The 110,493-nt window shown below is 37.4% G+C and overlaps 12 protein-coding genes, 3 long non-coding RNA genes and 1 pseudogene across 21 annotated transcripts; 6 read left to right on the top strand and 10 right to left on the bottom strand.

Annotated features, from left to right (window-relative positions):
- Positions 1 to 4,070: 4,070 nt before the first annotated feature.
- Positions 4,071 to 5,271, bottom strand: LOC140800097 (zinc finger protein GIS-like). Its single transcript, XM_073154761.1, has one exon. It carries the CDS (start codon positions 5,005 to 5,007, stop codon positions 4,249 to 4,251), a length of 759 nt encoding a protein of 252 aa, XP_073010862.1. The 5' UTR covers positions 5,008 to 5,271; the 3' UTR covers positions 4,071 to 4,248.
- Positions 5,272 to 11,237: 5,966 nt separating this feature from the next.
- On the bottom strand, positions 11,238 to 15,584 carry LOC140800228 (uncharacterized). Its single transcript, XR_012111152.1, has 3 exons — positions 15,453 to 15,584; positions 12,139 to 12,397; positions 11,238 to 11,766 (listed from the first exon to the last, which is right to left on the bottom strand). It is a non-coding gene; the product is annotated as an uncharacterized lncRNA (long non-coding RNA).
- Positions 15,585 to 23,054: 7,470 nt separating this feature from the next.
- LOC140800399 (uncharacterized) lies at positions 23,055 to 23,584 on the bottom strand. The gene is made up of 3 exons (XR_012111191.1): positions 23,545 to 23,584; positions 23,376 to 23,456; positions 23,055 to 23,289 (listed from the first exon to the last, which is right to left on the bottom strand). It is a non-coding gene; the product is annotated as an uncharacterized lncRNA (long non-coding RNA).
- Positions 23,585 to 24,917: 1,333 nt separating this feature from the next.
- On the bottom strand, positions 24,918 to 25,793 carry LOC140800145 (protein BIG GRAIN 1-like). The gene has a single exon (XM_073154810.1). It carries the CDS (start codon positions 25,791 to 25,793, stop codon positions 24,918 to 24,920), a length of 876 nt encoding a protein of 291 aa, XP_073010911.1.
- Positions 25,794 to 26,324: 531 nt separating this feature from the next.
- LOC140799902 (cation/H(+) antiporter 15-like) lies at positions 26,325 to 32,115 on the bottom strand. 2 transcript variants are annotated; one of them, XM_073154435.1, is made up of 4 exons: positions 31,960 to 32,115; positions 28,520 to 29,474; positions 27,265 to 27,846; positions 26,325 to 27,013 (listed from the first exon to the last, which is right to left on the bottom strand). In XM_073154435.1, exons 1-4 carry the CDS (start codon positions 31,989 to 31,991, stop codon positions 26,516 to 26,518), a joined length of 2,067 nt encoding a protein of 688 aa, XP_073010536.1. In that variant the 5' UTR covers positions 31,992 to 32,115; the 3' UTR covers positions 26,325 to 26,515. The 2 variants fall into 2 exon arrangements, with proteins under 2 accessions (XP_073010536.1, XP_073010535.1); XM_073154434.1 differs by lacking the exon at positions 31,960 to 32,115 and adding an exon at positions 29,676 to 30,094 and having other exon boundaries at positions 28,520 to 29,536.
- A 10-nt stretch (positions 32,116 to 32,125) lies between these two features.
- On the bottom strand, positions 32,126 to 37,204 carry LOC140799905 (omega-amidase, chloroplastic-like). The gene is made up of 10 exons (XM_073154438.1): positions 37,028 to 37,204; positions 36,840 to 36,956; positions 35,475 to 35,693; positions 35,294 to 35,387; positions 33,406 to 33,480; positions 33,086 to 33,164; positions 32,848 to 32,863; positions 32,666 to 32,752; positions 32,481 to 32,563; positions 32,126 to 32,414 (listed from the first exon to the last, which is right to left on the bottom strand). Exons 1-10 carry the CDS (start codon positions 37,052 to 37,054, stop codon positions 32,336 to 32,338), a joined length of 876 nt encoding a protein of 291 aa, XP_073010539.1. The 5' UTR covers positions 37,055 to 37,204; the 3' UTR covers positions 32,126 to 32,335.
- A 1,237-nt stretch (positions 37,205 to 38,441) lies between these two features.
- LOC140800146 (uncharacterized) lies at positions 38,442 to 38,819 on the top strand. The gene has a single exon (XM_073154811.1). The coding sequence runs from the start codon at positions 38,442 to 38,444 to the stop codon at positions 38,817 to 38,819; it is 378 nt and encodes a 125-aa protein (XP_073010912.1).
- A 563-nt stretch (positions 38,820 to 39,382) lies between these two features.
- On the bottom strand, positions 39,383 to 42,197 carry LOC140799904 (replication protein A 70 kDa DNA-binding subunit A). Of its 2 annotated transcripts, none has more exons than XM_073154436.1 (2): positions 41,731 to 42,197; positions 39,383 to 41,358 (listed from the first exon to the last, which is right to left on the bottom strand). In XM_073154436.1, exons 1-2 carry the CDS (start codon positions 41,988 to 41,990, stop codon positions 39,714 to 39,716), a joined length of 1,905 nt encoding a protein of 634 aa, XP_073010537.1. In that variant the 5' UTR covers positions 41,991 to 42,197; the 3' UTR covers positions 39,383 to 39,713. The 2 variants fall into 2 exon arrangements, with proteins under 2 accessions (XP_073010537.1, XP_073010538.1); XM_073154437.1 differs by having other exon boundaries at positions 41,735 to 41,864.
- Positions 42,198 to 42,532: 335 nt separating this feature from the next.
- LOC140800261 (protein FAR1-RELATED SEQUENCE 6-like) lies at positions 42,533 to 47,840 on the top strand. Of its 3 annotated transcripts, XR_012111168.1 has the most exons (6): positions 42,533 to 42,706; positions 43,137 to 45,315; positions 45,405 to 45,470; positions 45,621 to 45,701; positions 45,811 to 46,061; positions 47,403 to 47,840. XR_012111168.1 is itself a non-coding variant. In XM_073154943.1 (5 exons), exons 2-4 carry the CDS (start codon positions 43,222 to 43,224, stop codon positions 45,657 to 45,659), a joined length of 2,199 nt encoding a protein of 732 aa, XP_073011044.1. In that variant the 5' UTR covers positions 42,533 to 42,706; positions 43,137 to 43,221; the 3' UTR covers positions 45,660 to 45,701; positions 45,811 to 46,329. The 3 variants fall into 3 exon arrangements, 2 of the variants coding, with proteins under 2 accessions (XP_073011044.1, XP_073011045.1); XM_073154943.1 differs by lacking the exon at positions 47,403 to 47,840 and having other exon boundaries at positions 45,811 to 46,329; XM_073154944.1 differs by lacking the exon at positions 47,403 to 47,840 and having other exon boundaries at positions 45,801 to 45,934.
- Positions 47,841 to 53,347: 5,507 nt separating this feature from the next.
- On the bottom strand, positions 53,348 to 56,079 carry LOC140800338 (cytokinin dehydrogenase 11). Its single transcript, XM_073155075.1, has 4 exons — positions 55,175 to 56,079; positions 54,704 to 54,979; positions 54,038 to 54,300; positions 53,348 to 53,878 (listed from the first exon to the last, which is right to left on the bottom strand). Exons 1-4 carry the CDS (start codon positions 55,898 to 55,900, stop codon positions 53,554 to 53,556), a joined length of 1,590 nt encoding a protein of 529 aa, XP_073011176.1. The 5' UTR covers positions 55,901 to 56,079; the 3' UTR covers positions 53,348 to 53,553.
- A 7,284-nt stretch (positions 56,080 to 63,363) lies between these two features.
- Positions 63,364 to 85,292, bottom strand: LOC140800072 (uncharacterized). Of its 3 annotated transcripts, none has more exons than XM_073154714.1 (20): positions 85,167 to 85,292; positions 83,695 to 83,982; positions 83,281 to 83,469; positions 82,858 to 82,941; positions 81,840 to 81,899; positions 79,912 to 79,956; positions 78,262 to 78,461; positions 76,875 to 77,306; positions 75,470 to 75,599; positions 75,184 to 75,381; positions 74,967 to 75,056; positions 72,573 to 72,635; positions 70,821 to 70,895; positions 70,638 to 70,688; positions 68,824 to 68,901; positions 68,469 to 68,603; positions 66,996 to 67,103; positions 64,839 to 64,904; positions 64,223 to 64,349; positions 63,364 to 63,706 (listed from the first exon to the last, which is right to left on the bottom strand). In XM_073154714.1, the coding sequence occupies exons 2-19, from the start codon at positions 83,968 to 83,970 to the stop codon at positions 64,281 to 64,283; spliced, it is 2,349 nt and encodes a 782-aa protein (XP_073010815.1). In that variant the 5' UTR covers positions 83,971 to 83,982; positions 85,167 to 85,292; the 3' UTR covers positions 63,364 to 63,706; positions 64,223 to 64,280. The 3 variants fall into 3 exon arrangements, with proteins under 3 accessions (XP_073010815.1, XP_073010813.1, XP_073010816.1); XM_073154712.1 differs by having other exon boundaries at positions 63,364 to 63,730; XM_073154715.1 differs by having other exon boundaries at positions 63,364 to 63,730; positions 70,793 to 70,895.
- A 2,104-nt stretch (positions 85,293 to 87,396) lies between these two features.
- Positions 87,397 to 94,778, top strand: LOC140800282 (signal peptidase complex subunit 2-like). Its single transcript, XM_073154974.1, has 5 exons — positions 87,397 to 88,938; positions 89,028 to 89,179; positions 89,283 to 89,364; positions 94,147 to 94,289; positions 94,540 to 94,778. Exons 1-5 carry the CDS (start codon positions 88,846 to 88,848, stop codon positions 94,631 to 94,633), a joined length of 564 nt encoding a protein of 187 aa, XP_073011075.1. The 5' UTR covers positions 87,397 to 88,845; the 3' UTR covers positions 94,634 to 94,778.
- On the top strand, positions 89,371 to 93,462 carry LOC140800283 (uncharacterized). Its single transcript, XR_012111175.1, has 2 exons — positions 89,371 to 90,882; positions 90,952 to 93,462. It is a non-coding gene; the product is annotated as an uncharacterized lncRNA (long non-coding RNA).
- A 2,529-nt stretch (positions 94,779 to 97,307) lies between the features above and the next one.
- LOC140800065 (germin-like protein 8-14) lies at positions 97,308 to 98,139 on the top strand. Its single transcript, XM_073154704.1, has one exon. It carries the CDS (start codon positions 97,350 to 97,352, stop codon positions 97,974 to 97,976), a length of 627 nt encoding a protein of 208 aa, XP_073010805.1. The 5' UTR covers positions 97,308 to 97,349; the 3' UTR covers positions 97,977 to 98,139.
- Positions 98,140 to 99,795: 1,656 nt separating this feature from the next.
- LOC140800147 (germin-like protein 8-14) lies at positions 99,796 to 100,453 on the top strand (annotated as a pseudogene).
- A 1,039-nt stretch (positions 100,454 to 101,492) lies between these two features.
- LOC140799767 (O-fucosyltransferase 35) lies at positions 101,493 to 107,835 on the bottom strand. Its single transcript, XM_073154223.1, has 9 exons — positions 107,193 to 107,835; positions 105,954 to 106,091; positions 105,814 to 105,883; positions 105,625 to 105,695; positions 105,452 to 105,540; positions 105,237 to 105,369; positions 104,903 to 105,135; positions 102,614 to 103,090; positions 101,493 to 102,176 (listed from the first exon to the last, which is right to left on the bottom strand). Exons 1-9 carry the CDS (start codon positions 107,670 to 107,672, stop codon positions 101,972 to 101,974), a joined length of 1,896 nt encoding a protein of 631 aa, XP_073010324.1. The 5' UTR covers positions 107,673 to 107,835; the 3' UTR covers positions 101,493 to 101,971.
- Positions 107,836 to 110,493: the final 2,658 nt, after the last annotated feature.

Genomic DNA, 110,493 nt, shown 5'->3' on the forward strand with positions numbered 1-110,493 from the left:
TTCTCCTCTTCTCCCCAGGTATGGTACTGCTGCTTATCCATCTACATGATCCTTTTACTGGATAAGCATTGGTTGGTTTGCTTCGACTTCCTCTTTTAATTCTTAATGTTGCAATTTTGTAGGTTTTCATTGTTAATATATCAAGAAGTATTATTTTAGCATCGATGTAGAGAATTTGATTTTCTTTTTCTTTTTACATCAAGCGGATGAGTAGTGTTTGTTGAAATGCCTAACATGGAAAATGCTTGCAGTTGATGAGTTATTTTTACAAGCAGAAGTTGCAAGATGCCAGATGACTCTCAACAGTACCAGCTGTGATCTTTCTTCATGCAGGAAACAATGTTTCCAGTTGAAGGATGGTAATGGAGTCTGTGTCTCTTTCAGCAGAGGAAAGGGCTACTCGTGTGTGTGCACTTATAGTTGTTGAGTTTTAGCAAACTCTGTTCAGTTCAGGAGAGAGGTGATGATAGGTTAGAGCTTTACTATGTTGTGTTACCATGCACTTCAAATCAATTGTGTTTGAGATGTAGGTGAGAAAATTAAAGAGAACAGTGCAAAATTGGCTCTTTCAATGACTTTTTGGACAGAGATTTCTTGAACTATTCAGTGAAATGATGCTCATAGGCTATCTAGGGCTCAATTTGGCAATACCTTGTTCAGTTAAATGTCATCTTAACATAGCTATTCCAGGCTACAATTTTGGTATGTTCTCTTGAGCTAGATCATAAAGTATTTTGCTTATTGTATAATTTAGTTTAGTGTGCCAGCTAGATACACCATTCTAAATTGTACTAAATTGATCAGATGGACAGAAGCTCCTGGGAAGTAAAGGGAGTTAATTTGGCCTAATTGTGAGTTTGGACAGGGGAATAGATTTCTACAATACCTTTTGATTTACAATTAGAACTAATATCTGAAATAGTTCAGCTCTTTTTAGACAAATTATTATCTGATATAGTATATTCTGTAATGTACAGTCAAATACATCAAGGACACTAATATTAAAGCTGAAGTATAATTCTTTTTCATGCTACTTGGTTTTTAATTCTTCTAAGTGAAGTTTAGGGCTCATCCATGTTAGTAGATCAACCTTGCAACAAATATTTATATATATATATATATTAGCAAGGATTGATGGATAGAAAAAAACTTTGAATTTCCCTAGTTTACAACAATGATTTATAGGTCATCTTCAAACTTGTTTAAATTTTGGTACTCTCTCTATGCATCAGCATCAGCATCAGCACAAAGACCTAATACCAACTACTTATTTCAGCACTGCAAAGTTCTCTTGGCATTCAGCTGGTTTCATCTGACAAGAGCCATTTTCTTTTCTTACCATATATTTTTACTGAAAACCATTTGTTCATCTCATTCTTGTGGCTTATAGAACTTACTGCACCAGCTTATGATCTCAGTAAGCTGCAAATTAAGAATGCATGTAGGCACTTTTATTAATTTCATCTTTCCTAGCAACACTAGTTATCTATCCAAAAGTTTCAATTTTAAGTCTAGAAGAGAGCTAATAATAGCCCCTTCTCCTTTGAAGCCTTTTATGCTTTTTGTTAATTATAATTCTAACCCTCTTTTATTTCTTGTAATCCCCTTTCCCTATGTACATTATAACGTCCTTAATATAATTAGGATAGCCCTTTATTCTAAGCAAAAAAGAGAAAAGAACTTTGTCCTACTTAACTCCCTTTATGCCTGAAGCAGTCCAGCAAAAGATTCCTAAGTTTTCCTTTACTAGCTTTTGAATCTTGGATTTCCCACAAGAGCAGCCTTGCATTTATCTTGCATGTCCAAAAGCAGAATAACTACACTGGCATATCCCTCTTGCCAGTTTAGTATAATTCAATCCTTCATTATTCCAACTTTGGAGGCAGAAAAGATGACAAAATCCAAAAAGAAAGCACTATTAACTCATTTGTAGTAATTAATTTGGCTACTTTCGTTTTTCCAGTAACATCTCGTACCTAGGTGAGTGAGAAGCAAATTATTCTAAAACATGCCTTGAGAAATAAACTAAAATCTAACTACGAATCACAACTCTATAGTCCTTTTTATTCATAGAATATATAGCTAGCAAAAGTAAGAAATTCATAGAGAGCCTCTTTTTTAGTACTTCCTACCAGTTAAATAATCAAAATCGACTGTGTCTATAACCATCAAATTAGTACATTTACTCCTCTCTATTTGATATTCATACCTACACTTAATTTTACCTTTTTGACTACCAATCCAATTTATATGTTTGGGATAACATTTATTTTTCATGACATATACTTCCTTACAATAATTGTTCCGTTAGTTGTTTGTTTGACTATTTTAAGTTCTCTAGGAATCATTCTACTCTTATTTTAAACAAAAAAAATTAGGTAAAATTTGAGAGCAAGATGATCATAGTTGACATTTTTCGTTAACAAGGTTTATATGAAAATGAGTAATAGTTTAGGAGGTCTAGTATAATTAATCCGAAATATTTTAACTCTTTGTATCTAATAATATGGTTGAGCACCCAATCAGAATCTGCCAAGTCTCTTGATGCAGGAAATTGCTGCACTCAAATTCACTTCAATTACAATTAATTACATGCACATCAGTTCTTCTATACGATCTCAAGCATTGCTCGTTCCAAAGCCTTACCACTGCCACATGCAACATAGAGTTCGAGGTTGAGAGAGAGAGAGAGAGAGAGAGATGATAATAATGATCTTTTGATCTATTTGAACTTTGTTTTCTGAGGAAAAGGGTACGGTAACAACACTGGAGTTGCAGAGTAAAATGGCAGTGCCCCATATTTAATTACTGGTATATATGTTAAAGAGACACTCCAAGAGACCATGATGCGTAGCTATCATGGTACATAACGACGTAGCTAATTAATAATATCGATCAGCATGGCAGATGTGTATGTATCCTTGTTGCTTTCCTCAAAGTACCCAACAAAACCCATCAGCTCGGAACTTGCCTTCATCTGCCACACGTTTAACATATTGTTACCTCTTTGACAGTTCAATAAGACAAAATCTTTTGTTGATCATTGTCACTAAGACGAATGCCCATCGCATAATTATAGTTCATATTTCAAAATATAGCTTCTTCTTTTTTTTTCCTTTTGTTCGTCTTTTTTCTTGGACCCAAAACTCGCATGCAAACTGTAAAGCTTGCTATAATCTTAATTTATCTAATTATGGAAAAAACAGCTTCGACTCAAATTACATAAAATGATCGAAACCGCTGTATTGAAGGTAATTTTCTGAAGGTTTGGCAAAAAAAAAAAAAAAAAGAGAGAGAAAAAACAAGTAGATAGATCTTTAGAATTAGTTTAACGCAATATAACAAAGAGGAAGTAGAGAAGACATAGCCACTAAAATGTAGACATTAAAAGTTCGGCGATAATGTGAAGGCGAAGTATAGAAGGTTGAAACCATCTATGGAGGAGAATTAGCAAAACCAAATTCTCGAGTGATTCTGTATTTGCTACATTAAAGAATAGTTTCAAGTATTTGACATTAATTAAGATGAGGACTAACAAAAGAAGTATAGACAATTAATTCCATCTCAGACATAAATAAAAGTTTGTAGTAGGAGAAGTATCTTTCACAAAATTAGCTGCAAGAGACACAAAATAATACATACTACTGAATATTCAAAGACTTCCCTATATACCTAGTCCTTCACAAAGCCTCAATATGAAATTGACATGGATAATGGAAGTAGCTTCTATATGTGCTTTATTACTTAATGTTTATACGCACAAATTAAGATAATTTGATATTTATTTTAGAATTCTAGTTTCTTTTCCTTCTAATCTGTTGAACTCTGCACTAATTAAATAGTACAAAATCCCAAGATCTAAGCAATTACTATTTTCAGTATCACTTACAATATACCTGCAGGTTGCGTTAATTTTTCCCTAGTGGAGACCACAATACCTTCTGCAAATTCTTCTCTGGTTACTCTAAATGGCATACTACTGGTACAATCACATGTATAAATCCATATGCGTAAAAACATGCATCATTTGATCTTTAATTAATCATCCATATATAGAAAATTAAGATGCCTTCTTAAAACAACAATTCAAGTGATAATATATATATATACCAGATAATTGGACTGCAAGAACTAAAATCAACAAATAGAAGATCTCCAGAAGAAGTAGAGAGAGAGAGAGAGAGAGAGAGAGAGAGAGAGAGAGAGGAGGGAGATAGAGAGAAATTGTTGATTAATGGGCTCTTAGAATTACAAAGTCAGATCCAAACTCACACTACCTTTCTCACCTGATCCATACCCACCTCTTTCTTGCTGAGTAGTAGTAGTAGAAGAAGAGGAAGAGGAAGAGGAAGAGGAAGAAGAGCTAATACTACCACCTCCACCCAACCCTACCAGTAACTTCTTATCCTCCTCTCTGAACAAAGGCAGCGCCATGGATCTCTCCCCATCGAACTCCCCATGGCTCGGGATCCTCCACAAACCTTGTAACGGGCTAACGGGTTGCGCCGCCGGCCCGAACCCGCCGTAGACCCGGGATCCAGGGGTAAGGCTAGGACTGGTGCTGTTCATCCAAGAAGGGTAGTGCGGCGGCGGCACCGACGTCCCAAACCGGTAGTAGTTCACCACCATGTTTGCATGGTGATGCGCCGCCATGGCCGACTGAAAGTGCGCGCGCTTGGCGTGCTGCCGCTCCCTCTTGTGCGCGTTCTGGTGCCCGCCGAGCGCCTGCGACGTCGGGAAGTTCCGGAAGCAGTAATGGCACTCGAATTTCCTTACAACAGTACTCTCTCCCCCACCCCCACCCCCAGCGACACTCTTAGCTGCTGGGGCGGCGGCACCAGGGGAGATGAGTTCATCCTTGGAGAGCTCCCGGTTGACGTCGTAGCCGAAGAGCCGGACCGGAGGGGCAGAATTGGCCGTCGGCTTAGAAGCCGGCCTTATGAAGGGGAGCTGGGAGAAGGAGTCGACGCTGACGCTCATGAAGTCATGCGTCTCTTGCTCGCCCATGGTTGCTTGCTACTGCAGCCGCGCGCGTTAGGAGAAGAGAAGAAGGTAAGTAAGGGACGAGGGAGGGGAGGGAGGGGAAGGGGGAGAGGAGAGGAGAGGAGATTTTTATCTTGCTATATAGTACTACTACTTTTGTTAATGAAGAGGGAGAGGGAGAGAGGGATGGTATCTGTAAAAATGTTGAACTGGGGGACCAAAATATGGGGCAGCATGGGCTGACAAGAGACTGGGGAGGCTTTTGGGTTTCTCAAACCAGCAGCAAGTACTGGTACTGATGGGGGGTTTGCAGGCTAAGATTATTCAACTCCATCACCTCACCATCTCTTTCTGTGTGTCATCTTTTCTTCTTTGGATATATATCTGGCTTTCATGAATCTGTAGCCATCACTCATGTGGACAGGTGGGAATGTGACCATCTCTCTCTCTCTCTCTCTCTCTCTCTCTCTCTCTCTCTCTCTCTCTCTCTCTCTATCTCTGGGAGTGTGTATCATTTGGACCTGGGATTGGTTGAATTGGTGGGTTCTTTATTGCTGTTGGTTTCTTTAGAACAGAAGTGTAAGTGGTCCTGGGGTGTGCTCCATGATTACCACTGCAAGCTAGGGTTGAAGACAGCAGATCGTCTGCAACACCGACTACACCAAATCTTCAAGCATGCAGTTGAGGAGTTCTTGGCAGGAAACCAGTAGTTTCTAACCTTTTCTAGAAAAATATTTGAATATATACGTATAACTTCTTCTTCTTCTTTTTAAATTAATTAGATCCGCCTGCAGTATAAGCGTGACGGCTAATAGATTAATTCTAATCACATCATCATTTACCTTAACTAGACATATTACAAGTTAAATAGAGGATTTTCGGTGTGATTTTGTAATATATTGAAAAATAGGGTGTCATATGTAAAATTACACATTGTTTCTTTTTTTCAACTTTTAACTTTACCAGGAAGGACGTAGGAGGTTCTGTTATTGTCGACATTATTCTTCTGGGCTACGATTCTCTCGTTGGAATTACCTCTCTCTCTCTCTCTCTCAGTTTGTGTGTACATATATACAATTGTCCCACATGTGTTAATTAACTAAGCATACATTAATTAACATTCCAAAATAGAGATGCTATAATATAAATTACTATTATTTGGATATAGTTATGGATTTGCTGGTTATCTCGTTGGAATTAGCTTCTTAGTTCGCAACCAAAAGGGCATCAAATGGATAATTTGGGTTCTAACGACACTTAAGATTGTTTTGTCATGTCCAAGCTATGAAGATCGAGATGAATAGGAATCTGAGTATTGCTTCAATTCTAATAGAATTAGGATCCTATTATGTTATGGTTCTAATTATATACACACACAGAGAGAGAAAGAGTTAGACTATAAATTTTATACAAAAAACTTAGTAACAAGTTTAATATTCTTTTAAACAAATTAACAGAAATTTATCATCCAACTGCTATATTTTGTTTTTATTACTTCAAAAATATATGAGTTAACTTTAAATCTAATAGCAGCTAATATAATAAAACAATATTTCATTATTTTAAAAAACAATAACATCGAACCCTCATTTGACTTTATTAAGGTCATTTTTCATTTATAGTTAATTAACTCATATATATGGTAACTATCTATTAAGAAAACTAAAGTAAGGTGTATTAGAGGCATTAAAAGCAAAATGTAGAATCCAACTCATATAATATAAAAATATGTATCACATCTTACCTTTTGTTTTGAGAGACCTAACAATAATAGTGATGTAATAATCATAACACAACATTAATTTGGATCCCCAGAGAGAGAAAGAAAGAAAGAAAAAAAAATGCTCGTCCCACCATACGATTTCTCTTTCAGTCGTTTTCATATTCTTAGTGAAACGCTCTTTCTGATGGGGACTCACCATCTTAGTTCCTGTGCATGTTCTCGCTTATAAACTATATATTCATATTTGAAACGTGATAATCTATGAGGTTGATTTATCTATATGATTACATTCCGTAATATAGAAGTTATAGTTCCACAAAATTAATTGTTACTTAAGAAAGTTTACGACCAGTACATTGATGATATTGAGTAGTAGATTGTATTTATCCAAACGAATTTAGAACTAAAGTTTGTCCAAATACATGTAACACCTAAACAAGTGCCATGATTATAACTTAGGATATTTTTGATAGTTGCTGTTGAAAACTTCTAAATATTATAATTGTCACTAAAATATTTTTTCTTACAGAATTATCATTATGGTCAGTGTTGGATTGAATATTTACAGAATATAATTAATTTTTAGAGTGTAAATATTTATCAATAATTTTTTTATTGTATTTCTTGCAGTATAATATCTTGATAAATAATTTACGCGACGGCAAAATTATATTCTGATGATTTAAATTCAGCTTTAATCGTGGTTTGTTAGATTTAACGGGAGGAATGATATTTTCAAAGAGCTGAATGTTTTTAAGTGGAAATTATAATATTTTGAGAGTTTTCAGCATCAATTATGTCAGAAGACCTATAAATTAATTAAGGTCATACTAGCTAGTTACAACTAAAGTTCAAGTATCCGATGCTGACTAGTCTTTCTATAGGTGGGTGCACACTGCTATCATTTGTGTACCATCATGTAGGTCGAATTTCCAAAAGATGACCCACGAGAACTAGATTTGCACGCATCATCAAAGATTTCTTGATGTTGGATGGAAATGGACGTCCATTGATTGATAGCTTTGGACTTGGAGGTAAGTGTCGACACCACCACCCCCCCATCAATCTTCTCATTTCTTTGCCATGTTTAACATTTATTTACTACTATGGATCTATGACGAATACTAATAGTTCCAGAAAATGACTCAACTTGTCATTTTCGGAGAGAAACGAGGCCTGTTTCTGCTCAACCTATCTCTTCTCTCCTCCTATCCCTTTCCCTGTTCCCTGAGACTAATAACCCTTTTCACTGCCTTAGGAGAGATGGAATTGATCATCAAGTTGTTGCTAGTTGGGCATGGAAGTTTTGTGTGATAATTAATTGCTGGTAGGTGTTTGATTGCTTTGCTTTCGGAACGGCGGGTCCTCTGCGGTGTCCTTATAAATGCTGTCCATGAGTTAGGTATTCTAGTTGATAGATTTCATAACCAATTATTTCTCGCTTAAATAATGGATCAGTACCTAGTTGCTAGTTGGGCATGGGTGTTTTGTGTGATAATCAATTGTAGACATTCTACTCAACAGATTTTATAACCCGACCATCTTGTCTTCTAGTAATAACCATCATCTTCTAATATAATTTGCAGTTTTTTTTTCCCCTTACATAAATAAACTCAACACCCTTCAACTTATTGCATTCTTATTCATGTCAAATATTAGAAGGACAGAACAAAAGACTTCTAACACTACTCAGAAGATAGCAGATGTTCTACGAGTAAAAACGTAATATATGAAAAGACACTGTAGGTAAAGTATCAAAGCAATTTCCTTTTTGGAATTGAGAATTTATGGGATGGAGGCTAGAGAATGTAATGTATTGGTAGGTGGTGGTCCATCATTAGTTGTGTCTGAAATAGCAATTTAATGATTTATAGCATGGGACCACTGAAAAGAATTAGAAGGTAAAACATTAGGAAAAGGAAATATTTTATACATTTAGAAACATAACATGAATGAATTCTTAGCACAAAAGTAGAATGTTGGTCTATCCAATAAATATCCTAATCTAACAAATATTCACTGTATAAGCAGCATTAATTCTTGAAATATTTTCCCTCGTCTTGTTGTCCTTCAGGATTTGATTACGATACTTGACTCAACTCAACTCAATTCAACGCAAAAGTTTTTAAAACGAGAGTTTAAAAGTTCATGCAATTTTTACTTTTACTTTTTGTTAATTATGCGGCTAAACTCTCACGTTTGATACTTAACAGTAACAACTAGTCTCCACCATTAAATTAAGGGCATGGTACAACCGGACTATTTAGTGGTCCTAAGCTCTCAATTGGCCATGAACACCATCATCTTTCTGGGACCGGAAGGAAAGCTATCAATATTGCTGTGAGACAAAGGCCTCGTGAATCTTCTACGGCATCAAGGTATGGGATTTAAGGCTTCCACCTCACTTGTAACTAAACTCAGATAGACTTGATCCACTAACTCTCTCTGCAGGCTCAATAATCACCTAATAATTATCTGAAACTCAGATAGGCCTAATTATTATCATTGAATCAGGAGAAACCCAATAATCTTCCCACCATTGACTAATCTATCATATTATTTCACATCCCTAATTAATCCCTAAACCCTAAACAAAACGAAGCCAGCACTTAGATAAGGCATTGCCATGTTTGAAACTTTTTAGATACAATAAAAAGAGAAAAGAAAGAGAATCTTTTGTTTTTTTGTTTTTCTTTACAAAGAACAGTTCAGAATAAGTTTAAATCATAAGCATATATTAGTATAAATCTAGGAGGAGATTCTAACCTGGTAATTTGCTCTCAGAGATGTATGACAACTACATGAGCTTCAAATTAAACCACTTAGCAATCTAAAAGGAGACAGATCAATCATTATTATAAGTGATGTTCCACTGCACCTAATCCTAGCTACCTATGACATTAATAAAGGCATCAACTATATTGCATTCCCCAATCCTCCAATTGTAACTCTTTCCCTCTCCTATGATATATGGCCCAACAAGAACAGTGAAATTCCTCTTTCCCTTTCCCTTTCTCTTTCTCTCTCTCTCTCTCTCTCTCTCTCTCTCTCTCTGAAAAGTTCACCAATTTTTATTTCTGCCCAATCAAAAAGCTCTACAATATCTAACCTCTACTGCTTTTGGTGACTTCCTAGATGCTCTCTCTCTCTCTCTCTCTCTCTCTCTCTCTATGTGGTCCTAAGATTGGAGATCTCCTTGTCGTTGCCGACAACACTATTACACCTCCACTTCTTGAGAATACCAACAAAGTCTTTAAGGGGCAGCAGGCCCTGTCCGTACTGACTTGGAGAGAACTATAATTCCAAAATTGTAGTGTTAGAAAAAAAAAAGTGGTCAATTGTTAAATTCATATTCAAATTTATCCTAAGCACAACTCGAGGCCAAACCAACCTACTACTTTAGTAAAGTTTAAGATTTGATGATAAGTTAGGCTTGAATGAGAGAGTAGTTCGATGATGTAGCAGTTTAAAGTCTAAATTATATGACTTAGCCTTTAGATTATTAAATGATTACAACAAAGTCTCATTTAGGGCTAGTTTTTATATTTTAATTTATATCATGTCAAATTTTAATAATACTACTCTTTCTTTGAGAGATTTGCAATCTGACAAAATATTTTTATTTTAAATGAGGATAATGTTATTTACGCCCCCAAAATATTTACTATTTAATTTTATTTTGGTATACATAAACTCCTAAACTATTAAAAATATTTAACCACTGATGTTATTACTAGAAAAGATAAAAAGATACAAATATTTTTCTACGTTAATATTCTTCTTTATCTCTAAAATAAATAAAAAGTAATATAAAAAATAGATCGTAAACAAAATAAAATAGTTTTTAGTAAATTATTTTTGTAAAATATTCTCAGGATGTTCATTGTGTCAACAAGTATCCTGTTTTTTTTTTTACAATAAATAAAAAGTGTCCTTGATCCACAAGTTAAATTATCTCATCATGGTCGCAGACTTTTAGCCCATACCACCCAAAGAGTGGCTTTAATTTTTTAGAGGGGTCAAAGCAAGTGGTGGGCTTTGTATGCATGGTTATCTTTAGGTGCTGCTGATCGTCTACAACCTGGGACGCAGGAACTCGGGCCCAATCCACGGCCGACGTGTACTTGAATGTAGCTAATTCCAGTCACAGGGGGCTGCATACCATCTGCTCCCTCCTCAGATTGTAGTGCAAGAGGCAAATGGAAGTGCGATTTCAGTTAAATCCCGAAAGGTGTTATCTTTTTTAAGGACGATTTAATTAAACCAAACTCAAAGACGACATTAGACAGAGGGGTCGACAAATAAAGTCAACAATAAATAGAATAAAAAGACCTTATAAGGTTTTAGTAATTATAAGATTAAGCTCTTAAAACTACATACGTCTTATTTTTATTAAAAAAACACATAATTTAGATAAAAGATACTTAAACTTAAACCGGACTGTAAGCATGTGAACAGACAAAAATTAGTCCTCAGAAAAATGTTAAATCCAGAGATGAGCTAATTTAAGCAAAGGTATCATGGTATATATAGTTAATTTATCGAGGTAATATATACAAATAAAGCACAAAGAGTTGAAAGATGAATAAATTATATGGTGATTTTTTTAAAAATATATATAAATAAATTTCTCTTACTTTTTACTGTTAACATTTGCAAGTTTGGTTCGATCCACCATGAGCATGATTAATGGAGAGCGTTGGAGATGCCAGCAGTGCAGGAGCTGAGAGGATAATTATATTTCCACGTCTCATGACCTCGGTCTCAAAGTTGGGTTGCTCATTACCACACCTTAACTCTCTGGTAGGTGAAGCCCAGCTAAAGCTATTCACATGAACAATGCCAATGCTGCCCACCATTAACTTCACTTCCTTACATCTGGTCCCCTTCCTTCCTTGGCAACTTCTCAGCCATCATGCATCGCTACCAACACCTTCACCATAATCGTACAGTACAATTTCAGTTTTTCAAGCATGAGTGGAGGAGTTAAAAAAACTCTGAAACCAATAGATTCGTTGTGATCTTCCTTCTTCTTCTTCTTTCCTTTTCTTTATCTTTCTCTGCAAGAAGAATAGTGCTACAGATGAGTAGGATATCCTTAGTAACAGAGCCAAAAAGATAAAAAGCAGTACATAGAAACATAGTGATTATAATTTGAATCCAGGTAGGACATTTTATACAGGAGTAACATCTATAAGGCCACTACAAAGAATCCGAAACATTTTCCTTACATAAAACCCTTTAATGATGGGGTTGATATGGAACACCAATTTTGCTATTGAGAGTGCATGATAAGGATTGGCCCTTCAAAAAAAAAAAGGATTGCACTTATGCACGAATCTCTCCATGTTTTCTTTATCTGGTAAAGAAACCAAAAGTAGGAATTATGTGGAGAAGAGGTGATTTCTTGGTTCCTTTTAAGAGAGACCCACCAATACAGAGCAGTGCAAAGGAAAGCCTAGGCATTTAGTCGAGCCATGTTGCTTGCCTTCCATGGAATTTGAAGGAGGGACCAACCAGCCATTCTGGGAATTTACACAAGTGGTCCCAAATAAAAAGTCACTTCCTCCTAGTGTTCCTCTCCCTTTCCTTGCACTGTATCCATCAAAACCTAATTCTCTGCTCATTTTTTGCAATTGTGAAGAAGGGAGCTTCCCCTGATAGGCACTTCTTGGACAGTCACTGCAGTTTCTGAAACAAGAATAAGAATGTTACCAATCTAACATAGTTTTCAAACTATTTACCGGTACTACAATTTTTGCAACATAAGCAGCCACATAAATTTCTTTAAGTAAATTGCTCTAAAAAATTGAATCCCTAAAGTGGCTCTTTCCCTCAGGAACTTACTATTAATTTAGGATTTCTTCTTTAGGACAGTAAACTGCTTCCACCGAAAGAAATTATCCTTAAAGCTATATGTCACCAAATAAATCATTTTCCCAATCGACGATTTACCTAAACACTCATTTGCTGATGTGGCACTTAAACATAATCTTTGATAAATTGTTTGAAAACTATAGTAGATAGTAATAAGTTTTGCCATCGACAACAATTTTTGCAAATTTAGCAATCAAATGATGATGGCACTGCTGGTTGATGGTTATTTTCATTAGAAGTCCATTTCTTGACCAACTTTGTCATTAATGGAACAACATCAGATGATAGCAAACTGCTTTACTGGGCCACCTTCTGGTAGTTCAGGTTCAACCGCATCTTTACTTAGTGCCACAAGCCAGACAAAGTGATGTTATTTCCAGTTATGATGTTGAAATTCCTAAGATATTGATGCTAAATTATTGATTAAAGAAAATAAAATAATAGAGGGAGTTGCCATTAAAATTCTAAAGTCAATTGACTCACAATTGTTAAGGTGTGCTATCAAAATTCATGACATTGTCAGCATTGACCACTCCTCCAAGACTATTATACTTCCTTATCTAAACAACTGATGTGGCAGTTTATGCACCTCATATTACATCTGTTCTCAGAAAGAAACAGGTATGATTGATTCATCCCTGGGATCAGATACATAAATAGTCTTCTGACATGGCATAAATACATTCTAACATACAATTCATGAAAGTTTCATGAGTACAACTCTTTGCTAGTTTTAGTGATAGAGAGCACAAAGAAAGGTTCATCTAATCAAACTTAGATGCCAAAAATCTTTTGATTATGAAGTGCAAAACAATGACATGATGAAAACTACATTCCTTATCTCATACTGAAGCTACGAGTCCAATTCAGCACCTCAGAAAAAGGAACTCAACAACTCTTGCAACTAATAAATGGGTTGAATTTGGAGTAACATCGTTTAACATGGTTAACCAGCAAGGAATTGACAGGTGCATCATCAAACAAAGCAATCGTCTTCTACCTGTATCCAAAATGGGCTTGATGACTTAATTGGCCCATCTACAATTCCATCTAGATTTAGGGCTATAAGTTGCTTATTATTGAAAGATTTAGATCTAATCTAAGGTAAAGCTAACAAAAAGCTTCCCTTCTTTTCTCCTAATAAGATTTCATAAATGACTTAATTCAAGTTGGATTTAATTAAAACCAATTGCTCATAAATTTTGAGAGCTCCAAATGTACATGAACTCTAACCTCCTCCTGAAATAAACAACCTCAAACTTTTGACCTACTTTTGTTCACGTTTTGCTCATGTTGAAGATGAATACAATCAATACATCCTACAGAGTAACTCTAACCATGGGGCAAATTGTATTTGGTGATCAGAGAAGTTTAAAATATATTAGAACATGCAAATAAATAAAATTAGATGCAACTCACTAGGCAGTTATTACTAGAAATTGCTCTAAAAATGGAAGAAATTAAGGATAAAGTTGTGTTATTTTGGTGCCAAAGAGAATTTTGGGGTATCCTAGGATTAAATATCTAGAAATATTTAGGGCCAGTAATAGATGAAGCTTCTTTTGTGAAGAATTAACCATAACTTGAAGATATTCCGGTAACGATTATACTTCAAATTCCCAAATTGTCAAGCAATATTTTTCTTTTGGGGCAACTATTCTAGTTCTCTTCTTTGGTACACTAAGGTTCCCAACCTGACGAAACATAAGATTACTAGATTCATAAATATAAAGTTTATATTTATGAATATTAAAAATATTAGATCGCCTTGACGCCCGCTTTCCGTCTAGGTGCTAGGCGGTGGGATGACGACCCGCGGTTGCGTTTCAAAATACACTGATACAAGCCTACTTGAATTAAGAATACTTTTGCAGCTGAAGAGCATAATTTTCATCTTAATATATGCAGGATCTCACCTCTAAATCCAGCACTAGCTTCAGAAAAATAAGAGCAAAGAAGAAACTTTTGCCAGAGAAGACACCAAACAGTAACAATACACCATACTTAATGGTACCCGAAAAAAGTATCTCTGCCTTGCATGACCTTTTGGAACAAAAACAAGCGAGGCAAAGCTTACATATCTTCTTTGCTCTTAGATTATATTAAAATAAATATGAAAAATGACATGCATCTGGAAAGTTCAGAAATATATGCAGTGCTCTTATTGTAGTTGGATAGGCCAACATTACTCAAAGAGCTCTATTTATTTTGTTCATTGCTAGTTCTTAATCCACCTACCTTGCACTTGGCCATTTATTGAGAGGCCCTCAATCTGGGCCAAAATGTTTCAACCATGGTATCTTTGCTGCTGGTACGAAGTTGAGTTATCTAAATCAGAATGTCAAAAGATAAGGTTCTATGCATCTAAAGATTCTTAACATAACCGTGAGCTAGAAACTCAGATCTGAAGCCTAGCCTGACAGTGTACTTTCCTCTTCACAAATAACCTTAATCTTTTTTATTCAGCTTCGTTTGATTAATAAATGAATGGCGCAACTCATTTTATTTCTAGTAAAATGGATCACCTTTCTATAGACAGAAGAGAATCATTCAGTGAAATAAAAATAATTTATCAAAGTATATTCTCCTTTCCATCAGGTATAATCTTTACCTATTTCAGATAGTCTCCTTGAATGAAGTATCAATTTTGACCCATAACGCCAACAATTCCCATTCTCCAATTCTACAAAGCCATCCTCTTTCTCCAAAATCCCAACTTCCCCCAATAAACTGCCTGATTTAAAACTCACTTCCAATTCTCCAAACTCGCATAAAGTAAAGGAAAAGGAATCGGGCGCTAACATTAATCCTAATGGCGGAAAGCGAGAAGAAATGCGGACACACACACACACACAGACAGAGGAATTACCACTTGTAAAATTGTCCGAGGGTTCTGAGCTTGATCTCCAATAACCATTCGACATTGCCGCGGTCAGTCGGAGACTCGGAGCGAAGAAACCCCTAGATACGAATCTTCGAAAACCCTAAACACAAATTTAGGAAGGGGAAGGCCGAAGGGATCAACTCCCCAATGGCGGGAAATAGAAGTGTCACGGTCTAACAGGATGGCAATCGGGTAGGATTAGCCGGTTTCGGGTAGGGTAAACGGGTTAAAATTTCTAAATAAACATATTACACGGATTATAAATTATTTAAATTTATATAAATTATAAAAAAAATAATTTAAAATAATAAATACAAAGATAACTCATTTAATAATCAAGTTAGATGATTTATATCTAATTATCACGTCGGGTCAAAAATTGTCACCAATGGCTGAGCTAACTCTAAGTAGATGCGTAAGGCTGGCAAAATAATCTAAGTAACTCACATTCTGGCTCAAATTAAAGCTCAAATTAGCTATCAGACTCATACTAAAATCAAGCTCAGCTCATTTAGGATTAGAATAGCTCATAAGGTGGAAAAGGAAAAAAGAAGAACAATAGTAAGAACTGCTTAGAATTAATTTAAATCTTTGGAGGACCAGTGCAGTGGTAGGCACAACGGCAAACTGTTTCACTTAGGCCGGCACCTTCACCATGAGTCTTCTTGGACCACTCCCAGTTGCATGTCTCCTTTGCACATTTGCCAATTTCAACGTTCCTATAACAAACGCTCTCAGGACTCAGGGGGAAGACATCACAAGGCCAGAAGTCTCCATCACCAACCCTATTATTACAAGTAAACAATAATAACAATGAACGCATCATAGTTAAACAAAACTATCGCTACAACTTTTAGAGCAATTGGTAAATTAATTTACTTTCTGAGTTTATAACCTCCTGCATGTTAGTATACAAGTACACTAATGTATCGAGGCATTTGGCGTCAGGCTCAAAATATTTCAACAAAGATATATTATGTAATCAAGGTAGCAAAGTCCATTTCCTAAAGATGATTAGTGTCGTTTGATTGTAATTTTTGTTCTTTAAGTATACAAAGTTTGTAGCAAGGTATAAACTAGTAATAAACCATGGACTGCTCAGTTTAGAAATACCAGTGGAGGAAAGAACGAGGAGGACAACAGGTCGTAGACGGCCTTCAAAGAGTTTTTTTTTTTGGATCATTCATGAGCCTGAAGGCTAGATATGGGCTGGACAAATTGCTTCGAATCAAACGCCGCCGAGACCTGCTCCAAGCCGTTGCGTTGCCAAGCTGTTCTTCCAAGCTAACCGCACTGCCGAGTCATCAATCAAATCGAGCCAAGCCACCAAACTACCAACCACCAAACAATTTCTCCACAATATTATTTGGGGTTGAGCAAGATACCTACCAACTCTACTAGAGTTCAAAAAGGAAGAGGAGGTAATATGGGAGCTGGAGCAGATCAGCTGGAGCCCCAACTGCAGGAATTCCCTGCACGTGAGAATTATAATTATCTCTAAACTATATTATGCGGAAATAACTTCCAACATAAAACTATTAAGAAAATAGATAATATTATATTAATTTCAATAAGGATCTGAGGGATGTCTTCCCATTTATTGACATGTGTGATATTTGTTGCTTCAATTCTGATGGAAAATTTCAAATATATAAAAGTAATATACAGGAGGAATCGAATAGCACATATCGTGAGATAAAATGTGAATAATAATAAAAATAAAGGGTATTTTTATGAAATTCCATATAAATTTTCATTTAATATTGGGCCCCACTTTCTTTTTAGTTGGGTCTCGTGGTGATATATACTTTGTTATTTCTGGCGGCGTTCCTGTGGCACAGTAGATTTGATCTCCAGTCTCTAGATGATGGTGTGGATGAGTCCAATACTAGAATGAGGAAAAATTTATACTAATTTTTTTCATTATTTTTAAAGATGGCTTAATTATCTACTAATTATGTCTAATCTTAAGCAGTAAATTTAATATTTCTCTTTTGTCAGCAATAACAGAAGCGGTAGAAATCAGTAGATTTACGGTAAATTTCTTGCATTAGGAGAAATATATGTTAAAAAAATATTTGCAGAAATGGACAAAGGATTTGTATCATACGATTAGAATTTAGAAAAAAAATAAAATAATTATTTTTGTATTACGATGCATCTGTATTTTCTAATACGGATGATAGTTGCTGCTTACATAAATAATAATAATAATAATAATAATAATAAAAGCATAGCCAAATATTTCGTCTCCTTTTCTGAAAAGAGAAGTAAATAGTCCTGCATAATTTATTATTATTTTTATTTCTCTAGGAATTATTATTATAATTTTTCTTAAGTAGCACTTATTTTTCCCCTCTAAATTTGAAAATGTATTTCACCGTAAGAATTTATTAATGAATATCTATAAATAGCACTAATTAACCCCACTTAAAATCTAAGGATAGTTTACATATGCTATTTTCTTTCCAAATAAATATATTTTAGGATTTAAAAATAAAGCATGTACACAACAAATTCAAATTTTATTAGTTAAGACCATTAGGTTTGTTTCTCTTCTTTTTTTCTGAAAATAACTTTTAATTAGATTTGCATGGTGGATAATATTTTAAAATTAATAAGTAATTTGGAAATTTTGCTCCACTGGTCAAATTTTTTTGGCTCCGCCTCCTAAGTTAATACTGAAGGTAATTAAAATTTATATTCAGATATTTCTTTTTTCTCGGATGCAATGGCAAAAAAAAGTTAGAAAAAGAGGAAAGAAGCATAAAAATAATATCATATTCTATTATTCTGGCTTCAGCACATAGATTATTAGATCAACATATTGACTGCTTAAAATAAATCTAAATCTTAATTTGGAGGTCCATCGCAGTAGTAGGAGCAGCGGCAATCTCCACCATTGCAGACACCGTTGCCTTGTGTTTGTTTCACGCATGCAGCGTCACATGCCGCCGCTTGACACTGTCCAGTCTGGATGATCTTCCAACAAGTGTGCTCAGGGGGAAAAAATACACGCCCAGATACCTCAACCACCATGCCTATTATTATAAAACAAATGTATTACAGTTACTATGCCATCAAGAATATTACAAATAATATTAGTCTAATGAACTCAGATAAATACCAATAGAGAGAACAAGGAGGATAACGGCAATAGGTAATATGTGGCCAGCCTTCATCTTTGCAGCCAAATAAGAGAAATTTCCTACAAGAAATATAAAATAAAAAAAAGGTCAATTTTGAATTCTGAGGTGTAGAAACAAATTGAAAGATGCAAAGTTAATAAACTTACAAAGTATTAGCACAGTAGACTTTTGATCTCTGGTTTGTGGATGATGGTGTGGGTGACTCAACAACAATGGAATGGGGAAGACTTTATACTTAAAATTTTCATCATTTTTAAGAAAGATTTAATTGCTTACTTAATTGCATCAAATGCTATACAGTAAATTAGGTTATTTCTCTTTTGGCAGCTAGGAGTAATTTTTGATCTAGATTTGTCCGAATTAAAATTTGTTTACAAAAATGGATGACAAGAAATTGGACAAAATTATAATCTTCTACTATGGTGCAGCTGTATTTCTTAATATGGATGATAATTGCTGCTTATCAAAAGAATATAATAAAAGCATATCTAGATTATGTCCCTATAAGAATTTATTAGTGCATACCTATAATTAGCACTACTAATTAGCCCCACTTAAAATCTAAAAATAGTTTCCATATACTCTTTTCTTTCCAAATAAATATATTTTAGGATCGAAAGATAAAGCATGCACATAGCAAATTCAAAATTTATTAGTTGAGATCATCTAGATTTTTAATTAAATTGGTATGGCATAGAATATTTCCAAATTAATTTCTTTGATGATATGCAAACTATATATCAACTGGAATTGTGCATATAAATATGTCGCATCCTAGTAAAAAAAAAAAAGAAAAAAAATCATTTAGAGTTGTTTATTTAGGAGAAAGTAGAGAGTTCACCTTTTAACCTGTTAATTGATGGAATAATTTATTAGTTCCTATCGTCACTTCTATTACTTCAACCAACCATTTTAAATAGAAAAATATTAAATTTCACATATTTATTTTCATAATTTTAGGGTTACCGTAACTATAATTTGTATTATTTATCGAGCCTCCAATTTTGTTTAATTTTGAAGTATCCTTCCAAGTTAATTGTAAAATATAAACTATAAAACCCAAAAATTATATTATTTCAAATAAAATATCTAAAGTAAAAAACGATGAAATTTTTTTAATTTACAGAAAAAAAAAAACGAAATCTACACCAAATTGCTTAAATTGTCAGTTTTATTTTCGCCGTCAACTATACAATTTTCTAAGCAATTAAGTCCCATTTTTTAGCTCGATTGGTGGTGGATGTGCCAAACGCAGCCAGCTATCCCATTCGATCGTCGTTAGATTCTCCAACTCGAACAGATCTGAGCTCGAATCGCTGCTCAACGCCACCTCCTTTGCTGCCGCCGGCATTGGCGGCTTTTGCCTACATGAGAGGCACAACCTTGCCTCGCCGGCGAGGTCGTGGCTTTTCTATACATTTCTTTTTTTTTTGGGGGTGAAGAGTGATATATCCAACTCTAAGTTGAATAGGATCGGATCTACAACATATTAACAAAGATGTGCGTCTAAGGCTGGCAAAATAATCAATTCACACTCAAGCTCTACTTAATTTAAGTCAAGCTCAAAATTATATATATAATTTAACTGAGGTAAAGCCTTAAATTTTAAAATTTAATCGTCTTGTTCAATTTAAGCTTGTATTGGGCTTGCGTCTACTAACTTTGGCGTCGAATTTTACCGAGCTCCAACACTAAAATTTAGATAAAAATTTAATTTTAAGTGAGCACTATCAGGCTCATACTCAAGTCAAGCTCAACTCATTTAGGATTATAATAGCTCATAAGGTGGGAAAGGGAAAAAGAAGAAGAATAGTAAGAAATTGTTTTATTCTCCAGAAAATTTTATAGCTAGCCTACACCATCAAGGTAACGTAGGCTAATCAAACTCAGCATCTCTTATTAAGGTAACATAATGAGTGCTTAGAATTAATTTAAATCTTTGGAGGACCAGTGCAGAGGTAGGCACAACGGCAAACTGTTTCACTTAGGCAGGCACCTTCACCATGAGTCTTCTTGGAGCACTCCGAGTTGCATGTCTCCTTTGCACATTTGCCAATTTCAACGTTCCTATAGCAAACGTTCTCAGGGGGGGATATCACGAGGCCAGAAGTCTCCATCACCAACCCTATTATTATAAGTAAACAATAATAACAATGAACACATCATAGTTAAACAAAACTATCGCTACAACTTTTAGAGCAATTGGTAAATTAATTTACTTTCTGAGTTTATAACCTCCTGCATGTTAGTATACATGTATACTAATGTATCCACGGCTCAAAATATTTCAACAAAGATATATTATGTAATAAAGGTAGCAAAGTCCATTCCTAAAGATGATTAGTGTCGTTTGATTGTAATTTTTGTTCTTTAAGTATACAAAGTTTGTAGCAAGGTATAAGCTAGTAATAGACCATGGACTACTCGGTTTAGAAATACCAGTGGATGAAAGAACAAGAAGGACGAGGAGGACAGCATGAATGTAGCCAGCCTTCATCTTTGCAACAAAAATAAGAGAAATTTCCTTCAAGAAATATGAGAAAAAAAAAGATTAATTTAGAATTTTGAGGTGTAGAAATAAATCTAAAGATACAAAAGCTAGTAAGCTTACAAAGAGTTAGCACAGTAAATTTGATCTCGAGTCTCTAGATGATAGTGTGAGCGAGTCATAGACAATAGAATGGGGAAGAATTTATACTAATATTTTTTATTATTTTTAAGAATGGCTTAATTGTCCACTAATTACTCTAATCTTATACAGTAAATTTGGTTATTTCTCTTTTGGCAACAATAACTAAAGCGATAGAAATCAATAGATTCATAATAAGTTCCTCGCATTAGGAGAAATATATGTTTTAAAGCTATCCAAATTAAAAAAATGTTTACAGAAATGGACAAAGGATTTGTATCATATGATGAGAATTTGGAAATATATATATATATATATATATATATATATATATATATATATAATTATTTTTGTATTAAGATGCATCTATATTTCCTAATACCTATGATAGTTGCAACTTAACAAAAATAATAATAATAAAAACATAGCCAAATATTTCCTCTCCTTTTCTGACCAGAGAAGTAATTAAATAGTCATGCATACCTAAGTGGGGGGCCATGGCACTCCCTAAATTAATTAATTTTTATTTCTCTAGGAATTATTATTATTATTAATTTTTGTAAAATAGTATTTCTCCCCCTCTAAATTTGGAAGTATTTCACCGTAAGAATTTATTAATGAATATATATAAATAGCACTAATTAGCCCCACTTAAATTCTAAAGATAATTTCCATATGCTCTTTTCTTTCCAAATAAATATATTGTAGGATTTACATAACAAATTCAAATTTTTTATTAGTTGAGATCATTAGATTTGTTTCTCTTTTTTTTTCTTCTAAAAATAACATCTTTTTAATTAAATTTGTATGGCAGATAATATTTTCAAATTAATAAGTAATTTAGGAAATTTGCCCCATTGATACAAAATTTTAACTCCCCTCCTTGGTTAATACTCAAGGTAATTCGAATACTAACAGCGAAAGAAAATTATATTAAAGTTCTGCTTAAGTAGATAAATAATATATATCCAGAGTCTTATTTCTCTTGTGTCCTATCTATGATTTATATTTCTTGAATATTGTTGATGAAATTAATTCATATTTCTTTGATGATGAACTTGATATTTTAGAGTTAACGCTCCACATTTATATTACTTATCTCTCTACATTTCGAAAATCAAGTTGATTGTACTACAGGGTGTGTTTCTAAAATATGAAGTATAAAATTGCAGAATAATTCTTTTTCCCGTAGCTCTGCTAGGATTTCTCCCCCACTTTTAATGGTCTTTTCTGGCTATCTCCATTCGCACTCGTGGTTGGTGACTCATTTTCCTTCCCCTCCTCCTTCCCTATTAGAATATTAAGTTAGCCCATTTGGAAATCAAGAATATTAACCCATTTGATTAGTTAAAAACATCACTGCATCAAAATCCTCTTGGGTCTCTAGAAAACGAGGAATGAGAAGGTTTTCAAAATCCTTTCAAGTGTCAAGACGTAGAAGGTGGTAGCGTAGATCACTGCATGTTAGCCAAGTGGCAAATGACTGCGGGCACCGCTATTGGTAATCGTATTATTTGATTGAATGGACGCGAGCTGGGATGGGAGGCTTTGAAAAGGTTCTCCGGTTTCGTGGATTAACTACGTGGAATATCCGGAACACCTGAGTCATGTTCGGACGTTTGGAGAAGGGTCGATTCATCTAGAAATTAGAGGGTTGGGTCTTCGATCGCTCCAAGTTAAGCAAAAAATTATGACTTTAGATACTTCTTTTTTCTCCATTTGCATTGGGGGAAGAAAAGAGTCAGAAAAAGAGAGGATAGAAAGCATGCATAAGAATAATATCATGTTCTATTATTCTGGCTTCAGCACATAGATTATTAGATCAACATATTCACTGCTTAAAATAAATCTAAATCTTAATTTGGAGGTTCATCGCAGTAGTAGGAGCAGCGGCAATCTCCACCATTGCAGACACCGTTGCCTTGTGTTTGTTTCACGCATGCAGCGTCACATGCCGCCGCTTGACACTGTCCAGTTTGGATGATCTTCCAACAAGTGTGCTCAGGGGGAAAAAATACACGCCCAGATACCTCAACCACCATGCCTATTATTATAAAACAAATATATTTCAGTTACTATGCCATCAAGAATATTACAAATAATATTAGTCTAATGAACTCAGATAAGTACCAATAGAGAGAACAAGGAGGATAACGGCAATAGGTAATATGTGGCCAGCCTTCATCTTTGCAGACAAATAAGAGAAATTTCCTACAAGAAATATAAAATAAAAAAAAAGGTCAATTTTGAATTCTGAGGTGTAGAAACAAATTGAAAGATGCAAAGTTAATAAACTTACAAAGTATTAGCACAGTAGACTTTTGATCTCTGGTTTGTGGATGATGGTGTGGGTGACTCAACAACAATGGAATGGGGAAGACTTTATACTTAAAATTTTCATCATTTTTAAGAAAGATTTAATTTCTTACTTAATTGCATCAAATGCTATACAGTAAATTAGGTTATTTCTCTTTTGGCAGCTAGGAGTAATTTTTGATCTAGATTTGTCCGAATTAAAATTTGTTTACAAAAATGGATGACAAGAAATTGGACAAAATTATAATCTTCTACTATGGTGCAGCTGTATTTCTTAATATGGATGATAATTGCTGCTTATCAAAAGAATATAATAAAAGCATATCTAGATTATGTCCCTGTAAGAATTTATTAGTGCATACCTATAATTAGCACTACTAATTAGCCCCACTTAAAATCTAAAAATAGTTTCCATATACTCTTTTCTTTCCAAATAAATATATTTTAGGATTGAAAGATAAAGAATGCACATAGCAAATTCAAAATTTATTAGTTGAGATCATCTAGATTTTTTTTTCTCATTTTTTTCTTCATAAAATAAAATATTTTTAATTAAATTGGTATGGCATAGAATATTTCCAAATTAATTTTTAGTAATTTAAGAAATTAATCCCACTGATCAAAAACTTTTAGCTCCGCCGCTAATTTAATACTCAAGGTAATTTGAATACTAACAACGAAAGAAAATTATATTAAAGTTTTACTTTAAAAATAAAATAAAATTAAAAATATATGTATTCACGATATGTAGAGTATTATTTCTTTGATGAAATTAACTCATATTTCTTTGATGATATGCAATCTATATATCAACTGGAATTGTTCATATAAATATGCCGCATCCTAGCAAAAAAAAAAAAAAATATTCATTTAGAGTTGTTTATTTAGGAGAAAGTAAAGGGCATCCTGATCAATTAACCTATTAATTGATGATGGAATAATTTATTAGTTCCTCTCGCCACGTCTATTCCTTCAACCAAATAATTTTATTTAAATTAATTAAGAAAATTTGAATATGAACTAACCATTTTAAATAGAAAACAAAATTTCACATATTTATTTTTATAATTTTAGGGTTAGGCGCGCTATAATTTTTATTATTTATCTTTAGAGCCTTCAATTTTGTTAGAATAAATTATATTTTAAAGTGGGCAAAATACTTCCAGGTTGATTGTAGAATAGAGTGTTCCTGTGATATAAACTATAAAACCCAAAAATTATATTATTTTAAATAAAATAGCTATAGTACCAAACAGTGAAAAGTTTTTAATTACCAAAAAAAAAAAAAATCTACACCAAAGTGCTAAAAATTGTCTCTCTTTTTTTTTTTTTTTCTGCCGTCAACTTTACGATTTTCTAGGCAATTAAGTTTGGTTTTTTTAGCGCAGGCAGCTCATCCCATCCGATCGCCGTTAGATTCTCCAACTCGAATAGATCTGAGCTCGAATCGCTGCTCAACGCCACCTCCTTTTCCGCCGCCGACGGCGGTGGATCGGTATCAGCGCCGTCGAGGCACCTCTGCCCGCACGGCCGCGAGTCCTCCCCCACCAATATGTTCACCGGGGAGAACCTAACGGACCTCTTCGCTGCCGCCGGCGTCGGCGGCTTCTGCTTGGATGAGAGGCACGACCTCGCGGACGAGCACGCCGGCTCCGGTGCGGGCGAGGTCGTGGCCTTTCCCCTCTTCAGATGGCCGGCCGAGGAGAAGATAGCCTTGAGGAGGCAGGCAAGCGGCGCTGAAGTGGACGACGAGGAGGGAGCGGGCCCCTTTTTAAGGTCGTAGAGTCGGGTGCGGATCGATCGGGTCTTCGTCTTCTTCTTCGTCTCCTTCTCCTTCTTCTTCTTCTTGGTGGTTTCATCAGGCAGTGGCGTGGAGACGGGCGTGGGAGGATGCTGATCGGGTCGGATCCTGACCCGGATCCTGTTGAGCCGGTTGCGCGATGGATCACCGCCGTCGGAGGAGGAGAAACCGAAGCTGGAGGCGTCGGAGGAGGTCGAGATGGCTCGGGGTGTGGTCACCGCGTGGCTCTTGCGGGGAGTGTAGGAGGGGGAGGGGAGGGAAAGGGAGAGGGAGAGAGGAGGGTCAGCTGCTCCGCCGTCGCGGTCGGTCATCCCGGCGTCGGCGTCGAGGGAGCGGTAGATGGCATCGAGGAGGGAGGCGGAGAAGGAGGGGCACTGGCGGACTAGTGGAGGGGGAAGAGGAGGAGGGCGACGATCCCAGCGCCTATCCATCGCTCGACGAAATGACCCAACGAGGCAGGCGAGAAAGAAATGGAGGACCAGATAAGAAGGAAGAAGGCCTACGGCCTATGGCGATGTCAAGATTGAAGAAGAAGAAGAAAATAATGATAAATAAAAATGGAGAAAGACGTGCAGGTTTGATTCTCCGAGATGCACTACTGCGATGAGTTCTTTATGACTTACTTTATAATTATGTCTGTATGGCTAAGATGACCCACGTTGTAAACCGTGAGTTAAGAGAGATATACGAAAATTAGTGGATTTTAATAGAGGATATAGTCACATACTGTTGCAGCTTAAGGGCTGCGATTGGTTTCTTTTCTTTATATAGCTCTAAATTTGTGGGTGGTCAATTGTTGTTTGTTTGTTGTTCTTTTTTTCTCTAAATTTCGTTGTTTGATACCACAATTTATGTAATATGTAGAAGACTATGTAATAATTTATAATATATATTTTAAGAATAAAGTAGGAAAAACATACTGATATGTTGTTAATATTAAAATATACAATAAGACAACATAATAAAGATGATTCCAAATTCCATTCAAGTAATCTGACACAGAAAACCAGGACTCCAGTTCCAAAATGATAAATGGAATATCTGCATATAGGATAAGCATAAACCAAGCCTAATAGGCTTCTTTTACTGTATCCTGATAAGCAATATTTCTTCTGAACATTTTTGCATGGCCTAATTAATTACCATTTAGTTTTCAGGATGCATGCTGCTGCACCACAAGGATCGCAAACGATGAATGGAAGTCCTGGGATGCGAGCAGGTCTCCCACCAACCCGAGCTCCGGCGACTCGTTCCACTCGGCCAGGCCATCGTACAGCAGCTCTGTTGGCCCCTGCTGTCGCCCCACCACTACGAGGTCGTACTCGTTGCCGACCTCTCGGATCACCGATACCGTCTCCTCCACGTTGTTCGCCATCACCTCGTTGATCACGACGCGGTTGTTGCCGGCGTTCTGGGCCCTGAGCCGCCCGACCACCTCGTCGTCCCGCGACTGGTTGACCATAGACGTGAACCGCACGACGGTCACGCCGACGCCAGGGTGCTGCGCCATGCGGGACGCGATCGACAGGGCCTCGCGGTCGTCCGGCCCTCCCCAAAAGAAGACGGCGATGAGGTACTGCCACTGGTCCGGCGTCGACGTCACCGGCGGTGCCGAACTGTTGTGGATGAGGATTCCGACCGAGCACGGAGCCTATAAGACCACTTAAAAAGAGCGAATCAGATCATACATGAGAAGTTTTAAGTTCTAACCCTAGAAATGTGCTAGTAACTAGAGCTACCAGTCTGCCTAGTTGCAAAGTAATTAATATTTAAATAACATTCTACATTTTCCTCATTTTTTTTAATTAATAAAATTTTAAGTAACATTCAACATATCTCAGAGCTTTGACAATTTTAATATCAAATCATACATGAGCTGAGAAGAAGATTTGTAGGCCTCACCTGAGAGAGGACTAACGGTACGACGGCACGGATTCCTACGTCGGCGTCGACATTGGTGGCATCGTCCCTGCGAGGGTAGGGGATGACGATGAAGGTGGCGTCCTTGTCGAGGGCCAAGGAGCAAATATCATGGTGCATGGATTTACGAGGCGCGATGGAGGTGAATGGTATGACGGTGGCGGCGCCTTTCTTCCCCTCCTCGAAGGCGATGAAGTTGTTGTGGATGCGGTCCATCTGGGATGTGTCGATCAAGCCCTTACTGTCGCGGTGGGAGATGAGGGTGGAGGCGGCGCGGCCGTGGAGCTCGACGAGGTGGAGGGGGTAGACGCAGAGCGAGCTGCGAGAATGGACGGAGGAGCAGCACTCGAGAAGGTCAAGGATGGCGGGGAGGGGGGCCTCATCGGAGAAGCAGGCGAGGACGCGGAGCTCGGCCTGGGATTTCCGGTGCTGGACGGTGCGGCGGGCCATCGGATAGTTGGAGCCGCTGAGGGGCTTGTAGAAGTGGGCGACGACGGGGGCGCAGACGGCCGTCACGCCAACCGTGGAGATGATGAGCATGGTGTATGTCTCCCTGTTAAGTAGCTGTTGGGGCCAAGCATGGCATAAGAAAGAAAGCAAGAGAGCAAATGGGAAAAACTTGCATTGCTTTGGCTCAAATGGTTAAAATACATTTTCACCTATTGAACTATAATTTAGTATCATATTAGACCTAAGAAGTAGCACTACATAATTTAACATTTATACTAGCCATCTAAAATGTAATAATTCAGTAGGCAAATTGTAAGCTTTTATTTTTCATGAGAATATATAATCTAATATAAACAGGTAAGACATATTCTAGAGAGTAAATAAGTAATTAACCCTAGTAAGTTTACAATCATACTTGGGTTGGCTGATTCTATAAGTTGTAGGATTTTCCTCAAACATGAGCACTATTGTATCTGTTCACCACATAGAAGATGTTCATTTTAAAAGAGTAATGAACAACAACATATCGCTTATCCACTAACTACCTAACTAGCATCCTCCATGTTATACAAAATATCTTCATAGGCTGGTACAACAAAATCTATATTTGGCTGTAAATAATGGGATGCCAAATACGGCTCCTAATTGAGAAATTCCTTGCAGTCTAGGTTGCATGCGATCGATAGCTAAGAAATTAACAGTACGTTGTACGTTGTTCTAGTGCAATGCGATGCATATATATATATATATATATAAGTTACAAATTATGTATAGGAGTAATACGTACCATGCCGTTTCGGAATGCGAGGAAGATGATCATCTCCATCAGGCCTCTGAAGTTCATCATGAGCCCTAGCATGAAAGCTTTTTGCACCGGGATGTTGCAGAAGACGGCCGGCACCATCGCCCCGACCACCTTGCTCACATAGGCCACGAGCATGATGAACTGCAGCCACATCCACAGGGTCCCCTGGCTGGCGGCGGCTGGGACATCCGCGATGAATCCCCCGTAGAGGAACAGCAGCGGCAGCAGCACCTCGGTCGCGAGCAAGTCGAGCCGCTCCACCAGCGCGGCCCCGAGGGGCGGCCCGTCGGGTATTGCCAACCCTAGGATCATCGGCCCGTCGATGATCGTCGCCCCCATGGCGTCGGTGGCAATCGCCATCCCGAGCACCATCATAATGATCACGAACACGTGGAGCTCCGACACGCGCCCGTCGGCCGGCGTGGTCCGTACGATCCACCGCACGTACGGCCGGAACACGAAGGCGACGAAGAGGAGCATCACGCCGTAGCAGATCAGGGCGAGGATCCCCTTCAGCCACCCGTTCTGGCTCTGGTTGACGGCGGTGAAGACAAGGGCGAAGAACCACCCGATGACGCCTTGGATCATGGCCGACGAGAGGGCGAGGCGGCCGAGTTCGGTGTTGAGGAGGCGGAGCTCCGCGAGGATATCGGCGAGGACGGGGAAGGCGGTGGTGCACACCGACGCCGCCATGAAGATGAAGAACTGACCCTTGTACTTGAGGATGGAGATGAGCTGGTCCATGACGGCGTAGGAGCTGAGGATGACCATGGCGAGCGGGAAGAAGAGGCTGACGATGCCGATGGGGACCGGCTTTTTCCCCGACCGCCAGATCATGGTGGGGTCCATCTTGACGGCAGCGACGAAGAGGTTGAATATGAGGCCCGTCGCGGCCAACGTGACGTGCACTGACCGGCCGTGCTCCGATTTAATACCACTGAAGAAATCGAAGAGTTCCTCAGTGTCAATTTTCACCGCCGGTCCCAAAAGAAGACCTGCCTGCACTTTGAGAAAGATCTCTATAGTTTTATGTTCTATAATAACTAGAGAAATAAATTTTAATATATATTGATGAAATTCATATATGTTTATATTCCATAGAGGTTAGAAAAACCTCGGACATAAGAAGGTGGCTTACAATGATGTCGCAGATGATTCGCGGCTGCCTGAGGGGCCGGAGAAGGAGGTGGAGAAGGCGGCAAACAAAGACGATGAGGACGAGTTGGACCAAGAGGCGAGAGACGTAGAACCAGAGGAAATTTTGCCTGTCCATTCTATGCCACAGACCATTGGAGAGCATCCAGGTCTCGGACAGCATCGAACAGGTAAGTTCAAACCGGTCATTAGAAACTTCGTCGCCCACGAGAGCTCCCATGAAGGCGCCGGGGGGAGCTTGCGGGCCTGAGTCCATGAACGGAAATTCTTCTTCCATAGCAGCAACCTCTGGTCACGACAAGAACAACCACCACTGCCTCCTCCACGGCCGAGAGGGGAAGAGAGAAGGGAGGAAGAGGGTAAGAGAGTTAGAAGACGGGTGGACGAGAGAGGAACATGGATGTGCATGGCGTTGCTTTGCTGTGAATCCTGTTGCCCTCAACAAGAGTAGAAAAACTACCATTGACCATTGACAACAAGGTGAGAGCATGCACTATTTGCACGTGGTTCGGATCGATCCATGAACCCGATATCCATTAATTCCCTTTATGGATCGGAACCTTCGCAACCAAAGGTAGGGGTGGCAATCGGGTCGGGTTAGCCGGGTTCGGGTCGGGTCAGATTCGGGTCGGGTTAAGATAGTACTAACACGAACACGACCCGTTTAATAAACGGGTCAATTTTTCTAAACACGAACACGACCCGTTTATTAAACGGGTAACACGACACGACCCGTATAACCCATTTAATAAATAAATTATATTTTTATATAACCCGTTTAACCCGTTTAATAATATATTATATTTTTTATTCAACTCATTTAACCATCCGTTTAACCCGTAAATACAACCCATTTAAATTTACATCCATTTAACCCGTTTAGAGTTAATCGGCGTAATACATCACCCGCAGAGATAAACTATCACAAATTTACACAAATCCAAAGATAATTTACAATATTGTAGGAAAATTTAGTAAAAATAAATTCAAATTGTCTCAAGCTTCAACGTTGGTGTTGACAAAGCGCCAATGGTGGAGGCAAGGCTCTAGAGCCGGCTCCCATGGCGTGAGCTCCTGGATCCGCCAAGGAAGACGAGGTGGCTTGCGGCTAGGGACTGAGAGAGGCGGTTGGAGGAGAGTGAACACAAAGAAAGAGAGGAGAGGAGGGCAAAGGAGACGGGGAAGGGGATGGAGGCACCGTGGCAAGCAAATACAAGGACGAGGCACCGCGGCAGACGGTTGCGGCAAGCGAAGAAAGAGCGGGGGCGGCAAAGGAGATTGCAAAGACGGCGGCGGTGAGATCGCAAAGACCGCAAAAGCGAAGACAGGAGAGAGGAGGAGAGGAGACGCGGCAAGCGGAGAAAGAGAGCGGGGGTGGCGTGAGACTGCAAAGACCGTGAAAAGCGAAGACAGGGAGAGACTCGGTGGTGGGCGGTAGGCGGAGACAGAGAGAGAGACTAGCAGCGGAGATGCGGGAGACGGGGAGTGCGGATGGCAAAGCGGAGACGCGGAGATACGAGAGACGCGGAGTGGAGACGGCAGAGGCGAGGCGGAGATGCGGAGGCGGCAGCGGAGACGCGGTGGCGTGACGATCGCCGCCGGAGAGAGAGATTAGAGATGTGGGCAAAAATTTGGAAAGCAGAGGCGACTGGAGGGAGAGTGGGGAGGGTTAGCTCTGTTAGGTATATATATATATATATATATGTATATATATATATTTGAGAGAGAGGGTTAGGTTATATATATATATATATATATATATATATATATATAAACGGGTTGGCGGGTTAACCCGTCCCAATTAGACCCGACCCGTATAATTAAACGGGTCAAACGGGTCAAAACGGGTCAGTTGTATAAACCCGAACACGACCCGTTTATTAAACGGGTTAGGCGGGTTGACCCGTTTATGACCCGAACCCGATTATACCAAACCCAAACCCGATTAAATGCCGGGTTATCGTGTCGGGTTATCGGGTCGGGTCAAATTTTGCCACCCCTAACCAAAGGTGATCAAGCCAAATGGCTCCGTTAACGAACAGAGCCCAACCCGATATCCATTAAAATGGTTTGGACCTATCAAATAGAAACCATATATACTGGTGTCAAGGAGTTGACCTATTCAATAGGAACTGCTATCGGAAAAAGAGAGCAAAACGAAAAAGACTTTGGCAAGAAAGAGTAAGAGATAAGAAGAGATATGCAGGCAATTAAGAGATGGACATTGTGTAAGACATTGACTTTGAAAAAAGATTCATATAACTGACCTCACTTGATAGGGGCTCTGGGAAGCAATCATTGTAAGGAAGACATTCTTTTCTTTGATCCTTGAACGATATGATGATTTTTTTCATACTTTTCACGAAGATGCAATTCTATATAAGCGTATATCTTCTGTATCAGTGTGTTCTTTCTAGATTAAAGAATCCAATATCAAAGAACCTGTCAGTTGCCTTTAGAAATTCTCTTAAAGAGACATGATACATTGGTATCCATCAGTGTTCAAATTCCTGGACGCTTCACACAATCTTTTCCTCTGATCAGAAGAAAAGGAAATAATCTAGAATACAAGTTTGAAAGTTTGACCTTGTCTAGCCAGCAGAATATACCAGACAAAGATATCCTATTATTCATTTAATGCCATTATCCAGCAAGTTTTTCTTGGACATCGACCAATTCATATATATCTGCTCGCCTTTGTATCTCCAAGGGAAGGTTCTCCCTGTATATCTTATATTTGAGTAAGAAAAATAAAGGCTATAAGTTGGATGAGAGTTAAAAAGAGTACCTTCGGGTCTGGATTATGGAATAGTCAATCTCGCCAAGGACGGTTGCCATTTGATGCCCTGTTGTTGCAATAATGTCACCAAACTACAAACACAGCAAACTTTCTTTAGCTCTAATGTCAGTCTGTACCAAAAATTGGAGATGCAAATTTGCAAACACATTTATTTACTTCCATTATGCACTTACTGGCCCGACAAGAGTAGAATGACCCCAGATAATGTAGTCCGACATGGTATTAGGCTCTCTTGCAGGTGAGCAGGTTGCAACAAACAGCTGAATTCAATATAATGCATGAATAGAAAAGAAGCATACATGAACCAGAAAGAGGAACTGTTAAGGGAATCAGTTGGTAGAGAACTGGAGATTACCTGATTATCAGCAGCCCTGCAGAAGGGATTATAAAAAAGATAAGTTAATGAATTCCATAATATTCACGAGTAATGTCTTTTCTGTTTGGAATAAAAAGGGAAAAAGTAAAAGGCTAAGCATCCAATATGCACAATATAAACACATATCAACACAATACCGAAAACTAAGATGTCAAATAAAGGAACATATTGGAAGAACCCCATGAACAAATGGAAGGGAGTTAAAAAATTTAAGAACCTCGATCTCTGCATCATTTCCCATAGAAGTTGTCCAGTACTCAGGTTGAATGCTCCAGGATAGCATATCAGACCCACATCTGGTTTTTCCGACCAGAAAGATCCAATGAATTTATTAAAGAAGAGAGAACAGAAGAGATCTTTTCAAAAAAATCTCCTTAAAAGGAAAATTAAAAAAACTGTACTCAAAAAGCACATAACAGTAAATTACTAAATTCTATTAGAGGAACGGACTGGACATTTGTGATCCAAAAGGCAAAGTGTGAAATTGGTTTTTATGAAAGCTAAAAATTTCTGATATTAGCTTAATGAGAGTCATACCTCTTAATCTGTAAAGCATAGCTAGTTCCGGAAAGCGAATATCATGACAAATACCTATTCCGATACGGCCAACATCTGTCAATTAGTCCATTGCATCAGTCTAGTGAGTAAAAGTGCCCTATTAGAAAGTTAAGAACATACAAGATTCATACTAAAATAGTCAGATTCTAAGCTTATTCAGCTCTTTCTTTTTCCAATAAAGTGGTAATTAAACAAATATGAATCTTCCTCAACAGAAGATGCAGTCATTATTTTAACAAAATTAGAGGGCATCAATTTTAAATTAACTCCTCTTTAATAAGGCTACATAAATATTGCCCTTCTATCTGGCCGTTCGGCAAACAATTGACGATCACCAGCCAGCCTACTCCCCTCCTCGGTCGGCTGCGTCTTCTTCTCCCCTAGCCCTTCTCTCTTGTCGTGCCCTATGAGGACTAGGCCCCTTCATACCTTGGGAACGGGTTAGCTCACCCGGAGTAGGTTTTGACTGGCTAAGCCAAGCTTTTGGGGTCCCAATCTTAGATCCTAAACAATCATGCACACTATTTATCAGACTTAGAGAGATGATTATACTATTGATAAATGAGAATCAAAATCTTTTAGGATATTATGGTTGGAGGTTTGAAGGGAAAATGATATAGATTTAGTGATATCCGATTAGGGGTGTAAACGAGTCGAGCCTGAGCGAGCCGGCTATAGCTCAGGCTTGGCTTGAAATGACTTTCGAGCCTTCTAATTCTGCTCAGGCTCGGCTCAGCTTAACTCGAGCCGAGCTTGAGCTGGGCCAGACCGAGCCCGAGCCGATTATCAAGCCCTCGTTTCTCCTCTCTCTCGCTTCTCACCACTCAAGTTACTACCCAACCCACGGCCGGCAATGATAGAGCAGAAGAACCGATGGACGTGGGAGTTGCGGGGGTTCGAACCGAGAAGGCCGTTCGAGCACGAGGAGTTTCGCACTCGTCTCCGCCATTAGGAGATTCCCATCCCGCCACCGTCCGCCCGTTTCGCTCTCCGAGACCTCAGCTTCCTCGACCTCGTGACGCCAGAGATCGGGACACCGGATGGTGGAGGAGGAGGGGGGTCGAAGGTGGGGAAGGAGGAGGAGGGTTGACCGTGGGGAAGGAGGAGGAGGAGGGTCGACCATGGGGAAAGAGGAGGGTCGGCCATGAGGAAGGAGGAGACGGGTCGATGTGGGGAAGGAGGAGGGCCGACGGTGGGGAAGAAGAAGGATTATTTTGGTGGCTTTGAGAATTTGAGATCTGAGCGATGGAGGCTATTGGGATTTGTTGAGATTTGTGAATTTTTAAGATTTAGGGTTTGATATATCGAGCCTATATATCGAACCGGTTTCAATGGCTCGGGCTCGGCTCAGTTTTGATTGAGCCGAGCCGGACTCGAGCTTCAGCTGAGCCGAGCTCGAGCTAAGCCCGAGCCGCTCGTCAAGCTTGACAGCCCTATACCCGATAAGTACAAGATGACAACGCCTTTGTTGAGCCTAGTGAAGTAGTGAACCCTAAGTGAACCACGACCCAACTAGACCAAACCAAGCTAAACAAACCCAATGAATAATGGAGTGGAAATTAGCCTTAAAATACTCTGAAAATATAAAAAAATAGAAAATATATATAAAATGACTAACCAAAGTCTAACTAAGATCCAATGACACATTACTAACTAAACCAAAATGAAATGAGTCTGATGGTGCGCCTCCACCTATGCATGTAGACATGTATGCCTAGTACATGGTCAGGTTCTATATGTTAATCAATTGGCTTGGTCATGACCACAGTATTGGAAGCATTAGATCAGTCATGACTTGGTGCAAAGTCAACCAGAAGTTGTCTAAGCTAAACCAGACGACATACATGCAGATAGTTTCAATGTGTACCTGTGTCAACAACTGTAGGTTCACCTCCAGCCATGAGGATATCAGATTCTCTAAAAGTAATATCTCCTATGATGTCAACATCAAAAAGATGCAACTGAAATCATAAAAAGTTTGTCAAAAGATGGATTATGTCTATTTATGATCATATGGATTCGAAGAGAAAGCAATATTAACTCCTTACCTTCCTATGCTTAGCCTTTATTTTTCCATCTGGTCCAAGCACACAACAAGTGTTGAACAACCGACCATTGGTCTTCTCTGGTATTGATCCACCAATTATTGTAATATTTTGTTGAGCAGCAACCTCAGATAGCATCGAAATTGATGGTGCTTCTTCAGCATCTATATTTTCAGCATACTTTGACAAGTTCTCAAGTGACAAAGGACAATTCCATATTTCCTACCATAAAAAGTAGCAAATAAATGACCCATTTCAAACTCTTCATATTATTGTAAAAAGGTGGGTTGTCCAAGTGAATGATGCTCCCTCCAACTCCAGGGCTGCAGGAGGATAAGATGTATGCAACCTTATTATCATTACTAAAGAGGCCTTTTTCATGACCCAATCCATGAAAAAAATGGATACGAGGGGCACGACCCTCTTTATGTTGTTTATGTCAATGGGTAAGAGGGGGGCTATAGCTTTCAAATTAGCACTGGAGCCTTTCTTTGTGAATTTAGGTTGTACAGTGACATTGGCCATATGTAAATGGTGAATGTAGGAATGGAAGTACCATTAGTTGCCAAGAACTATAAACAAAGCAGCAGAAATGAGATCAACATTGTCAAGTTGCAATAAGCCAACAAGAGGATCAAGAAAACTTGGAATGTGTAAACACAATACCAAACAGAAGTAAGTTGCAATTAAGAAAGAGCAACAAATAAAGAATCAGATTATTCTACGAATCCATTACATTCTACACAGACCTTGAAAGGGAAATAATTTGCACCATAATTCCCTTATTAAATCATCAAGAACACACAATTAAAGAAGGCCAACATTTTTTTTACAGGCATGATCTTCCCTATGCTTGGCCACTTGTTCTTTTCTCTCTCTCTTTGAGCATTTATGATACCCCTTACATAAACATTAGTCAAATTTTATATATCTAAAGTAAGATCTCTGATTTTAGGTTTCTCTCTAGTGGAATCTATCAAATACTCTGTTAGGTTCTGCCTTAGCGATCATGATTTCTATTAGACTAATACTAAAAATTAGTACGAGCATAAGAAAATATCATCCTTTTCATTCAAAAGGTATAACAGGAAACAACTTTATAGCAAACCAGAAGTAGCACCACCTAATTAAACAAGTAGGTCCAAGATGGAGATGTATTACCACTACACTAGAACAGAAGACTCTCCAGCGGGAGCTTCAAAGAGGACTAAGATTCACATCTTTGATTCAAAACATGTCAACCGGAAGCATATGTATTTATCATTCGTGGCCATTCTTGATGTCTTATGATTGAACATACTCGAAATCGAAGGCGCTACCATTTCTACAGAAGTTTAACAACAGAAGAATTGTGAATCTCAATCTTACGGGTAACACAACGAGCTTTGCGCCCTTTGCGGCAGCGTCCTCGATCCGGACGCGCGCGTGGTTGATGTTCCTCTCCTTGTCCGAGGTCACCATCAACTGGCACAGCGCGATCTTGAACTGGATCGGAGGCAATCCAAATGCTACTTTCCATTAGTTCAGGGAATTGAAGAGAAGAAGATAGGGATTACCTTCTGAACGTTGGCGTGAGAAGCCATCGAGGAGGAAAGCGAGGCGGGTTGCGATCTCTGAGAGAGTATCAGATGACTGATGAAATGACTGCGGTGGTGAACTCGTTTGCGACTCACTCAAATCCGACCAGAGCCAGCACCTGACGCAGATTCTGGCGGCTTCTTGAAATGGCATCTGAGCAGTAAACTGTCAAGTGTTTTTTTACATTGAAAAAGGGAGTTTTTAACCAAACTAACCCTCGTCTAAACTTTATTTACGGAACTAAACTGCACCTAAACTTAATAATAAAATAGGTCTATATTTACCGGCTCAATATTTATGTCATAATATCGTCAATAAAATGACGAACTAGATCAACGTTTTATAAAATGAATTGTTGGCTGACGAGTTCAACGTGTTACTTATATGCTAAGTTTCTGATCTTATTAACATTACTTACTATACTAGACTTAAAGAATAAAATAAAACTATGTAATTTTTAGCACCTCCTCCAAAAAAAAATTTATTTAATATTTCAACATTTTATTTAATAAGAAAACGTTGAATTTCATCTTATAAGTAAAATGCTGATTCATTTTATCATGGAAACGTCGAACTTATTTTATAGTCTTGATTTATTTTTGTTGTCATCCATGAGTATTTTAATATAAATTACTAGTTCACAGTTATTAATTTCATCTAATCAAATACTCGAGCGTATATCCATAAATTAGTTGATTCATTTGATTTTCAGACAAAAAACAGTAACCCTTCAATTTTATCTATAACGAGTAAACATAAATTAGTTCCATTAACATTTACAACATGAAAAGCGTATCTATTTGAATAAATGAGCTTGTGTTCCCATAAGATTAAGATCAACAAGCTAACATTATTTACATCAAACGAATATGCAACAAATTTACAATACCTAGTGTTATTGAGTCTTTTATAAAGTACATGTATAATATAATATATAGATAGATGGTGAATATTAACAGAGGTGAGAAGATAATGCATACATATCAGTAGCATTTATAAGAATGCTATAAAGCCAATAAACTATAATTGGACGGAAGCATTTGGCATTTACAATATTGTGACATAGAATGAGAGTTATCCTCTGGATTCACCAAACTCCACGAGTTTCATTCATGGAAGATTCCTGGCCACTCGCTTACATTCCCTTAACTCCTCCAGAGATTTCTCTCCATTGGCTCTCACACAAGACAGAGAATCACAAAGATAACCCTATCCTCCATTCAGGAAACCAGAAGCTGCCACGTAGGACTCAGATGCTGACCTGGGAGCACATACCAAATCTCCCCCCCTCTGCTTCCATTCCTTAATAACTATGCATTCTAAAAAACCCACCGCATACACCAACCACACTGCCTTCACAACTGTGAGCCAGCCAGCATCAACTGCTTCTCAATGGCTTCAGCTCAGGCTGCTGTCGCAGTGGTGATGTCCTCGCCCTCCGTTGTCACTAACCGGAGGACTGTTGTCGGCTCCAATGCATTCTTCAATCCAATGAAGCAGCTATCGTCAAGGGCCACCATTCCATCTGTGAGGTCACACCGCTGCGTCGCAATCCAGGCTTCGTCGGGCGAGAAGGCGGTTGCGGGGCTGACTGCAGCTGTGGTGGCAGCAGCCTTTCTAATTCCAGATGTTGCAGAGGCAGCCCAGCCGGGAATCTCGCCTTCACTGAAGAACTTCCTGCTTAGCATTGTCTCCGGTGGTGTTGTGGTCGGGGCCATCATCGGTGCCGTCATCGGCGTCTCCAACTTTGATCCTGTCAAGAGAAGCTGAAAGTATATATATATATATATATGTGTGTGTGTGTGTGTACTCTGTTGATCTTCTCTTTGGTTCATTTTGCAATAAATATTGTCCAGTAACTATCACTGTAATGTAAAAGTTATTCTAATCCATGTTGGTTATGTTTAACCTGCGAAAAATTTCTTTGGCCACAACCTTATATATCATCCTTGGATAAATTCTTCCTCATAAGATTCAATGACTAAGAGAAGCATATATAATATATTCAGATAGCCTCTATATGTGGACAAGCAACATATTTGAGAAAAACATATGGAGATAAAATATATAGGAAGAAGGTAAAAACTCTAACTTGTCCTGAACACCAGTTAAATATCGTGAACCATTCTGTACAAGAATTAGCAGATCTATAAAAGTGGAATTTTGTTAAAAGATCTAATATACAGAAAAAAGAATTAGCAATAGGATTAATTTGTCCTGAATAATGTCAGCTATGCAAGGAGAGGAGAATCCAAGCATATGTGGAGATGTTATGGATAGAGACCACTCATTTACCATCAAATTGAACAGCGTGAGACACCAACACAGCAAAGTACAGATAAAACTATAAAAGCAATGCATCTCATAAGATTATTGCAGAAGAATTCCTGAAAAAGGACAGTTACAAATTTGTTTAGTATGAGATTTATCTATGATGACATTTATTGGACCAAAAATGCTGGATGAAATTACAAATAGAAGCACACCTTCCACACCGTGGAAGTTAACAATAAACTCCTCAACATTCAATCAAATTGAAAGAAATAATTTTGAGCTTAAATCCAGATTCTAATGGACAAGATGTTGGTCTATCTTAATTTGGAAATTTTGTTTGGTTTTTTAGTGTCACGTTCCTCGAGATGAGGATAAGAACAAGGTTCTTACTCAAACAGGGATCCCTGAAATCAAGTCAAGTAGGTATCGACTTTCCCCGGAAGGGTTCACTTTCTCTGCCTTGACAACTGTAATCTTCACTCGCTGCTCATCTCCATATAATTCTTCCTTAATTTTCAGCCTGAACAGATGTTGCTCAAATAGGCTATGGCGAATGATCTCTGCAAACCTAGTATCATCAGGCTCTTCATTTTTAAGTCTGTAGAGTTCTTGTGCTGTGCAACCAAGTAGCTCCTCCCCTGACTCCTGGAAAGCCGTCACCCAAGTAAGTCCTGTATGATCTTGGACCTGTGCCTGCAGAAGATACCTATAATCACACTCTTCAAACTCTTTATCGCACCTATCACAGCACCAATTACCGCTAGCTAATCTTGTTACTTTCTTACTGCATTGCCTATCACCGATCATCAGAGGACAAGCTGTGTAGCAGAAGTTATCTGTCTTGATGAATGACACAGTTGCTTTCACTGACATCCAGTCAGGCTTATCACCCCTCCCAAGGCCCTCATCCTTGATCTGTGATACCGTCTTACGGATCTCATTCCGAGAAAGTGCAGGCATGACATCCCTGGATATGGACTGGGAAGCAACATCCTTCCCCCCTCTATCAAACCATTCTCTCAGCTTATGGGCTTCCGGAAGATCAGGATTTATAAAAATTTGGGTGGAAGAAATAGTCCCGACAGACTTGCCGCTGAAATCATTCACCTTTCCTGCCTTAACAGCTAAAACTGGAAATGCTCCAGTGTCAAGCATTTCTTGCAATTGTCGTCCTTCCTTGTTGCAAAATTCACCCCACAGAGTCAATTCAACACATCGACCAGATACATCCTTCAAATTAAGAATTCTTCTTTGAGTTTCCGTTCCATTTTTTCTTAGTATGGTGACTGAAGGGTTCACAGATGTAACAACTCCAATAATGTCCAAAATTGAGTTATTCTCTGCATTCTCAATTTCATGTATTGGTCTAAAATTGAACTGCTGAGCAGGTATAGAGCTGTTCTCGTCTAGACAGGGTTCAAGAGTTGATGTTGCCTCCAAAAATATCTCCCATTCATTATTAAGATGGTTGTAGTTCTTCTTGGCAGGCTTCAAGCTCCCCTTTGATATCATATAAACCTTACCTACCTGCACAACCTCATAGAAGCGATCAACAACTGCATTAAAACAGGTCACTCGTATCTCTCCTCCATCAGAATCAAGGAGATCAAAGGAGAATACTTTCCCATCTCCTTTAGCATTATTATACCGTCGGAGATCTCCTTTGGCAGTTACTCTAGCTTTGATAGCCCATCGACCCTGATACGGATTCAGAGCAGCTATTGGAATTATCCGAGGTGGTGCGTCATTCTTCATGATTGCGCCATGGACTTTGTAGCTTGGTGGAGGCTTGTAAGGATCTTGGACTGTTGGTTGAAAGCCCAGGACTTTGTTAGCAGGATTTACCATAGAGTTAACACTGATTCTTGTTACTGGACCAGACTCGGACACCCCATTAACTCGCTCATTTCTTAGGTACCCTGGATTATTAGTAGAACTCTTCTGAGAGACAGGTTCGGCTTCTGAAGGCACTTTGGGATTCCCAATAATCTCACACTCCGGAATTATAACTTCCATGTTCAAGACGACAATAATCCTGTATCAGAAGATTATCTTGAGACAGAAACCAACGCCTAATTATACATGGGAAAAGCAGTTCCTTCGTAAACTTCTCTTATGAAAAATAACCAAACGCAAACTCCTTTTTTTTTCCTAAACTTAGTCACAAAAGTAGTGCAGATCTACTGTGTAATCCCGGCCCAAGTCCCAAACCCCAAAATTTGAAGACCATTAAACTAACTAACGAAATTTTAACTACCGAAATTCTTTCTTTCCTTTACTAGTCACCTATTCGCAATAAGCACCATTAGAAAAATCACTGGAGAACCTACTCAATCAAACATAAAACAAAGATTCGTTACTCCAAGAGAGATCAAGAGAACATTATGTACACATTAAGGCAACAAACCTACGGTTCTGGACGGTGCTACAGATGTACTCGAGAAGCTGGACGACCGATCCCTTGCGAAGCCGCCCGCTCTTAACGAGCTGGTTGAGCTGCGTCGCCAGCAGCGCCTGTTGCGCCGCAGCGCCGTCCGACACCACAGCCCGATAATGCTCCTGCGCGCCGGCGATCTGCCTCACCTCCACCACCTGCACCACCGGCTTCAGGTTCAGATCGCCGCCGTTCACCGCCGCGATGGCGTTCGCCGTCAGCCTCCCCGCCATCGAAGGCTTGAGGAGAATGGGGTGGTTGTCAACCGATCGAAGAGTCGGGGATCGGGAAACCCTAGAAGAATAGAGAATTCGATTTGGGGGAAGGAGATAGAAGAGAAAAGAAATGGAGGGAGGAGGAGGATTTATAGGCTCCCCGTTCGTTCGGGAGAGGCAGCAAGCTGGGTAGAAATTTTTTTTTTTATAAACAGAACTAAAAATTAAGTCTCCGTACGATAACCTTCTCCAAACATAAAATTCCATGAGATCAAAGAATCAAAAGTCATTTTAATCATATGGTGTTCGTGTTGACACGTCAGCTCTAAGATTTTATAGTCTATTTTTGAGGAACCATTTAACTTGATATATTGATATACTATCGGATCCGAAGATCCGGAACTTATATGTAACTCGATCCGCTTTGGTCAAAGGAGTGTTATTCGCCAGACCTGTGGTACACTAATAAGACCAGGCATATCTTAAATCAATAGGGGTAAAACTGGGACCACCTACTTTTGATGGACTTCTAACGAATAGGAAGGAAGGATTTCGAGCCTGGCTTTATCATAACGTTTTCCAATATGCTGCTGCTGCGTTTCACCGTCAGGATTCGAGTCCACCCTCTTCTCCTCTACCGGACGGTCGCCACACCCTACCTATCCGTCGCACTCCCCGGTGCCGTCGGCGGCGCGGCAGCCGAAGAACCCTATTCCGTTTCAATCGAAGTCGTAGTAGGTTTCCTTTGTTCCTCTTACCTTTTCCGCCAAAATTTCTCGTTAATTTTAAGGAATTTAGCCATTTTAGGGTTTTGGAAGGACGCCAGTGATCTATCGAGTACAACGGTGTTTTTGATAGTGTTGTCGAGGAGATTTTAACCGGTGTTTTTGCGATCTTGTTTATGTTTAAGTTGTTTGGAGTTCGAGGCCTTGCTCAGATCGAGCAAAAGTCCTCTGAAATGTAGTGAATTTAGCAAATTTTCGGTGTGAAATTTAATGGTTTACATTCATTTTGTTGCCTCTTTTCATAGCGGTAAAAAGTTTTGATCTTGCGTTATATTATATATGCTCCACCTCTTTCTTTTAACCACTTATTATGCATAGATTCTACTGTAGCGTGCTGAATATAGTTCTGTTTTTGAATGTAATCCTGGATTGGAATCAGGTGATAAGTTGTCTCCTTTCCATTGACCATTCTATTAGTTCAACAATGCAAGGGAGAAAGAGATGATAGTATTGTAACCTTAACAATGAATTGGACATCCGTTAGTGCTCAAGAACAGGAATCTACTATGGATAATGGGCAGCAGACAGATAATGCAAGAGATCAGGAGACTGCTCAGGAGGGAGACAGTGGAACACCCAAAGTGGGAATGAAGTTTAAAAATGCCGAGGAAGCCTTCAGCTTCTATCACAAATATGCTGTTCGCACTGGATTCGGGGTGAAGTGCCAATACTCGAAATATGATAAAGAAGGGCGATGCAGGTGTATAGTGATTTCATGCAACAGGGATGGTATAGTGAAGTACAAAACAGAATCTCATTCATCAGAACTTACAAAGAAGACAAATTGCATGGCGAAAATTCATCTGGGATACCGTGATGATGGATATCTCCATGTTAAGCAGTTAATAGTGGAGCACAATCATCCACTTTTTCCTGGTAAAGCCAGGGATTTTCGAACAAAAAGGAAGAGGAAACGATATCTCTATGACAATGACAAGGCTGAGATGCCTCCAAGGGAGTCATGGGTAGGAAGACGAGGTCGGGAAGAGATAAAGTGCAAGTTGATACATGAGAAAGGAGATGGTGAGGCTATACACAGGTTCTTTGTTCGTATGCAAGCCAAGGATTCTTACTTCTTTCATTTGATGGATTGGGATGATGAAGGTGTTTTGAAAAATGTATTTTGGGCTGATGGCAGATGTAGGATGGCATATCAATACTTTGGTGATGTTGTTCTAGTTGATTCTACCTGTTTGATTGATAAATATGATGTGCCCCTTGTATCTTTCATTGGAGTAAACCATCACGGCCAGTCTGTTTTGCTCGGTTGTTGCTTGCTTTCTGATGAATCAACTGAAACATATACCTGGATGTTTAAGACTTGGCTATCTTGCATGTTTGCAGTTGGACGTCCTCCAAGTGCCATAATCACTGATAGATGTAAAGCTATTCAAGAGGCAGTTGCCAAGGTCTTCCCTAAAACTCATTACCGTCAGTGTCTATTGCATATAATGAAAAGGATGGGGGGAAACATGCAAGGACTAACAGAGATTGAAGAAATCCAGACGTCATTTAAGAAAGTAGTTTATGAATCATTAAGAGCTGAGGACTTTGAAGAAGAATGGAGAAAAATGATAGACAAATATGGACTTGAAAGTAATGAATGGTTCAGGTCATTGTATGATGATCGGCATTGTTGGGCACCGATTTTTGTTAAAGAGAAATTTTGGGCAGGCATGTCTATAACCGTAGGCTGTGAGAGCATGAAGTCCTTCTTTGCTGAGTTTATGCATAGCAAGTTCACTGTCAAACAATTCCTTCGGAAGTATGAGATAATTGTCCAAAAGAAATACAAAAAGGAAGTTCAAGCAAACACTGAGTTGTTACATAAAAGCCCTCAATTAATAACACAACTTTACATTGAGGAGCAACTAGGTAAAGTCTACACAACTGATGTATTTAAACATTATCAGGCTGAAGTAAGGGCCTTAGTGTACTGTATCTCATCATTGATAAATGTTAATGGTCCAATACTCACCTTTAATGTAAAAGAATGTGTAAGGGTAAAAGATAGTAAATCCATGGAGCGAAGAGTATATGAAGTTACTTTTAATGAAGATGAGCTGGATGTGAGATGCATTTGTCACTCATTTGAGTACAGAGGTATTCTGTGTAGACATGCATTATCTGTTATTTGCTCTCAAAATATAGTTGAGATTCCTTCAAAATATATTCTTGAACGTTGGAGAAAGGACTACAAGCGTATGCATGCTTTGTCTATCTTTCCTGATGACATCGTGGTTGACGGGCAGTTAGAGCGTCATGAGAACTTCTATAGGTGCTGCCTTAAGCTTTCTGAAATAGGGTTAATGTCTGAAGAGAAATATGAATTTGCAGTAAAGGTAGTTGACGAAGCCATAACGAAACTTCTCACTGATGATGGCTCATGTGGACTACGGCATAAAGATGTCTCTTGTGAAGCTGCCACAAATAGCAGTTTGGTTACTTTCACTCTGAGCAGTGACAACTATATGGGAAATGGAAGTGATAGAGCACCTAATCTTCTGCAAGTGGGCCAAACAGTGAATGTTCCACATTATGAGTTTTTCCACGACAGGGTAATTAACATATATTCAATATTTCCAATTCCTTCACCTATTGGTCAATTTGATCCATACTCAGCTCCTATGCAAATTCCATGTCACAGGATCACACTGTCCAACAGTCAGCTGGTTATCGATCTGACACAGAATGGAGACTGCAGTTCTTGCAGGTATGTTTTATAGTAGTTTGTGATTGATTGACTAATGTTATGATTGTTTTGAAGTCTCAATTTATCTTTTCTTTTTCTTTTCTCTTCTGATATGTTGTTTTGGGGCGTGTAGTAATAGTAATAATATGATTGGCATACTTTGTCATGCAGGAGGCACAAATACCAGAAGCTGCCCCAAGACCTTGGTAGAAGTGGGGACATCTCTGCACTGAAGTGCATTGTATTACATAGGCATTGACTTTGAATCCATTGCTATTCTCCCGTTATATCAGTTGTGCATTCTATCTTTCTTTTTCCAGCTATATTGACTAATTGAAAACTTTTTGAAAGTTTGCTGCAGGTCAGCTACAATGTGGAGTATGAGAATATATGTATACTATATGGATTTAATGGTAGCTGATTGCTTCCTTATCCATTTACTCTAATTACAGCGAATTTAACAAAGTTAAGCTAGTTGCCTCCAAGATTTCATCTGTTACTCCTGTTTGTTGTATATTTGGAGGAGATTCATCTGGAAGGCAACTTCTTCAGATGTCATTCAATAACAGTGGAGAGTATACAAGTCCAATACCAGTGCGGGGCTGCCTTTCAGTGCGTTAACCTAAACTATTTTTTGCTGCATTTTTTGTTACAAGGCTGATCTCCAGTTCATGTCAGCAAGAAATTGTCAATTATACCTCATAGCCCATAAATTCTGACTTACAATGTTGTCTTCATTTGGTTATAGTGGGACTTGAGACAATGATTTTTAATATCTGAAGTAAACAAACTTCTCCTATACTCCTGTTCATGTAATATATATAGAGGCTTCAAGGCATTGTGCTAGAAATGAAGATAGAAAGTTGTTCGCCATTTAAAATGTGTACAATCCTAAATTTCAGTTGTTAAATATTTCATAAAGAAATCAGAGATACTGGAATTGTTGGGCATGATCCATACCATGTAAAATATCTGGAAGGAAAAACTGGTAAAGCTTAATGTTTTATTAACTTATATCTCAAGATTTATGGTTGTAAACCCTATGTAAAGTTTTGGATGTTTTAGACTTTGAAGCTCATTTTATCGGTCATAAATTTTGTATCACTTGACCCTATGGAAAGGGAACTCCAGAAATTATGATCCTTTTGGTTATAGACAATATTTGGCTATAGATCATGCTGAATGATATGTATCTTAACACAGTTTTTGGGTCTTTGATTTTCATTTGAAATTTTGTAAGTTGTAGTTCACTTAAAGGCAGAGCTGCTTATACATAAATTCTTGTATCACTGTAAAGCAACGATGGCCGTGCCACTATTGGCATGGCACGCCCTCGGCACACCCCTAATTACCATTGACATGTATTTAATATATTTTTAATAAAAATTTAGGGTATTTAGAAATGTTTTTGGATATTCGGCATATCAATTTTTATTTTTAGTTTTAAATGTATATATTAAAACCTACATTCTAGTGTTGTATTTTTAGATTATTTTTGTAAATGATCTATTTATTAAAGATAAAATAATAGTTAAATATAAATATTATTCAACACATAATATTGAATACATATTAAAACTAATATTAATGATTGAATACTTCATAATATAATTTAACACATAATATTAATTGATAATAGTTTAATAATTAAAATTAATGTCTAATTAAACGTAAAATAATAGAAAAGATCAAAGTCTTCATTTGATGATGATCAATGGAAATAAAACAAAAAATAAAAAATAAAAAAGCTCCACATTGGCACAGAGACTGGCACTTTTCGGCACGAGGTGTGCCACGAGCACACCCTATGCCAGGTGCCGTGCCACCACCAGCATGGCCATCCTTGCTCTAAAGGGCTAATCTTAGGGACATCACTTGAATTTATGTATCTAGTAGTTCCTTTAGGAGGAGGTTTAAACTATGCCAATGCTAAACCATCTAAATGTATTGCAGAGCTACAGAGAAAGGGCAGAGAGAGCAACACGCTGTTCAGATTGTTTTCATTATGAGCTACTGATGGTTGGAACATGATGCTTATTGTGGCAAGTGCTGACCTGAAGCTGCTCAGATAGGATTTGGTCGACATGTATATGATCCATAAAAGTTGTTGTGACAAGGTGCTTCAAGTTGAAGAACTGCATCTTACAGAATTAGACTGGTGAATTCTATTCTGGTTTTGAGGATTTGCAACTTTGTTCCCCTTGACTTTTGTATTCTGATAAAGAATCTTTCAGGGGATTTTTCTTGTAATTTAATTTTCAATCTTCACAGTTTGATGTATTACAATATTGCTGTACATTAGAACAGAGGAGAACAGCTGCCTAGTGCTTGTAAAGAAAAGGAACTCAAGTTACTGGAGAACCATTCAATTATATTTGGTTCCTTATCTGATGCATTAGTTATTTGGATTTTTTGAAGTATAGTGCAACTAAATCAGAAGTATAAGCATTTGAAGGTTTCCTGCAGATTAGATTCCAGACCTCTCATTGCTAGAAACTTTTGGTAGTGGCAATTTATACGTAAATTCTTATGGATTAAAGATCGACAATTGTGCTGCTAATAAGTTCAGTGGGCAATATGTGGCATACTCAAATGTAATTAGATACTGTGACATGGCATAGATTTGATAGCATTGTGCTACAAGGATTTTTTTTTTTTGATATGGGGTGCTTATTCCATGGATAATGCTGATTAATATCATGTAGAAGACACTCATGCTTTGTTTTCTGCAGTTGTTTTCATGGTTTAGAATGAAAGGTTATGATTCTTGCACTTTTAAGTTGGATTATTTGGAGGTGTTTGAGCTCATCATGTTGGATTTTAGCTACTACTGATGCTGCTTGATTTCTTTAATTATAGCCCACATGTTAACTTAGGAAAATTCTATCTGCTTAGGAAAGAATTTGTCTCTTCTTGAATAGTTGAAAACTTGTATAGTCTTGCGTCACCTTCGACAAGAGATATATATATATATATATATATATATATATATATATATATATATATAGGCGGTTATGGATAAGTATTAACAACGAGATGGTACATGTTTATATAAGTTAGTATGAACTTTTTATAACATATCATGATTGACTATCTTATTTATTCAAAGTATATAATATAAGTCGCATGGTTGCAGTGGAATGGATTTTATTACTGTTGTTATTATTTATTTATTTGTTAATTTTGCAACTACGTTAAGGCAATAAAGAATATCACTACTTATTTATGTGACATTTTGATCATGCATAAGTAGTGCTTATTTATGATTTAGGTATTTCTTTAAATATATTTTATAATTAAATACTCGTATATATATATATTTAAATTTTATATAAAATAAGTCTTGTAATAAGTTATGCACGAAATTTTATCACAAGTAGCATGTGATATAAAATTATACATATTTTTTAGTAACTAAATATAATTTTTTTTACATAGATTTATTTAAGATAATCATTGTGTTGTAAAATTAAACAATAAAAATATGAATCAAATTATATATATATATATATATATATAATTATTCTTAAAAAACCTTATATATGTACTAACCAAAAAAGGCCTTATTGATCAATTCCTTCAAACATGAGTTGTTTCTGTGCTCCTCATAGACTCCCTTTTCACCTTGGGATAGAGTCTGTTAATCTCGAGATACTAATTACATATGGGTTAAATGCATTTTAATCCATTATAGATTAATTGGGCAAAAATAACTTTACAAAACTTATTTATTGTATCACAAAACTTTTAAGGAGAAAGTTTAGAATGATAAACCGGTTTTTGCTCAAATTATTATCATTAACTTTGGATGAGAAGCTAACTATTGGAATCCAATTCAACCTACTGCCCAAAAATTTATCTTATCCCCATGGATTGAGGATGCCTTCTTGGGGATGCAAAGCATCTCCTTCTACACATATATTGAATGATATCTCTTATTTCTGTGCATTTAATTACCAAATCCACTTGGTGAGGCAACCCATGGAGTAGATGGTCCACCAGCTCCACCACCCAGGATATATAAAAAGTGGAACCTTTAGTTTGGCCATTTATACTTTTAGTTGTCTAAAGGTGAAACAAGACCAAAAGCTTCTCAGCTCACAGATTCTCATATTCCCTAATCTCCAAGCATGCTCAAACCAATTCAAATTTTACTTTAACCACACCCAATTGCTGTGTTCTTTTCTTAAAGCACACCCTGAAGAGCTTCTCTTATTTTAAACAATCTACTGTGGGAATTGTGAGAATATCCCAGTGGCTGAGATAGTCCAAGGGAGAGAGATCTCTCTCTAAATCTAGCAGCACAGACACCTAGGTTTATTTCCTTTGGCTTGTAAAGTTTGCATGCATGCATGCATGTAATGTTATGACATGGGAGAGAGAGAGAGAGAGAGAGAGAGAGAGTTAAAGATGCAAATCTCCTTCGTCTAATGGGCCATGGGTTGCATACTTTAGCACATGATAGAACTTGGATTTTTTGTTTGTTTGCATGTATACTCTTCTAAAATAGTTTATTTATTTATTTATATACTTCTCTAAAGTTGATATTTTATGCAGATGACTCGCCAAATTTGATCCATTTAATGAAGAAAGATAAACAAAAAACAAAAAATCATTATTCTTCTTTTCCTAGTTTCCTCTCAGCTATGTGTACCTTTGTCTTTTTCCCTATTAATTTTTTTATAATTTTGGTTTACAATTGCCAGCAAGTAATTTGAAGGGTTAATATTTAGGTTTTTTTTTTTACTGATACATATCTAAAAAACTATTAACCTCTTCATTTACTCTATGAGTGTCTACCAAAAAGGGAAGGCAAACATGCAAACAAGAAAATTTAAAGTGGTCTACATGCAAATAGACCCCTTAGAACTCTATCTGGTTAACTTTTGGATTATAGAAGTGCTATTCAAAAGAAGTAGAGCATTGTTGGGAAGTGGAATTATGGGGCTATAATTGCATGGAAAAGGTGTGAGAGAGAGAGAGAATCTTATTAGGGCTCATTCTTTTCTGCAGTGTGTTCATGCTTTTGAGGAGATGGATGTATAGTAGTGTTTTGTGGTGGCTGTGTGCATGTTAGTGCATGGTGGTAGTATTGAGAAGTGCACTCCTCCAAATCCAAGTGGATTTGCATGCGGAATCTGATGCTCTTGCTATGGAAGGCTGCTTCTTTTCATGAGGTTATTAAAGCTAAACAACCTGGGTCACTCATCAGGTTGACATATATTTTTTTCACCCTTTGACCACATTCTAGTTTAATTTCTTTTCTTTTCTCTTTTTGAAAAATAAAGCCCACTATTACTAATCAAGAGGTGAGAGAGGTCATTTTCTGTTAAGTGGACTAACATTACGGTATTTTTGAGGTAATAAAAACGAAACACAAGGGTCGAATAATGTTTATCGACCTGAATGTGATTATAATAAAACAAGCAAAATATAAGTTTTTTTTTTTTCTTACTAAAGAGATTGTGTTCATACGGTGGTTTTCATTGTTCGAGTATAATCCCGCTCAAGTCGGTTTAATTTGAATACTAATAATTTTTTCTATAAAATTATAAAGTATTCTTTTAATAATTTAACTCTAAAGATAAAGCTACTTAACATAATCTAGAGACACCTCTTCATTAACATAATCTCGCTCTAGCTAAATTTATGAAAATAGCCTTGAGAAATATGGGATTTGATTATTGCAATAGTAGGGTATTTTAAAAGTTAAGAGAAAAGAAAAAAAAGAAGGCAAACAATGATATTTTAGGTATTTTAGAAATTAAAATTAATTAGTAATATGCCTAACTCTCATTAACTGGGGGTGTCATATGAAAGTTATAGACAAAATAGAAAAAGTGGAGATTTGCACTGCCCCCATTGAGTATTATACTATTAGATCTCTCTCATAGTACAGACAAGTAGGGAGAAAGATTGGAACTGGTACAATCATTTTTGAGTTTAAGAATGTTAGGTTGTTCCAAATTGAAAGCTACCTGTGTTTTGCTTCGAATCTTGCTTTATTGACAGTGCTGCATTTGTACATCAAAAAGAAGAGATGAGGTTAGTTTGGTACCCTCAAAAAATAAAATAACTTTCACACCTACTTGCTTTTCTAAACTTTAGATAGGTGCTTGCATGATGATATATATATATATATATACTTAGGAAAGCTAACCAAGCATTGTCTTCCAAATTTTGCAATAATGACATAATTAACTACTAAAAATTATACATGGGACTCTCTCTCACCCTCAATCAAGGACTATTGGTCCTTGTGGCGGTGTTATGTGACGACGGACTATTTATTAGGCATTTTATGGTGGCTTTTCTTTTGAAATGAACATAGAAAAAATATATCTTAAGGAGCGGAGCTCTGACTATTTCTAGCCTTCGAATCTCCTTCTTATGGATTTGAAAGCTTTGGAAGCTCTCCTTCCTCTGTCGCTCTAAGATAAGTGATAAGTTTCGACAACATATAAAATCTTAATGGTCTACCCTCCCTCCTCTTCTCCTACCGTCGTATCTCTCGGTCTCATTATTCTAAATAAATATAGCTGGGCTAAGACTACTTTTCTAAAATATAAACTACTAAAAAATGTCACCTTCTGTCACCTAATAGAATACCTAAGGATGGGAATTAATTATCTAATGACAGTTTATGACCAATTTGACAGAGATGAAACTTAAATAAAATTAGGGTCACATTAGACTACCAAATTTATACATAATCTAGAGAGATAAAATTGACATGAGACAAACAAGTAAAACTAGACTAGGGTCGATTTTTATTTTTATTTTTTGAAAAAAAAAGAGCTATGTTTAATATAAAATGACTTAAAATCTATGTACTTTTACCTAAAATGAAAACGTAAAAGAAATTTCTCACTCAACATAACTCCTACAAACAGATTAGATATTTTGATAAACGGGAGTCATGGGGTAAAATTATTTTATGCATGAGGAGTAAAATGTATTTATGCTACTAATCGGACACATAATACATTATAAGTTTTATAACGACTCTTACACTTTGTTTGGTTTGAGACTAAGCTCTAAACTCGATTAGTTAATCTTAATTTTTTTAAAAGTAAACTTAAATTATATATAAAATAAAATAAAAAAGATAATTAGTTAGTTCCTAAATAGTTCAAAAGGTGTCCTTAAACTCAGAGCAAACAAAGCGCTAAACATCACCCCCAAAAAGAAACTTCCAACCAAATGGAGCTCGGATCCTCTTCCAATTATTGGACCCTCTCAGGGATTATCAAAACCTATCTCTAATTAATCTGGAGGGGTGGGGGCCCACAGTGTACATTATGCACCAATGGCACATAAGATTGGACGTCACCGGTGGGACCCGGCACGCTACGTGTCATGAACAGTGCCGTGACAATGAAACGTATTGTAAAGAAAAATTCCATCGATCGACCTCCCATTAGTTGCATCTCTCTCTCTCTCTCTCTAATACTCGACCATTATTTAACCCCTAAATAACATTTCACCTTCCGCATGCCAAATCTCACAGATACGAAATTATTATGTAATCCATCTCCAATACGATAACCCACTTAATTTAAAGTGAAAGATGATAGAGAAATAGAAAGAAGAGAGAGAGGCGAGATTGTTTTAATAATTAAATAAAAATTATATATATATATATATATATATATATATATATATATATATATATATATATATATATATATATATATAAAAGTTCTGAGTTATAAAATTTTAAAAATATAGAGTGTAATTGAATAAAAAAAAAGAAAAAGAAGAGAGATAAGTCAACTTCAATGGGTCGCAATCAGATAGAGGGATCAAGATTTAGCTCGAGCCCATGTCCCAGTCCATCACATGGCTAGAGGCCAGAGCGAATCATTTTTAGTGCTGTTGATTGTTGAACAAGGAAATGCAAAAAGAGTCTAAAAATTTAAAAAGAATTACAACTTGGCACTTGATGCCATATACAAAATACAAATAGCCAAAAACCGAACAAAAGGAAGAGGGGAAAAAAGTTTTTTTTTTTTTTTTTTTTTTTTAAGTGTTGAAATCTTTTTCACTCCTCTCCTCTCCCCTCCCTAATAATAGACCCTGGACGGCCAGGATTGGTTCCAGCTCACAGTGGCGGCTCGTGGGTCCTCCTGGAGAAAATCTTCTGCCCTGGGGAAAGGAGGGCCGTCGGATCGTACCGGGACTTCCTCTCGACGAATCTGGGCCACTCGTCGCCGAAGTGGTGGGCCCACTCGGTCTCGGTCTTGTAATGGGGGAGGTAGAGCTTGAAGTCGTAGCCGTTGGATCGGCAGCAGTCGACGATCCGACGGTTCTGCGCCACCAGCTCCTCCGCCGGGGGGCCCTCCGGGTACGGCTTGCTGAAGCGTAGCAGCGCTACGAGGTAGAATATATCGCTCTCCGGCACCGCTACCGACGTGCGAGCGTCCCACCTAAGGGGGAGCGGGAGGGGGAGGGGGGGAGATTAAGAAAGAATATATTTATCCTTATTTGATACTTTTTACGTCAACTTTGGACACCATGAGTAGTTTAATAAAACTTTAAATACTGAAGCGTAATTGTAATTTTCTCCACCTAATAAAAACACTCACTTGCTGCGGAGCATGGGGTAGACGAGCATGGGCCCACCAATGCCGTGCCGGAGGATGCCCTTGAACACTTCGCGGTCGAAGCCGGCGATGTCACGTGCCGACACGAGGAGGTTGAGCCAGGGGTGCGGCGCCGCCCAGCTCCCGTTCGCACGCGCCTCCTCCTCCGCCCGCTTCACACGTGCGAGGAACTCCACGTAGCCCACGTCGGCCGCGAACTCCAGCCCCCTCGTGTATCTCAGCGGCCGCATCATCTCCCCCACCCTCTGCGAAAAGGGAAAAAAGATGAGAGGGGCTTTTTTGCAAAGTTGACCAACTTTAGGGAGGGGATGAGATCCCTCCCCCTCTCCCCCTCTCCCCTCTCCCCTCTCCCCTCTCCTCTTCACGGGTTGGGTAAGGACTAAGGATGGGTTTGGTGTGTGTCAGGGGCATTAACGTCACTTTTCCTGGACGTTGCCCAGCGATCTCTCTCCCCAAACGGGAAGCTATTCGCGGGGCTTTCGTGCCGCAGCTGGTAATTTTGGACTTTCCGGGGGGTAAAATTCAAAAAGTGTCAGGAAATCCAGCAGAGGGTAGGGTAGGGCAGTGGGCAGGCGTCCAGCCAAGTACGCCACCGAGGATGGGGAAAGCTAAAAAGACGGAAATACCCTTGAGTTTTCCTAAAATTACCCTGTCCACGTTGTCGTCAAGTAGGTGGTCGTAGTGGAGCGCGACCTCGAGGCAGTAGAGGACCGGGCCCGACTCGGGAGGTATCCGGCTCGGGTCGAAACCCGATCCCGGCGGGACCGGGACGGAGGCCCAGCCGTTGACCGGGTCCTCGGCGCTGTTGACGAACGCGAAGCCCTCCACGTAGTCGAACGAGTCGGACTCGGGCCGATTCACAAGATACTCGGCGTCCGCGGCGTACTCCTCGAACCGCTCGTACACCACCCTTATCCATTTCACCTGCGTCACACGAATTGGAGTGCGAAAGACTCAAACTAAAGTTTTTCATTTCACTCCCTGACTTTTTAAATTTTACAGAGTTAGCATGTAAAACCGGCCGCAGTATTTTGACGAAGGGAAGGGAGGTGCTAAATTATAAAAAAACCCCGTGAATCAAACGAACTGAGTCGGGTCACAGAGGAGAGGTGAGCATACCATGAGGGGAGAGGGTTGCATTGGGATTCGTGCCCGAGTGATGACCCCGAACTGACCGAGGCCGCCAAGGACGGCGTAGAAGAGGTCGGGGAGGGTGCACGGGGAGCACACGTGACAGTCGCCGTCGCCGGTGACGACCTCCATCTCCGCCACGTTGGATATCTGGGGCCCATGCTTGAAAGCCTGGCCGCTGATGCCACCGTTGGAGAGCGTGCCGCCGACCGTCAAATCCAGGTAATCAGTCCAGGACACCGGCGATAGCCGGTAGTTCTTGACCCCCCAATCCAGCACCTCTTCCCACAGCGCCCCCCCGGACACGTCGGCGTACGCCGCCCCGCCGACTCGGACAAGCTCCATGGAGGCGGGGCCCACCGCCCGCATGTCGAGAACGACGCCGCCGTCTGCCATGGCTTGGCCGGCCACGGAGTGCCCGTTCCCTCGCGCCGCCACCGTCAAACGCTGGCTGCTCGCAGCCAGCCGGACCACCTGCGCCACGTCGGACGCCGTCGCAGGCCTGAGCGCCGCGGCGGGGGAGGAGCGGACCATCCCGCCGAAGTCGGCGGCCGCAGCGCAGGCGTCCCCCGGAGCCACGTGTAGCTCCATGACCCGTAGGAGCGCCGCGTCGCCGTCTGGGGATTCGGCCGCCGAGGAGACGCCGCTCGCTTCAGGCTCGGCGTCCGGGACGAGCCGCCGCTGCTGCTGCTGGTCGAGGTAAGCTATCATCATTCTCTCTCTCTCTCTCTCTCTGTCTCTGTCTCTCTCTCTCTCTCTCTTCTCTGTTACGTTACGTAACGTATCGTGTCGGATTCCGAGTCCTTCCTTTCTTCCTCCCTCCCTCCCTCTTGGGTTTTGGTTCTCTTCTCTCCTCTGTGATGATTTAGGGAGGAAATGGTTTAAATAGAGAAGTCGGCGACGTCAAAAGGACGTCACGAGGTTTTTTTTTTTTTGAAAAAAAAACTATTCATTTATTGTTCTTAAAATTTTTGTTACTTTTCGTTTTTGGGAACTGTTTGACGCCCTGATCCGATTGACATCCAGTTGTCTGCCACTCTTCATAAAAAGAAAGGAGGTTTAATTTGCATATCTCCACCTAAACAATACTCTCTCCTTTTTCAAACATCCCAACTTCTATGGCAAAAGTATTATGGAATATTTGCCCAAATACCCTAATCACTATTATTTAACTTGTCATTAGGAAGGAATATTAATATATTATTCAAGTTTGCTTTATCCTGGGGGGGGGGGGGGATAAGAATATTTAAAAAAGAATAGAATGTACTAAGTTTTAAAGATATTCTTCCATAAGTTGGTCTTTGAGTCACTCCACTTCGCTGGATAATAAAAATGAAAATTAATCAAAATAGGAAACTAACATGGCTCTTTTAGAAAAAAAAGTAAAATTCTGGAATATCTCCATAAGTGAGGGTTTAATCTGCGAAAATGCCAACAAATCCGCGACCGGGACTATCTGCCCACTGGAATCCGAGGGGCCTAAGGAAAGTAGGGGCGTCCTTGGAATTTCACAAACCCCCCCCCCAAAAAAAAGAAGAATACGAAATGGGTCTCAAATCATGGATGGAATGATTGATTGTTCCCATGGCATGTAAAAATTTATGAGATCATGATAGGAATCAATAATAAGGGGAGTTTGGTTTGGTGGTGCTTTCAATCAAACAATTTTAAATTTGAGAAAAAAAAAATTTTAATTTTAAATTTTAAATTTTTTTTTTAAAAAAATTCCTATGGAAACCTTTTCCACAAATGGAACCATTTTTGGAGCAATTAAGAGATTGACAAATTTGTAATTAACCACACCTTGCTCATTATACTAATAGCAAGTGCTGGTAGAGGAGATAATGCCAATGGAGTCATTTAATATCAAGTGATAGAGATGTTAATGATAATTAAACTAAGATTGTGACCATGTTATCTTTGTCTTGTTTAATCTCGCCTTTAATCTAAGTACAAATCCGACGCTTGCTTTATGATAATCAAATCCATGATAGCATGTCGCGGTGTGGTTAAGTAGCCTAATCTTTGAATCAAGAAAATTCCCATGGTTAGGTAAAGAGATTATATGGTAATTTTATTACTAACGTGATCTAATGAGATGTGACATGATCATTATAAATGACATTTTTTTTTATTTGGATATATGGCTCAAAGTATGCAAATTTATAAGTTGAATCACGAGATCCTGAGAGGAAATCGTTGTTCGGTTCTAGGTTATCTGTTTCTATATTTTTGAATAAAGATCACTATTCTAGATTTATAATCAAACATCATCTTATATATATACTCTAAATTGGAAATACTATTCAAATTATTCTATGTATAAGCCCGCCTATTTCATTCCACAAATTAAAAGTTCTCGCTGAATATTTTTACTTATCTCATCTCTCCTACTATCCATCTGTCTCATTTTTTACTGAAGTATGCATTGCATACTTACAAGAAGTGAAAACATTAGATTTATCAAATCAAAGGTATTTGAGTTAATCTTTACTTCCTATTTGTATTTTAAATTAGTTTTGTATCACGTCAAAGATAATTACTACACTAGTATTCTAGTTTATAATTAAACATCAAATTATTTTGCTCTAGATTAGAGATACAATTTTACGAGTAAGAAATTAGAATAGCTATTATAGATTTTCTCTTAATCGAAAATTAAACACACTTCTCCATAACAGAGTGCGGACAAATCCGATGCAGATGTTATCAAAACTTAAGAGCTTTCTAATGCAAATACATCATAATAGAATAAAAGAATAAGAATATATATATATATATTTCTTACACAATAATTCATTTAAATTGTGAAAATTAACCTTTTAAAGTTGGAGAATGTGAATCGATAAATCAAGAATATTTGAAATAATATTCAATTCTACATCCTAATTTATATGTGTTTTTTAACAACCCAACTCTCTCTTTCAATCAATAATACTCATTACTGAATCCTTATATTTTGCTTCTAATTATCTCAAAATCATCATGAGATCAGCTATAACATATAATTTGCTTGTACTTTTAAGATCATTTATAAAAGGACTCAAAGTACTTTTTTTTGTCCAATTAAAAGTGTATAAAGTCACTCATTCCATGTCAAGAAACATGTCACCTCTAGTATGAAAGAGAAAAGGAAAGTGATCTTCCATTTTGTACCATTTGCTCACCATCATTTTCTCTCTCTCTCTCTCTCTCTCCAAAAAAAAAAAGTCTAGAGATGCCCCCCAACCTTTTGTAGAGTTTCTTATTATTTGAAGCCTACTCTTATTTTTATTCATACATTATATATGATCAAAAGTCGTTAACCCAGTCAATAATCTTTCAAAAAAACTTTTATACAATGACAAAACTACCCCTACAAATATTACTTCCCTGAATTTAGTTGCTCCAAATTAAAATAAAAGTGTGACTAAGTAGAGATTAATCTCACTGCAGTTGCAAATGGAGCACAACTTAGGTGTGGTAGATATATAAAGGAGAAAAGGATAGTGCATGCCTCTACATGTGAGACACGTGTTGCTGACATGGCGTCCAATTGGATGCACTTTTTTACGCCAACGTGGACCCAATTCAATCAAATGGTAATGGTAGTATGTCATGTCGTACGATTCGTTCTAATATTCCACGTTGTTAGTATGCATGCTCACGTACTAATCGTGTTCTCAAACTTAAATCCATATATTAGTCTGCAACCCTCTCGAATATTATTAACCTCATCTCCGGCCATAGTTGGAGAGATTAGATTGAACATTAATTATAGTCATAAAAAAAAAAAATATTTTGATGCGTTCTTAAAACACATTATTAATAACATAAAATATTATAAATTTGTGTACTCTCTCTCTCTCTCTCTCTCTCTCTCTCTCTCTCTCTCTCTCTCTCTCTCGGATAGACACAGACACAAAACAAAACATATAGGGCCAAAGATTATCGATTGACCAATTGGAAAATGACATCCGATTAGCAAATTAGATTTTGTTTTCTTTCCTTTTTAACGTACTCAAATCTACCATAGCTTAGTTAGAAACTTGGAAGAAGAAGAAAAAGAAAAGAAAGCTACGTTTGTCGGGGCATCTAAACTGTCGTTTTATATAGATTCTGTTCAGATTAATTAGAGAGACAGAATATTGTATATCATTTATTGACTTTGAAATTTGAAAGCGTTGTTTGTAGAACGTACTTTGATGCACAATCTCTTTGTTAGATTTGGTGGATCACATCATACAACTAGTTCTTAACGTCTCTAAGACCTTGAAAGATTCCAATTGACATTGATGCACAATATTGACATGATAACATTGTTTTAGTATGGATTACTACTAGGGTTTTCTTGATAGTCTTAGATCATTGTTTAAGTAGTAGATGCAGTTATTAGTCAATAACGTGTTAATTAGTCAAGAAAGAGTAGATGGACGAATAGGAGGGGAAAAAAAAAAACATAAGTTGACTTGTTAAATCCTTATATGGATAATTTAATTAAATTTGGGGATAATCCTGTTGGTATATGGATATGATAGCTTTTGGGGGTGGCAACACCTAGATTACTAGAATAATTGATTATAACTCTAGAATTGATTTTGAATATTGTCAAACATCAAAAGTTAAAGTGATTGTTACTTAAGAAATAATTTCTAAAACAATTTGGGAAAATTTTTGGACATGAAGTTGATTGAGTTGCATATTTAATTTTAAAAGAAAGTAATCACTCTGCTAAACAACTAGTTCATTAACTTATAGTATGAGTAAACTAGCAAGATGGTCGGTCACTAGGGTTTAATTACCATGCACTACCCCCTTTCCTTCCCCTTTTTCCCATTCCTCCTCCTCTCCCCTGCCGCGACACTCCTCATTCGCTCGCCGGGTTGTTGGCCTTACTATTCTCCGTGAGGCATGGTGGCATGAGGAGAGCCCTCTCAGGCAGTCCCACTCTGGTGAGATAGCTTGGAGCCGTCACTCTTTCCCTCATGCTTCCCGTACGTGTCGGTATCATGCATCTCAACTGGTTTGGGTTGTGAGGGGTTTGGTGGCTTCTTCTCGTGTTAAGGGCTTGCTCTGTAAGAGGGGAGCGAGACTTCCTCCCTCCCCTTCGACGCTAAGATATTGGAGGCCACATTATTGGTCATTGGACAGTTATCTTTCTTTTATTGTTATCTATCTGCATGGCCAATATTGCTACACTATTGTTTCAAGACCCATGACAGTCATGATCTTGTATGTCCTTTGAGCTTGATGTTTATTCTTTTGGACTGTTACAACCTATATCTTTCTTTTCATCTATGTATCAAGTTTGTGATCATATGCCTAAGGCCTTTTAATCGGCAAAAAAAACTAGCAAGATATAAAATTTGCAACATCTCATAAAAAATGTAGAAAATGGTCTCCAATGTTACTGGGGTCTCTACTGCTCTTCAAGAGATATAGAAATGCCCAACTTGGTTTAAGTATTGTGAGAGATGAGATCAAAACAATGACAAAAGTTTGCATCTTGGAGATTTAACTTCCAAACAAATTATTAGCACCTAACCCACTTTTGAAGGGGAGTTGCCAACTCCTGGGTGGACAACATCATCATCTTTAAGAAACAACAACTTGTGACAAATTTTTTTAAAAAAAACCCTAAATTATGGGCCCTTAATTCCCTGTGAAAACATTATTCTTCTATTATTGCTTTGAGATCCATAAACATGGAGGGCCAAAAGGTCCCACTGTTCATCACCTCTTGTGCCTTTCTACTGGGTCTTTCAGTTTGTGAGGGAATTAAGAACAAGGTTTGTTTGCATGTATACCTCAAACTCCTTATTTATGTATATATTCATCAAGAAGGTCGATATTTATATATATACACGTCTCAAAACACTTGCTTTTCATGAGTACCCTTAGCCCCATTCACTTCAGAGTAATTTTTTTGTTATTTTGGAGTATAACTCTTTGTTCTATAATAACAGTAAAATATTATAATAATTTTATTCTAGAAAATAAATAGTATTTATCAAAATTATATTTATACTACATGTTAACTCAATTACTAATTTACACATGATATTTATCTCTAATTTATATCAAATCAAAGAGTATTCATAGTAATTTCATAAAAAAATAAAATATATTTCTTTTTATTCACTTTATATCACATCAAAGATAATTATTTCACATTTATTCTAGAATACAAACGAAGATAAGAATAGTTATTCCTAAAATAACATAAATTAATATCTTTTTTTAAAATGACTGTATTCCTAAAGTAAATGAGGCCTTAAAATTTATATCTATATATATATACCCCCAAAACTCTTTATTTATGCAATGGCTCTTTAACACAAGTTTCAACTCTTGGTCTATTTTAAACAGCACTATAAATAAATAAAAAATATAGTATTAAGTCCGAAGGCACAAAGAGATTTATAATAAAGTACACCTCTAAAAGCTTCACGAGAGTAAGAAGCCTCAAGCCACTCTGTGATTCCATCGTGATCCAACAGTCCAAGCCACGACTCGAATATTGTTGTTTTTCAACATTAGGGTTTCCTACATAAACAACAACGAGAGTGCAACAATACTGTTGCTCATAATTTAACGAGTCTAACTACTCGAGATTCAATTTTCTATGAAATCTCTCGGGAAATTAAAAAACAAAAAGGTGTATCATAACAAAGTCTTAAGATAAGTTGATGTATCAAATTTGAGATTAAAACGCCATAGAGAAGCCTATGATGTCAGAAGATCTCAATCTTCTGTTCTTTTGGATCGTGCCCAAATATACGACATGTCGTTTCTATAGTTCTATTATATTGACTGTGACAACATTATCTAATTAGCCTTCTTCTTTTTTTCTTTTGACTCTTAGTGCAATTAGACAAACTTATAGTGTTTAAATGTTAAAAAGTTATTCTTGTCATAATCAACTAGAGGTGTTGCATGGAGTGAAGGCTTCAAATTTATCTTTGAACAGCTAACTATGATGGTGGTATTAGAAATCTTTGTATTCTAACGTAGGCCAAATTAATTATCTTATCTCAAATATTATTCCCATGTGATTAATTAAACCTTTTTCTTTTTACTTCGACAAAGGTTTCGTTACTTGTTGGACTAGTCTGCTGATAAATTAACTCATCTAGCAAAGATTTCAACTTGGTTAAATATAATTTCAATTGAATTTAGAATTTGGAGTTTGGTTATATAAATGCAAATGGATGAAAGGCAGGATGCTAAATGCAAAATTTTCTTATATTTCTTTTTTAAAACATGACCATCTATAAGAAACGACATGTTAATGGAATCTAATCTTACCTCCTTAGATTTAAAGTATCTTTGACTCGTTTGGCATATGCTTCATATTTGGCGTCCAAATCTTTGCAGGTTGAAAGATCTTAGCCTACAGACAAAGTGCCTAAATTTGTTCAATCTTGACATTTGTGGTAGGATTTTGATAGAAGGAGATGATCTTACACTGTCTTGACTAGCTATCTGGGTCTAAGTACTCAACCTAAGATTTGCTTTGAATTGAGTAGTGTTACAAGATCTCTATACTCTTTGGCCACTGTTAGTTGATTGATTCTTCTCTCTCTCTCTAGTTAATTGGATTCATACTTGGATTCCTTTCCTCCTTTTTATTATATTATAAAAGTCAGTATCCTGCCGATTTGCGGCTAAGTTGTACAAGATCTCATAACCCTTAAAAGTTGTATCACAACGTCATCTTCTGTGAGTTTTTCCACGATTTTTCGAGCAATCTAAAGATAAAAAGTTTGGTTGCAAAAATATCCATACTCAAGAAGAGTTATTAGTCACAAATCTCAATTTTAACATTCCAAATTGGATGCTAAACAATCAAAGAACAGTAAAGAGTGCTGTGATTTTGCAGTGATAAGAAGGTTAATCACAAATCTTCTACTTAGAACTTTTGCAATAAACTATCCCTCTCATCAAATGAAGCTCAAGAAACAACTCCACTTTGGTATCGAGCATCCAAAAGATTACACAATTATATCTATGCAATACAAAATTACAGCAAAGTAGACTTTATTTGCAAGTCTTATGGATTTTGATCCATACTTGTCAATGTAATTATAGAGTGATATTATCTTGCAAATATATAGAGAGTATTAAACATGTCACGAATTGTATTTTTATATGAATGTAGACCATTTCTGCAACTAACAATGCACTAGATTCAACTGTGATGAAAATAAATATATGAAAGATGTCCAGTGACATGGCTTTCGGATCTTTCTTTTATATCAATCCCCTTTTCTGATTCAGTAACTGACTGAAAATTTTGCTCATACAAATAATTTTAACCACTCTGCTGCTTTACAACAGCTGTGGAGAATTTAAATAAAAAGTTGAATTACATTTGAATAACTAATTCGGCTGTAAATATGTGCAACTGTAAACCATGAAAGGAAGATAAAAATTACATTGACTACTATAAGCTCTATTGTTGTATCTTCGCCACCAGAAACTTCTCCAGCGGCTTCAATCCTTTTGCTAGAAGACTACGCCTTTATTTACAGAGATGACCTGATTGTCCAATAAAAGTTGTTCCTAGGCATAAGAAAAAATGAAGCTAGAAATGAATTATGCAATATTTTTACCATCTAAGCAAGGAACTGCTAGGATTTGTACTGATATGATTTGCATAATGCATCCAGGAAAAAATAGATGCATAAAGAGTAATAAGACAACCACCTATTTTACACCAAAATAGTAAGTGGATTAGGACATTAATCTGCTGACATTAAGCTGCATGGTCAAGAATTAAGTCCTAAAATCATTTGACATATTACTACTGACAGACTGCCTCTTAGGTTCATGGAACACTGACAGTGTGTGTTGGGGGTTTGAAAGTCTTCAAATCAGTGTAAATAATAGCAGAAATTGTCAAAAGATGAAGTATAATATGCTTTCTAGTATAGGGAATAGGATTTCACTAGAAAAAAAATAAAAGTTGGAAATACACTAGGCTTTCTACTATAGTGAATAGGATTTCACTGATTCAGAAAAAAAAGAAAAAGAGTTGCTTTATGATGCTCTTACCTTCATAAGTTTAAGCTCACATTTCAGAGTCCTGGCCACCAGAATCTTTAATGGCAGCTCAATCCTTCTGGTAAAATGAGAGAACAAGGTCTGTATGTACAGAAAAAAGCTGGGTATCCACGAAAAGCTGTCACCAGATCACCAGGTATAAATAAAAGTACATATCAGGATAAGACAGTGAGAATTCTTTTGCATTTCTTCAACAAATTCTACAGATTTTTAAATAAGACCAATCTTTATGCCTCAGCAGTTCTATATAATAATAAAAATTAGAAGTGTCTTTAAATTAATCTGAGAGATTGACATGTTAGAATACGGTGTCTTGACCAGAACAGGTGTATAAAAGTCAACAGTCTACCCATTTGGATGATTGCCTAAGACTAATGTTACAGTAAGGGAATCATGACAGTATATATATTTATCCCCATTTATCAATGGATTTGAATGAACAGACAAAGAATATGGAAGCTAAAAGGCCAACATTGAACTGACATCCAATGCCACAGGATAGGTATCACCTTATCCTTTAGGATAGTTCTTTCCAGTTCACTGCATAAAAGGCTTCACTATTCAAGGAAAAGAAAAAGGAGAGAGAAGTTCTGAATTATTGCCATACCTTCATGAAGGGCCTATCGCGAATTGGAAAAGAACCGAGAAAACTCTCTCTGAGAAGTAAGGAAACCTAAATAACAGCAGGAAAAAAAGCAGTTACCTACTAGGCAAACATAGAATCAGTTCTACGTAAAGAAATTAATAAAAGCAATAGAGCATCTAGTGAATCATTATCCACATGATTTATCCATTTTCTAGTCATCGGCATCAATGACAGGGTTCAGACAAAATATTATCCTACAGGAAAGCACTCATCCATGTCTTCATCTAATCATCGGCCAATATACAATATCTGGAAGGCATTCTAGATGCTGCTGCCTGAATTCTGGTTGAACATTTTAGGGGCTACTCTCATAATAACTTGAGAACATCATAGCCAAATCACAAGTGGACAAAAATAAAAGGGTAATATATATCTGATGGTAATATGCCAGGAGGGATGAGTAACTGGCCTGGCATATACCAGCATGTAACAGAGTCCTCTTTGTTAAACTCATCACATTCTAAAAGAAGAGCTTTAAGCCTCAAACCAGCTCAGCCTCCTAAGAAAAAGAAAATAGAGAGGAAAGCAAGAAAATCCTTTATGTGCAAGGAAGACTCCTAAACATAGATCAGAAATTCAATGACTACATTCAGACAGTAAAAATAAAAATTCACCAAAACGGTACCACACCAGAAATTAATCTCAATCCTAGACTTACTGTCTCTGTTTGCAGCATCCATCTCATGGGCAGAAGTCTAGTCCATGGTAGTAAGATTGTAACAGATAAAGCATATCAGTATCAAGATTTTATGGTTTTGAAGCAGAAAACAAATTGTGTGTCCAAGTTGATTGGCTCACCGCTAACATACCATGAAGAAGAGTTAACTTGTTTGACTTGTACTACATAAACAAAGTGATTTGGACAAAACAAGCTGATTTCGTGAAAACTTTTGCTCAAGTAGATCAAGTGGTATCAACTTGAAAAGTTATTTCTGCATGTGCAAAAACTTACCAAGTACCAGATGAATCTCATAAGCCAAAAATAACCTTTTACCTTTAGCCTAGATTTTTTTTAAAAAAGTCCTAAAACAAAATTCTGTCCAGAACAGTCTTAATGAGAACTTACTCTTTTCCTATATTCAAATCCCAAAGAGGCACTTGCTGAAGTTCAAAATATAAAGCTTGTGTTTCATGACTTGGAAAACTTTGTGACAATGGAACACAATGAATTCAGGGAACTAGATGTTACTAATGTTCTATTATGTGTTAAATTGTCAGCAAATAGCAGGTATCTTGCCTTTTTCTTTTACAAACTTGCCAGTTTGAACAATTATAAAATCAAATGTCACATGGTACGTAACAAACTTCCACAATTTAAAAGAGTTGCAGCTTGTAAATTTTTCCTGGAATGAAACTGTAGAAATTATCAAATGCCAAATACAGAGAACCCACTAGTCATTTTATGAGGAACATGAAAAAGAGTTGGACAACTTCCAAATGATGATTTCCAGACAAGTTTAAAACTCCACCTGCAATCTGCTAAATTAAAAGGTAGAGAAATGCACACAAACATGCACTGAATTTAGCCCCCTTTCCTCCTCTTCTATTTGCTTCTGATTTCAAATATTTCATCAATATGTTCTCTCTATTCTCTCATTAACTCCAGACAAGCAAGCATGGTTTATGCCACGCATGCAGATCACAAACCATCCATGCAAAAAATAATGCTGGTTGGTTTTATCATTGACTTATAGACACTCATTTCAAGCATCAGAGTCATGTCAACCAGTGTTAAGTTGTGTCAATCCCATCTGTCTGAATAGCTTGTCCGAATGCCCATGCCGAATTAACAACAATGATAATAAAAGAGATGATCAACTATTACTCTTAACAAACTTCTGAATAACCCCTTTTTTTCTCCTTCAAGTTATCCACCTCAGTAATCTATAACCAGTATCATATTAATGCATAACAAGTTATATTAACATCATAATAGGAATATATTCAGTTTGTTATAATCCAACACAGAGTTTGGATAACTAACATCACCACCTAACTAGTTTATGTCATGCATATTTATAATTTGGCAGCACCTTACATAAGAAAATGAGAACAATTAAAAGATAATTAGAACCAAGAATTCTTTACATGAGCACCTTATAAAATTCAGAAACAAACCTTATCGCTATTGGATTGCACATTTGTGATTGTGTGAGATCGCAAATTGGAGCAAAGAGAATCGAGGTAGGATCTAAGAACTGCCATGAAACCTTTAGCAGCTTCAACCTGTAGATTTAAGAGCATAATATTATCCAGCAACAAGGAAATGTTGGAAGTTCTTCAGAATTTAAAGAGCCAACTGCAGGTCGACAAAGAGTCTGGAACTCTTATAAGTATATCAAATACAATGAGGGAATAGAAACTAAATGTTCCAAAAATGGATACTACAAAAGCCCATTATGTGTTTAGATATCTAAGATATGATATTGATTAACTGAACTGCAAATAGAGAAAAAATAATTGGGTTAAGATTGGGAGACGATGTACAGATATACAGACAAATACATTAACAGAAAGACATGATCAAGATACATTCAACTTAGATAATGACTAAGGTCACTAAAAAGTGAGAAAACTAAACTCTTTGTTCTCCATAATTCTAAGTCTACATCTCAAGGTTCCACGGAAACATTGAAACACCTGAAAAACAACATTTATATGGAGCTGATAATGCTTACCAAGCTAATTGTGAACCCTCAGCTGCTGCGCAACTGATGTTCAGGTTTGTTTCCATGTAGTACATGCTGCCTAATGTGGCTATTCATGTTATTATATTTCTGTTCCAACAAGCAGTAGGTATACAAGGTACCTTCAAGCTACAGAGAATGTAAACTGATGTCTACACTTATAGTTTGGTACTTGCGAACAAAATATGGAGTGCATATAAAAGCAAAATGTGTTATTGTTCTAGCTTTCCAGGTGCCTGCCTAGGCACTCACCTAGCACCTATGCGCTATGTGGCCCCCTGGCTACCCGCCTACCTCCTACAGTCTTTTAAAGCATTGTTAGAGATTAAATTTTATATGATGGACTGTTCTGGTGCTTGGAAGAGGATGCGGTCTTGCATATTTCAGAATTGTGGTTCTTCATACCAGGTGGTAGAATAGTAGAGTAGCTACATGAAGTGTAAACTTTCATTTAAATAAAGAAATATATACACACACATAATATGATTACATATATCCAGTCATATAATAATGGTCATATTATGAATACATATTATGAATACACACACATAATATGAATACATAATGGTCATATTACTATATTAGTTAGCTCTTCCATCACATGGTTTACTGTCCTCATCCATGAGCAAATAGCAAGATGATAATTAAAAGTCAACACATTCTACTGATACATAGCACTGTGACAGTAAAAAGACTTATAATATTTTGGTAGTACATCGAGGAATGTTTTTTCAAGAGTACAAGGGAGGTTATCATAACCATCATAAGTTGCTACTGAGGATAATTTTAGGCATATCAAGCTTGACTGTTAGAATAGTCAAATGGATTCTGGAGAAATAAAATTCAATGGAGGAAGCAAACGAGGATAAAGGAATTTTAATAAATTTCTAGCACAAGGGATCACCTGGACATCAGTGCATTCATAAACTGGTCGTTTTCTTGCTAGATAACTTTCACCAACAAGCTTAGCATGGTAAGGACGTAAGGATGAAAGCAACTCTTTTTGTTGGGGCAATTGTGGAATTGAGGCCCCCTTTACCTATTTGATCCAGAGAATGAATAGCCAGTCATGCTCATGATAGTAAATTAGTAATACAAGAACAAAACTAAGAAAATAATGTACAGAAAAATGGTGTAACTTGTTGAACCAAAAGAAATAGAGGAAAATGAGACTTATATGAAGTGCTGTTCTAAAAGAAGCTGTAAAGTGGAATTTGTAGAGTTAACAAAAACCACAGTTCTATGAGGCCATTACAAACCTGATTCTTGTTAGCATCCACAAGCACAACATTTGCTAACTTTGACTGTACATCAGCAGACTTGTTCTGAACACCAACCTAAACATGCAGCAAACTTCTCTTTAGAGTAAAACAACAAGCTGAGATGAATTTGAAATTATAATGTTAACTAAGAAAATAAACACTTGAACAAAGAGAAAGGTGCTGAAGATGCACAAACATTTCTAACTTCCTCACATGCATTAGTTACTTTCCAATTAGCTAAAATTATAATCGTCTTCTTCCTCGAGCCAGCAAAGGCTAGGGCATCCGTGTTGCGATCGGCGATCTCGAGCACGACGAACAACGACGACGAAGCGCTACTAGTCTCCCACTCTTGCGGCACAGCCGACAAGTGTTGCGACAAATGCCATGTCAGGGCACAGCCATCCATGCACATGATATATATGACTCAGAGTAAAGCAGTGGTTCTACTTCATCCGCCAACTTAAAAAGATGGTTGAAGTGATCAATTGAACAATTTGGATATGGAACATCTAGAACCATGTCACTTAGGTTTAACGTGGGGATAAGAAGTTTATCCTTGCTGACTCTGCCAAAAATAAATTATCCTAGCTTCATACAGGAACAATAGATAGAAACAAATGTTTCCATCCACCCTAAGTTGGGTCTATTACCCTCTTTGGCTCACAAGTTCCAACCCACACTAGTTTAAACAAAGAGAAGCAAGTGAAAAGGTTAATTTGAATTCGGCTGATTGAAGTTTGATTAATTTTTAAAATTTGTGCATTGAAGTCCTGCAATGCTCCATTTTCTTTTCCTCTTTTCTTTGGGGTGATATTTTTATATGATATTCAATTTTACGTACCTTCCTCCTGAAATAAAGATGTGGAACACTAAAAAGGAGAATGGTAAAGAGCTAGCTACCAGAAGAGTTTTGTACTTAATTCTTTCTTATTTATCTTCTTATTTGTGATTGGGTAAATGTGTACAAAAAGGAGTAGAAGAGCAACTTGGATTGCACTACTATCGGATTGAAATTCATCTCCTGGCCGCTAACATCGAGGGAGCCACTAAAACCATGAAGATTTATTTGCAGGATCTCCAGAACCTCCGCCCTTTCAGAACTCTTGTATCCATCTAATAACCATATTGTTCGTTACTCCAGATAGCATATTTATGTACAAAAGTCACAAAGCAGGCAAAGTTTCAAAATTTAATCCACTTCTTCTTGTTATTCCACATTTCCATCATGCTAGGCCATGTCTAAATGCTAAAAAAAATAATTCCTGCAATCATTATTTTGTTCCAAAACCTCACTAACTAAACAAAATGGGAAGATATTCTAATTTAACCTAGAATAGTGGAATTACTCTTAAGATTAAAAAAAAAGAACTATTCCAGGGTAATTTATTCAGCTGCCAAACTGGGGAATTTGTGCTTTTAGCATTGTAGACTGACTACCTAGTTTGATGTACTTTTGAGATATGTATATGAGGGCGGATATATATTTGCTCACTCTTCTTTAATCATCCAACTTGAGTACAATTGTACTAACATAATAAAAGGTACATAAATCATCTCAAGTACTTAAATCTCACATCTCACATAATAAAAGGTAACAAGTCTTTTGTGATTAACTGCCAGGCAAACAAAGACTGCTAACATTGTAAGCAGGATTATGCATGATTTCACAAGAACTTGTTCATGTGTAGATTGAGCAGTACAGTGGTAACTGATTCCTTACATCACCAATACAGGATAAAGCAAACATGTGATTCAGAGATAATTTATAGAAAAGAAGAAAATTTTCAGTGTGATGAATGAACACTCACAATGTAGGGAACAGGTGCATCCAGAAAGTCCATCATATCATCTGGCAAAACCTGGATTTAAATGTAAAGATACTCACTACTAGCAAACATCTTGCAAGTGATATATATATATATGGTTCTAACCGGAAAACTTTTCAACTTACAGAAAACCAGACCTTGTAAAAGGTAAAAAAGGTTACATACTGGCATAAGTAGGCTCTGCCACTGATATGGACGTATTAGTGGTATGATGGACAAAACTGAAGCAGATAATATTCCCTGCAAATGATATTACGTCAGAGTCAACTACTAGCAGTTACTGGATGGCAATATAATGCCATCATGTATAGATTGTACAGTACTCTTTTATATGCAACCAAGTTCCCAATTATTGAAAACAAAATGGTATAAATAAATGAAATAAACAAAACAATACAGCAATGAAAAAGTACATACAAAGAAGAATTATTTAAAAGTTTCTTGAAAAGGAACAAGGAGTATAGCTAGCAGAGTCTTCCCCAATTTGGACATACAACTCTTTTGGAGAAATCCACGGAAAAGAGAAAATAAAATGGATTTTGTATTACCAGGAAAGGAAATTTTTTTGAAAAGAAAAAGTTAGCTGCAATAAAGAAAATGCAATTATTGTTAGATGTTAAAAAAGATAAGCAAAGATACTCTAATTCATATCAAAATAGTACATGATTAGTTGTCCAGATTTTAATTTTTATTTGTGAGCTATACTTGGTTAAACATGTAACTGACATGGTTTTAATACAAAGCATTTGAGCATGAACATATTATAGATCAGAATTGCAGTAAAATTAGACAAGATAAAAAGAGAACTAAATAGTGAAGAATGGGGTAAAAATATTAATATAGCTGACTCAAACGTTGTTGAGTGTAAAGGTATGATTGTTTCTATTGTTGGAAGTGCTGCAAAAAGAAAATTGTTGTTCTTAACCGTGGATGCGCCAGTATCGACCACCAACCAGCATGGCACATGCCACGGCACTTGCTACATGAGAGGGAGAGAAAAAGATGAGGCTCACCTTCACCCTTCATCGCTCGTAGTCAACCAGCCGTCGCCACTCCCCGCCAACCTCGTCGTCATCGTTCACTGTCGTCTCGAGTTGCCTCTGAGCTCAAACTGCCAATCGCACGCAATGGGGTGCCCTAGCCTGAGGAGGAAGAGAGTGGTGGGTCGGGTCAAATCCGCAACTTAAGTTTCTATTTCACCTGACCCGACCCGATCCACCACTATCTCTTCCTCCTCAGGCTAGGGCACCCCCTCACGTGCGATTGGCGACTTGAGCTCGGAGGCGACGAGACGATGGTGAGACAGTGGCGAACAGCGACGATGAGGTCCGCGGGGAGCGGCGTCGACCGGTCGACGGTGAGCAGTGAAGCTGCTAGGAGGGGTGTCGTGCAGCACCCCTCGTGCCATATGCCGATACACCGCCGGCACAATCGTTGTTATTCTTAAAAATCAATTTCCAATTCAATGAAATTATTACTAAGGACTAGTAGTTCATATTCCATACATAAGTATGTAATTGCTTTATTGTGTTGTCTTCCAAGATAGAATATGTACTATAAATGGGCAGAAATCATATGACCTAACACCTACACCTACCCTCACTTGAACATTATGTTATGTGTATGTGATAAAGGAAAGAAAAGCCACCTAATCAGTGCATAAAAGTTTGAACTGTCTCATCAAAAGTTAAGATGAATTTAGAAGGAACACAAAAGAAGCTGCTTGAAGCTTGTTTTCCAAAGTTGGCTTCTTTAGTCATTGACTTATATAAGATGATTAAGAAACATCATACCATTATTAACCAGAAGATATAATATAAGACTAGGGTAACAAGGCAATCAGATAAAAACAGTGTCAAAATAATATTATAACATCAAAAATGAAAGAATAAAAGAAATGCAGGAGCACACCCATACCAAATTAGAGCAAACAATAACAATGTGTTTTTCCAAAAGTGCAGCAGCAAACATTGTCATTACCTGCCCAGATTGCAATATCATCAGTATGCATGAATAAATCCTAGTCAACTGTTCCTAACAAGAATAGTCATAAGTAATTAGATAAATGATGTGCATGATAAGACATGATCCATGATCCATGATCAGTAAATGCTAAAACCAACTGGGCTATTGGATATTACCTTATGTATAAAGATGTGCCTCCTTATGTAAGATCATTTATATGTGTGTTACAGAAGTTTTGATTTGGGCATTTGCATCGTTACCATGCATACTTGTAAAGCTTTTACAAAAGAAATAAGTAGCTCCACTTCAAATGTATTTATGCAGAACAGTAACTGTTGAAGACAAGAATATATACAAATACGATATTTCACACAAATAAACTGAACTTACAGGCTTGCTTTGATTGCTATCAGTGAATTTCAAAATGGAAAAGGATGTTACACAAGATGTTATGTTCATTGGTGAAGTGACCATGTTCATTCATGAAATTTAAGTTGAGAAGTTAAATCTCTCCAAAACAAGTAGGAATTGAACATACAAGACTATAACTAGTCAGTTAACAGCTACGCAGCAAATGTACAACTCTAAGGAACACCAAGCTGGATACGGATCCATATGCGAATATACATTTTGAAAATCTTCCAAATCTAGATCCGGGTACATATTATGTAAAAAATATCCAAATATGGATATCTAGATATCTACAGCAAGGTTGTGAATATCGATATTGGGATCGGGATTTGCCACTAGAAAATGATATGTATCAGCCATTTCGGCAGTATAGATCAGACTATTGTTTCATTACATAAAGTTTTAACAATAAATGTAAAATGCTGGAAAAATATTTTATAAATAGAAAAAATAATAGGAATTTTTTTTTAAAAAAAATCACCCATCCCTTGCTGGTCTCTCCCTCTCTCCAACGACCCTCTCCTTCCCTCTTTCATTCTACTACTATAGCAACAAAGGCAATGGTGTTGTAACCAGTAAGGAGAAAGGGAGAAGATGAGAAGAGAGGCAGAGGGGACAGAGGGGAGAGAGGGAAGAGAGAGAGAGGGGGGAGATGGAAAAAAAATGAAAAAAGAAAAAGAAAACCTTAACCAAAGAATTAAATAAAAAAAGACTCCTCACTTCGCCGGATAACTACTGATTGGAGGTCAACATCGCCGGAAAATCACTCAGCATGGCTTGCCATCGCTTGTCATCGCCAAATCAAGAGAGGATGCATCAAGGGAGATTAAGAGAGAGAGATTGGAGAACAGATGAGAGCATGAGAGAGAGAGAGTATTGCTTATTAAATGGGTTTGGATCCAGGTCAAGTCTGGCCCATTTAAGGATTAAAATGCACCCCTTTTGGCCCACTGAAGCAACTGATGGAGAGTGATGCATCGAGGGAGATCGCAAGAGAGAGATGGGAAAAGAGATGAACAAGTGAGAGGGAGAGGGGTAAAGTTGTTATTACTTATTAAATGGGTTTGAATCCAGGTCGTGTCTGACCCATTTAAGGATTAAATGCATTTGTTTCAGCTGTTTCTGCCGAAACAACTGAAACGGGTGTGCAACCCATCCGATTCCAGCTCGAAAAGTGTAAAAAATACTACTATCTAACAAATACTAGAACTTAAAACCATATTGATCCAAACAGATATGGACATATTGTAAATAAACAGATATAGAACAAAATTTCAAATGTGATATTATTACTCATGACATTGCTCCGATTAAGTAGGCTTACATGAATTTTAGTTATATATGTACTTTCTTGGTCTTAAAATTAATGATGCCATCACAAGCCATGGCAATATAGGACTCCTATTTTACATATGTAGATCAAGGCTCTTAATTTCAGCCGGTCCCGACACACAAATATAGAAATGGCTTTAGTGCCACCCAATTTGTATCCAATCCTTTTTTCACTAGTCACATATTGTATCTGCCTCAAAGGCATCAGCACAGAGTATTACAGCAACATAGAAAATGAAATTTATTCTAACTATATAAAAGAAATGCAAAATAGACTAACTAATAAGGAATATGATTTCATTCACTACTTAAGGAATTACAGTTTTAATAGTATTTTACTCTCACCATATAGCTTATATTACTTTTAGAGTTGTAACAATGTACAATAACATTAGTAACGTAAGTGTGGGAGGAGTCATCTGGATATACTCGAAATACTACCATGGAAATGTTAGGAAGAGAAATAAGCATCCTTACTATGATCATCATTTTTGTTCCAAAAGGGGTCATTGTGAAAAAAGATGCAGTAGTGAAGTTCATATATACAAATAAACTAGTGCCACCACAAATTTAGGAAGAGATCAGATAAGTGTTTATACTTACATTTTCAAGCCTTAGACAGCCACATATGCATGCAACTGTCCATACAGATAATGCTGTAGATTCTTCCTCAGCTAAGAGTGCATTGTGTACCTGAAAAAGCAAGATGAAAATAAAAATTGTAGGATGCGTTGAGCTTTTCTTAATAAAAGACTGGAATATCATGCTTGCCCCAAACTGGGTAAATTGAAGTCTTATTATAGCACCAGCAGAAATGCACCTCAGCCATTTCTAAGCTTGTAGTGCAGGATCTAACATCAATGGTAGAGCCAGCAATACGAAGAACTGTTTCACCAGGTCTATGGAACTCCAATGGATGCAAGTGCTCCAAGGGCTGGAAGGTAACTGATGAACCTCTGCTAGGGCATTTCAACTGGTAATATTCGCAAATTACTCGTAAAGATCCAAGATTATTTGCCTGGAAATTCAGATAAATACATCAAACAATTTGTATCTGGATACAAAAGTTGTACTTGCACACTTTACTTATACTATTATAAGCAAACCTTGGCCCACTCCAAAATGGTGCGCCCATCTAAATCTTCATCACCAATGGAAGATGCCTCTTCCAAGTCCATCTTATTTTCATGAACATCACTCCTGAAGTTTCTCTCTTCACAAGGGGAACCCTCGCAGCTGCATGTAATGATGCTAGCAGTTATTAGATCTGTCTTCTAATTTGTCATGTAATTTAGTGAAGGTTGTATTTCCTTCCAAATAAGAATAATTCCCTTGTATATAATTTTCTCTCAAAACTACCTTAAAAATACTCAATGGCTCATATTACTGTACACCAAAGCATAGAGCATATGTTGCTAGTAACTATCTCTACTACAGAATACATGTGGAGGAGACCAACCTTTACACAAAGAATCAACTACTTTTCACTAAATATAATCAATCATGGCCGTGACGATCGGCACTTACTGTACCAGCAGTGTACCGGCACGTGACACAAGGGGTGCCGCACGGTACCCCTCCTAGCAGCTTCGTTGCTCGCACCCAATGCGAGCTCGGGCAGCGACAGTGATAGCGACTCGGCAAGCGGCGAGCAACGAGCGATGAGTGAATGTGAGTAGTCTCTTATCTTTTTCTCTCCCTCTCTTACAGCACGGCCAGCAAATGTTGCGGCACGTACCATGCCGGCCAGTGGTCGACACAATGCGTGCTTGTGGCACGGCATCCTTGAATCTAATATCAAATGGTTCTTAATCTAAAATAAAATGGTCGTCAATGTTAAGAGAATCCTGCAGATCAAAGTATGGGAGGAATTAACAGGATACTACTAATCAAAGTATTAGAGGAAGTTCTTGGCAATCCTGAAGGAACCCTGAGACATATTTGCTTTTCACAACACAGTTTTCACAAATGCTAATGCACAAACTTATGCAGTTCTAAACTTCAAGAACCTGAACCTCATCTAAGGCTTCCTAGAACCTCAAGATGGCACCTGCACTTTTCAATATGTATCCATTTAGAGACAAACTTCTAAAGTAACGATAATGAATATACCAATTCACAATCTCAGTTCTATCATCTAGGCCACAAGATCGGGATTAGAAAATTCAATTACTTATCAAATTAGTGTGATGAAAACAAAAACAATTATAAAAATTAGGGGGGAAAATACAACAACAGCAAATGTCTTGATGATTAACAATCATAAAATGGTCCATGAATGCCATCTACTACAAAATTAAATAGCAGATAGTATGCCAACACTGTGTAAACTTGCATATGCCATGTAAAGATTTAAATCCAGAAAGGATCCAGAAAACCTGATACAATATTCACCCAAACATAAAATCACTTAGGAAGAGTCGCAATTCTAGTCAGTAACAACAGAATACTGAGTGCCGGGTTGAAGGGAACCCCTCAAAATTATGATGCTAAGTAGAGAAAACACTATACCTTGCAGAGGATTCAGAACTTTCATATAGGTGGCAACGAAGAAGTGGCAAAACAGTATCTGTAGTTGGCGTTCCAATTCTCCTATCACTCAAAATTTTACCAATTAAATTATCATGACCATCTTGAGCAGCAAGCCCAGTTACAAGCTCTCCTTTTTGACTGACTTCAATATTACTTGTATTCTCAGTTACTACCTCAGAATTCACTTCTAGTTCATGCATCTGGTTTTCCAATGAACTACCATTACCTAGTAGTATTTTAGGAAAAGAATCTTCTGTAGCCAATTCAGAAGATCTTGACAGGTTTTCTGCATTGTTAGCCACATGTTGTTCCTCTGTAGTACAATCTTCATCATGAGTTTCTTCAGGTGATAGCAAGTTTAGCATGTCAACACCTTTTGTGAGCCATTCCAGCCTTTCCTCAATGAAGATGCTACACACAAGCAAAGGAGAGTCAATTGCATCACAATTTGAAAAGAGGGGATCAGAAAAACATAAAATCATATTAAGTAAACTTGAACTCTACTGCAAATATTAACAGGGCAGCAACAAACTGCAGGCATACTAGTGCATAACAATTGCAGAATAAGGTTAAAAGAGGAACATATATCAATTCTTCAAAAAATAAATGAAGTATATATATATAATGCTGATCGTAAGCTAACAGAGAGCAATCCTTGGTCATGTTAGGCCCTAACTCTATGCTATGTGCTTTGGCAGCCTCAGATGGTGTCCAACCACATGACCAATATTGCACTGTCAAAATCCATTATTGATCCCATATTCTATGCAATAGCTGAATGTTGCTAGATTAGAGAGCGGGGAAATTCTCCTTTTCCTATAGGTGGATTTTTTATCTTTTTACTATCAGATTTTGGTATTTTATTTCTATAGACAATCTTTCTTACTTACATGGATGGCCGTGTCGGCGGCGTACCAACACGTGGCACGAGGGGTGCCGCACGGCACCCCTCCTAATAACTTTACCATCGACATCGTCGTCGAGCTCGCCGACGCCTTCGCCGCTCACCCGAGCTCGCGTCGGGTGCCCTAGCCCGAGTGAGAGGAAAAAAGAGATCGAGTCTCTCTCTCTCTCTCGGGCTAGGGCACTCGACGCGAGCTCGGGTGAGCGGCGGCAGCGACGGCTACGGCCAAGGTGGTACATTTTTCTCTCCTTTTCTTACGGCACGGCCGGCAAGTGTCGCGGCACGTGCCGTGCCTGTGGCACGACCATCGTTGCTTACTTATATACATGTATATGTGGCCTAAGTTATTCTCTGCTATATAAAAGCTTTCCTGAGAGCATATGTTGGTTACAGAATACATGGTGATCAAATGTAATTAATACGTAGAAAAGAAAGATGTTCAAAAAAATTAGTATATGTTACCTTCTAAGTACACCAAAATGCAAATCAAAGAATGGAAGCCTAGAAAGAATGCAATAACATCTTGGAGTAGTAATTATGTAACGACTCAAGGATGGCAAGGAGGCTTCTTCTCCCATAAGCATGGAAACCAAGTTAGAAGGCCTTTGCACAATTTCTTCAACTAAGACGCAGCATCCATACAACGTTGAATCATCAGCCACCTGCAGAATGATGAAATTTCTTGTGAAGTTCCCTTGAGATGTCTACTGCATTTGGTTAAATGTATATCCATATTGCATGTGTCATTCAATCAAGGAATTTGTATCATACAAATATGGATATTAAAGTTTCAGAAGAAAATGAGAGCGAACAAATTATCAATAGGATAACAAGCTGGCAAATTTGATGGTTAATGTGTTCACATGTCCCAGATAATGTTGCAAGGAAATCTATGTAAACTGTCAGTATAAGCCAAATCATAGCACTAACATCGCAGCTTGATCACTGAATCATTCCCATGTATTTAACTCATTTTAATGTGTATATAGGTTTGAGTTGTTTGACTAAACTTAGAGAACAGTTACCATCAGAAAAGAAGAAGAAGCACTCTTAAGTAGAACGCAACTTTTCATTCAGTAATTTGGATAAAAGGAGACAATTACCTTTAGGGATTTTCATTTCAAATATCATGTCCACATTCAACTGCTGAGAAGTAAGAACAACCTCAACCCAAATCAAAGGGAAAGGCCACCCATAAACCATGACTGATCACCTGGCTCTAGATTTGTTCCGGCGTCATGGTAGCATTTATACAAGGCACTAATTTAGCAAGCAATGAGGGCTAACTTTTCAGGATTAGCATGAAAAGGAAAATTTTTAAATCTGCTCCAAATATAGGGCATTTCCCAATGATACAGAAACTTCTGTACCATAAATATTGGTATCTCCAATTATAATCACTTTGGGTTGTTAATAAAATTTCTTGTAAATGCTCAAATTAATTGATAACCAAGTATGGTTAACTTAGATTTTATCACTAAAACTGAACTTGCAAATTGAAAAGAAACAGCATGCAAGTTTCATCTGTTTATCACTATAATCACAAATGTTAAAGAGCCAAGTTACAAGCTTTTGTATTTCAGTCATACAACGTAACAAAACTACTAGAAAGTAAATGAGGGAGGGAATAATAACTAGATAACAAAGACAGTACAAGACAATTCAATTTGAGCAAAGTAAGAATGACGATTTCCATATCTTTCCATCGAAGTACTACAAATCTACAAGTCAAGAACTCCAACTATTTGAGGTCGGTAATATGGACAATCTTTCTATGCGCAACTTTCTTTAATGTAAGATTCTTTGTTAAATTGAGTGCTGCAATTAATTCTTTTAGGATCCATTTTCATAGTTTATGTTGATGAATTTCTACATTGGCTATCAAGCTACTTAATGCAAACGCTATCCTCTATCCGGGCTTAGGAGTGGCTGCTGTAGATATCACAGTAGGTGGGTACAAGCGGGGAAGTAATACAAGAAAAGAAAAGTCCATCAAATGGAAGAGTGCGAAAAAAATGATATATGATTAATGAGAAATGACAACAAGATCCAACATGGAACTAAGCAGGGAGTTACTGCAATAATGAATAAGTTGTTTAATATTGCTCATACCTGTAAACGGAATACAAAAGACTGGTTGCTTTCCTTAAATTGTTCCTGAAAAGAGTCAAAGACCATTAGAACTTTAAGATGCAAAAAGTAAAAAAGAAGTAAAAGAAAGAATTGGAAGAATATCTAGAAAATATACCACTGTAAATTTGCTTATCTTTGTATAGTCAACTTAAAGTTGCAAACTTATATACATGCCCACAAAATATCTACTGCCATTTACATACCTCTATCAGCTTCTTCTATGGAGCTCGACACCTCACAGCTAGAGGTAGTCAAACTTTAAGCCAATTAGCAAAATGAACCCCCCACCCAAAAAGTCTTACACACAAGGCATGATAGAGCACTACTCTCTGAGACTTGAGAAGACTCCCAAAGACTTGACGTGTCAGCCTAATTATTAATCCTCTAGAAGGTGATGGCAATTTGCTAATGAAGGAAAACTTAGGCAAGAGAAGGTCATGCCATAAAATCTAATCTACAAGAGAACAAACTAAAAGTTGAGATGTGAAAAAGACACCAAAAGATTTGACATAATCAGATCACTTGATATCAATTTTGCATCTTTGATTATGGTCTTGCCATGAAATTACAAGGTTTTTCTGTCATTGTTGCAGCTTTTGCTCATGGAACTGAGAGGCAACCTTGAAAAGTTGTCCAAAGATGAAGTCTAGAGAAAAAAGTGTGGAACATTAGCAAATTCAAGCTTCTTCATCTCAAAGGTGCACTAAAAGGCCATAGAGCCAGAGATGAGACAATTGTGATTTAATATAATATATGCATGGGCGAATTTGAATGTTTCCTGACACACATCCTTGGATATGATTTAAACACATAACCGCAATCTTATTGCACCCAAATCTGCATCCAGTTATTCAACAAAAAGGAAAGCATCGATTTCCATTCTAGCCAGCACATTCAGACCATGCCATGTGTCAAAAGTGAAGGGATCAATGTCAAGGTTCTGCCCCAATGCCAAGTGCCGGCACTGCACCACATGTTGCCACACAATACATTGATGACCAATCAGCACTCCACATGCCACCGCACACCTATCCTTGGTAGAAAGTAGCAATGACAGTAACATCTTGTTTGGAATCACTTTCTTAGTTTGTTGCTACTGCTTCTAAACTACCAACATGGTATTAAGTGTGCAAGACTGCCTAGTTAAGTGAAATCCAAACGAAACTAACACGAATGATCTAGGCACCTCATACGCTCTATTATCCTGGTTAGGACAACGCAAAGATAGACCAAGACCTTAGGATGCTGTTCAAGATATACACCAGTGTCGACTGCACGGCTGCCATCCTAGGTCAACAAGGAGTTATAAGGCCAAAATATTATGTTGTGAGTTGTCTAAAGTACCTAATCCATGAATACTGTAGATGTGAAAATCATAAGAAATAAGGAAAAGTACTAAATCAAGACCCTAAGGTTTTGCAACTTCAATTTCTGAAAATTGCAGTCCTGCGGTTTAGCTTTTATAATCGAAAAACCAATGGTTTACCTTGCAATTTGCAACTTTTTAGGATAGAAAACCCCTTCCATTTATTATGGTAGTAAAGACATACCTTGCAGTTTGCAACTTTTTACTGCATGACTTGAAGCTATATAAAGTATTTTTTATGGCAAAGTAAAACCATATGCCTTAACAATAAAATGTAGGAGACCACATTATAATACAAAACCACAATGACCAAATTGTACATCGCAAACCACAAGGATCTCTTGAGGACCATAGAGCATACATGTGAAACAATACATTAAAGGGCAATATTCATGAGTACACTAGCTAAGACGGGAATAGAGATCAAATAGAACAAAATCTAGTTACGCATCATATGGAAAAATAGTGTTTATATCTAATTCTAAATGACAGACATTAAAATATCAATTAATTGATGAACTCATTATGCAAGACTATTCACCTGTCCTAGAAGTATTTCATTCAGCTCGCTCAATGAAGGAGATCTTTCCACTGCATGAACCTAATATAAAAAACACTATCAATAAATCACATAAAAAAGGTCACTCTGTGTTACTTAAATAGCTAAATGAATAAACACCATGTCACAACTAAAAGAAGAAGCTGGAAAGGGAGAATACATAGGATCTTCAAAAGTTGGCACGATAACACTAGATCCAGGGTTAAGATATAAGTAATTAGTCACAAATACATAGGGCAATTCTAGTTTCTCAAAATTCGAGACATGCAATATTTCAGACCAAAAAGTATGATAATAGCGCAGATATATGCAACTGCAATAGCTCATGGTGCAAGTACAAATTATGGTATTAATCATATACATTATTTCTTAGACATGAAATATGATCAGATGCCACTTCATATTCACTAAGTTCATAAAAGATCACATCATGTAGGTTCATGCCAGAACAGTCAATGCAGAAGCAAGATCAATATAACTCATCAAATTGAGCAACTTCTTTCAAATACAAAGGGAAAAAAAGTGCAGAAGCTTGTCAAGAAGTCGAGGTTACCCTAGGCAGGGCCTATGCAAAATGCCTAGGCAGCTACAACCAAATCCATACAAGATTACCCATATTTCGTTGATTCCAAATTACATGCTAAAAACATATATGTTATCTTGGTGAGATATTTAATTAGTATTAATAAAGTTTGCAATCAAATCCAAGATATTATACAGGGACTGGTACAGCTACTCATTAGCATATAGAAACATGAGGAAGGAGCCAAAGCATATTTTTGTTTTCCCAACCCAAAATCAAAGGGCAAAAGATATTTATAAGCAGACTTCTTAACCTCCTATATGTCTAAACAGTTTGCAGCTGTGAAATGTGTTTATGCAAATAGTAAAAGAAAAGAAGAGAGGAAAAAAAAATCTTCAGAAGGTACTGCTGTGGATTAGTAAATGAAGGTTGCAAAATAAATCAGAAATATACAAGCCATCAGACAAAGTTCCGGACCTGTACACCTCCAGGTAAGCAGAAAGAAAGAAGATCCTTGTACTTGAGTGGAAGACATTTTTTTTTAGGATACGCAAATAGAACCTGAAAAAAGGGGAACATTTAGATAAATGCCAGTTGTTTATCAAGAAGTTAGCATTAAACGTCCTGGTAGTAAACAAATAAGCAAGTTCACATAAAAACAGCAACCAAAGACTTTGAGCTTTGCTGTCAAACTCATATTCGAGCTAGAACTCAAGTAACAGGAATGTTTTGATTATTTTACCCCCCAGGAAGTAAAATTTATCTAGGAATGCATCTTTTTAGTTGATATCCTATTCTGGATAGACTTCTGAAAATTCTACTTCAATATGGTAGGATATCAGAAAGTGATAATCATGAAAAGTAAATAATAATATTATTATCACAAGAGGGCATAAGAACCTGTGGCTCAAGATTCGATGCAGCATGGACTTGGTGATGGTTATTGAGTAAGTTTATTGCTCTTTTTGGACTTCCATCATCTTTCTGCATTGCAAGACTTTCAAGCGCTTGAACATCTGAATGAGGATGAAGACCAACAATAACCATGCTCTCAAAAACTCTTGATGGCTCTTTAACAGGTCTATTATCCTGCACAGAGAAAACCTTTTATGTGTCATGCAATAATGACAAAAGAAATATTAGTTAAGTTTTAGGGAAGCAGACCACACTGGGAGCAAAAGTTGCAGCAGAACATTCATATTTGGAGATCAAATTACAAGGAGAAAACTAACAGGCACTGAAAAGTGAAAGGTCCCTCAGGCCAATTAGGTAGAAGCAAAGCTGTATTTAATGAGAGATAAAGAAAGTTAATACCAATGATTTTAACTGGAACCTTGCCCATTGACGCTTTTGGGTGGTAAGAACCTCAGGATTATAAGCTCTCTTCACTTCAGGTGGAGGTGAAAAACCCTTCAACATCTTTGTAACCTGTTGCTGCAGTTTCTGTAACTGGTTGCCATTATTCTCATCTTTGGATGAAAAAACTACAGATGGGCGTGTTGGTTGCACACTTGCAGGTGACGTGGCAGAAAAAAATGCTCTCGCAACATCTTCCCATCCAAAACTATGCGAGTCTTCATTCTTATCCATCTTTCTTTATCCCTGCTAACCAATCAAGAAGGGGTATGTTAAGTTTTTTTCTGATGACATGCTATTGTTTTGGTGATACTGTGTGTTAGATCAACATTTGTTCCTGAAAAACTACTACAGGAAGAACTATAGAGGAATTAAGACTCCTCAACTGTATGGAAAATGAAATAACAGAGCAATAGTATATTGAAATAGACAATAAATGGATAAGCAAATGAAATAAACAGGAAAGATCAAGTGAGCATGCTTAAAATGAGATTGTTCTGCCTCTTCAAGTAACAAGAGAGCAATAAATGGAAAGCATCATGAACCACAATTGTCTTGCTAGTGACTACAAAGGCTCTAACAAGAAAAGTGTGTCTCAAGTTGTGTGCACACTAATTTTGGCATGAACTGAGTCCAAAGTTCTACATTAAGGTCAACATGGAATCAAATTAAAGAATTCATATAGTTTTCAGTACTGAATATGCAACTGAACTACAGCAATCATCCATGGAGGCAAATACTACTAACATCATATAACTCTGCATTCGTATACAGGAACCAAAAATCGAACTTCATAGAACTTCATTGGAGACACTAATTCAACAAAACTCTCTCTATCAGATACTTTCTGGATAAAATTTCAGAACCCTGAAAAAAATATATAGAAAGACAAATGATAACGATGGTTTATGCTCATAGCATCCCAATGAAAAGTAGCCCAATTTAATTTATCAGATATACTCAGACAAAATTATCTGATTCCTTATGCTATACATCAAGCTTTTGTATTCCGGTACGTAAATAACAAGAGAACACCAATATTCCTTCATTCAAATTAATCAAGAACCAGCCGAGTTTCCAACAAATTGAAAGAAAGTTATTAAAAAAGATTATGCAACGATTGAATACCTACGATCCAATCTATATAGCAATTAAAGCTCCGAACCATATAAAGATTCCATTTTTATTATAAAAAAATACTCGGGTAGCTGAGAGAAGATAAGCAGAGATGAACCGATCGTTTCACGAATCAACTATCTTTGGAGATTCTTCCTACAGATTCCTCATGGAGATTTTAGTGCAAGATGAGCTTGGTTTCAATTTTAGTCACCCCAACTCAAACCCCGGAACAAACAACTGATCAAATCAAACGAATACTACGCAAAAAAAAAAATTTGATAAAACCAAGTGATATGAACAAAATCGATCACCTGAAGAACAATAAAACGAGGTCAATCGGGGTTTCGGCAGCCGCCGAGGTCTCTCTTCGCGATTTCTCCGCCTCCTGAAGAGAGAGAAAAGAAGGGCAAAGGAAAAGAACGGTAGTAGTCTACGTTATTATTATTAGAATAAACAAATTGACTAACAGATAAGATCGCTACAAGCGAATATGTACCAAATCTCCCAATCCAGTACTCTCACTTGGAGACGCGTGTCTCTTTTGAATAATACACGGTAGGTTCTTGAATGTCATGTTTGATATTTGATAGTCAAAGTTATACGGAAAAGCCAAGTTGGCCACCTATTGAGCGAGTTCGACGTTGATGACTCTCCACAGAGTTTTTGACCAAACTAGTCCTGTCTCAAATAATTTCAATGGAAATAAACCACCCCAAACTTAATATTATATTAATAAAACACTAATAATATCGGTATTATTTTTATATAAAAATATCAATAAGTTCAGTATTTATACACGTAACTAAACAAAATAATATTAATCTTATCAACTATATATATAACATTAAACTAATAGGTAGTTTGTCTTTATTTCAAATAAAATGCTGATAAATTTTACTTTGTCTTCTTTGTTTTTGACGTATATAAAATGCTGATCAAATTAGACCTTAGATTTATTAGTGTTTCGTCTTCTTAAATAAAATAAGTTCAGCATTTTCAAAGGGCTTTTTTCTTTTTCTCTCCTCTTTTTCTTTTGAGGAAACCAAAAGGTGCTTCAAATGGATTATAATGTCATCTAGCATGGGGTGATCATTATTAAAATGTATGTGAGGATTATATTTTGCAACTTTGCTTTTTGGGCATGGGGATAAGGCAATCATTCATAGGCTGTGACATGAACTGCGCAAGCTTATTGGTTCTGGGCATCAGTATGTGGAAAAGTTATTGCATGAGAAAATATTATTATCAACAACAGGAGAGATTAAAAAAAAAAAGGAAAACCTGTGAGGGATTGTGTTAAAAGGCATAATATATACATTGTTAGTAGGTTATGTAATGACTTTGGTCAATTGGTTATATAATAAAATGAGGTTAGTTAATCTTCTCATAAATTTTTTTTTAAAAAATGGCCTTGCAAACTCTATATTCCTCTCGTGATCTTTTTAGACTTTATTTAAGTTAGATCAGTGCACCAACTTATTATTATAATTGTTAGAATATAAAGGATTAAAATCATCGTTTTCAATTGAATTGACTAATTGATGATTTAAAATGATATCAAAATAAGATGCCATAATTTTGTCTATTAAATTGTACATAGCCTAAAGAAGCTGCTCGACCCTCCCATCTTGACTTAGAGCTCATTCATTAACGATCAATTTTACTATTTCTTAGCTCGAACCTAATAGTTACTTACTATAGGTTTAAGTGGTTATTTATTTACTATACTAATATAAAAAGAAAAACTTATATAAGAATAAATATGTTCTTATCCAACAGGTGGATGGGGCTGCTTTTATGACAAAATTTTTCACTAGTTCGTACAAAATAAGGCTTTCAAACTTTACTCCTCGCTGGCTATGTACATTATCTTAATCGTTTAGATGTATAAATTATAATGAGATTGGGATGATTTGATATTACTACACTTAAGCTCAATAACAAGCATTATCAACATTTATCAGCTCATAAGCAAGTTGTCCATGTTGGGGGATTACAAGCAAATCATCAAATCAGTTCCAATCTCCTCTGTTCTATCTCCATTCTTTTGATGCAAATCTTTAGACCTTAGATGAGCAACGATGTAAGATAATTCTCTGTTAAGGTGGCATTTGGATGGTGGTTAATTCTAAAACCAGTTAGTCTCCCATTCTTTAATCTTTAATAGGGTACCTTAAACAGATTAAGATTAAAATTGAATGTTTAGTTGTAAATCAGATTAGTGGTGTCATCATCATTAACTTTAATTCGACATAAAAAAATAGTCCTTAAAATATAAAAAAATTTATGTCGATTGACTTAAACATCCTTTATAGTAGAGGAAATAGATATATTATTGATTGAAGTAATATCTCATTAAGGGTAAAACAGTCATATTTTGAAAAAGACTAATATTTGTTGTCATGGCTTAAGAAAACCCTTAAACCCAAACCAAATGGGTATTTAACCATTTATCATCCAATTACCACAAACTGGGGACTTCTCAACCAAAAACCAAAATAAAGTAGGGTATTTTTGCAAAGCTGACTAAAAATATTTTGCAGACGAAAGCGAAGTTTCTTTCCATGCCATTTGACAAAGGAAAAAAGAAAAAGAAAAAGAAAAAGAAAGAAAGAGAGAAGAAGAAGGAAGGCTTCTTCTGGATCTGGTGGTGTGCAATGTTCACCGTCTACTATTCTTTATCGATTCCTTCGTCAGACCTTCGAGAGTTCGCATGCGCTGGCTCCTCACCCTTTCTTGTTCCCTTTCGGTGCTTAGGATTTAAGTTAATAAATTAGCTATGAGGACGAGGAATAATAATATAATGGGTCGATATCGAGTTAAAAGAATATATATATTTCATAATAGATTTATGGTGTGATGTGAAAGCAAAAGTTGATTCAAAGTATTTGGATAATATGACTTAGTGAGTGCTCTCAAGTAAGGCCTTAGAAAAATTGGGGTCCTGGAGATTAATCTACTATTTGGAATGGAAGCAAAAGTATATCTCAAAGTATTAAACTTGGGTAGCAATTATTAGAAGAAAAACTAACTTTTTAGAAAACTATTATTTATGTAAATTTTTTACTGTATGTATCTTCTGAATTTAAAAGTTCGTATTTTATTTTTAGTTTAAGAAGATATTTATGAATATTTAAAAAGAAAATTCAGATAGTGTATATGAAATACAGTGTTCGGCGGCCAGTCTAAATGAAATTATCCTAAAAAGAAATCAAAATATCTAGGAAGTGGATATCGCTCGTTAGAGCAGCAGGCATCACAGAAAACAGTGCCCATGACTGTGATATTTGAGATGGGTACTGGCGTAGTAGCATCAAGGGAGAGTGATTTGGAGAGGAGAAGAGCAGTGAATGCAACAACGATTGCAGGATTCATGGTGGAATTGCTTGATGGTGATGAGAGAGAGAGAGAGAGAGAGAGAGAGAGATGGCTCACGAGCTCAACTTGTAAGAGAAGAAATGAATAATTTTGGTGGTTATGGAGATGATACGGTGTTGGTGTTACCGAAACTTTGGCCTCTCGCTGGATCGGGGTGGGTGTAGTGCTGCCCTTCTGATCTACTCTCTTGGAAAAGGGATTTGAAGATGGCGGATTCTGAGCGAGATCTATGTGGATGAGAAGATAGTATCTCCAATCTTATCTCCTGGTCTTCCTCCATTCCCTCGACCTCTCTTCCTCCTCGAGGCTTCTTTCCTTCTCCTATTAGGGTTTAAGGAAACAAACTTTCCTCTCTTCACTACGATTAGAGGTGATAACTGATAAGCCAGCCCGAGCCCGATATCTAGTGGGTAATAACGGGTTGGAATATCCCACCTGGCACGAACCCGGCCCGGTTCTGGACCGGGTCGGATCGGGTGGGATGGGTGATATTCTCGATTCGATCCGCTTGAAGCGTTCCCGTCCGGCACCAAATCGGACGATAGGAGACCCAAAATTCACAACAAAAGAAAAGAAGAAAAAAAGAGGAAAAAGGAAAGAGAGAAAAAAAAAATGGGGAGTAGCGGAGCCGCGAAGAACCCTAAGAAGGCTAACCTCCTCGATCCCCACGCGATCAAGCACCTCCTCGACGAATCTGTAACCGAAGTATGACATCTCTTACTGATATCTAAGTTTTCCTTCCATTTATAGGGTTTCGGAGAAGGCGAGAACTTTGGGTTTAATTCTCATCTCAGGTTGTAACTAGCCGTGGATACGTAGAGGACGTGAGACTAAGCAATGTGAGGTTGCTGATTGGATCCATCGTCATCGCCATCGCACTCTTCGCGCAGTTCTACCCCAAGAAGTTCCCGGAGAACAGAGATCTCCTCATTGGTTGCATCGTGTTATATCCTTTTCTTTGGCGGTTTGATGAAATTCTATTGTTTGTTTACGAGGTGTTGGATTCATTGTTTGTGTGATTTTTGCTTTTTGGTTCTTGACTCGGGCAAGTATGTAGCTTTTAATGGGCTGTTGCAGTTGATCAGCTACACGAAAGAGAAGAATGCCATCCTTTTTACTTACCCTCCAGCGGTGAGTTTGTTTTTCTTCCGTTGGAATGTAGTAGTTCTGGAAAATTTACATTGCTGGTTCTTAGTATACAGTTGCAGGATGATTCTAGATTTTTGTTTTCTTTTTCATGCGGTGAATATTTGTTGTTTCTGTTGTATTAAGTATCTGCGTTCAATTGTATTAGGCTTATGAAAGCTTTGAAACAGATGTCTGTTCACTTGAATGCAAACCTATTGAATTCAGAGTGACCCCTCATACAATCCTGTTTGTAGTTCGGACCATTGAATATAGCACCACTCACTGCTCTTATATGTATGACACATATCCTTATGTTTTGCGCTGTCCTACCTTGCTAGTATCTCTCCCTCATTCCTGAATTTAAAGGTTTATGCCAGTTTACACCATTTTAAAACCTTTTAGTTGTAAAATGTTGATTCCCTATCCTATACGATAGCGGACCTAGTTTATTGTAAGTTTCTTCTTAGTTATTTTATTTTCATGTACCTTTGCCATAACATTGGATATTGGTCATAGATTTTCTATCGATATCAACATTTTAGACGCTATACACATGAATAGGTAACAATATCTGGAGATAACTGTAGAACACATCATATAAAGTCAAGATGTTTGTTGAGGTTTGAGTGAGTAGCACTGATTTGTTAGAAGGGAAAATCACAATTTACATGGGAAAATTCTGTACTTGCAGAAGATAATAATTCTTTTCCATTATTTGCTGCCAGAACATGTAGCTTGAATCATTGTTCATTACTCTTACCTTAGAAATGCTCCCATTGCCTCTCGTATTGTAGACATTTGACGGATGTTTTCAGCTGCTGAAATACATATGAGATGTTTGTTTTCAATGTAATGAAATTACAAAGTTTCACTGTCATTCTGATGTTTAATTTGAATTTATTTTGCCTAATTTGATGAAGCTGCCTTATTTTATTTTTCTATTCAGTTGGTTAGTAGGCTCTTACTTTGTGAAATTGTTCTGGATAGTTCGAATCTAGCATCTATTCATGACATTCATGTTGTTTATCATCGAGTAGCTAAAAGAGTCATAGTCATGATATGTTCATATACTATGAATTTGTGATGTCCGCTGCATTCTCTTTCGTTTACCTAAAGTATATGAGATAAAGTGATAAACCAGTATCCTCTACTAAACAAGATGAACCCTGATCTAGTTCATAGTAGAGGGGACCTCGATATTTCTCACTTGCATGTGTGTGAGCCACCTGTGGACTTAGAACCGATGAATTTGGTTAGTTTTATGTGTGTTTTGACTATTGAGGGCATGTGCATCATCATCACGATTATGAAATTTCACATATATGATATATTGAATAGTAACTTCACCAAGTCAGCACTTGTTGCGTTGGCATTAATTCCATTGTCATTCATGCAGAGAAGTCATGAGATTTGTAGTTCTTAACATGTATTAGAAGTATAATGAGTCTTCTAGGTCCACTTGGAGACAGTTTGAAAAGGAGTTGTAACACTCTCATAAAGTACATTGGAAACATAAACAAGGTAGTGCCCAATTATATCATATAATTAGAAAGCCAGACTCCTAATTCTTTGTTTCGATGGTTTTAGCAGTTTCAGAAATTTCAAATTTCAGCTAAGGTGGATATATTTTATAGAAGTTTTGAAAGAGGTACTTTTAGACTATCATTTATTATTGTGGATCATCAAGTTTACTGCTTGACATTTAAAAAATAGTAGACTATTTTGTCCGTTTTAATTTAATTAGAGTAGGCTAATGTGTTTTTTTGTTATTGATATTTTTTCAAGTGAAATATTTGTAAATTCATATCTCTCTGCCTCAAGTCCTTTCGGTCTTTATCTCTATCTATTATCTTCAATTTGAATTGAGGAATATAATGTTCTACCTTAAACATTGTTTTTTTATCCTAGAAGATGTTCAATGTCAGCTCATCCATACAAACTGTTATGTGTAAGATGTCAAAATAAATTAGCGGCTCAGGCTCGGCTTAAAACGAGCCAAGCCTGAGCCTAAATTTTAGGCTTGAAATTCGTTTCGAGTCAAGCCTAAGCCAGAGCTGGCTCGCTCAGGCTTGGTTCAATAGGCTCGCTATAAAACCTGAAGTGTAAATTTCTAAACCGTAATTCTCCCAAATTCTCAAATCTCAATTCACGCAGTAACACTCTCCTCAAATCGACGCCTCGTCGTTCTCCTCCTCCACTATTGGCAAGCTCGGCTCCTCCTTCTCTTCCAACTGTCGGCAAGCCTCCTCTTCTTCCTCCTCCTTCTCCACCGTTGGCAAGCTTGGCCTCCTCCAATCCTCCTCCTCCCCCAACTGTTGACAAGCCTCCTCCTCCTCCTCCACCATCGGCAAGCTCGGCCTCCTCCGGTCCTCCTCTTCCTCCAATCGTTGGCAAGCCTCTTTCTCTGTTAGGACCCTCAATTTGATTGGCTTTTGTTCTAATTATACGGAAAAATTTTAAACTTCAACTTAATAGGTTGTGGCTCGGCTCGGGCTCGATTCAGCTCTGCTTGAATAAGGCTTATTTTAGGCTCGAGCTCAACTCTAGCTCGGTTTGGCTCGGCTTGAGCTCAGCTCGAGTTGAGCTAGGCCGAGTCTGAGCACAGTTAGAAGGCTCGAAATTAATTTCAAGCCGAGTCTAAGTTGGAGCCAGCTCGCTCAGGCTCGGCTTGTTTACAACCTTAGTAATGAGATCCTAGGAAGTACTTGATTTACATTACTTATTAATGATTGGTCATTATGCACTTGAAATGAATCTTCCATAAACTCTTCATAAAGCTTTTGTTTTGGCGGATTCTTGAAGCCAATACAGTTTGTCATTTTTTCCCGTAGATCAAATCAAACATGATAGTTATTATTCATCTTGTTTTTAAACAAATAACATAGTTCTATTTGACAAGGTTCCCAATATTGGGATCGGCCAACCGGAAAAATTATACTTATTGACCATATTGGTCGTATCAGTCGATATGATATCAAACTATTTTAAATTATATAAATTCGAAAAATTATTAAAAATATAGGAAATTTTTTAAACATTTAGAAAAAGTGATAGAAAAATAAGAAAATAACAATTACCAACATAGTAAATCTAAAAATTAAAAAATACTCACTTATTTAAAATTATGATTTCCAAGTTGAATATGGTAATTTTTTATGCTTGTAAATTACTGCTGCAGAAGTGAGATGAATGGAGTGAGATCTCTTTGTTCTACAGTAGTAAGAGAGGGAGAGAAAGATGGGGTAAAAGAGTTGGAAAGAAAGAGAGAAGTGAAATGAAAAGTAGAGGAAAAAATGCTATTCGAGTTCACCAGAGTGAGAAGTCGCTAGAGGAGCTCATCATATGTAATACCATCACGCTTGGGGAGGTGGTCAACATAATCTGGAACCAACAAGGTTTCGATTTATGGCGGAACTTTCGAGAACAATTGAGGGTGATCTAGCCATCTAAAAGATCTGACATTTTGATAGGTTGTTTTTCTTGAAGTAAAGGATGCAACGTAACCAGAATCATGTCGATCGGAGGTATAGATCAAAAGTTATGGGCGAATTACTAATCGATGGTCAAATTGTGGCGGGATGATCGAGGTTGGTGAAGAGTGGAATAATAATTAGGATAATAGAAGGTGACAATAGCGACGAGAGGTAGAGGTAGGAGAGAGAGGAGAGCTAGAAAAGGAAAACTGAAATGTTGTGGGGGCAAAGGAGAGAGAGAGAGAGAGAGGAGGAGGAGAGCTAGAAAAGGAAAACTGAAATATTTTATCAATCGATTCAATAAAATTGTCTTTCACATATTTAGAGGCTAATTTAACAAGCAGAATAAACAAAAGATTATCCTAAAAATAATGTATTCTCATCGGGCGTGAGCCCATTTAAATGGGTAAAAATCGTTCTCTGTATTTGCGAGCGTGTGCAGAAACGTTTGAACGCGACAACAATAAATTCTTAACTTTGAAAAAAAAAAGATTCAGCTCAAGACAATTAGGTCTAACCTTAGTCGTATCAAGATGAGCTGAGAAAAGTGTGAAGCATGGGAGGAGAGTAAGAGAGAGAGAGAGAGAGAGAGAGAGAGAGAGTTGAAAGAATACAAGGGGATTGAAAAGAGATGAAGCAAAGAAAAGATAGAAGAGAGGAAATAAAGCATGGAAATTAAGCAGGCAGAGTATTTATTGAGGTGTTGAAGGCTGTTTCAGTTTTCTCATTTGCTAAAAGTATCCTATCGCTGCAATTGCTGTCAGTGAAAGCTATTTTGGCTGATATCCATATGTCCTAAAAGGTTGGCAACAAGATAGACTTGCATGAAAATCCTTAAAGTGATGATTGTCTTTCGTTGTCAAAGATGCCAGATTTAGTGTGCTTCTTGTTTATTGGATGTTCAACAGTTTCGAGAAATTCATACATAAATTTGGAAACCAAATCTGAAAGGAGTTTACTAGAATAGGAAAGATAGCTTTTAGAGCCTACTACGACCACCACATCAACATAATTTTAAAAAGAAGTTAGCTAGGGACATAAATTACTGATTTCTCCTAAGTCAAATTTTTAAACAACTCATATCACGCCGTTTTAGCCGATGCGGCCTATCCAACTCGGGATTGGCCGAAACTGCCATCCTTGCTATTTGGGATAATCTTTACAAAATGAGTCAATTTACTTATATTTTATTTATCTATATGCCAATCGGCATATGCTCTTCCACCAGTTTTCTGTCCAGGTCATTCAGTAACACTAAACTGGCCGTGCATATTTGAGTAATTTCTCTAATCTGACTACTGCATTCACACAGGGGTCTTTCAATAGCACTGGGCTAATTGTTTCTTCAAAGCTTCCAAGGTTCTCTGACATGTATACTCTTACGGTAGCCAGTGCAGATCCGGAGTCTATTTCTGCCAATAAACCAGTCAAACTTACAAAGAGCGTTACAAAATGGTAATGACACACTCATTACGTACTTCTGAGGAGGATTATATGTTCATACTCGTATGGTTTGTTGGTTAGCTGTTTCAGATGAAATTTGATCAATAATTAGCTAGGACTATTAAAAAAAAGTATACTTTGATAATGGCTACTCAGGTGTATCTTTGCTTCAGTGGTCCGACTTGTTTCCTTTTAGACTAGTGTGTTTCTTTTCACTATTATCTTCATTATCTTCATATTTTGACTATCATTTCTTTGCCAGGTTCACTAAAGATGGGATTCTTGTGGAAGGTCTTTTCTGGAAGGATGTTGAGGGGCTGATCAACGACTACAATGCTGATGGCAAGAACAAGTGAACCAAGTCACTCCCTTGTCTTGATAAGGAGAGGTGTTGAATGCTGATCTTTGAAATCTCTTAAAACATTTTGCAGCCATCCGTAGAATATCTCCTCCTGTTTTGAACTTTACATTATTAAGATAACAAATATTTATTCTCTATCATCTTAGCTGGTTATGTGATGGTTTGGTCCCATAAGCTTTTCAATCGTCGTCAAAGATTGCTCCCCTTCCAACCTAATTAATATTTGAGTGCGGCATTCGTCTCTCATCTTGGTTTTGTTTAGGGATTATTTTCACCCTTATAATCAGAAGGGAATATTTTAATAGTTAGATAGTTAATCCGTCACAAAAAAATAAATGAGATTACGTAAATATATACAAAAGTTGAGGAGATCTAGATATAATTATTTCTAATCAGAATTTACACTTCCTAAAGCATGCATCACTGTGCAAATAATCATTTCAACAAGAATTTTTTTGTTTAAAAAGAAAAGAAAACCATCCCCTTGGTTGTTCACAGTAGATAAATAAGATCACCAATGTTTGACATACCATACCCTTCACTGAATCCTGGCACAATCTTTAGGAATATGCTGAACATAACGGGACTATGGACTACATAAGGGGGGACCCATCCTTTTCAGGTTAATTATAGGACGCATACAAATTCTAGCAGTGGTCAATTAATTTGGTCCCCACGCTGCCTCAGCTCCCATTCTTTCTCGTTCCCTTTTGGGATTTTGGCTGCATGCAATCCCCTCATACGTGCATGGGAGGACGCCATGAGATCGTATGTGCCGTATGGGTAAGGGAATTGCTACAGTCCACCCGTTCATATGACACACAATATTACACATAAGAAGGACAATTGCTTATAGCTGTCATGCGTCTTGTAATGCTGCCTCGATTCATTTTTATTCCATGTGATGTGGGGAAAAGATTTGGACAGATGGTGAAATCTTGTCACTATTGATCACAAAAAGTGCACCCTCCCTATAACTTTTCTTTATTCCTTTTTCTGTTGAGAAAAATAAGAATTTAACGATGTTCTAATTACACCGTCGAGTTCTCGTATGACATGAACACTCTCTTGCTCAATTACTTTTAATCAAATGCATCCTATCAATTCTTTATGGATGATGACTGATAAGCCATGATCAAATAAATTTAAGAAACAAGCTGGACCAACAAGTATGGTTCATATCATTTGTTGTCCAGCTTGCCTCTTGAATTTATGTGAGATTGGGAATGAGACCTTGTCGCCTAATTATCAAGAGATGTAGGCTTCAAAGATCATCTAATCCACTACCACTAGATCGATAAAGATTATGAAAATAGAAGGATAAGCTTGAGTGTGGTCCATACTCCACACTCTAGGATGGGCATCTTTTATTGCCGTTTGCAAGCATCCTATATATAGCAAAACCATTAATTTTTCTATGAAGAATATAAGAACCTTTATTTTATTTTTCTTATTCATGAAAATGCAATTACATATGTAGTAATTTATATGTATATAAGAAACAAGGTCCTACAATAGACAGTTAGAAAGGGCCTACGAATCATCATAAATAAACCAATATTTTCTGTAGATACAATATATGGTTGCATTTTAGTGTTTTTTTTTTTTTTGAAAGGGTCCTATTTAGGATTTGTGCATGCATGGGTCCTTGCAAGTATTGAACTGATCCTCCTGCTCATTGGGAACCAAGTTGCTCGTTGTAGTTCATAAAGTATTATTGATCCCTCCCAACCTTTTGGGATCATATAATAAGCAGTGCACAAAATTCCTACAAAGAAGTCAAACTATATTATGTGATTGCGATTTCATAGTAATCATCCTTAGTAGATATTAAATTTTGGGTAGCAACTTGGTTCGAGGGATTCTTTATTAGACTCTTTCCCTTTATAAGTTGGAAGAATTTTTCTTCTTTATTATCCGGTGAAAATTTTGAAGAGAACGAAACAATAGAATCTTCAAGTTTAAACCTTTCACACTGTTTGACTTTCTCCTTAAGCTGGTTAGTCTTTTATAAACTCCTTCATTTTACTTATTTGTTCCCTTTTCTAATTAAATTTTAAATTCCTTTATAAATTATTTCTTTAAATCTCATAATTAGATATCACATAGTATTTTTTTTTTTAAATAGGTCCAACTGTTAGTATAAGTGGTTTCGAATCTCTCTAACAAACAAATTAAAAGTTCAAATTGGTAAGCTGTGTGTCAAACTAGCTTAGCTTATTATTGATAGGCAAATCCATTCTTCAATATATAGTCAAAGACTTTTAAATAATTCCAACAAAAAAAAAAAACTGTAGCTAAAACACTTTAAAGATTGTTAATCCATATCATCAGTAAAATGTCCTTTGTCCTCTGTCCTCTGAATCACAAAATTGTCGTCTTTAGACTCATCAGGAACTGTCTCCTTTTTTACCTCTCTCTCTCTCTCTCTCTCTCTCTCTCTCTCTCTCTCTCTCTCTCTCTCTCTCTCTCATAATGCAATTTGGAAATATGCATACAGGACGTAGCTTCACGTGCTTACACATCCATGTACGTGAAACCTTGCATGCATGGAATCCAATCTCCTCTAATTAACCCACCAATTAACCCACCAATTAAAAGCCATGCATCCAATTCCTCCTCTATATAAACCCCTCCCAATTAAGTCCCCCATATCATCATCCTACACCACAACATACATCACAAAAACAAAACAAAGAAAACTCCACACCATGCTTCCTATCCTCCTCTCCTTCCTCCTCCTCCTCTTCCCTTCCTCCCTCCTCGCCGATGACTTCTGCGTCGCCGACCTCGCCGGCCCCACCACCCCGTCCGGCTACACCTGCAAGAAACCCTCCAGCGTCACCGTCAAAGACTTCGTCTTCTCCGGCCTCGGCGTCCCGGGCAACACGTCGAACATCATCAAGGCCGCCGTCACCCCGGCCTTCGTCGGCCAGTTCCCGGGCGTCAACGGCCTCGGCATCTCCGCCGCCCGCCTCGACCTCGCCGTCGGCGGCGTCGTCCCCCTCCACACCCACCCGGCCGCCTCCGAGTTCCTGGTCGTCACCCAAGGTTGCATCTTGGCCGGCTTCATCAGCACCTCCAACGACGTATACTATACGACGCTCAAGAAGGGAGAATCCATGCTGTTTCCGCAAGGCTTGCTCCACTTCCAGGTCAACGCCGGCGGGGTGACGGCGGTGGCGGTGGTGAGCTTTAGTAGCCCCAACCCCGGGTTGCAGATCACGGCGTTCGCGCTCTTCGCGAATAGCTTACCATCGGCGTTGGTGGAGAAGGTGAGCTTCCTTGACGACGCTCAGGTTAAGAAGCTCAAGAAGGTGCTCGGAGGAAGCGGATAGAGGAAAGAGAGGGTGGCTTTATGCTTAATTCGGTGTGTCTAGTTATGATTTAATTCTTGTCTGTGTGTGTGCTAATTAATTGTTTGGGTTTGAGTTTGTCTTTGGATGCATAAGCTTTGTTGGTGTCACCTTGATTTCTATAAGTAAAATGTGTCATTTGGTATGCTGTTTTATTTTTATTTTTTTTAACACCAAAATTACACTTTATCTCTTGCCGTTTAACCTTTCTATCGGTCAGACGAGTTGCTAAGTGAGAATATTTTTACAAGGGTAACTAAGTAGTTTATCTTCTCGTTAATGGTCGGCTAACGGTTAAGTGCTTATGTTTGAAGTCAAAATCGGTGGTTTAGTTTAATTTGTTATCTTTAATTAAGGTTTTTTCAGGTGTGTGTGTTAATTCTATGTGGTTGCTTAGTTGTGTGGGTTAGTGTTTGGATGCATAATTATATGCTTTGTTGGTGTTTGGAGTTTAATTAACTTGTTAATCTTTTCAATGTTTGCATTGTGAGCTAGTAAAAGATTGTGATTTAGGGCTGTGGTTTAGCATTCTTTTATCAAACATTAAAAGGAAAAAAATTGAGAAAGAAAAACACAGAAGTAAAAGGTTGTTGAGGAAAATTTCAACTTCTGGTAAAAAATTTCAGTAATAAAATATTAAAATATCATACGAAGTTAAAAGAGAGCTTTCTTATATATCTACCTCTGTCCAATGGGAGCTAAGACTTTGGAAAAGAAACTCTCTCTCTCTCTCTCTCTCTCTCTCTCTCTCTTTCTCAATCTCTACATCGATCCATCAAAACATCTCCATCCATATCTAAATATTTTTTGTGTTTATAGATTATGAACACTTAAACTAATCATAAATTAGATAAAAAGATGATTTAAAATTTATAGACTAATCATAATCATAAATTAAAAACAGAAACTAATTAATCTTTCAAAATATACAAGTTTGATATCTTATAAACCCAAATCACAAACTTGTAAAGATTATTCTCTTCCCTCCTCTTAATTCTTCTTAGAGCTGAAAACCAATTTCCAGAAACGTGCACCTCTAATTCTTCCAACAAAGCTTGTATATTCCACCTCAATATACTGCTCATTTACACTACTCTCTACCCAAGCCTTACAACCACCATTCTGAGGTTTACTTCTCTTAAGTGCATCCTTCTATCTGAACAATTTGTACTGATATTTTCCTCCTCTTAGTCCTCCGTCAAGCTTCACATCAATTTCCAGTGATGAATCTCTCTACTTTCCCTTTTCTCTTTTAGAACTAGTTGTTCTATTACCATGCCCTGCTTTACAAGATCAAAAGGTTATGCTGGTTAGCTTTAATTGTCAGTGTCATTGCAGTTTGTGTAATTTATTTAGGGAAATAATTAACCAGCACACAGATAAAAGAATGACAAGAAAGGCATGAATAACTATTAAGCATACGGAAACTATTAGGTGTCAAGAGAGTAAATAGTGAAGCTAAAGGATACTATTAATGTGTTGAGAGAATGTTTGTTGATAGGAAATATTGAATACTTGATGTCTCTAGGAGCAGAGAAGAAATACTTGACAGGAAATATTTTATGACAAATCTCTCTCTCTCTCTCTCTCTCTCTCTCTCTCTCTCTCTCTGCAATTTGGAAATATCTATACAGGATGAAAACTTGCACGTGAAACCTTGCATGCATGGAATCCAATCTCCTCTAATTAACCCACCAATTAATCTCATCAACCCCATGCATCCAATTCCTCCTCTATATAAACCCTCCACCAAAACCCCCATGATGATGATCATCCTACACTACAAAGAAAACTCCACACCATGTTTCCTATCCTCCTCTCCCTCCTCCTCCCTTGCTCCCTCCTCGCCCACGACTTCTGCGTCGGCAACCTCGCCGGACACACCACCCCCTCCGGCTACACCTGCAAGAAAACCTCCACCGTCACCGTCGACGATTTCTTCTTCTCCGGCCTCGGCGTCCCGGGAAACACGTCGAACATAATCAAGGCCGCCGTCACCCCTGCCTTCGTCGGCCAGTTCCCGGGTGTCAACGGCCTCGGCATCTCCCTCGCGCGCCTCGACATCGCCGTCGGCGGCGTCGTCTCACTCCGCACCCACCCGGCCGCCTCCGAGATCCTCCTCGTCACCCAAGGGAGCATCGTGGCCGGCTTCATCTCCACCGCGAACGTCGTATAATATAAAACGCTCCACAAGGGAGATGCCATGGTGTTTCCGCAAGGTTTGCTCCACTTCCAGGTCAACGGCGGCGGCGGTGGCAAGCTTTAGTAGCCCCAACCCCGGGTTGCAGATCACGCCGCTCGCGCTCTTCGGGAATAGCTTGCCGTCGGCGCTGGTGGAGAAGGTGAGCTTTCTTAATGACGCGGAGGTGAAGAAGCTCAAGAAAGTGCTCGGAGGAACTCAGTATAGGAAAGAGGGTGGTTTTAAGTTAAATTTGGTGTGCCTACTAGTTATGGCTTAATTCTCGTTTGAGTGTGTGCTAATTAATTCTTTGGGTTTGAGTTTGTGTTTGGATGCATAAACTTTGTTGGTGTTACCTTGATTTCTAATAAGATTTTTTATGTCATGGGATAGTAAAAAGTAAAACAAGTCACTTTGTATGCTGTTTTATTTTTTTGTTTAGCGAAAATTACTGTTTATCTCTTGCGGTTTGGTGCGAGTTGCTAAGTGAACAAACTATCCCTACTATTTCTAAATCAGTGTTTTTACTAGGGTTATTAAGTCTTTTATATTCTTGTTAATGATCGGTTAAGTGCTTAAGTTTGAAGTTAAAATTAGTGTTTCGAGGAAGTTGGTAGGGGAGAGAGGGTCATTTAGTTTAATTTGTTATCTTCAATTAAGGTTTATTTTGGTGCGTGTTAATTCTCTGGGATTACTTAGTTGTGTGGGTTAGTGTTAGTGTTGGGATGCATAATTAAAAATTTGTTGGTGTTTGGGGTTTAATTAACTTGTTGATTTTTTAAATGTTTATGTTGTGAGCTAGTAAAAAAAATTGTGACTTAGTGCTCTGCTTTAGCACTGTTTTATCAAATATTAGAAGAATTTTTTTTTCATAAACACTTGTCCAATGGAAGCTAAGAGTTGGGAGCTTTGATGATTCCTATCTTCCTCTCACTCTCTCTCCATCCATTTAAATATTTTTTTTTATTTTTATAAATTATAAACTAGCAGACTAATCATAAGTAGCTAGATAAGTGAATTTGCAGTATAATCATTGGTTAGTAGTCATAAATAAGTTCAATTCACTCCCACAAGTTACTGGGCCTATATCCAAACATCTTCACTGTAATCACTAGTGACGTCTTAACGCCGATTTAAAGGTGTAATTGACTGAATCACCAAAAATAAGATGCAAAAATTATTAAGTTTTTTTTTTAAAAAAAATTTGAGATAATATATACACATACTAAATCTAAACCTCAAGTTGCAATTCACCAGATATTTTATCACTTGTCAAAATTGGAGTGTAATAAGGTAATGATCAGATAACAGGCAAAATCTGTTGGAAAAAGAATTTGTTATCAATTATTGACTTCCGTCGTAGATAAGAATGAATTCTGTTACAGAGGGCAGCTTGCCTTCAATCTGCTTCATTCTAAGTACTCTACGAACGAATACAATAGCAGGGAGAAAGGCCAACGAACAGCATCACTGATGAGATGATCCAGAAAGAAAATTAGATCACTTTGTACAATGATGCTTCCCATCCACGATGAGGATTCTTTATACTTCTGTAATCTTTGTTTCAGTCACCTCTACAGCGTCTCAGTTCAGTGCCTCCAACATCTGTATATGATCATTTTTACCTCTGACTAGATTCAAGTTTGTAATGCATCAGACATATCCTAAACTGTGCTGCTGCAATGGTTGTATTTATCTCCATGCAACAGGGACAATGATAATAGATCAGCCTTTATTCTCCTGCTCTTAATTCTCTGGACTGCAGCTTTTAATATAAAAATTGGTTACATGGCAACTTTCATTTCTCGCTTTTTTGGCTTTCACATATGCAGCCTGGTAAAGGGTTGGCATAGAAAGACTCCTCCAGCTTTGGGAATTCTCCTGCCTCCCTCAAATAAGGAAGCCCGGTTCGGTCCTCGTGTAACTTTTGCACTTTTGAACTGAATTTCTTCCATGAGATCTTTCCTTCATCAAAGTCATCGACAAGTTTTACAAAATTCATCCTGCAGGATGAGCATATAAGTCCCAAGAACCAGATAGAGATAAACAGGAAAGAAATCATATGATTCATATCAAGTAAGTTATTAATTGTAGATGTAAAATTAGGTACAGCAATGCATTTTACAAGAAAATAGGCAAAATGAACAATGCTAAACTGAAAGATAAAAATGTAGAAACAACTTTAAGATTATATGCTTGTGAAATACAAAAAAGAAAAAGGAAAAAAAGAAACAGATATTAAGGCTTCATACATATTTCTGATCTAGAGTAATTTTCAAGTGGATATCACATTCTATTAATATTATTGTAAGAACATGTTCTAGATAACATTTCCACCCGTGGTTCAAAGTTTCGGTTTCAGCTCCATTAAAAAGCAAAATGTTTTGGTAGTGAAGAATGCGCAATTCCATAAGGAAGTAGGACAGGAATGGGAAAATACCTATCTGGGCTGATTGTTTTTCTGAAGTCCTCAAATCGTCTATGTCCCTGTACAGCTTTTGCCATGTTTCCGTCATAGGTGTAAACAAAAACATCACTCTGAAGAGCAACAACATAATCCAAACCAGCAAGCATATTCTGGTGATTTCTGAAGGGTTTAAGTTCTTCTTCAGTAGACAAGGTAGAATGAGAGTAGACGTTGGGAAAATCATCTAAAAGATAGTGCATGCTGCCATCTCCATAAGCTTCACCAGCAACCAAGTATATTCTCGTGCTTGACGGGAAGCCTAGTGCTTTAAGTAGAAGGGAAGTCTCCCTTGGCGTCAAAGGGCATCCACCCAGCAATCGTCTCTCTGTTCCATTGATCTCTTTTTCCTTCCAATGGCTTACTTCATAACGCATTCGACGAAGCTCTTCCCCTTCTTCAGATGTCAAATTATGACTGCAGCCTGTAAATGCTAGCATATCCTTCTCATATCTGCAGAGGTGAAAAATACTAAGATGTGTGATGATATTTTCTGAAAAATAGAATCCTGTCAACAAAATTGTAAAAAAGGGAGGAAAATAAGGCTACTGCATTGAAAATGCCAGATTTCAGGAAATGATGAAATGATGGATATACAACATACACTTTCTCAGAGCAGCATGTTACTTAAGACAGTTTCACTGTTATGTAGCTGTCCTTGGACAACATTCCTAACCCGCAAACAACTGGTGAATTGGAGCAATTAGTACAATGCAGAATAATAAGTGGAATCATCTAAGTTAACAAGACAATATTTTCTTGTAAGAGTTATAATCAATCAATCACTCACTGTGTCTTCTACAGCAGCTTTAATTCATCAAAAGAAACATGTTACTAACAAACGAGATATGATCAAATACTGAAACTTAAGCAATAATAAGTTTTATGAAAACTAAGATATGGACCAAGATAAACGTCAGCTGAATAAAAGATTAAAAGATGTCAAGTCAGGCAACTACTACTGATTTCAAGAGAGAAACTCAAATTTTATTTTACTAAGTGTGACAATTCGTGCTTTCTTCTATGTTATAAGCCCAGATATTCAGAGATAGAGAGAATGGTAACCAAGGAGATGAAGTATATTAATTATGGAAACTGAAATAATCATATAAGTTCCTACTACTTTCCAATTTGTCATTGATGTTGATGCCTGAATTCGACAAAGCTTTAACGACTTAGAAGACTCCAAATTTGAAAAAAGTACATCTGGTGAATAGTGGTATGATCCACTTCTAGTTGAATGTAGAGTTAAAACAAGGAGAACAGGTGAGAAAGGAGTAATGTCCAAAGGTCCGCATAGACCCTACAGACACCCAATGAGCAGAATTCTACATATTCCTTTGTTCAATGAGGACCCCTGAAAGATCCTAATATTGCATGTTCTAAAGGAAGGCATTAAGTAATGTAAGAATCCATCTCACTGTAATTTGATTCACATTTGATAATTATTGTAAAGATTACTTGTCCCTTCTGCCCTCTACTCTTTTCCTCCTCTTAATTCTTCTTAGAGCTGAAAACCAATTTTCAGAAATATGCACCTCTATTTCTTCCAAGAAAACATGTATATTCCACCTAAATATACAGGTCATTCATACTACTTTCTACCCAAGTCTTACAACCACCATTTGGAGGGTTAGTTAAGTGCATCCTTCTATCTAAACACTTGTATTGATATTTTCCTCCTCTTCTTCATCAAGCTTCACATCAATTTACAGTGATGAATCTCTACTTTCTCTTTTCTCTTTTAAAACTAGTTTTTCTATTACCATGCCCTGCTTGTTAATTATAACATCCTACAGCCCAAGATACACTACCATGCAATCCTGTCTAAGGACACTACAGCCCAAGATTACACTACCACCCAAGATTATAACATCCTACAGCCCAAGATAAAGAATGAGAGAAAAGTACGAGTAACTATAAGCATATGGAAACTATTAGGTGTTAAAGAATAAGTAGTGAAGCTAGAGGATACTATTAAGTGTTGAGAGAATGTTTGTTGACAGGAAATACTGAATACTTGATGTCTCTAGGACCAGAGAAGAAATACGCATCATCTCTAGGATAATATCAATGTATTATAGTTCTTTTCACTTGTGTGAAAGAAAAAGAGCAGTGGAAGTCATCTTAGATTTTTACGGTCAAAGTAGAAATTTAGATGAAGGTTACAAAAACTGATAGCCAGATAAGAACATACTATGGAAATAAAATGTGTAAATGCTTCAAAATTGAATGATCCATAGAAGGAAGCTCATGGAGACTTGCCTTAAATGAAGAGCAAGATATGGGCTTCCATTTTGGTGCATTCTTGAAACTAAGGTGGTCCCGAGTGCTTCAATTGGAGGTGAGTACTTCAAAGCTCTGTAGTTTACACGGCACCTTAGTTTCTGGATAGAACTGGGAAGCCCATTGTTTGCTAGACGGGAGTCTGTGTGAGTAAAGTATATGACTTTGTGTTTTTTTAGCACCGGGAGAATATCCGTTTTAAAATAATTGACCTGCATCAGAATTCAGAATAACTAAATTGATCAGACATTATGTTTTTCAGAGAGAATCGTAAGTTACTGTGTCTTTCTTTTAGCAGAATCCAGCCCCTAACCTTTGACCAAGAGATTGGGGTTTTGGCCAAAGGTTCAGTGTGTGCAAAAGCAGCAGGCAGAGCTTCAACTATATGAACATCTTCCTTCAGAGTTTCAATGAAATGCTTCCAATTGAAGAGATCCTTGAAATCACTGCACAAATCAACAAGACATTATAATGAGGTGAACAGGAATATTTGAGGTGCTTAAGAAATCCAGGGGTTAAAAGAAGTACCTATCATCTGCCCAGTAGGAGGTATGATCAAGTGAAGGAAGAACAAGTGTTGCCTTCATGGTCTTAGCAACAGCAACCATATCACATATCTGCATTCTAAACTGGACATATCAGTATACTATCCAACGGAAATTAAGATTTGCATATTTGAAACAACAGAAAAGTAATCAGACCCCAAATCTCATCTGGTTTAGCCCTCCATTTGCATTTATTAGAATATAGCCATTCGTCTTAGCATCCAGCTCTACACAACAAGGAAAAAAAAGTCTTCTGTTAACAAAAGAATAAAATGGTACAAAAGCAAAAGAAAGAATGGAGATGAACTGAAGATGTGGCGAAGAAGATTGCTATGATCGACTTACTCTTGTGAGTACTTGTATCAATGCATTGCGTGAAATTATCACTGTTTGGTTTAGCCCATATACTTGAAGACTGTATGAAGCAGAAATATTTCTTACTGAAAAGCCATTTGATAAGTCCAAAAACTGAATGTGTCACTTGCCTTGGTTACAATGTTCTGGCCTGCAGTCTTGCTGGAGGTTACAGTCATAAGTGTTCGTTCACTATCACTTCCTCCCCTATGCTGGTCGTTATGGGAGACCTCAACCTCCTGACTAGTAAAATGAGTGCCAGATAGATCCTAGTAATCATGAGACAACAATAAATCCAATGTTAAATATGCAAATGTTTTCTCAGTAATACTCTTAAAAACATAAATCACAGCAAAATTGAAATAGAGTCCACTATACAAAATAAGGCAGAAAACAAATTTATTAGAAAAAAAGGAATTTTAAACCTATTTTAGTTGTTAGCTACATAGTAATGACTAGATGGAAGTTCTGTTCCACTCTTAATAAATGAACTTTTAACCAAATTTTGAAATCTTAATTTGTCTGGTTAAAGAGGAAACATGAATTTAGCAGTTTGAACTCCATTTCTGACTCCGAAAACAATCTAAAAGTTTCTTCTAGCCCAATATGCATCTCAGAGTCCAAGCATCTCAATAAATTAAATCAGTGGACAATATTGTTATTCTCATCGTGATATTTCATCTTGCAGGCTTCAGACAATCAGCTAATGGATATGGTAGCAGACAGTTGATATATAAATATATTAAATCATTAAATGAATCCCATACAGTAGCCAGGTTAACTACAGGACTTAAAACATCAAATCACTCAACAATGAGTTGCAAGCTTACATCATTGTATCAAGGATAGTCAATATCAAACATTTTGAGAACTCAATACCTACCAACTAAAGTTCTATCAAAATAGTACAATTGGATGTTGACAATTCCACGTAATGTAAAATGCTTGCTCCTTCCAGTTCCAAATGAAACATGATATCCAAAACTAATTCGACAATATTGCTCCGTATTGAAGTACAGACTAAAATGATTTTCTCTATCTTAGGAAAATAAAAACCCAATCACACACCTAAATACTCGGGCAATATCAGAAAGGGGCTAAAGATCATTTAGAGAATACACAGTTTGAAAATAAAATTTGCTACAGATGTTGAACAAATACAGTACAAGTTTTGCTGTTTCTTAAATTATAAACAAATAGAGAAGAAAAGTTCATACGAATCCAAAGACAAACAGCCAGAGAAATTCCCAGGCCTTTAAATCCTGCACTAAAATACTTTTGATGTGCCCGAAAATGGAAAAAATTGTAAAGAGGAATCTATCCGTGGAACGACACAAAGTATCTAGTGGAGGTAAGAGAGATCTCCTCACCTGAAAGCTTCCTTCTTTCTTGATCACTGTCATCCCGAGCCAACCCCCGGCGCAGATCTTAACAATCCCAAGAAACAAGCACACCCCACAGAACGCCAAGAACAGCACGTTCCCTAACTTCTTCCTCTCCCGGATCCCCATCTCCGCCGCAGAAACGTGCTTCTTGAAGAGCCCCTTCTCGAGCAGCGGCACCCCGAGCCGGAACCGGAGGTTACTCGGGTGGTGGTGGAGGTGCCCAGCCACAGCCGCCACCGCCGGAGGCGACTCCGCCACGTCACCTAAGGGGCTCCCGGTGCCTTCCCCCGGCGACCTCGGGGAGTTGATCTGGAGCTCGATCTGGCCGTTGCCGCCATTGCCGGCGCGCTTGAAGGAGTGCGTCCGGCGAGTCATGGAGCCGGCGAACCGAGGACTATTGACGCGGTGGTGGTGGGAGCCGCCATCGGAGGGGCAGTTGTTGACGTGGAGAGGTTCGTATCCCATTCTAAGAGAGGGCACAAAGATCTATCGATAGGGTATTAGGGTTAGGGTTAGGGTTCTTCTCCTTCCTTCTTTAGGAAAGGGGGAGGGTTCAGGATCGCCATTAATGGAGCTCGCAACGTTTGTTTTGGACAGGAGAAGATTTATGGAAGAAGGTGGCCCGACCAAAGGAAACGGTCCCGATGGAGGAGATAATTACGTCGTTGCCATTTTTCTTAATTTATATATGACGAGAACACCCCCGCTTTATTACATCAAACAGCAGTACAGCATTAGCGTTTCGGATCCGAATGCGTGGTTCCCAACCCGATCCGGCACGATCCCAACCCGAACCAATTAAGTTTAAGGTCATATTAGAGATAATTAGGAGCTGTTTCCCTACAAAGTACAAGTTAATATATGCTTTTGATTTTAGTTAGTTATATTTCACACTCAGGCAGCATTAAAGTCAATTAATAGCATTTTGGAACTAGAAGTAGCTCTTGGCCCACTCTCATCATTAGCAGTTGAAATATGGATCTTGATTTCATAATTGACTAGTAGATATGATGAGTGCTAGAATCCTAGAATTCTCACGCACCAATAAAGTCAAATCATAATTGACTAAGGTAGTGGAAGGCTTGATCATTTTCTTCACAATATACATAGAGAAAGAGAGAGATTACCATGCTTATATTCTTTAGTGCCATCAAATTAACCATAAATCGGGTTCTAATCACTCATTGCTTAGAAACCTAATCTTCTACTTAAATATTTTCATAAAAATTGTGATATTTAATTGTAATTCTATTTTGAACACATTATTAATTATATAAATCTTACAACAAAAATTAATAAACATTAAATTTGACATTGTTTATGGGATTTAAACCCATAAGCTTTATTATTAGAATCCACTAGTTGAACTAAAGTGGCTAGCTATATCTCTTCTTTTTATATATCTCTATTATCAACATAATTTTCTATCATGGATCTACATGAAATACATATTAGGATGTGATAGTAAAATATACATATTTGAACTTAGGAGTTATTTTTTTATTATTTTCATCACATGTTTAATTCACTTTAACCCTTAAATACGAAATTATGTGAATTAAAAAAAACTGTTATTTGGAATGACAACTTTGAACTAATATAAAATTTTGAAAGTCCCTAATAAAATTATGGAGTCATAGAAAAATAATATATATATATATAATATAAAATGTTAATAAAACATAGTTTAGATTAAAAGTTCTCCCTAAAGACAATAACTTTTTTTAGTAATTTTTTTAAATTTTATACAAGTTGCTGATTATATTAAGAGGTTGTCTTCTTGATTAGCAATAAATTTATATAAGAAACTCGCTTAAATCCAACCTCGTAAGTCTTAAATTAATTTATTTAGCTTTTCTAGCTGGTGATTGGACAGTATATTCCACTCAGAGCTGGAAGGCATAAAATATATATATATTTATTTATTATAATTTAAGCAATTTTTTTGTGTGTTTCCCAGAAGGGTATAGTAGTAATTTAAGGAGAAAGCGCGTACTTGATTCCACTTAGGCGGCGGCTGGACGCGCTTTCCTCTTTGACGCCGTCGGTCGGTGGCTTGTAAATGACCGAAATGGCCCCACTAATTAATTCGTCGGCTTCGGATAAACTTGATCAAAAGATAAGTTTGAATTAAGATTAATTCGGAATGGACTCAAAATATGGTTATTATGAACTTATTCTAATTAACCAAATATCAACCATAATTTATATCGAGTATTTAGACTTATGACCTCAGTTACAGAGTAATACAATCCAATCACAAGAGATTTTATTCTTCTCATCAACAAATCCCGGTCGAGTGCTTTCAATGCGTGCCACTGCCACATGTTGAGAATGAATGCAGTAGAAAGCAACAGTGATTCCATGACAAATGCCTACGGAGACTCTGCCCATCTAATACTAATTGATGAACAATGGTTCTCAAACTGCAAGTCTTCTCAGTCTTGGAAGGTAATCTTTTATAGCAGAGTTGCATTCCCAAGTGGGTAGTTGACAAATGCTTCAATTTAATTATCCACGTTTTCTCTTATTCAAAAGGTTGAGAGAATTATGGCAGAGGTTGTTCATCCAGTCAACAATCACATAGTTTTTAAGGCTACCAACAGAGCCACCAATTGGAGCAATTTAATATGTATAGATATAAAAATATTGTCCTCTAACAAAAGCTATCCTTAATTCCTTATATAAACTACTAAAGAGAACAATACTATACCCACTGTTCCATCCAAGGCCTGCAATGGACCCCAGTTTGCCTATTAGCCAGTTCTTCAACTTCGTTTCATCATGTCATGCTTTGGATACTGACAACTTGAGGCTAGAAAGAGGAATTGAGACCTATTGAAGAGCAGCTAGCTCTGGCACCAGCAAAAGATGCCAACAGGGGAAGCAAATGACACCAGAAAACAACAAAGTTGGCAATTGTTTTGCAAGAATAACGCACACCCTGTACAACTTCAGAAGGTGTCAAGGGTTCTAGATAGTTGTCCACTTACTACTTGATCGAGATAGACTGCTAGACACTAATAAATTTTAGTAGAGTTGGTAGGTATTTTTTTATGACCATAAAAATTATGGGTTTAACTCGGCAAAACATATAGCTTGAAGTCTAAACTGGACAGTTAAAAGCTCGTCGGAACCTAAGTGTCTCTGTATCTAAAAAAGATTGACCCTTTATCTAACTAATAATTAGCCTTAAAGTTCATGAATAATAAAAAAGAGAAATAGACTGCTAAACAAGATAAAAGCGTAGACGAATTCTCCTTGTCAGGTTCAAAGAATTGGAAGC

This window comes from Typha latifolia, chromosome 13 (genome assembly GCF_019914945.1).
Source record: "Typha latifolia isolate L0001 chromosome 13, TyphaL0001v2, whole genome shotgun sequence".
Taxonomy (NCBI): Eukaryota; Viridiplantae; Streptophyta; class Magnoliopsida; order Poales; family Typhaceae; genus Typha; species Typha latifolia.

Bases quoted from the DNA above. Each gene is read 5' to 3' on its own strand.
- LOC140799902 (XM_073154434.1), bottom strand. From the start codon at position 29,969: ATGGAAGAAGAATTTCCGTTCATGGACTCAGGCCCGCAAGCTCCCCCC. The intron at 29,537-29,675 runs GTAAGCCACCTT...CTCAAAGTGCAG, and splicing joins GAATCATCTGCGACATCATT to GCAGGTCTTCTTTTGGGACC. The intron at 27,847-28,519 runs GTACGTATTACT...TGGCCCCAACAG, and splicing joins TCGCATTCCGAAACGGCATG to CTACTTAACAGGGAGACATA.
- LOC140800097 (XM_073154761.1), bottom strand. From the start codon at position 5,007: ATGGGCGAGCAAGAGACGCATGACTTCATGAGCGTCAGCGTCGACTCC.
- LOC140800145 (XM_073154810.1), bottom strand. From the start codon at position 25,793: ATGGATAGGCGCTGGGATCGTCGCCCTCCTCCTCTTCCCCCTCCACTA.
- LOC140800338 (XM_073155075.1), bottom strand. From the start codon at position 55,900: ATGATGATAGCTTACCTCGACCAGCAGCAGCAGCGGCGGCTCGTCCCG. The intron at 54,301-54,703 runs GTAATTTTAGGA...CCCTTTTCGCAG, and splicing joins TTGACGACAACGTGGACAGG to AGGGTGGGGGAGATGATGCG. The intron at 53,879-54,037 runs GTGAGTGTTTTT...GCTCCCCCTTAG, and splicing joins TACCCCATGCTCCGCAGCAA to GTGGGACGCTCGCACGTCGG.
- LOC140800065 (XM_073154704.1), top strand. From the start codon at position 97,350: ATGCTTCCTATCCTCCTCTCCTTCCTCCTCCTCCTCTTCCCTTCCTCC.
- LOC140800261 (XM_073154943.1), top strand. From the start codon at position 43,222: ATGAATTGGACATCCGTTAGTGCTCAAGAACAGGAATCTACTATGGAT. The intron at 45,316-45,404 runs GTAATTAACATA...TCCATGTCACAG, and splicing joins ATGAGTTTTTCCACGACAGG to GATCACACTGTCCAACAGTC. The intron at 45,471-45,620 runs GTATGTTTTATA...TTTGTCATGCAG, and splicing joins GGAGACTGCAGTTCTTGCAG to GAGGCACAAATACCAGAAGC.
- LOC140800072 (XM_073154714.1), bottom strand. From the start codon at position 83,970: ATGGATAAGAATGAAGACTCGCATAGTTTTGGATGGGAAGATGTTGCG. The intron at 72,636-74,966 runs GTAAGTATAAAC...CAATCTGGGCAG, and splicing joins GCTGTCTAAGGCTTGAAAAT to GTAATGACAATGTTTGCTGC. The intron at 70,896-72,572 runs GTATGGGTGTGC...TATCATTTGCAG, and splicing joins TTATTGTTTGCTCTAATTTG to GGAATATTATCTGCTTCAGT.
- LOC140799904 (XM_073154436.1), bottom strand. From the start codon at position 41,990: ATGGCGGGGAGGCTGACGGCGAACGCCATCGCGGCGGTGAACGGCGGC. The intron at 41,359-41,730 runs GTTTGTTGCCTT...CTTCTGATACAG, and splicing joins AGCACCGTCCAGAACCGTAG to GATTATTGTCGTCTTGAACA.
- LOC140799905 (XM_073154438.1), bottom strand. From the start codon at position 37,054: ATGGCTTCTCACGCCAACGTTCAGAAG. The intron at 35,388-35,474 runs GTAAGGAGTTAA...TTATGATTTCAG, and splicing joins TAAAGGCTAAGCATAGGAAG to TTGCATCTTTTTGATGTTGA. The intron at 32,564-32,665 runs GTAAGTGCATAA...CTGTGTTTGTAG, and splicing joins ATTCTACTCTTGTCGGGCCA to TTTGGTGACATTATTGCAAC.
- LOC140800146 (XM_073154811.1), top strand. From the start codon at position 38,442: ATGGCTTCAGCTCAGGCTGCTGTCGCAGTGGTGATGTCCTCGCCCTCC.
- LOC140799767 (XM_073154223.1), bottom strand. From the start codon at position 107,672: ATGGGATACGAACCTCTCCACGTCAACAACTGCCCCTCCGATGGCGGC. The intron at 106,092-107,192 runs GTGAGGAGATCT...CATGATTACTAG, and splicing joins AGAAAGAAGGAAGCTTTCAG to GATCTATCTGGCACTCATTT. The intron at 105,884-105,953 runs GCAAGTGACACA...TGCTTCATACAG, and splicing joins GCCAGAACATTGTAACCAAG to TCTTCAAGTATATGGGCTAA.
- LOC140800282 (XM_073154974.1), top strand. From the start codon at position 88,846: ATGGGGAGTAGCGGAGCCGCGAAGAACCCTAAGAAGGCTAACCTCCTC. The intron at 89,180-89,282 runs ATATCCTTTTCT...TGACTCGGGCAA, and splicing joins CTCATTGGTTGCATCGTGTT to GTATGTAGCTTTTAATGGGC. The intron at 89,365-94,146 runs GTGAGTTTGTTT...GCATTCACACAG, and splicing joins TTTTTACTTACCCTCCAGCG to GGGTCTTTCAATAGCACTGG.